The 136055-nt window shown below is 63.3% G+C and overlaps 6 protein-coding genes across 24 annotated transcripts; 5 read left to right on the top strand and 1 right to left on the bottom strand.

Annotated features, from left to right (window-relative positions):
• Positions 1-21909: 21909 nt before the first annotated feature.
• On the top strand, positions 21910-24061 carry SYT8 (synaptotagmin 8). The gene is made up of 8 exons (XM_047101130.1): positions 21910-22003; positions 22106-22272; positions 22634-22732; positions 22859-23026; positions 23105-23272; positions 23377-23482; positions 23580-23713; positions 23828-24061. Exons 1-8 carry the CDS (start codon positions 21910-21912, stop codon positions 24059-24061), a joined length of 1170 nt encoding a protein of 389 aa, XP_046957086.1.
• A 1562-nt stretch (positions 24062-25623) lies between these two features.
• Positions 25624-28032, top strand: TNNI2 (troponin I2, fast skeletal type). Its single transcript, XM_047101150.1, is given in 7 exon segments — positions 25624-25693; positions 26856-26966; positions 27059-27186; positions 27311-27400; positions 27522-27587; positions 27589-27699; positions 27845-28032. Coding segments are annotated over 7 exon segments (672 nt in total). The 3' UTR covers positions 27941-28032.
• Positions 28033-37443: 9411 nt separating this feature from the next.
• Positions 37444-79208, top strand: LSP1 (lymphocyte specific protein 1). Of its 4 annotated transcripts, none has more exons than XM_047101148.1 (12): positions 37444-37587; positions 38829-39068; positions 66872-67006; positions 69519-69680; positions 71413-71608; positions 71961-72053; positions 72318-72361; positions 72537-72612; positions 74259-74393; positions 74730-74807; positions 74958-75063; positions 78758-79208. In XM_047101148.1, the coding sequence occupies exons 2-11, from the start codon at positions 39001-39003 to the stop codon at positions 75048-75050; spliced, it is 1080 nt and encodes a 359-aa protein (XP_046957104.1). In that variant the 5' UTR covers positions 37444-37587; positions 38829-39000; the 3' UTR covers positions 75051-75063; positions 78758-79208. The 4 variants fall into 4 exon arrangements, with proteins under 4 accessions (XP_046957104.1, XP_046957103.1, XP_046957102.1 ...); XM_047101147.1 differs by having other exon boundaries at positions 37446-37587; positions 72531-72612; positions 74961-75063; XM_047101146.1 differs by having other exon boundaries at positions 37446-37587; positions 72531-72612.
• On the bottom strand, positions 76311-78130 carry PRR33 (proline rich 33). Its single transcript, XM_047101145.1, has one exon. The coding sequence runs from the start codon at positions 77628-77630 to the stop codon at positions 76311-76313; it is 1320 nt and encodes a 439-aa protein (XP_046957101.1). The 5' UTR covers positions 77631-78130.
• A 7760-nt stretch (positions 79209-86968) lies between the features above and the next one.
• TNNT3 (troponin T3, fast skeletal type) lies at positions 86969-100401 on the top strand. 15 transcript variants are annotated; one of them, XM_047101154.1, is made up of 16 exons: positions 86969-86985; positions 87159-87172; positions 87694-87711; positions 88769-88786; positions 88939-88953; positions 89940-89954; positions 90170-90184; positions 92618-92636; positions 95012-95057; positions 96251-96367; positions 96470-96547; positions 96667-96780; positions 96878-96987; positions 97107-97197; positions 98893-98933; positions 100347-100401. In XM_047101154.1, the coding sequence occupies exons 1-16, from the start codon at positions 86969-86971 to the stop codon at positions 100399-100401; spliced, it is 783 nt and encodes a 260-aa protein (XP_046957110.1). The 15 variants fall into 15 exon arrangements, with proteins under 15 accessions (XP_046957110.1, XP_046957109.1, XP_046957114.1 ...); XM_047101153.1 differs by having other exon boundaries at positions 88769-88795; positions 88942-88953; positions 89943-89954; XM_047101158.1 differs by lacking the exon at positions 89940-89954.
• A 17400-nt stretch (positions 100402-117801) lies between these two features.
• MRPL23 (mitochondrial ribosomal protein L23) lies at positions 117802-124991 on the top strand. Of its 2 annotated transcripts, none has more exons than XM_047101171.1 (5): positions 117802-117882; positions 119835-119957; positions 120797-120879; positions 121463-121536; positions 124790-124991. In XM_047101171.1, exons 1-5 carry the CDS (start codon positions 117866-117868, stop codon positions 124955-124957), a joined length of 465 nt encoding a protein of 154 aa, XP_046957127.1. In that variant the 5' UTR covers positions 117802-117865; the 3' UTR covers positions 124958-124991. The 2 variants fall into 2 exon arrangements, with proteins under 2 accessions (XP_046957127.1, XP_046957128.1); XM_047101172.1 differs by lacking the exon at positions 117802-117882 and adding an exon at positions 118107-118298.
• The last annotated feature ends 11064 nt before the right edge of the window (positions 124992-136055 follow it).

Genomic DNA, 136055 nt, shown 5'->3' with positions numbered 1-136055 from the left:
GCATTATGATAAATTGTCCCCCTTGCTTGTGCGCAAGACTCAGACATCTGGAGAAGGATCTCCTCTGAGCCCACCGGTGTAAAACAAAACTCCGATCCACCAAGATCTCTGAGTGCTGCTTGGTTTTTCCGCCAGTGATCTGGCCTGGTTCCGTAAGAGTCTGAAGTTATTAATATATGCCACTCTCTTCTCTGTTGACGAGGGTTACCGTGGTGTATCTGTTTCTGTCCATTTACTTTTAACCTATTGGTGTTTTGTGTCTTCACGTTTATTTTTATTTTTATCATATGTCTTTTAAAGATATTTATTTATTTTTGAGAGAGAAGAGAGTGTGAGCGTGGCAGGGGCAGAGAGGGCGACAGAGGATCTGAGGCAGGCTCTGTGATAACAGCAGTGAGCCCGATGTAGGGCTCAGACTCATGAACCGTGAGATCATGACCTGAGCTGATGTGGGACGCTCAACCGACTGAGCAGACCTAACCTCGTCATGGTGACCCTCCTGTCTCTGGAACATCATTCTATATGGACACCAGGCTTACAGACAAAATGGAACAAGGGCACCAACGTGACCTGCCATGAGCTGGTGACTGCAATGTCTACCTAGACCCCGCTGAGCGGTCTGGAGGGAAATAACAGAATGCACAGCTCCCAATAGCTGTTTCGATGTATTTTGTGTGTTTTGAGCGAGAACTTGCCTGATGGATGTGGAGTGGGGTATGAGGGAAGGAGGCTGCACGGCCTGAGGGAAGAGAGCCTCCCTTTGCAGAGCTGGGGACATCAGAGGAAGGAGAAGGCTTGGAGGGGACATGCTTGCGGTGCAGCCATGGGTCGGATTCGGGAGTCGAGTTCAGGCAAGAGGTCTGGGCTGAGGGTCAGTGGATACGTGGAGTTGAAGGCGGCAGGCATCACTGACCGAGCTCCCTGGGGACGGGGCACACCCAAAGCAGCGACAGGGCGGAGGCTGAGGTCATGAGGCGTTTCAAACGGGAGGAAGATGGACGGTTGGAAAAGGTGGCGATGCGATCGTTATTTCACGGCTGGGAGGACATGCCTCCCCCTCCGTGGAAACCAGTCCCAGGTGCACAGATGATCTAACAGTAAAAGGTGGAACTGTCGAAGGAACGCGGCAAGCAATGGGCAGCGGAGGAGCGGAGATGACAAGACTCTGGAGGTGGCGGGTCCGGGTTCCCATCCCGGCAGGGCCAGGCGTGACCTCTGTGAGCTTGTGGAGGCCACCAGCCCCCGTGCCTCTCATTCCTCATCTGTACCATGTAATAATGGCGGAGTTCCCTCTTGGAACAAACGGCCTGGCCCAGATGACCCGCTAGACGTGGGTTAGCCCTCATCATCATCGTTGGTGGTTTTTCTTCCGGTCTTTACTTGCATCGCCTTAGTGCCTCAGAGCCGGGACAGCCTTTCCAAGTGTGACACCGAACCCAGAGGCCAAACACCTGAAAGACGGATGAATTTGGTTACGTACACTTTTTTCTTTTACGTTGAATTAAGTTGAAAATTTTTTAAGCGTTTAATTAGGTAAAACCCTAAGTAGGCCAGGTCAAAAGGCCACGGACCAACTCGGAATGGACGGCAATCACAGAAGGGGTTGCGTTTCCCTAATATATGGGGAGCTCCTGTAAATAATCTTCTTAACAAGGACCAGTGGAAACACTGACAACCGAGATAAGCAAGCATTCAGAGGAAAGGAAATATAATCGGCCTAACTGTACGAAGACGTGTTCAAACCCCCTCGTAATAAAAGAAATGTGGATGAGAACAGAGATACCATCGGTTTCTCATCAGATGAGAAAAACAGAACAAAACAAAGCCTTTAACATGCACACAGGTTTGTGAAACAAGAGAATGGGGCAACAAGTCTCGCGTGCCTTGCTGGAGGAAATATAAATCAGACCGACTTCTGGGAAAGGGAATTTGATAAAATGCATTGAGTTTCAAGTGTACGTAACCTTTGACCCACCGGTTCTCATTCCGGGATTTGTCGTGCAGACACCCTCGTGCGTGTGCAGACGGAACGTGTGCGGTGCCGTCACCACAGCCCCGCGCACGCTAGCGGGGGTCCGCCAGACCTAGACGTCCGTCCCGAGAGGGCTGGCCAGGTACATGTGGAACACTAGGTACAATGGAGCACTGGAGGGCTACGCTAGAAATGAGAATAAGGAGGGTCCCTGTATACACTCCGGGGAATGATCTCGGAGACATTTGTTAAGCCAAAACAAAAACAAAAGAAAAAAACATGGCCCAGAATAATTAGTATGATATAATAGGAAAGAGGAATTCAAATAATGTATTTTAATCTCCTTTTTTTCTACGGGATATCTCAGGGTGGACACAAATGAACCTGGGGACCCAGGAGTCTTCTGGGAGGAAGGGGGGTGGGGGGTGGAGAGGGAAAACCGTCCATCGAGAGCTTTGACTGCACACCCCTTTTCGTTTAGAGCCATGTGAACATATTAGTCAAAAACAATAAATCGAATTCTAAGTTGTTTTGGATGTTTATTTTTGAGAGAGAGAGAGACAGAGACAGAGACAGAGAGCAAGTGAGGTAGGGCCAGAGAGAGGGAGGGAGACACAGAATCCGAAGCAGGTTCCAGGCTCCGAGCAGTCGGCACAGAGCCTGATGCGGGGCTCCAACTCACCAACCGAGAGATCGTGACCTGAGCCGAACTTGGACACTCAACCGACTGAGCCACCCAGGCACCCCAACAATAAATTGAATTCTAAACATGTTTCAAGAAAATCCATTAAGACAAAAAAGAAGAAAAACCGTATGTTCGTCTTATAAGCTGTGGAAATTTTCCTCATGAAATTCAACGTCTATTCATTATTTTTTTTATAATGAGTATCATAACCAATTAGAAACCGAAGGGAAGTTCTTTAGCTTGATAACAGTTAGCTACCAGAAATCTATGGCAAATACTATATTGGATGGTAAAATATTAAAAGCATCCCTCCCGGATCAAGAATATAACAAGAATGCCTACTGTCACCATTTTTTCTTAGACATTGGCAGGAAGCCTCGCCAGTCTACAGACCAACCAGATCGATAGGGGAGGGAGAAAAAGGACCGGGATATGAAAGGAAGAAAGTTCTTAGCATTCTCAGGCGATGTCACTGCGAAAACCTAGAGAATCTCCAGAAAAAAACTTGATACGAGAATGTAGCAAGGCTCCTGGATAAAAGATTAATATACAACAACCACAAAAATGAAATGCCTTTCTCCAAACTAGGAGCAACAGACAATACGCTTCAGAATTACATGTATCAATTACAACAGTAACAAAAAAGGTAACTAACAAACATGTTTATGATGTTTGTGGAGTTCAGAATTACATGTATCAATTACAACAGTAACAAAAAAGGTAACTAACAAACATGTTTATGACCTTTGTGGAGACAGAGAATTACAAACAACGTGTCAAAGGACTCAAAGGAAACTAAATTAATGGAGAGACAGACAGGACAGAGTTTCCCAGGGGACTAGACAAGCTGATTCTACAATTAATATAAAAGAGCAGTGTTGTCAAGAATGTCCTTGTATTTGGTAACTGGAAAGAGAGGAAGAGAGACACAGAGAGACAGAGACGGAGAGAGAACAGGCTTCCGTCCCATCACTAGCAAGCATCACTCTGAAACAGTGGCTGTTAAGACGCAAGGGCCCTGGCAAAGGTAGGGGCCGTGTAACAGTGTAGTGCGTTTTACTTGTACTCAAAGCAGGTGTGTTTGTCCTTGCTCATTCCATTCCTGTTGTCCCCCCCCCCCCTCCACCCCTGCCCTGCCCCGGAACGGAAGCTCCCTGGCTTTGCTCGCTGCTGATTCCAAGGGCCTCTGACCGGCCGGCCAAAAGATGCTCCCGTCACCCCGAATGAGGCATCGTCCTGAACTCCCCCTCAGACGTGGCCTTACATGAATGCAGTTTTCAACGTTAAGCCATTTTACGCTCCTGGAACAAACCCACGTTGGTTTGGGAGGGTTTGTTACACGCTTCGGGACATGACCTGCTGACATTTCGTTTAGGATTTTTGCATTTAAAATAGGCTCACCTTGGACCTCTTCTTTCTTGACTGTTCTCGTCTGCTTCTGCTATTGAAGTCATACCAGCCTCGTAAAAGGGATAGTAAAACCCACTTATGTTTATATTCAGCAGAGCACCTGTGTGAGATCGGAACTCCTGTTCTTTGATTTTCTTTCCTCCTTGTGGAGTGTTCTACCTCTGATTTCGTGTCTTCCAAGGGGCAGATACATTTGGGTTTTACTGTTCTTGAGTCGGTTCAATGTTATCTTTTTCTGTGAGGTCGTTTATCCCAAAAACAATTCAAATTGCTTTGCATAAAGCTGTTTATAGCATTCTCTCGTTATTGTGTAAAGTTTCGGATGCATCTGCATTTGTCTCCTTTTCGCTGTTGGTGTTGTGGGTGGTTTCCCCCCACACCCCCTTGGGTCTTGTGAACACTTCTGATACGTCTTTGTTTTCAATGTCATCAATTCCTACTGCATTTTAAAAACGTGTTTCCCTCAAATTCTGGAGGGCGGTTATTTGCCCTGTCTTCTCCTTCGTACGCAAGGTGACCGCCCCGCTGACCTCAGCCCGGCTTCCTTTCCAGCGGAGAGCTTCCGGTTTTCCCAAGCACGGCGTCAGCCGCATTCCCGAGACTCTGCTCCACAGTATTTCCTGTTTTCATCATCGCCTTGTGCCAAGCTCTATCTGACCCCCATTATGAGTTATTCTTTGCCCTCCGGCTCGTTTAGAACGTCATTTTTTTTTTTTCCAGGCTCAGGATGCATTTTACAGGTTCTTGTTATTTTGTTTTCCTAACTCTCTTGGATGATCAGAGATGGGGGGTCGGTATGGCGCACATTCACGAAAGTACACGAGACTCAGGCGGTGGGCTTAGGTCATCGGTCAGCGCAAATGTGAGCCTGAGGAGAACGGTGACTCTGTCGGGGACAGAGAACTGCGTGGGTCCTGCTAGATGGGGCTTGTTAACCGTGCGGTTAAATCCTCCGTGCAGGCTGCGTTCCAGAAATTGCAGGCAGCTTGTGTCAGACTAGCCCTCCGAAGACAAAATATACACATTCTCGACTCCTTAAAAGGACTTGGCAGAAGCTTGATGAGCTTCGACGTGAGGGCGAGCCCCGGGGGCTCTGGTCCCGAGGGTCTCCGGCCCGCGCAGCAGGGCGGCCCCAGCGCGAGCAGCAATCTCAACCTTGGTGAACTCGGAGGGCAGAGGGCAGGGCCTGCGGTGACAGAGGACACCCCAGGTAGGAGGGAGCCACAGAGAGGGGACCCTCCATTTGCACGTAACTCCCTCCAAATCCAGGGCCCCCGACCCCGAACCAAGCACGTGCAGGGGGAGATCCAGGGGCCTGGCTGAAAGCGACAGCGAGGGCACTGAAAGACCTCAGAGTTTCCGAGTGCTCGGCGAGGCGACAGCAGCAAAGCGGGGAACCTGGTACACACCTAGGGCATCCGTCCAAACCCCAGGAGGGCCACGGCCTCGGAGCGCACCGTGCCCCAACAGTAAGCCTGGGGACAAGACGACTGTTCTCACCAGGGGCGAGACGAGGTCTTTGCAAGGTCCCCATGCTTGGGGAGGAGGTAAGCGTTCTGCAGCGACAAAAAAATGCTGGAACACTAGAGCGGCTCTGCGCTGGGCCACTTTGACAGATTGGCAGAAGTGGAGAAGTCCCTAAAAACTCACAGACTACTTGTATTCAACTGAGACAAAACAGATCATCTGAATGGCCCTCAACCGCCTAGAGAAATTGAACGTGCCATTTAAAGGCTCCTGAGAGGGGCGCCTGGTGGCTCAGTCGGTTGAGCGTCCGACTCAGGCTCAGGTCATGATCTCACTGCTCATGAGTCCGAGCCCTGAGTCGGGCTCTGTGCTGACAGCTCAGAGCCTGGAGCCTGCTTCGGATTCTGTGTCTCTGGCTCTCTCTGCCCCGCCCCTCTTGCGCTCTGTCTCTCTCAAAAATAAACATTAAAAACAATTTTTTTTTTAACTTTCAAAAGATTTAAGTCTTATGGAATAGTTTACCTGAACCCAATGGCAATTAGAAAAAATTTTCTTTAAAGATATCTAGAGGGGCGCCTGGTGGCTCAGTCGGTCGAGTGTCCGACTTCGGCTCAGGTCATGATCTCGCGGTTCGTGAGTTCGAGCCCCACGTCAGGCTCTGTGCTGACAGCTCGGAGCCTGGAGCCTGCTTCCGATTCTGTGTCTCCCTCTCTCTGTCCCTTCCCCACTCATGCTCTGTCTCTGTCTCTCAAAAATGAATAAACGTTTTTAAAAAAAGTTAAAAAAAATAAAGATACCTAGAAAAGTCCCGAAATATTTGATATTCTCCTCCCTACCCTCCCCCAAAAAAAGGAATTCCAAGGGAAATTCGAGCATTTGAGCCAAATAAAAATGAAAAGAAAAACACACCATCGTGGGACACAGTTATTGCTTAGAAGGAAGTGAAGAGTTTAACATGGTCATCTTAGTAAAGAACAGAGGTTTAAAATGAGTGATCTAAATTTCCATCCAGCCAACGTTAGTAGCACGAGGAAAACTGAGAGCAGGTGTCGGAACAACGTGGGTAATGTCTCCCTCCGGGTGCAAGGCGGTGGGTTTGCTAGGGGCCCTTATACAATATGGGGGTTCCCTAAACTGGGGGTGCACCATGGGGGGGGCGCAGACCCACCGCACTTCTGAGGCTGTGTCAGCCAGAGAGGAGGGCAAAATTCAACGAAAATAAACACTCACAGAAGCGGGGAGGACGGAGCCGCGTTGGGGGTCCCATTCCTGCACTCCGAGCGCTGGGAGGACACGGGTGTGGCGTGTGGGGCACTCACAGGACCGTGCATCGAGACAGGAAGTTTGCCATACGTCCGATTAAATGTGCATTAGAGGTTAAACAGGCATTATTCACTGTGTTTACTGTTAATCTCTGCGTCGCCCTCACCCCCAGTCTTTCTCCCCTGTACCTGCTACCGGCTAATATTTCGTTTCTACTGCTTTTTATCCCTAAAATTCACTCACTTTATTGTTTTCGGTTAATTTTTGCTTGGTTTTACCTGAGCGTTTGCTCCCCAGGCCGACATTGCTAAGCACGAATTCGGCAGACAGTCCCGTGCTGGGCCCTTTCCAGGCGCGATGTTTCTCGAGCCTTCTGTTTCTGCCAAGAGACCTGCTTTCTGTGGAGTCTCCCTGTCAGACACCCGACACCCCCTACGTTTCGAGCAAAGAGCTCTCTTGCCTTCCCTTATCGTGACCCCTTAGGACGGGTTCCTAAACCGTAGCGCCCCCCCCACCCCAGTTTCTCAGGGCTGCACGAACGGGGCCACACTGCACGCACACCCTTTTCCTACCTTCCTCAGCCGCGCAAATGGTCCACGTTCTTCAGGGCGAGCGCACCCTCCTGGAAATTAGCCATTGTGTGTTCACGTGGCTTCGCCGTCCCTCTCGGGCGGGCATTTGCTCCACGGCGAATCTGGGGCCGCTGTGACCGTTCGCGGACGTGTGTGTCGTGACATTTACGTGCCTTCACCTTTCCCGGGTAATGCCCGGCTGCTTCTCAAAGCGCCGCACCTGTTCCCGTTCTGGTGGCAGACCTCCTGATCGCCGGCATCGTCCGCAGAGCTCGGCTCCGTCGGGCACTTAACCGTTAGCCCATCTGGATGCTGTAATGGTAATCGGTGTGATTTTTTTACCCAGCCGTGTTGAGATACCATCCACACGCGACGCACAATTCGGGGCTTTTGGTACACCCACAGGGCTGTGCAGCCGCGAACATTTCTGGACCCCCGTAGAGACCCCGTTCCTCTTAGCTGCTGCCCCCAATATGCCCGCAGCCCCTGCAACCGCTCAGCTCCTTTCAGCGTCGACATACTGGCCTATTCGGGGCGCTTCGTACAACAGGGAGCGGAATCCTACCACGTGAGGTCTTCTGTGACTGGCTTCTGTCACGGAGCACGTGTTCAAGATTCCTCCACTTTGTGGGGCACGTCAGGGCTTTGTCTCCTTTGGCGGCCACGTGACAGGCCGTCACAGGGATCCCAGACGTCTCGTTTCCCTTCCACCAGTTGGCGGGCACGCGGTTGTCTCCTCTCTGTGGTTTTGACGCAGCTGTGAATGTCCGCGTGCACGTTTTTGCGTGGAGGTACGTTTTCATTTCGGTTGGGCGGATACCCAGGACTGGAATTGCCGGGTCACACGGTAACTCGACGTTTGGCTTTTTGCAGAACCGCGAGACCGTTTCCCAGGGCGCCGCGGTGCCCGCACACTCTCGCCAGCACTGTTCGCTGCTGCCTTCCTTCCGGAACGTACCATCCCGGCGGGTGCGATGTGTTTCTGTTGACCGTCTTTCCACGTGCTTGTTGGCCACGTGTGTCTCCTTTGTGGAGAAAAGCCTACCGATCGGTGCCGGTTTAATCTGCGCTCCCTGATTACACGTCAGGGAGATGATCTGCTTTGAGCATTTACCGCCATTTCCATCTCACGATTGCAGAATGGCTGTTTAAATAGTTTGCCCACTTTCTATTGTTGCCTGTTCTGTTTTTCTTAATTTTTTTAAATGTTTTTTATTTATTTTTGAGACAGAGAGAGAGACAGAGAGAGAGACAGAGCAGAGGAGGGGCAGAGAGAGAGGGAGACACAGAATCCGAAGCAGGCTCCAGGCTCCAAGCTGTCAGCACAGAGCCCGACGCGGGGCTCGAACTCACGGACTGTGAGATCATGACCTGAGCCGAAGTCGGATGCTCAGCTGATGGAGCCACCCAGGCGCCCCAATTGTTACCTGTTCCATCCTCTTACCGACTTGTGGGACTTGGCCGTTTCTTCTGTGCACTTACAGCTTTGCTGTTTATGCACGTTCCAAACACATCCTCAATTTGTGACTTTTCCTTGAACCTTTTTTTACGGTGTCCTTTGATGAACGGAACTTAGTTAACTGGACCTAAATGTAGTAAAATACATCGATTCTATTTTCCGTTCAACTATCGTTTCAGAAATCTTCTCCTGCCTTAGGTCATGAGGAGACTTAGGTGTCCTGTAGTCTGTTTTAAATGTGTTAGGACATTGATCCAAAGCTGGGACACGTCCTGCGGCCCCTGTCCCCACGAGTCACGCGGTCACGCTCCACGCCCTCGCCTGGGCGTGGTCCGGTCAGCAGGCTGGGGCAAAGATGAGGGATTCTGCAGAGGGAGTTAAGGCCCCTGACCAGTGCCTTTGAGGTAATCAGGGAGGTCTTCCTGCTGGACTTGAGCCCCTCGGGGGAGCCCTTGAACACAGGGTCCAGAGGCGGGGGGCCTCTCTGGGGGAGACTCTCTCTCTCTCTGCCACGGGCTCACTTGGAGGACGCAGGTCTGCCCTGAGTTCTACAGCATGGCCAGGAGCTCTGCCCGCAGCCACACGGGGTCCTTGCCCAGTGGGGCCTTCAGATGAACACGCAGCCCCGGCCGGCCGCCCGCCTGCGGAGAAGCCAGCGAGCTGTGCCCAGACTGCCCACCCACACAGGCCATGGGTCTGCGGTAAAGCCTCACACCGCACAGGAAGTGCCAGTAAAGCCAAGGTCGAGGAACCCTGGTCTCCGGCATGTTTGCTCTATAAAGAGCCAGAGAGTAAATATTTCGGGGTCCGCAGGCCCTGGCCGCCCAGTGCCAGCAGTACTGTATTCATTTCCTGTGCCTGCATAGTGAACACCAGCCCCATTCGGACGGACGGACGTCTGGGTGGTTCTGCAGGGGTCTCTGCTTCGGGGCCTCGCGGGCTGGAAACAAGGTGGGCCGCTCCCTGCAGAATCCGGTGAGAACCCCCGCTGGGCCCCGCCGGGCTGTTGGTGGCATTCAGCCCCTTGTAGGTGCAGGACCGAGGGTGCCGCCTGCCGGCTGGCTGTGAGTGAGGGCCTCGCTCGGCCCCGGAAAAGCCCCCCCACCCACGTGAAGTCTCTCACCATGAACTGCTCTGACGTCCTCTTCTGACACCAGCCGCTTTGGAAGACCTTGTGTGATTAGGTTGAGCCCACCCGGGGAATCTATTTTAAAGTCAAACCGACGGGTGGCCTGAATTAGGTCTACAAAATCCTCTTGCCGAGAAACAGAACACAGACACAGGAGCGATATCGTTGGGTATTTACGCACCGTCCTGGGAATTAGGGCAGGAAATCTGGGCAGTGGGGCGGCAGGGGGTGGGGGGAGATCTGAGAACCCAGCCCACCGCTGCCACTGTACCACGAAAGAAGCCACAGATGGTGTGGGAAGGAATGCAGGGGGCCGTGTTCTAATAAAACTTTATTTGCAAAAACAGTGGTGGGCAGGATTTGGCCCGTGGCTGCTATGGTTTGCTGACCCCCATTCCAGGAAGTGTCACCAGCAGCTGCAAAAACCATGACGACTGAAGATGGGGAGCCTGACGGCAGGTGGCTCTAGCTGGCCACGCCCCACCTGCTACCCGCCGGCCAGTCTCGTAGGAGGGGACCCATCAGTGCTCAGGTGCCTTCACCTCTGAAGCAGTCTTGCCGACAAACTTGACCTCAAACCAATCAGGTCCAACGAGGGATAGAGTGTAGAAGACAGGATACGGCATGATCCATAAAATCTGGAACGTGGGAACCTTGTTCTTGCAACTGACTAATTCCAGGGGGGTGCTTCCTGATGAACGGGGAGCTTCGGGGATGTAGCCCGCAGGGCCGTGTGAGTTCTGTGGGGGTCTGGATGTGAAGAAACCACCCCAAACCCATCCGTGAGGCGGTCGGGAAAATGTGACGATATACGAACATTGCCGGTGCACTTTCCGGATGGGGTGATGGTAGGGGGGCGACGGAGAGTGACCTGTCTGTGTGGGTGCGTGTCTGGGGCTTGCCCGAGAGTCGTCTGGACAGTGAGTGGAGGGGCATGGCTGGGACCAGACTGGCCACTTGGTGATGACGGCTGGATGTGGGTGAGAATCCTAGCGTTCTCCGTGATGTGGTCCGTGTGCGAGATCCCCCCAGCACAGGGATAGCGAATACCCACGTTCCGACTGCAGCATAAGGTCCCCAACGGGCCGGCGGGGGACTGGTGGAGGCTCTGGGAGTATGTGGGGAGTCTGGCCCATCCGTTAGAGGACCCAGGGAAACAGGGCTTCGCGAGGGGGGCCGCGCCTGGACAGGACGGCCGCAAGCTCCCTCGGACCACCAAGTGTTTGTGAGTGGGAGCCAGTGTGTGCCTCAGGGGCCCTTCTCTCCACATGGCTCCAGAAGACGCTGCTCCCGTCCCCAGGGATGCCCACGGGGTCCTGGAGCTCACCGCAGACACCCTGGACACGGGGCCCCAGAGCAAGAGGTGGGAGCGGGTCCCACAACGGCAGCAGCAGACCCACCAGCAGGGGCGTGTCAGTGACCATCACTGGGGGCCCGTGTGGTTGGGCCCCCGGGCCCCTGGGGCAGGCGCTGCTCCGTCCGGCGCTGGGGGCAGAAGCAGGCTCAGCCCCGGGGCTCTGGCCTCCGGCGTCCTCTGCTCTTCCAGGGACTGGCCTGGACCCTTGTGGGGTCTTGTCACATCCCACCAGGGTCACCAGGTGTGGACGTTAGAGCCTGGCCTGTGGGTGGAGCTGCTGTGGCCCCTGGGCACCAGGTTCCACGGCCCCATCCCCGAGTGTCCCCCAGGCTTCATACTTCTTCTGCTTTGTCTCTCGCCGGGCAGGCCAGAGTCTCTGGCTGGTCAGTGGTGCTCCCGGGTCACCTGCCTGGCCCTCGGGCCCACACCCCATTCTGCCCTGCAGCCGGGCTGGCCTGAGGGGGCCCCAGTGCCCGGTCCCTTCAGCACACAAGGTCCCGCCACCCAGTAAGGCCATGGGGGAGCGGGGCTTCAGGGACCCCCACTCCCCGTGGCCAAAGTCTCCCGGGAGAACTGCTGGGCTGTGGACCACGGAGCTCCCGGACCGGCACCCACACGCCACCCCCGAGCTGGCCTCGGGCATGTCCACCCTGGCTGGTCCTCTGGGCCTCATGTCTCCAAGACTTCTCCGACCTCAGGAGTCGGGCCCTCCTGCACCGGGTCAGGGCCGCAGGGAGTCAGACACGGGGTTGAGGGCGGAGGGGGGCCAGACTGGGGAAGCAAGTGGAGGGGGGCCGCAGCAGGTGGGGTCTGAGGTCAGCCCCTCGAGGCCGGTGCCCGTTCTCTGAGGTCCCCGTCCTGGGACACACGGCCTCCGCAGGAACCGGCCCCCGGCGGGGAAGGGGCTGTGCGGGTGGAACCCTGCCCCTGCCCCCAGCACCACCCCCACAGCAGACGCAGCCCTCCTGGGTGTGCACGGGTGCCCTGAGCACCTGATCTGCCATCGTGTGGGCCTGGTTCGGTGCCCCTGAGCCCCAGCTCTGGGAGTTGACGAGCTGCACTGTGGGGTGGGCCTGCTTGGACCTGGGGAGTCCCTTTCCCCAAGGTCAGGAAGAGGGCCGGCGTGGCGGTCTCTTGCTCCTGGCTGGGTCCAGTTCAGGGGAGGGCAGAGACGAAAGAGAGGCCCGAGCGGCTGCTAGAGGCTGGGGGTGGGGCCGGGAGGCCAGCTTAGGAGCTAGAAGCGACCCCACCCCGGACCAGCGAAGGCTCTGGGCCTGTAGACATGGCCTGGACATGTGGAGTTGGCCGCTGGCCACGTGAGACCCCACGTGCTGTGGAGGCAGCCCGGCCCGTGCCCGATCGCACCCCGGCGGGAGAGCCATCTGCTCCCGGGCCAGGGCAGCACCTGCAGAGGTCCGTGTGTGACCGTCCAGCGGGCAGGAGCTGGTGGGCTTTGTGGGACCGGGACTCCATCCCCCCACCCCCAGAGCAGGCTCATGTGCCGGGACGGCGCGAGGGCAGGGAGACGAGCCTTCTGTGGGGATGCCGGGGCACTGGCATGGCCTCCTGCGGGTCAGCTCCTGCCGAGCGCGAGTGTGCCTGAGGGCATGTGCACCCCTGCGCACAGGTGAGGGGAGTCACCTGTGTGTCCTGGGAGGGGCCCGCGGGCTCCGAGGCCCCCGTCTGGGCACGTCCTGCGTGTGGGCTGGAGCTCCTTCCCTCTGTCCCCGCGGCTGAGACCACCACCCTCCCCAGGCGGCCCGCCCCTGCCCTGTGCCCCCTGGCCACCTCACCGCTGTCCTCTGCCATCTCCGGGCCCCACCTGCCCCCCCCCCCCCGCACCCCCGCCCAGGAGCCGCTCCTCTGTCTGTGAGCTGATGGCCCGGCCTGGCCTGCCCCGGGGCCTGGGTGCCGGGCGAGGTCCCTGTGTCTGTCCGTGGCCTCTGACGCCCCCATAGCCAGGACTTCAGGCGGCCCTCTGGCTGGGGCGGGAAGGGGGGGTGCTGGGCAGAAGGCCTGAGGTCAGGAAATCAAACCCCATTTCGAGATGACCCAGCTTTCCCGTGTCCTGCCTCGAGCTCGTCTGGGGGCAGGAGGGGTCGCAGGGTGAAGGCCGGTTGGGCAGGCCTCTGGTCAGACCGGACCCCAGGACGGGGCTGCGATCCAGGAAGAGGGTCCCCGAACGGCGATTCCGTGGGGAGGGGACCCGGGACGGGCCTCTGGGAGGGTCAGGCAGCGCGGCCTGTGCTGCAGGGGCCAGCGAGAGGCGTGTGCACGGAAGGGGGCGCCCAAACGCCTGCCAGGGCGGCTGGGCCCGGGCCGGGCGGCAGGCGGAGCCAGGCCGGGCGGGCAGGGAGGGTCGGGCGGGAGCCGGAGGTCAGGCCGCCTCCAGGAGCGGCCAGCGGACAGCAGGGGGAGCTTGGAACCTGACTGATCCGGCCCTGCCCCGGCCACCCCGCCACCCCGGCCCCGGCCCGACCTCCCAGGCAGGGCACGCCGAGGGGGCCTGCGTTATCCAGGGGCCCCCCGGCCGCCCTGGGGGTGACAGCTGGGAGGCTGGCAAAGGCCCAGGAGAGGGTACCTGCGGGGAGGGTCCTGGGCCGGCCAGCACTTCTGGCGGCCGCCTGCACGCCGCGAGGGAGGCCAGGGAGCCCCGGACACGCCTCACGGACGCCCCAACCTGAGCGTCGGCCGGGGCTGCGCAGGGACCACGGCGGGGGGTGGGGACCTGCGGGCGGCCCCGCCCGCTCCTGAGTGTGTCATGAGGCATCACAACCCTCGCCCGGGGTCTACACCTGGTGGACTTTCTGCGGGGCGTGTGGTCGTTACGGGCTCCGCGTGCCCGCACGTTGTCCCCACCCGACACGTGTCCGGACCCCGAGAGGCGGCCAGGACCTGGCCACACACCTCCCGGGGCCCCCCACCCTCGCTCGGGGCAGCATGGCCCGAGGTCCCCACCCCCCCCCCCGCCACCTCCCACGCCTGTTTGAGAGTGGTCTCCTGTGCATCTTGCCAGAAACCTGGGTCGGCCTGCCACACACCTGGGGGAGGCTAGGGGGCCGCAGCGGCGGTGGGAGCAGGGCCGATGGTCAGGCCTCGCGCTCCAAGGCAGCGGGAAGGGGCAGGCCCAGGGTCCAGGCGATTCCAGGGCCCCAGACACTGAACGAGGCAGGCGAGGACAGCAAGGCGGGGACACTCCAACCTAGGTGGGGGGAGCACTGGGCCTGTGGGGTGCTAAGAGAGGGGACCCCACTGGGCAGGCCCACCCAGAGATACCCCGGAGAATACAAGCCAGCCTCCCTCCCACCCCGGGAACCCAGACCAGAACGTCTGGACAGACCCCCTCGCACCCCTCGCTGACACCCAGGGAGCCTGCGTGCCCCGGAACAGGCTTCCCGCACACGGGAACCCTTGGGGGCACGTCTGGGTCCTGGCTCACCGGGGAACCCCTGGGAAGCTGGGACAGCTTTGTGACACCCAGGAACCCCCCGGGCAAGACGGGTCACATACACAACCCCCTCATACTCCTGACGCAGGCAGGGAGACAATGGGGGCAGAGCGAGGCCAGCCCCAAAAGGGGCCGATGGGGAGGGGGCGTGAGCAAAGGGCCCATCTTCCCGTGGGCCCCACGGCACCCAGGGGACAGGGGTCTGCGGCCCCCGGAGACGGCGCCCCCCGAGCAGCCTCCGCCCCTCCCCCTGGCCTGCGACCCCGGACGCTGCCCCAAGCCGAGGCGAACAAGTCCCTGCGGACGGGCTGCCCCCCGCCCCCTTCCCGGCGGGAAACGGCAGACGCGGTGGAGGGGTCTAGAACGTGTGCCCAGCCACTCCTGCTGGCAGCCTGTCCAGGACATGCGCCGTGTACGGAAGGCTTTGATCGCGTGCTCCCCAACCGCGGGGTCCCCGCTCTCCCCTCCGCACGGTCACTCCCCACCCCTGCCCCCGCTCGCCGCCCGGCCAGCGATGCCAGGGTTTGCATTGGCATCCAGCCAAAGCCCGGAATGTGCCTGCTGGCTGCAGGACAGCTGTTCCTGGAACAGAGGCGACAAAGCACAGCCTGTCTTTGAGACGTGGGCGGACGGGGTGCAGTCTGCCCAGAGCCACGCATGAATAGAGCACACAGGCGCTGGGACAAGATGAATGGGCTCACACAGGCCGGACAGCCGTGAATGGGCCCCAGGCGTCCAAAGACGCGGTGGAACTTGGAACCGGCTGGCAGGGCCTCTGGGAGGTGTGGGGTGCCGCCGCTGAGAGCACACGCTGCGAAAAGCCCTGGCGAAAGGGGACCAGGGCAAGAGCGCGTGGGGTGCGGGCCCTCGGGAGGGGGGTGCGAACCTGCAGTCGGCACACCCCGGTGAGCAAGCAGGCGCTCACCATCAGGGCGTCTCCAGGCTCCTGGATGTGTCTGTGCACCGTCACGGGGTGCAGGTCCCAGACCCTCCGTGATGCGCGGTCACATCCCTCAGACGTTCCGGGCAGCGTGGGGGCTTCAGACCCCCAAGGGAGGGGCACTGACGTTTAGATGGCAGGGAGCAGCCCGTGTGGACCGAGCACCAGCCCGGCACAGAGACGCCGGGACAGGCCTGGACGGGCTCCCCCGGGCCAGACGCCCCTGACCGGGCACCAGACGTCCAGAGACACCTCAGGCCTACGTGAGCGGCGGGTGCTGGGGGCTAGGCCGCCCGAGATCCTGAAGACTTCAGTCGCGCCGCGCGGGAGCCGGCTCGCCGATGCCCAGGGCTGGGGGTGGGCGGCCCAGGGGCCCTGGAAACTGGGGGCACAGTACTTTCAGGTCACTGGCAGGTCACTGAGATGTTTGGGGGAGTGGGGCACAGGCTGTGAGGACACTCAGAGACTCAGAGCCGTGGGTCCCCAGGGCCCAAGCCTTCACGTGAACGGTGTGGCCACACTAGGAAGAAGGGGGAATAGAGGGCCGGACCCCAATTCAGAGGAGGGTGGTGGAATCCGGATATTCGGGGTGGTAGGACCCCGGCCCCCATCCGTTCAGGTGAACGAGGGAGGATCTCTCAGCCCTCGGGTGAGCTGACGGCAGGACAGGCCAGTCGCCCAGAGCCACGCAGAAGCGGGGCGGGGAGGCGCCAGCTGCGGGGACCCAGACGGGGCCGTCAGACTCGCAGGCAGGAGCAGGAGGCCACCACCTCCCGGGACCCGGCTCTCGAGAGCAGGTGTTACGGGCCTGGGGCCCGAGGCGCCCAGGTGAGGCACGAGTGGGGCTCCGGGTCCTTAGTTTTCCAGGCTGAGGTGTGTACCCCCTCGGGCTACAGAGAGGCCCAGAGGGCGGGCAGGTATAGGAGTCACCCCGAGGCCCCAGGGAACGGGGTACCGCCCGCAGAGCCTCCAGAGCAGAATCCACGAGTTTTCCGTGACCGGCCACCAGGCTGTAGACGTGGGGTGGGCAGTTCGGCTCTCGGGCAGAGGAGGGTACGGGAGTCCAGGCGCTCCGACCAACCGGGTTCCGGACCCACTCAGGCTCATGGGGCACAGGACCCGTACACTGCAGTGAACGGGGTTCAGAACCCAGACACTCAGAATGATGGGGCTCGGCTTCCACACGCTCTGTAATGGGGTTCAAGACCCCAGGCATGACCCCATCATTCTGAGCTCGCGGGAGGCCTGGGACAGGTGTCCCAGACACCTGGGCGGGCCCAGCACACAGATGAATGGCGCACACGACCACAGACGAGGGTGATATGCGCAGGTAGGGGTGGACCGAGCACAGGGCGTCCGAGCCACAGGAACGAGGCCACCGGGGGGGCCTGGCCCAGCACTCAGGCCCACGGGAGACATGTCAGTGCAGGACTCAGGTGCCCACGGGGCCAACCGGTGAGCAGGAGAAGGGGCCCACCGGACCTTGGCCGCCACGGTCCCAGGAGGGGCCCCCAGGGCCCGGGTCACGGAGAATCCCGGTTTTCGGACCTGGGAGCTGGATTGCAAGCTGCGCTCGCAGTCAGCCGCGGAAGTGGGTGTCCCCTGAGCGTCCAGGTGAACGGGGAATATCCACCCAGACCGTCCACAGAGTGGGAGTCACACCCCCAGAAATCCAGGCAGCCCACAGACTCCCAGAGGAAGGGGGCAGAGGCGGCGGGGGGTCACAGGGCTGGGGCAAGGTGAGCGCGCGGGGCCCGCGGGAACGGGGGGCGGCGGCCGGGGGTCAGCGCGGGCAGGGTGCACGCGTGCTGTCCTGGCACGTCTCACGCTTCTGTGCCAGCAGCTCCCGGCCACCCCGAGCCAGCGTTCGCCCTGAGTTCCAACCTCAAACATTCCCCAGGCAACCTCAAAGGAAGCACCCCCGTCCAGGAGCCCCGCCAGGGTCTCCGTGCGGCTGTCGGCTGCCAAGCCGCCGTCTCGGGGGCCGCAGGGCTGGCCGGGGGCTGCCAGCTCTGTTTGGTTTTCCCCTTCCTGCCCTGGACGCTCAGACGCCCGTCTCGCCGTGGAGGCGCCCGTGTCCTGGGACAGGCACAAAGGCCCTACAGTGGGGCTGGGGGGGAGCCGCGCACGGGGCACATGTGCTCACTCCACACCAGGGCCCCACGGCACGTGCGGCCGGCCTTGCTTCTTCCCCCCGGAGCACGGGCGCCTGCCTGCCCCCCAACGGCCCGCTCCCGTGGCCCCGAGGTGTCAGCCGCTTCTCCCAAATCCCCATCGCCGGGTAGGACCAGGAGAAAGCGCCGAGCCCCTGGACGGGGGGGGACGCGTTCCCAGAGCCGCGCGTGACCGGCAGGTCCACACACGCACACGCAAGCCCGCCCCCCCACCTGCAGTGTCTCCCGAGCGACCTCGGAGCCGGGGGCCGAGCCTCCCGGAAGTCCGGCCTGACCAGTCCTGCCGGTGGCCCCCGTGCCACCGGCTCTCCTGTTAAGCATTAACCAGCTCTACGTCTGGCCGCGGGCAGGAGTGGGTTCAGAGAGTCACCCTGGCCTGGAAGGGCCACTCAGGGCCGGGCCCGGGCAGGGACCTGAGCTGGCCAGAGCAGAGAGGGCGCTGAGGTCACAGGCCCCGCTGGCCCTGTCAAAGCAGGAGCTGGGGGTGGCGGCGGGGGTGGGGGGCTGGTCCAACAGAAACCCAGAGCTCTGGGGACAGGCCAGCCTCGCCAGGGGCACAGGCATGGATGGAGTGACGTCCAGAAGCCCAGGCGTCAGCACGGCAAGGCAGACCCAGATAGTCGCCTGGTGACGGCTTGCCCACGTGACAGTGCGTCCGGGCCAGCCCTGCCCAGCACGAGCCGCGTGGTTCTGGCCGGGTTGTGGCCTTGTGCCTTTTCCGGCACCAACAGAAAGCTGTGCTCCTCCAGACCCAGACGTCCCTGGGGCTCGGGACACCCTCCTCGGGGTGCAGAACCTTCTCAGACCGGGTCCGGCCGTCCCTCCCTCCCGCTGCCCGGTGTTCAGCCCAGGTGGGCAGTCAACCCCTTATTGCCAGGCCTCCGGAGGACCAGAAATGCCCCCGCATCCCCTGGAGGGACCCCTGGAGGTGGCCCGGAGCCTGGACGCCTGGTACCTGGGTCTCAGGGGGGACCCTCCTCCCAAGGGAGTTCCCTGATTCCTGAGGGCCAGCAGTTCCGGCCTTGAGGTGGGGCTCCCCGGAGCCCTGCCTCTCACATCCCTCCCCCACCCAGCAGACTCTCTCATTCACTGGAGGCCTGGCCACGGCTCTGAGCTCGCAGTCCTTGCGTGTGCTAGGTAGAGAGGAGGCCTGGAGGCCAGGCCGGCCGCAGGAAGTTCAGGCAGCAGGTGAGAATTTTCTACACCGGGGCGGAGGGGGCGGGTGGTGACTGTCACCCCAACAACATCTGGGGGAGCCCTGCTCTTCCCGAGGGGGAGACTTGCTCCCTCCCACAGTACAAACAATGCCAGCTGGGCTGTTGATGGGGGGCAGCGGTTGGCTTGACTTCCGTGGGTGCCCGGCCCCAGGCTGAGGTGGATCCCTCCGCCTGGCAGAGTCGGGGCTCCCGAGTGGGAGAGGCAGGGTGGACCCAGCCCAAACGGCCTGGCAGGTCAGGTGGTCGGAGGGTGGGGAGTCACGGGGAGGGCTTCCCGGAGGAGGTGGGGCTCACACAGGCCTTGAAGGGCGAGTAGGGTGGGGTGGCATGGAAGGAACATCGAGCGTCAGCACAGAGCAGTGGGAGCCAAGCCGGGTCCGTGCACGCAGGTGGCCACGAGGCCGTCCTGCTCCGCAAGGAGCCTTGAGGCCGGATCTGCACAGCAGCGGGAGGGCGTGTCCCGCAGCGGGTGGCCGGGACAGGGACTCCACTTAGGAAGGATGCCCAGCCCCCTTCCTGGGGAAAAAGAGCCTTAGCACTAGAGAGGCTTTTCCCCACCGGGTCACAGAAGAGGGAGCAGGGGTGGAACCCGGGAGGGACCTCGGGCCTCCTGGGCTGTAGGCGGGAAGGCCCCTCCCGGAGGTGGCTCCAGGCCTGGAGGGCGGCGGGGGACGCTGGGGTAGGAGAGCCGGACAGCCCTCCCATGGCCCCCAAGAGTCGCCCTCGGGTATCTGCCCCCCCTGGGGTTCCCGGGCACTTTCCCCGAAGCCGGACCTGCCGGCTGGGTCCAGCGGAGCGGCCGGCGCCACCTGGTGGCGGTGCGCCTGCCTGAACCTGCACCACCATGGGGGCCTGGCGGTCCTGAGGGACCCTGTGCCTCTCCCAGGCCTTGGGGTCCTGCAGCCCTTGTGGCCAGCCTGCCCAGGGTCCTGGGACCCTCTAGGGCCAGCTTCCAGGCATCTCCTGCGGTCCTGGGGTCAACCTTCCCCAGGCCGGCCCAGGAATCCTGCCAGGCGAGCAGTACTTGTGCGTCGGTGCCCGCCCCCGCCCCCGCCCCCGTGCAGGGGCGGGGGGAGGGGCACACGCACACACCTACACCCGCAGGTGTGCGCACACACGGGCAGGCACGCGCCGGGATTCTCCAGCCGACAACCCGTCTGGAATTCTCCACCATAAACACCTCCAGTGGAGCTGTTCCAATCCCAGAACACACAGGCCCTGGCGTTTCCGGAAGGTTGGCTCCCGGGGAGCTGGGGGCTCCGACCCCCCGGAAGCCCTCAGGCCATCGAGCAGACCTGGGAGTGTCCTTCAGGGGACACGGGGCCCGGACACCTGTGAGCTTCCACGGCAGGGGCTCACCCGAGGGGCCCCCGGCCCCACCCGTGTCCATACTCGGTGGGGCCCGTGCAGAAAACTTGCAGCCCCTTGTTCAAAACGGTTACAATTTCCAGAGCGCGATGGCGGGCGTTGGACCAGGCCCGGGGCCCTTCCCTCTGCGTGCGGGACCTGCCTCCACGTCCCTTCTTGGTGCTGTGGCTCCACGGGCCTGGGCCTCTGCTCCTCTCCCTTCGCCTACGGGTCTGTGAGAGGCCTCGCGGGGACAGCATGCACACAGCCCCTGCAGGGATGACAGAGCCGGGCCTGGGGGCCGGGCCACCTGGGGTCTGGGTGCTTCCCCGCCTCTTTGAGCAGAGGCTCCGTCCACAGCACACGGAAGGGCTGGGGTGGTTCTGGGAGTGAGGCCTGGGCGCCGTGCAGGAGCGAGGGGATCCAGGCCGGGTGCCTGGTGATTCCTGGAGGGGGTGGCCCCGCCTGGCTCTTGTGGACAAACAGGAGGAGGTCCCTGGTGGCCAGAACCGTGACTTTGGCCACCAGCGCTCCCCGGGGGGGAGGAGCTGAGCCAGAGAGAGACTTCCGCGGGTCTGGGGTCCCAGGACGCCCCGTCGTGGCACCGGCCCCCAGCTCAGAGCCCCACGTCCCTGACGTGGGTGTGCTCCCACCCCAGGCCCCTGGCAGGGAGGCTACACCAGGCCCACCCCCCTCCCACCAGCAAGAAGGGTGGCAGGTCGGCAGGTGGGCAGGTCCGGGCAGCGGCTGCTGAGTCAGTTTGCAAGGAATGTTCTGGCCTCTCCCAGCTTCACCCTGTCCCTGCCTGCCCCCACCTCACCCTTCTCCCCAGGCGTGGCTGGCGTGGCGCCCAGACCAGGAACGCATCTCCAGCCCGGGCTTGCTCGGACCAGCTCCCCCCAGCAGTCGACCCCCACCGCTCCCCCTGCTTGCCCCCATGACCTCAACAGAGCCCCGGTCCCTCAGAGCCCCCACCCCCACGCTCCCAGGTTACTTCCCGGGCCGGAGGGCCCACCCCCGCCGCCCCGCATGTGTGAACGCAAGCTCCACCTGTGTGACGGAGAACCGTGGCAGGCCTGAGGTCAGGGCGGGGGTGAACCGGGACCCCAGCGACAGCCCCCAGGCAGATCCCAGGGCCCAGGGGAGAGAGGCCTGGAGGGAGAGGGCTTCCTGGAGGAAGAGGCTCTGCAATGACGAAGGCCTGGCCTGCTGGGCTGGGGGCTGGGGGCTGGGGAGGCGGCCAGGAGGCTGGGCCTGTGTCTGCTGAGCCGGCCGTCTGGCCGGGGCCTCCCTCCCTTGGCTCCACTCAGAGCCCTTGCCCCCGGCCACCCCAGGCTGCCTCCTCGCCCAGGCAAACCCTGGGCTGATGCTGCTGGGCAGATGGGGCAGTGGGGCTGGGGGCCGCGGGGCCGTCCCCGGGCGTGACCCGGCCGCCCGGGCGCTCTGCTCCAGGCCAGCAGGAAGGGGAGATGGGGCGCCCCCCAGACGCCCACAGCACCCTGGCCCCGGCGGGCACCACAACTGTACCCGGGCTCATTCCGGACCTCGTCGCCGGGCTCCCCTGTGAGCTGCGGGATGCCCAGCAGGGGAGTGGGGATGGCGGGCCCGGTGGGGGCAGCTGCTGTCCACGGATGCACCTCGGGCCCCTTTCTGCGCCTCCCCCAGGGCCCAGCCGGGCGCTCACGGCCGTCGCCGTGGCTGCCGGCGTCCTCGCCGTGTCCTGCCTCCTCTGCGTCGCCTGTTGCTGCTGCTACCAGGGCTGCAGGAAGAAGCCCAGGGGCCAGGAGGCTGTGGCCCTGGGCGGCCCTCAGGGCACCACCAGCGTCCACCTGGTGAGGAGCACCAGCTGCGGGCTGCTCGGGCCCAGAGGGCGGCTCAAGGCCCAGGCAGGGAGGACCCTCCCGGCCGGGGGAAGTGAGGAGCAGAGGCGAGAGGAAGGCAGTGCAGGAGGGAGGCCCCGAGCGCCGGCCCCAGGGGTCGGGCCATGGGGAGCCACGGAAGGTCCTTGAGGAGGGCAGTGCTGCAAGAACGGATGTGGGGGAGGCACATCAGTTAAGGCCTGTGCCACAGAACCGAGGACATGAGCCCTTCTGTGGCCTGGTCTGCAGGGAGGTGCTTGGGCCGCAGCCCTGGGGCTGGGGCCCGGGAGGCCCGGTCCCAGCAGCCCCCGCCTCCTATCCCCACCCGCCCCAGGTGCAGCCGGACGTGGAGAGCTCGGAGTCTGCCCCCGGGGGCCCCCGGCCCTGGGGACGCCTGCTGCTCTCCCTGGGGTATGACTTTGGAAGCCAGGAGGTGAGGGGCCCCCTCTGCAGGCCCAGAGGGTCCGCGGGGTGTGTGCAGGGGAGAAGGGTGCCGGGCGGGCGCTGGGCGCGGGGCCGCCCGGGGACGGCCCCCGGCTGAGCAGCCCCTGGCTCCCAGATCCAGGTGGGCCTCAAGCAGGCCGCAGACCTGAGGGCCGGGGGCCCGGGCGGCACGGCAGACCCCTACGCCCGCGTCAGCCTCTCCACGGGGGCGGGGCACACGCACGAGACCAGGGTGCACCGTGGCACGCTGTGCCCCACGTTCCACGAGACCTGCTGCTTCCACGTGCGTCTGGGCTGGGGTGGGGGAGGCGCGGGGGGCCGGGGCCGGGGCGAGGGGGCCCGCTCACTCGCTCTCCTGCAGGTGCCGCAGCGCGAGCTGGCTCGGACCGCCCTGCGGGTGCAGGTGCTAAGCTTCAGGCGGTTCTCTGCCCACGAGCCGCTGGCTGAGCTCAGCCTGCCGCTGGGCACCGTGGACCCGCAGCACGTCCTAGAGCAGTGGTACCAGCTGGGCCCACCGGGCACCACCGAGGTGAGCCCAGGGACTGCCGGACTCCGGCCTGGCCCTGCCCGGGGTGCCCCGGGGGTCGGGGGGGGGGCGGTGGAGACCGAGGCCCCCCATCTCGCTGCCCGCAGCCCGAGCCCTCGGGTGAGCTGTGCCTCTCGCTCCGGTACGTGCCCGGCTCGGGCCGGCTGACCGTCGTCGTGCTGGAGGCCCGAGGCCTGAGCCCGGGACTGGCAGGTGAGAGCCTTCCCTGCCCCTTCCACGTGGAGAGAGGGGGAGCCCTGTGCTTGGCCCTGGGCCCCGGGAGGCCTTCTGACCCCTTCTGCCTGCCCAGACCCCTACGTGAAGGTCCAGCTCATGCTGAACCAGAGGAAGTGGAAGAAGAGAAAGACCTCGGCCCGGAAGGGCACGGCCGCCCCCTACTTCAACGAGGCCTTCACCTTCCTCGTGCCTTTCAGCCAGGTCCAGGTGGGCTGCCTGGAGAAAGGGGTGGGCGGGGCGGGCCCGGGCGGGCCCACCCTTGGGGCCAAGCTGACCCCTGTCTTTCTCTCCCTCCCTGCCCTTCTGCCCGCCTCTGCCCAGAGCGTGGATCTGGTGCTGGCCGTCTGGGCCCGGGGCCCGCACTTCCGGGCCGAGCCCGTGGGCAAGGTGCTGCTGGGCGCGCGGGCCTCGGGTCAGGCCCTGCAGCACTGGGCCGACATGCTGGCCCACGCCCGGCGGCCTGTTGCCCAGTGGCACCGCCTGCGGCCCGCCGGGGAGGTGGACGGAGCCCTGGCCCTGAAGCCCCGCCTGCACCTGCCCTTGCCTGGCTCCTGAAAGCGCCCTCAGGCCTCGGCCTCCCAGGCTGCCGTGTGGGCGCCTGTCCAGGCCGCCCCGCGGGACCACTAATAAACGCCTCCTCCCGTTGCCGTGCTGTGTCTTTCCTGAGCCCTCGGGGACACGGTCGGGGCAGGGGTTCCGCCGTCACCGCTGTGGGGAAAGGACCCGAGGCCTCGGGGGGTGAAGGGGTCCCCTCCAGGCCCCACGGGGACGGTGTGGAAAGGTAGGGAGCCCTCTCTGTCAGTGGGGCTGCAGGGACAGCGTGGTGGGAGGTAGGCTGGAGCCGGCCCCGTGGGGACAGTGTGGGTGATGAGGGGGCATTTGGGGGGTGGTGATGGTGGAGGGAAAGGACTCCAACCTGGGGGGGGGCCCGCTTCGCCCCCCCACCCCACCCCGCCACCGCACAGGGCCCCAAACCTTCCAAAGGCCGCTGTAGGGCCGCCTCTTCCAGACGGCAGGGGGCAGTAGATACCTTCGGAAGCCTCCTCCGGCCTTCCTTCGGGGGCTCAGCCCCGGCCAGGAGTGCAGCGCTAACCCCCACACATCTGGATGGCTTTAGCTCCCCTGACCCTCCCTGTGGCCCGTGAGGCCGGCAGGCCTGGGGCCACGCACCCCCAGCTCAGAGGATGCCAAGTCATGCTCCTCCGGATGTCTCTGCTGGGTGGGGGGCCCGGGCAGTGTGGGGCGGGGGGAGGGGGCTCAGTCCCGGGCAGCCGGGCGGGCCCCAGGCCCCCTTGGGTCAGGGAGAGGTTCCCAGGCGGTGGTGTCGCCATCCGCAGGTCGAAGGACGCGTTCGAATGAGCCAGGAACCACCCCAGGGCAGGGTGTTCCGGCTGGCTGCACATCCAGGCGCCCTCCCTTCTTCTCCCAGGAGGGAGGGTGGGATCCCACCTAGGGGAGGGCAGCCCCCACCCAGAGGGCCCTGGCCACTGCCGCAAGGCCGTGTTTGGGGGTCTGGGCCTTGGGGAAAGGAAGGGATGTGGCCAGCTCGTGCCTGAGATGCCCGGCCCGGCTGGGAGGCAGCAGTGAGATGCAGGGCACTGCTCCCTCCAGGAAGCCTGCCGCCCGGGGGAAACCACAGTGTGGACCCTGACTTAGGACCAGAGTGACCCCTCAGCTGACCTCGAGCCGTGTGCCCCGAGGTGGCCCGGCGAGGCCAAGTACAGCTGACCGCAGGCTCCTTGCAAGAACAAGGGAGGCTTCTCGAACTCGTCACTGAGCTCTAAATAGAGCAACCCAACCTCGGTGCACACCCCCCCCGCCCCCCCCCACCACCGCCAAGACTTCTTGGACTGGATGACAGCACGCGGCTGGGCCGGGCCAGGCGGCCTGGGCAGGTGGGGAGGCCCCTGTGCCCCCATTGGTCTGAGGAGGGCTCCATGCCCTTTCTGAGCAGGGGCCCAGCCTGGGGGAGGCCATTTATACCCCTCCCCCTGGGCCCACCAGCCCAACTTGCCGCTGCGGCCTGACCTCGCTCCTCACGCTGCTGCTCAGACACTAGGTGAGGCCAGCCCGGACGGCAGAGGCCAGGACAGGCACTTCCGGAGCTTGTTTGCAGGATGAGGTCCCTGCGTGGGGGCCTGGGGGCTGGGGGCCGCCTCCAGCAGCCCTCTCTCGGGGGCTTGCACGGTGTGGGGCGTGAGCCGGAGATGCGTCGGGGGACGGCCTAGGGGCGGCAGGGGTCGCAGACGGCCCCCCCCCCCCCCCCCGATCAGCAGGCCTCACTCTTGGGTGGGACACCAGGAGGAGATCTGACGGGTCGAGGGACCCCAGGCCAAAGCGGGGAGTGGTTTCTCGCATGCACTTGGGCCCAAAGCCGAAGGAGCAGAGCTAAAATTAGCTGGATGGCTCTGGTGGCCACCTGCGCTGGCCCGTCCCACCCCTCCCTCAGGGACAGCTGCGGCCACTCGGGCCCTGCCTGGGACATTCTGGGAACACTTTCTCCTCTTCTCACCCTGGCAATTCCAAGACAGAGCCTCAAGGAGGTCGGGAGCGGGGGCAGGGCAACGGGCAGGCTTGGTGTGAGGCCTGTCCCCACCCCCACCCCCACCCCCAACCTGGGCAGCCGGTGTCCACGGCAGGACAGGAGCCACCGCCCTCACACCTCGGCCTTTTCTCTCCCACAGGCTCTAAGCCCAGGACTTCAGGATGGGGGAGTAAGTGCCATCCAAGCCCAGGGCCCCTGCCACCCCTGCCCTCCCCCACCACGGGGTGGGGGGGTCTCCACAGCGCCCCAGCCCCCGCCCTGGCCCCCTCCCACTCCCACCTGTCCCCACGCTGCCTCATCCATGCCCTGACCTCTGTCTTCTCTCCCCCCATCCCACCTGCACTCTCGGGACAGTGACGGGACAGTGAGGAGGTGAGTACCTACTTGGGGGGGGTCCTGAGACACAGAGGGGATGGGACCCCCTACTTGGGATAGATCAAAGGTCAGAGCTCGAGGGAAGCTGCCCAGCCCTCCCCCCACGAACGAGCCCCACCCAGCCACCAGGACAGGGGCGAAAACAGGAAGTGGCTGCCAGTGCCTCGTGGGGCAGGGGAAGTGAGGCTGTGGCCAGGTCACCAGAATCGCTTCTTACTCCCGATTGCCACCCCCCCGCCCCCCCCCACCACAGCCTTGGCCCTGTAGGGATGCCCCGCACCTCCCACTTCTCCCCTCCCCTTAACCTTTGAACCCGGCCTGCCGCCTGGGTACAGGTGTCCTGGGCCCGGCCCCCCCACCGGGGGGCCTCGGGAGCCCCGGTGTCCGGCTGCCTCCTGGACAGGGCCCACCGGCCCGGGGCGGGCTGAGCGGGAGGGGATGTGGCGGTGCCGGGGACTGGGCTGGCCCTGACGCTGCCCCCTCCCCCTTGCCCCACAGAAACGCAACAGGGCCATCACGGCCCGGAGACAGCACCTGAAGGTAGGCGCTGGCCCAGAGAGGGCCGTCCGGGGTCTGCGCGGGCGAGGCCCCACAGCCCCTCACTGGCCTGCCCCCCGCCCCGCCCCCTGCAGAGCGTGATGCTCAGATCGCGGCCACCGAGCTGGAGAAGGAGGAGAGTCGCCGTGAGACTGAGAAGCAGAACTACCTGTCCGAGCACTGCCCCCCGCTCCACGTCCCGGGCTCCATGTCTGAAGTGCAGGTACCCCCCCCTGGCGGCGCCCCCGCCTGCTGCCTCGGTCTCCCCACCGGTCAAGAGAGGGGGCAGGGCAGGTGGAGGTCGGGGGGGGGGCAGCGGCCCGCCCACCCGCTGCCCCCACCCCCAGGAGCTCTGCAAACAGCTGCACGCCAAGATCGACGCGGCCGAGGAGGAGAAGTATGACATGGAAATAAGGGTCCAGAAGAGCAGCAAGGAGGTGAGCGGCCGGTGGGGGGGGGGGGGGGGAGGGCCGGGACGCGGCGAGGGGCGCCCTGGCCGGGAGGGGGGGCGGGGGGCCCGGCCAGCGCGGGCTCCCACCCAGCCCTTCCCGCTGGCAGCTGGAGGACATGAACCAGAAGCTGTTCGACCTGAGAGGCAAGTTCAAGAGGCCCCCGCTGAGACGGGGTGCGCATGTCGGCTGACGCCATGCTCAAGGCGCTGCTGGGCTCCAAGCACAAGGTGTGCATGGACCTTCGGGCCAACCTGAAGCAGGTCAAGAAGGAGGACACCGAGAAGGTACGCGGCGGCCCGGCCCCAGGCCCCCGGGTGTCTGCGGGGGGGCTCGACCGCGCTGCCCGCCTCGGGGGCGGGGGGGGGGGCGACAGGGATGCTAAGGGGTGACGCACAGCCTCCTCCTGAGCCCTGTCCTGGCCCGTCCCAGGAGCGGGACCTGCGCGACGTGGGCGACTGGCGGAAGAACATCGAGGAGAAGTCTGGCATGGAGGGCAGGAAGAAGATGTTCGAGTCCGAGTCCTAGGCCGCCGGTGCCCCACCAGGGCCCGGAGCTCCCGGCGCAGTGAGGGAGGATGGGGCTCGTCCTAAGTGCTCAATAAAGGATTCCAATCCCCATGGCTGGTCTGGTCTGGTCCTGCACAGCCTCACTGCCCACCGACCGCCTCGGGCGCCCAGCAGACTGTTGTGTGTGGGGGGGTGCTGGCCCAGGGTGGGTTGGTGTGGTCAGTGGTGAGCGGTCCGTCCCCGCTGTTCCCCAAGACCTGCCCTGGACTCGCCCGCCCCGGGAGGGCTTGGGGGCAGATGGCCTGGGCCGCGTCGGAGCCACGGTGGCGGAGAAGAGATCATTTGTCCGTTTGCATGGCATCATCAGGGGGCCTGCCAGGCCCAGGGACCCTCTGTGTGGCATGATTCCACGCGACGTGGGCGGCCCCCATCCCTCCCATGGGGGGCTCGTGGGCACAGTCCCGGCTCAGACTGCCCTCCCGGGGTGGCTCGTGCCCGTCCAGCAGGGACGCACCGGGGCTGGGGTCCAAGCTCCCGCCTGGGGGCTGATGGCAGGCCCACCTGGGCCCCACGGCAGGCCCGGCGACAGGGCTCACGCTGCGTCTGCCCCCCCCCAAGGCCTTGGCCCACCTCACAACGTCAAAGGAGGCCGTCCCTGACAGGCCCTGAAGAGGACGATCACGGCAAGGCCACGGCTGTCCCACCTCCTCTGTGGGGAGTGACACGGTGACCCGCCAAGGTCTGAACACCGAATGTTTGGAGGGGTACCCAGGAGAGATGCCCGGGAGGCCAGGCCACCCACCCTGCCCTTGGGGGAGCTCCCCGAAGGCCCTCCCAGCTCGGACACCCGTGCACGGCCCCCAGCTCCAGCTCCGGCAGGATGTTGGGGGCCAAGGCACTCCCCACGCAGAGCTGAGAGTGGGCAAGGCAGGCAGTGAATTCAAAGAACAGTTTCGGTGGCCGGATAGAGGGATAGGGCAGCGCCCCACCGCACACCCGACAGAGTGACCTGGGCAGCTATCCAGGGGCCCTGCCTACCAGGAGGGCCGTCGGGAGGCAGGGACACCCGGCTCCCCCGAGACCTCAACATCCTGGTTTGGGAAGACTCACCATGTGGAGAAATGATGGTTTTTTTGGGGGTTTTTTTAGTCAAGGAAATGTCAAACACACAGTCCCAGGTAGTGACCCCCTGGGTGGGAGGGTGATGGGAGGGGGCCACGCAGGGACAGATGCCGTGACTCGGGCTGGGAAGAAGATTCGTGGGTGTTCGTTACAACAGGCAAATGGGACAAGGAGCAAACATCACAGCTAGCCCCACGCGCCCTCTCCGCACGCGGCCGGGCTGTCCTGGTGTCCCCCAAAAGACACACAGCCTTGGGCGGGGATGTCTGTGAAGCCCGTGGCCGGCCCAGCACCCGGCACACAGAGGGGGCTCTGCATTCTAGAAAGATCTCCACGGGTGGAGAACAGGCAGTCCAGGAGTGAGGCTGGAGTGGGGGAGGGCACAGGAACCACAGCCATCTCCCGGGGGGGAGGGAGGGAGGGGAGAGGGATGGGAGATGCTTAAGAGACAGAGTCCCGGAGGGGGATGGGAACAGGCGGGGGGGGGGGGGGCTGCTCCCCAGGGAGGGGGCTCTGAGCAAATGAGGGGCCGGCTCTCAGCTGTGGGTTTGCTGGACGCAGGGGTCTGGGCTGGAGATGGGGGTCCAGGCATCCTCAGAAATGAGTGTTGGGGGACCCCCCAACAATGGGCAGGCGGGGGAGGGGAGGGAGAACGCTGCTCCTGGAGGCCCGGGCCGGAAGCTGCCCAGGAAGGACCCCGGAAGCGAGGAGCAGGGCGCCAAAGGTACGGCGGCCGCGGCCTGCCATGTCGGTGATGCTGGAGGTCGGGGTGTGGATGAAGCCCCGGGAAGCCCCAGGGGACCTCAGCCGGGAGAGGTGAGGAGGGGGAGCATGGCAGACAGCCCAGGAGGTCAAGGGCGGGAGGGCGTGGGGGGGGGGGCGAGGCTGGTGCGCGTGCAGGTGGGCTTGTGTGCGCCTGTGTGAGGCAGGTTCGTGCCCAGAGCTCTCTCCCCGCCCCCGACACCATCCTCCACGGAGGGCTTCCTGGAGGAGGCGCTGAGCCAGGGCTGGGGGCGCAGCCCCGCAGATGAGCCGGGAAGCAAAGAGGTGGGCCAGACAAATCCACATACAGCAAAATAACTCAGGGAGCAGGTCGCAAGGGTGCAGACCGGCAGGTGTGCCGGGGGGGGGGGGGGCGTCTCCAGGAAGCAGGCCCCCTTGGTCTTTCGGGGCGAGGAGCTGAGGGGGGGCGGATGTGCCCGTGTTCTGTGTATCGTCACCCTTGAAACCTTTCTGTAAGTTTGGAATAATTTCTCCAAAGTTAAACTTTTCCTTGACCATCGAAACAATCAAATTCCCGAGCAACCGTGAAAACAGATGAGGTGGAATCCACCAAGATGCGTGGACCAGGTGTTGGATGTGGAGACATGGGTGTGGACAGGCGGGGCGCGCACTGGGGGCACAGGGCGGGCCCGGGGGACCCCGCACCCCTCCCGGGGCCGGGCAGGGACCGCGGGGTGGGCCCGGGGGACCCCTGCACCCCTCCCGGGGCGGGCATGGACCCGCGGGGCGGGGCCCGGGGGACCCCGCACCCCTCCCGGGCCGGGCATGGACCGCAGGGCGGGCCCGGGGGACCCCGCACCCCTCCCGGGCCGGGCAGGGACCGCGGGCGGGCCCGGGGGACCCCGTACCCCTCCCGGGCCAGCCAGGGACCGCTGGGCGGGCTCGGGGGACCCCCGCACCCCTCCCGGCCGGGCATGGACCGCAGGGCGGGCCCGGGGGACCCCCGCACCCCTCCCGGGGCCGGGCAGGGACCGCAGGGCGGGCCTGGGGGGACACTGCCCCCCCACCCCAGTATGAGGTGGTGGAAGGGTGCGTGAGGGCGAGCCGCCTTGGCCCGAGGAGGCAGGGAGAGTGGGCAGTGCCACGTTGGGGAACCTGGAAGTGGGTGGAGCTGGAAGGGCTGGGGCGGGCGTGGCCCAGGGCTTCCCAGTTGATGGGACTGGCCCAGACTCAGAGGGACCTCCCCTCCACCCCTGCCCTGCCGGCCAAGGGGAAGCCCGAGTGGGGCCCTGGGCCCAGAGTTCCTCTGTGAGCAAGCATCCCCTGCTGAGGCCCACCCCTCTCCCCGGCCAGCCTTGCCCCGGTGACCTGTCCCCTCTTTGGTCCCTGAGCACCAGCTCTCTGGGTCCAGACCTGCCTTCGTGCCTTGTGAGGCCTCCGGGTCTTCTGCTGTTCAGTTTCTGCCTCCCTGACACCTCCTGGCCAGCTGCTGGGACTCAGTTTCCCCGACTATAATGGGAGAAGAGAATGCCCACCTCACTGGATGGCCGGATGGGGAAGGACCAGCGCGTGTCCCAGCCTCACACATGTCACATCTGCTCAGTACTGGGCCTGGAAGCATGTCTGGGCTGTCCTTCGGCTGCCCGCCCCCCCAACCCCCCGACCTTCAGTTTCCCTCAAGTCACTTCCTCCAGGAAGACCTCCGTGATCCGTCAGGCCCCAGGGCCCGGCACGTCTGGGCCTAGACGGCCATCACTAGAGGGGAGGGAGGCCGTCGGGTGGGACGGGACTTTGGGCGCCCCCTGCCCCCCATCTCTTAGCCACGCCCATCACCAACGTCCTTACTGGAAGGGTCCCGGCCCACGGGAGACCCTCCATCCAGACAGCTTCTCCCCCCAGTGCCCACCTCGGTCCCCCGGGACCCTCCACCTCTGAGCCCCTCCAGGCCGTGCTCGGGGAGAGGGCCCTCCTGCCCCGCACCCCCCTCCCTCGCTCTGGAGGGGATTGCTGGCAACTCCAGGTGCAGATCAGTACCGGCCCACCTCCCAGCCGCCCCACCAGGCCCTTCCAGGACCCCCAGTGACCTGGGCCCACGTCACCCAAACCAGAGGCCCCAGCACCAGCTCTCACCTTCTTCCCCGGGGCCTTTCCAACTATAAAATGGAATAAGGGGACCCCCCCGGATGGCCAGTGGCCCCTCCTCACCTGCCTGTCTACCCATCTTCCCCTGGGGTCCCTCCAGCCTGTCCGCCCCCGGCTGCCTTTCGGACTCCCTGTCCCCTCCCGCCCCCAGGCCGCACCTGTGCCTACCTCTCCTCTCGATCCTCACGCCGGGACTCCAGGACCCAGCTCCTTGCGATGGGGGGAGGCGGACGGAGCTGCCCCCGCACCCCCCACGGCACACCCCCCAAATGTCTGTGGACGCCCCCGGGACGCTGGGGCGGAGGGACATCGACCCGCCCCCACCCGTGGGCGCTCAGCGTGTCCTACACCACCACCCCCGGACACCTTTGCTTGGCTTTCCCGCCCGGCCCTCCAGCCCGGGGAATCCACATCCAGAATCCCTCTCCCGTTCCGACCCTCCCTGCTCCCTGCCTGAGCGTGTTGACCGCACCATCTGGACCCCCAGCGCATCCTGGGCACCCCAGCTTCTCACTGTCTCACCCCGGGGCTCGTAGGGGGCTGACGTAGGACCTGCCGGCTGCCAGGACACTGCTGCCTCTCCCTCCTGGGCGTGCAGCTTGAGGACCGGTGACGCCCTGACGCTGAGCTCTCGGTGGCGCGTGCATCCAGCCGGGCCCCTGGCCCCCCAGCCCTCCTCACGGTCTCCCGGCCGCCTCCCCTGCCGCTGGGCAAGGAGCGCCAGCCGGGGACTCTGAGGCCCTCAGGGAGGAGAAGCCTGGGGTCCTGGGACAGCTGCGGAGACCCCTCCCCAACACCGCGGCCCCAGAGTTGGGCAGAGTGAGGGCGGAGCCCCCGGGGCTGTTTGTTTCAGCAGCTGCTCCGCTTCCCTGAGCAACAGGTCCCTGCGTCAGTGTCCTGGGGCCACACGAGGAAGGCCCACACACGGGGCTCACACCGCAGACGGTCACCGTCCCCCATCCTGGCGGCCGGAGCCCGAGGTCCAGGCGTGGGCAGGGCCGGGTCCCCCCGAGGCCTCTCTCCTTGTGTGTGGCCGGCCGTCCTCCCCCTGTGTCCTCACAGGGTCGTCTCTCCGTGCGTGTCTGTGTCCCGATCCCCTCTTCTTACAAGGACACCGGTCACACGGGACCAGGGCCCACCCCGGTGGCCCCGTGTTGCCTTGATCACCTACAAGGCCCCGTCTCCTGTGTGGCCCTGCTCCCAGGCCCGAGCTCATAGGGACACGGCGGAGCCCACGACCCTCTCCAGCCCACCCTGTCCTCTCATTCTCAGTGTCCCCTCCTGAACTCTCAGAGCACCCTTCCCACTGCCCCACACGGCTCGCCCCCAATCCTCTGCCACACTGCTCCGGCCCTGGGCGCTGGCACGTGCTGGCACTCCCTCCCCCTGAGCTCAGGCCCCCGCGGGCCTCCTCACACACCCCCTGCGTCCGCCAGCTCCCCGATTCTGACCAACCAGCTGTCCTTTCTGGCCTGCCCTGCCCTGCGTGTAGACGGCTTCTCCATTCCTGACCTCTCCTGCCACTCACTCCGTCCGTCCTCCCAGCCCCTCTCCAGCATCCTGTCACTCAATGTCACTTGAGCGTGTAGTCCTGACACTGTCTTCCCTGGGGAACCTGTCCCACCTGGGCCTTTGAGGTCACTTTGCCCGCGGCCCCAGCTGCCCCTGGACGGTTCGCCAGGGTGGCCCGCAGACCCTGCGGAGTCAGTGCACCCCCCCCCCACCGTGTCCCTCTGCACTGCCCGCCCTGCACAGACCTCCCCCTGGCCCCGGCCTCAGGGCTCTGTGTGCCGCTCGGCTCAGTGCCCGAGCCAGGAGCCCGCCTGGAGCCCACCGCCCGCCAGCAGCGCTCACTCAGGCCCAGCCTCGGGCCGGCTTATGGCCTCACTTGACCACCCGCTGTGCCACTGGCCCGCGCGCGTGTGTGCAGGCGCCAGGATGGACGAGACAAGGCGTCCGCCTCTCAAGTTCCATTGCCGAATGACCCCAAGGGACCCGAAGAGGGAGCGTCCGTTTCTCAGCAGACCCCTCTCGTCAGAGCAGGGCACGGGCGGCACTGCGGGTCCCCGGGAGGCCTCGCCCCATCCGCGCCCCCCTGTCCCTGCCGAACGGCGAGGAGGGCCCCTCGAGGAGCCGCCGGTGAAGGGAGGTGTGGGAGCCCCGGCGGCCAGGGCTGGACGGTCCAGGGCAATGTTCAGCTTTATCTGTTTAAAGCCTGGAGAGGTTTGGGTGCGAGCACGTAGAAGGGTGCTGGGCCCGGAGGGAGTCTGACCCGAGGTTCTGGCAGAGGAGGGGGGCAGAGCAGGGGGCAGAGGAGGGGGCAGAGCAGGGGCAGAGGAGGGGGCAGAGGAGGGGGGCAGAGCAGGGGGCAGAGGAGGGGGCAGAGCAGGGGCAGAGCAGGGGGCAGAGGGAGGGGGGCAGAGGAGGGGGCAGAGCAGGGGGCAGAGGAGGGGGCTGAGCAGGGGGCAGAGGAGGGGGCAGAGGAGGGGGGCAGAGCAGGGGGCAGAGCAGGGGGCAGAGGAGGGGGCAGAGCAGGGGGGCAGAGGAGGGGGCAGAGCAGGGGGCAGAGGAGGGGGCAGAGGAGGGGGGCAGAGCAGGGGGCAGAGGAGGGGGCAGAGGAGGGGGCAGAGCAGGGGGCAGAGGAGGGGGCAGAGCAGGGGGCAGAGGAGGGGGGCAGAGGAGGGGGGCAGAGCAGGGGGCAGAGGAGGGGGCAGAGGAGGGGGCAGAGCAGGGGGCAGAGGAGGGGGGCAGAGGAGGGGGCAGAGCAGGGGGCAGAGGAGGGGGCTGAGCAGGGGGCAGAGCAGGGGGCAGAGGAGGGGGCAGAGCAGGGGGCAGAGGAGGGGGCAGAGCAGGGGGGCAGAGGAGGGGGCAGAGCAGGGGGCAGAGGAGGGGGCAGAGCAGGGGGCAGAGGAGGGGGGCAGAGGAGGGGGGCAGAGCAGGGGGCAGAGGAGGGGGGCAGAGGAGGGGGCAGAGCAGGGGGCAGAGCAAGGGGGCAGAGGAGGGGGGCAGAGGAGGGGGCAGAGCAGGGGCAGAGGAGGGGGCTGAGCAGGGGGCAGAGGAGGGGGCAGAGGAGGGGGCAGAGCAGGGGCAGAGCAGGGGGGCAGAGGAGGGGGGCAGAGCAGGGGGCAGAGGAGGGGGCAGAGCAGGGGCAGAGGAGGGGGCAGAGGAGGGGGGCAGAGCAGGGGGCAGAGGAGGGGGCAGAGGAGGGGGGCAGAGCAGGGGGCAGAGGAGGGGGCAGAGCAGGGGGCAGAGGAGGGGGGCAGAGCAGGGGGCAGAGGAGGGGGCAGAGGAGGGGGCAGAGCAGGGGCAGAGGAGGGGGCTGAGCAGGGGGCAGAGGAGGGGGCAGAGCAGGGGGCAGAGGAGGGGGGCAGAGGAGGGGGGCAGAGCAGGGGGCAGAGGAGGGGGGCAGAGGAGGGGGCAGAGCAGGGGGCAGAGCAGGGGGCAGAGGAGGGGGCAGAGGAGGGGGCAGAGCAGGGGGCAGAGGAGGGGGCTGAGCAGGGGGCAGAGGAGGGGGCAGAGGAGGGGGGCAGAGCAGGGGGCAGAGCAGGGGGCAGAGGAGGGGGGCAGAGCAGGGGGCAGAGGAGGGGGCAGAGCAGGGGGCAGAGGAGGGGGCAGAGGAGGGGGGCAGAGCAGGGGGGCAGAGGAGGGGGCAGAGGAGGGGCAGAGCAGGGGGCAGAGGAGGGGGCAGAGCAGGTGGGCAGAGGAGGGGGCAGAGGAGGGGGGCAGAGCAGGGGGCAGAGGAGGGGGCAGAGGAGGGGGCAGAGCAGGGGGCAGAGGAGGGGGGCAGAGGAGGGGGCAGAGCAGGGGGCAGAGGAGGGGGCTGAGCAGGGGGCAGAGGAGGGGGCAGAGGAGGGGGGCAGAGCAGGGGGCAGAGCAGGGGGCAGAGGAGGGGGGCAGAGCAGGGGGCAGAGGAGGGGGCAGAGCAGGGGCAGAGGAGGGGGGCAGAGGAGGGGGGCAGAGCAGGGGGCAGAGGAGGGGGCAGAGGAGGGGGCAGAGCAGGGGGCAGAGGAGGGGGCAGAGCAGGGGGCAGAGGAGGGGGCAGAGGAGGGGGGCAGAGCAGGGGGCAGAGGAGGGGGCAGAGGAGGGGCAGAGCAGGGCAGAGGAGGGGGGCAGAGGAGGGGGCAGAGCAGGGGGCAGAGGAGGGGGCTGAGCAGGGGGCAGAGCAGGGGGGCAGAGGAGGGGGCAGAACAGGGGGCAGAGGAGGGGGCAGAGCAGGGGGCAGAGGAGGGGGCAGAGCAGGGGGCAGAGGAGGGGGCAGAGGAGGGGGCAGAGCAGGGGGCAGAGGAGGGGGGCAGAGGAGGGGGGGCAGAGCAGGGGGCAGAGCAGGGGGCAGAGGAGGGGGGCAGAGCAGGGGGCAGAGGAGGGGGCAGAGCAGGGGGCAGAGGAGGGGGCAGAGGAGGGGGGCAGAGCAGGGGGCAGAGGAGGGGGCAGAGGAGGGGGCAGAGCAGGGGGCAGAGGAGGGGGCAGAGCAGGGGGCAGAGGAGGGGGCAGAGGAGGGGGGCAGAGCAGGGGGCAGAGGAGGGGGCAGAGGAGGGGGCAGAGCAGGGGGCAGAGGAGGGGGCAGAGGAGGGGGCAGAGCAGGGGGCAGAGGAGGGGGCTGAGCAGGGGGCAGAGCAGGGGGCAGAGGAGGGGGCAGAACAGGGGGCAGAGGAGGGGGCAGAGCAGGGGGCAGAGGAGGGGGCAGAGCAGGGGGCAGAGGAGGGGGGCAGAGGAGGGGGCAGAGCAGGGGGCAGAGGAGGGGGGCAGAGGAGGGGGGCAGAGCAGGGGGCAGAGCAGGGGGCAGAGGAGGGGGGCAGAGGAGGGGGCAGAGCAGGGGGCAGAGGAGGGGGCAGAGGAGGGGGCAGAGCAGGGGGCAGAGGAGGGGGCAGAGCAGGGGGCAGAGCAGGGGGCAGAGGAGGGGGGCAGAGGAGGGGGCAGAGCAGGGGGCAGAGCAGGGGGGCAGAGCGGGGGGGCTGAGCAGGGGGACAGAACTCAGGACTGCAGGTGGTTCCAGACGAGAGTCCCCCCTGTGCTGGCTTCTGCGTCTTCCTTCGAGTGCGGGCGACGAGGAGGGAGGCCTGGGGTGACCCTGGGAGGGGGCGACCGCATCTGGGCTCCTTCAGCACTCTGCGGCCCGCAGCCCCCCCCCCCCGCCCCTGGAGGATGCGCCTGCCTCCCAGCCCCCCGGGGCCCATCGGGGCTCGACGGCAGGGGGCGGACGGCTGGCACAAAGACCCGCAGCCAGGGCGGCTTAAACAGCAGGAACTGGTGTCCCCCAGTCCCCTCTCCAGGCGGGGCAGGTGGGTTCCCTCCGAGGCGGTGAGGGAGAGTCTGTTCCGGGTCCGTCTCCCCCCCCCCCCATCCTGCGGTTTCCTGCCTTGTTTGAAGCTCCCCGGCTGGTAGACGCACCCCCCACCTCTGCCTCCGCGTCCTCACGTGGCCTCGCCCTGCGTGCGAGTCTCACTCAAATTTCCTCTTTTTACAAGAACACAGTCTCATGGGACGAGGGGCCCACCCTGACGACCTCATCCTCACTCATTACATCTGCAAGGACCCTTTCTCCACATCAGGTCCCACTGTGAGGTCCGGGGTGTGGGGGACACATTTCCCCCCGCCCCGCAGGAGGAAGCGGTTGCCTCTGGCCTTTGAGGACGGGCGTGGGCAGGGGAGGCCAGCAGCCCGCAAGGGCCCTGGGGTCCGGTGAGCGTCCAGAGGGTCACAAGGGCCAGGGCCTGAGAGGGGGTGAACGGGTGGGTCCGGCAGGTCAGGGCGGCGCCCCCCTCGGCCCTGCTTTCAAGCTCCCAAAAAGTCTCCCTTTGACATTCTTAATAGCGTTTGACCCAGAGGCCCCCGCCTTTTCACGCCGCACCAGGCCCGTGAATCAGGGGACAGCGGTGGCGGCCGGAAGCCATGTCTTGGGAGGGGCACCCGGCCTCTATCTGCCCTCACCATTCCTGGCAAGGCCCCTAAATTTCCCAGCTGTGATGTTGGGGCCGACCTCACCGTAGGGGCAGAGGAAGGACCAAATGGCGGGCCGATCCGGGGTGGCCCGTGTCCCTGGGGATGCTGGCCGCAATGCTGAGGGCCCAGCCCCCACTCGGACGGACGTCCAGCCACTGCATCCTGGTCCGTGGCAGGACAGCGAGAGTGACCCTGGGAACCACAGGGGGGGGCGGGGGAGGCAGCAGGCTGAGAGCTCCCGGTGGCCCTGCGCAGTCCTGGTGCGGGACCCCGTTCACAGTGTTGAATGGGGAGGCTCCTCGGTGCGTGTGGGTGGGGACGAGGGCGCCTCACCGCCTCCCAGTCGGCTTGTCCCTTGGCCAGGCCCCACCCTGAAGCATGAACACTCTGGGGGCGCTACTGCCCTCCCCGCCTCCCTGGGGAGCCCCTACGCCCCCACCTCCAGGGCCTGGTGACGCTGCTGGTGCCAAGTCAGCTCCAAGCTCCCTGAGTATGGGGGCGAGGAGACCGGGAGGGGCAGCAGGAGACCGGGGAACCCAGCAGCTCAGGGAAGTAAAGGAAGCAGGGGTGTGCGGCGCGGGGCATTTCTGCAGGGCCCCAGCGGTCAGTGGCCTGAAGAGCTCAGACCAGTCGGGGGGCCCGAGGCGCGGCCTCGAGAGGCTCGGAGAACAGGTGCATCTGTGCTCCGCTCCCGGGAGGCTTCCGTCCAGAGAGATGATGCTTATCGTGGAGGCTTGGGGGCCGGACCCGTGTCCTGGCGCTTATGCACGGCCTGCCGCGCCCAGACTTCCATCCAGGACCGTGGGGGATTCAGGAGCCCACGGGGGCTCCCCGACAGGCGTCCCGACACTGTCTGGCCCGTGCACGCACTGCTGCCTTCCCGGGGCCCCTCTCTGTCACCGCTGGCCCTTGCAACTTGCTTAACACTTCCTGATGACTGGTTGGTTTTTTTTTTTTTTTCTCTTCTCTTGCATCAACAGATTAAAAAACAACACCCCAACCCCAGCCCCAGTGCCCTTCAAACCTCAACCTGCAGCCGGAAGGGGGAAGTGAAACCCAGCTGGGGGAGGGGGACTCTGGGACCAGCCGTCTGAGGGAGCAGCGGCAGCCACAGGCACACGCACAGCCCCAAGCGGCCCGGACCCCGGCCCGATGGCAGAGGCTCCGAGCCACCCTGGCTCCGAGGAGCAGGAGGCGCTACTGGTGGACAAAGACGCCGGGTAAGAGTCGTTCAGAGCGCACGGGAGAGTTCGCTTTCACACTGGGGGACGCTTAATCTGGGGGTGGATGGGGCCACCGGGACTTGGGGCAGCAGGCGGCTGCAGGGTACTTCCCGGGGTCCCCGTCTCACCCCGCGGTGGGTGCGTGTCTCTCCAGTCGGCCTCTGTAGCCGGGCTTCGGCGGGAGAGGCCGGCTTCGCGCCCCAGCCGCTGGGATGCTGACCCAGGACACGGAGGCCCGGACCCCCGAGGCGGGGACTCAGGGCCTCACCCCGGCAGGAGGTGGGCGTGGGAGGGCCTGGCCGGGAGGGCCTGCTTGGCCCCAGGACCCTCGAAGCCCTTGCTGGAGGCCGGGCCGGGTCCCCCGCCCGCCCCCGCCCAGGTGACGGAGGTGACGATGCTGGCCGCTGTCTGCTCCCAGTGCCGCAGCCGCTGTTGCTTAGAGATGGCGCGGGAGGTGGACGCGGGCAGAAGGGGAGTGCCAGCACACCCAGAGCTGGGCAGGGAGCCCCGCGGAGCCGCTGGGTGCCAGCCTGTGCAGGGACAGGACACCCAGAGCCACCAGCATGGAGAGGAGGGCGCTGCTGGTCAGCTCCGTCTGCTCCGCCCCCCCCCCCGCCCCCCGCAGCACCTGCTGGGCAGGGCGGAGCCGAGGGCCAGGTCCCCACAGCCTCAGGGCTGACTTGTTCAGTGGATTCTAACCACTGAGGTTGGTGTCGCCTCCCTGATCCCGTGGCGACGTTATTCGTAACGAGGGAAGCGATCTGGAAGTCTCTGCCATGAGTGTGCATGTGTGCGTGAGGCAGGTGGAAGGGTGCCTTCCCCTCGCCCAGGCCCACAGGGCGCCCTGCTTCGGGGGTTCGGGGGCCCGAGCGCTGGGGGGAGGGGGCGACCGGCAGACAGCTGTGCCCCACTCAGGAATGTCTCCTCCCATCAGCCTGTCTCGTGTTCCTCCGGCCACCGTGTGCCCATAGAAGGGCACGGCTTGAGCAGCCTGGCCGGGGCATCCCCGCCTCCCTCCTTGACCCCCCCACCCCAGCTGTCCCGCGGGCGGAGGACACAGAGGACGGCGTGGACCGCGGCCGAGGCCCAGGCAGGCGGGGAGGCACCTGTGCCTGCTCGGTCAGGAGCTCGGCCTGAGAGCTGGCTGAATGCCCCTGGCCCCTTAGGGTCTGGGACCCCCCCCCCCAAGCACCCCTCCCCCCCACCATGTGGTGTCAGAACGAAACTGAGACCCGGGGTGAGGCACGGTTCTCATTTCACAAGGTGACTAAGGGAACTGGGATTTTCCTGTCCAGAGTGGGTGAGAAGTCCCGTTGCCCAGGATGGGGATGTGTGACCTGGGAAGCCCCCATGGGAGACCCCAGGAGAGCCAAGGCTGGGCAGGTTGGGGCTAGAGCATTCCAGATAAGACCTGCCCCCAGACCCCCTCTATTGCCTGCATCCAAGACATCGCCCCTCCTATCCAGCCAGGTCAGGCCTCCCCCCTGCAACTGGGCAATGGACTGTCTCCTCAGACTGTCCCCTCAGACTGTTCCAAGATGGGGCCACCCCCCTCAGACTAACCCCTGCCAGACTGTTCCAAGATGGGGCCACCCCCCTCAGACTGCTCCCAGGATGAGGCCTCCCCTCTCAGACTACCTCGGGATGCGGCCACCTCCCTCAGACTGCCACAGGATGGGACCACCCCCCTCAGACTGCCCCAGGATTAGGCCTCCCCTCTCAGACTGCCTCAGGATGGGGCCACCCCCCCCAGACTACTCTAAGATGGTTTCAGCTCCCTCAGACTGCCCCAAGATGGGGCCTCCCCTCTCAGACTGCCCTAGCATGGGTCCACCTCCCTCAGACTGCCCCAGGATGGGGCCATCCCCCTCAGACTGCTACAGGATGAGGCCTTCCCTCTCAGACTGCCCTAGCATGGGCCCACCTCCCTCAGACTGCCCTCGGATGGGACCACCCCCCCTCAGACTGCCCCAGGAGGGGGCTTTCCCTCTCAGACTGCCCCAGGATGGGCCATCCTCCTCAGACTGCCCCAGGATTGGGCCACCTCCCTCAGACTGCCCCCAGGATGAGGCTTCCCCTCTCAGACTGCCCCAGGATGGGGCCAACGCCCCTCAGACTGCTATGGGATGGGACCACCTCCCTCAGACAGCCCCAGGATGGGGCCTCTCCTCTCAGAACCTCACATTAGGGCCTAGGACTGGGGCGTACCCCAACAACGTGCCCCGGGCAGGGTGCTTGCCCCTCCTCTGTCCCACTTGTGGGCCAGGTCAAGATACCCTCTCCTTGCTCCCAGTCCCACAGGGCTGGCCAGGACCACGGGTCTCTGTGGGGCCCCCCGGTGGAGCTGAGGTGTGGCCCTGCACCCCTCCCTGTGGGGAGCCATGGACCTGAGACCCTGAGGAGAGCGGGGACAGGGCCTCCACACAGTGCATGGAAGGGAGTCTCAGGATGTCCCAGGGTCCCGGGCTTGGAAGGTCTGGATCCCGGAATCCCAACCCCTTGGAGGCCCCATGTGCACCCCCAGCGTGCACCCCGAACTTCACCAGGGCCAGACCAGGCTGTGCTGGGCCCTCCCCATGTCCGCGTGACAGGAGAGCTGCCCCACACTGCAGACGGGCCTCGCCCCTGCCCCAGCCCGGCCTGCTCCCCAGCTTGGCAAGGATGCCCTCTCCCAGGGGTCTCCGTACCCCTGTCCCCAGCATGCTCTTTCTCCACGAGGCCACTGGACCCCACGTGCGGAACCATTCACCACGGGGCAGCAAAAGCCATACCTCCGGAGGCCCCTGCAGGCCGGCCCTGGGTCCTCAGACCTCACTTCCCCTCCAGGATTTGCTAAAAGCACCTCCCAGTTCTGACAGGTGCCACAGTCACTGCAGACTTTCCTTCCAAGCCCTGCCTGGCTGTCCTGCCCCATTGCCAGGTTTCCAAAGGCCCACCAGGCCCGCCTGCAGTGACCACTGCCCTCGGCTTCCTTTGCATCTGCCACTGCCTGTGGTCAGAGCCCAGCCTGGGAGGCCTAGTCCTGTCCTGGGATCCCTGGTCCTGTCCCGGAGTCCTGGTCAGTCCTGGAGTCCTGGTCCTATCCTGGAGGCCTGTTTCTGTCCTGGGAGCCCTGATCCTACCTTGGGAACCCTGGTCCTGTCCTGGGGCCCTGGTCCTGTCCTGGAGCCCTGGTCCTGTCCTGGGAGCCTTGGTCCTGTCCTGGAGCCCTGGTCCTGTCCTGGGAGCCTTGGTCCTGTCCTGGAGCCCTGGTCCTGTCCTGGGAGCCTTGGTCCTGTCCTGGAGCCCTGGTCTTGTCCTGGAGCCCTGGTCCTGTCCTGGGAACCATGATTCTATCCTGGAAAGCCTGGTTCTATCCTGGAGCCCTGGTCCTGTCCTGGGGCCCTGGTCCTGTCCTGGAGCCCTGGTCTTGTCCTGGAGCCCTGGTCCTGTCCTGGGAACCATGATTCTATCCTGGAAAGGCTGGTTCTATCCTGGAGCCCTGGTCCTGTCCTGGGACCCCGGTCCTGTCCTGGGGCCCTGGCCCTGTCCTGAAGTCCTGGTCCTGTCCTGTAGCCCTGGTCCTGTCCTGGGAGCCTTGGTCCTGTCCTGGAGCCCTGGTCCTGTCCTGGGGCCCTGGTCCTGTCCTGGGAACCATGATTCTATCCTGGAAAGCCTGGTTCTATCCTGGAGCCCTGGTCCTGTCCTGGAGCCCTGGTCCTGTCCTGGGGCCCTGGTCCTGTCCTGGGAACCATGATTCTATCCTGGAAAGCCTGGTTCTATCCTGGAGCCCTGGTCCTGTCCTGGAGCCCTGGTCCTGTCCTGGGGCCCTGGTCCTGTCCTGGGAACCATGATTCTATCCTGGAAAGCCTGGTTCTATCCTGGAGCCCTGGTCCTGTCCTGGAGCCCTGGTCCTGTCCTGGAGCCCTGGTCCTGTCCTGGGAACCATGATTCTATCCTGGAAAGCCTGGTTCTATCCTGGAGCCCTGGTCCTGTCCTGGAGCCCTGGTCCTGTCCTGGGGCCCTGGTCCTGTCCTGGGGCCCTGGTCCTGTCCTGGGGCCTTAGTCTGGACTGGGAACCCTGGTCCTAAGCACCACCCCCCCCCCAACTGATTGGGCAGCTCTGGCCCTGAGGACACGGATCGGGGCCGGGTTTGGGTAAGCCGCTGTTTCCCTGCCCCCTGGGCTCCTGACCCCCACTGCCCCGCAGGCAGGGCATGGCTCCTGGTCCCACGTGATTCAGGGATGCTGCCCCAGTACTTCTCCATGTGTGGAGCTAAGAGGCAGGGCAGAGACCTAAGAGAGGGCAGGGACCACCTTCGGGGCCACCCTGGGCAGAGTCCCCTTCTGGGCTATCTGTCCCTGCAGAACCCCTTGGCCTTGCTCTTTGGACCCCAGGGTCTTCAGGAAAGAGGTCACAAGGCCCCTCGGGCTATGGGTGGCTGGCGGCTGAAGGAGGGAGCTGAGCTAGCCTGGGGGCTGTGGTCACCCTGGACTTCATCCTCCTGAGTCCCTCAGGGAGCCAGGGTGGGAGGGGTCTGTGGCCTTGGAGGGGCAGCACCCCACGGGTCGGACCGCCCACACACCGCCAGAGCCCCCGGTGGTCCTTCACCCCTTGCCCTCCCCGTGAGGCTGGACACCACCTGGCAGAGCCGGGGTGCACGGCTCTGGGGCAGCAGGCAGCGCCCCAGGCCGTGAAGGAGGGAGAGTGGAAGCAGGTGCTGGCCTTGGCGGTGGGCCGCGGGTGGGCGCACTGGGTGTGGCTCCCCAGGGCTCCTTCCCAGCCCTGCCCAGGCTCCAGACCTGAGGACTGCAGTCAGAGCTGGGTCAGGCCTTAGACTCCCAGGTGGGCCCCCTCTCCTCCTCCCTCCGGGTCAGGGGTCTCTGGCGCCCGGAAATTTCCCAGGGAGGGGGAGGCTGAGCTCAGCCCAGATGATGGATGCCTTCTCCCGTGCCTGGGCTGGCGGAGGCCACTGGCTTCCTCTTGCCTTCCCTCTGGGCCCTGTCACATTCTTTCCCTAGGTGGGGGACAGGGAGAGGACACCACACCATACTTGGGGACATTGCAGCCCCCCCCCCCCCCCCCGCTGCTGATTCAGGAAGCCGGAAATCCTCTCCCGCATCCTGGCCCCCTCCCTGGTCCCCATCTGCCTCCTCATACAAACAATGCTGGAGGCACACAGGGGCGGCACCAGGAGGGTCTCAGGGACCAGAATAGGGCAGGCCCCAGACAGGGTGACACTGTAGATCCGTGCGGTGGCTGGCCTGCACGACCCCACTAGCCCACCTCTGCCTCAGTCTCCCTCAGAGGTTGTCAGAGTGGTGGGTGGGCCCTCAGTTGGGAAGATGAGGGTCCCAGCAGTGAGGCTGAGGGCTTGAGCTTTGCTCTCCTGGGGTCTGAGCCCCCAGTGCAGGGGGAGGAGCAGGAGGAGGGGCACAGGGTCCCAGAGGCATGGCTCTTTCTGGAACAAGTAAGCCCCACCCCCGAGGCCTCAGTTTCCCCATGTGCCAGCCTTCACCAAGCTCTTCAAACAGAGGTTCCCGTTAGCCAGTGAGGCACTTGACGGGGAGAAACCAAGGCTTTAAGGGCCGAATGAACTGCCAAGAGACACTGTCCCAAACCTGGAGGGACACTGGCTGACCCCAGCTTGGAGGTGTGTGTCCTAACAACCCGCTCTGGGACCCGCTCTGGCTCAAGGTTGGGGTGTAGGCCCAGGGGGCCCAGGGCATCCGGGCTGCCTCTCAGAGGTGCTCAATAACCCCACACAGGGCTGCCTGATGGCTCTGCTCCCAGCGGGTTCCCGTAGGGGTGAGGCCGGTGCTCCCTGAGGCCCATCCAGAATAAGGCAATAGCTGAGAAGTCACCTCCAGAGACCTCCCCAAAGGCAGAAATGGGACGTGGCCCTATCAGAACAAGCTGATTTTTTCGAGAGGCGTCGCTCCCAGAGGCCACAGCCAGTTCATCTCAGGGAAGCCTCTTTCCAGGGGCTCCTAACATCTTCTCGGATATTGGGGATCCAGGGCAACCAGCAAAGAGAGTTCTCAAACCTTCCTAGAGGCCACCCCCGCCCCGCCCCTGCCCCCACCCCATGAGCCTGGACAGGGGGGCTGGGGGTCTATGTGGGGTGTGGGGCGGATAGGAGCTGAGGGAATATTGGAAATCAGGCCTCCTAACCCTGTTGGCCAGCAGAGCCTTGTGGTGCCGGACACAGGCCATTAAGAAGTGGGGGGCAGGAGGTGGGGAGGAAAGCCCCTCACCCTTTCCTGGGGGGGGGCGGCGGGCAGCCCTGTCCAAACTCCATCAGCTAACTGCCTCCAAGCTGCCAAGTTGGGAGCTGGTGGGGTGGTGGAGGGAACACTGTCTAGTCCCACTGGCTGGCAGGGAGGGACTGTCTGGGAACCCAGAGCCTGCCTGTGGCCCCCTCCGAGGCACCCACCTCCCCCTGGCAAGAGTGGGAGGGACTCGGACCTTGGAGCCTGCCACAGGGGCAGCTGTACGGTTGTGCAGAAGGCAGCAGGGACAGCCAGCAGAGGTGGGGTGTGACAGTAGCAGTGTGTGGGGGGAGGGGGTGGCAGGTTCTGCACCAGTTCCCCCACCCCCCAGAGCCTCGGCTTCCTCAGCTGCCACATGGACTGTGTGGGAGGAGAGGGGGACAGTCACTGCCCTGCTTTGTGCTTGGCAGATGGGACCTCAGATGCTGCTCCTTCCTGCTCCCAGGGAGGAGCACAGCCCCGCACTCCATAGGCGTCTGTCCCCCTTCCTGGGCATAACTCGTTATTTTTATAGTTTTGCTGCCAAGGTAACCCAAGGCTGCCTTCTCGTCCTCCCCCAGGTACCACCTCTCAGGAGAGAAGTGGGGCTCAGGACAGATGGATCTAGCCAGTTGTTTCTGGAGGAACCTAGAAAGAAACCTTCAGTCTTTCCCTTGGTCTCACTCCCAACCCAGTCCCAGCTTTCTCACTACACCCACCTCCCTGGCTCTTCTCTCTCTGCTGGGCTGAGACCCACATAAGACAGATGAGGGCTCAGGGCATTTGGAGGCTGCCTCCAATGTAAACCAGAGACATTTCTCTATCCAGGGTCACTAGGAGCCACGAGGTCACCCTCTTACCCCTTCTCCCCACCCCTACCTGGGTGCCTATTGCATCTTTCATTGGGACACCACTCTGTGAGCGTGTGTGTGTTGAGGATGTTTGAACAAGAGGACAGATTCCTACTTCTCTGGTCCTTATTTGAGCTCTACTTTGGCACTCAGCCTACCGGGCCATGAGAGTCTTCTCTTTTATCTTCTTGGGCTACAAGCTTATGAGCCATGTCTTAGTCACAGAAAAAAGAAAAAAAAGAAACTAAAAGACTTAATGATGGAGAAAAGTCTGAATGAAAGGAAAAGTGGGTGAAGAAAGGTAGGAATTAGGAACAGTTGAATGGATGGATGGATGATGGATAATGGAGGAATGGATGGAGGAAGGGGTAGATGGATGGGTGGATGGATAGATGGTGGGAGGATGAATGGATAGATGAATGATGGATAGATGGATAAGGGACGGATGGATGGAGGGTGGATAGATGGATGGGTGGGTGAGTGGATGGGTGGATAATGGATAGATGGATGACGAATGGATGGATGGACAGATAGATGTTTGTGTAGACAGATTATCGATGGGTGGATAGATGGACAGATGGATGGATGGACAGATGGATGGATGTGTAGGTAGATGATGGGTGGGTGGATGGATGATGAATAATGGATGGGTGGGTGGGTGATGAATGATGGATGAATGGACAGAGGGATAGCTGTGTGAATGGATGATGGATGAGTGGATAGATGATGGATGGGTAGATGGATGTGTGGATAGATGTATGTAGGTATGGAAGATGGATGGATGGATAGGTGGGTGGGTGGGTGGGTAAATGGATGGATGGATGGATGGACGGATGGATGGATTGGTGAATGGACACATGGAATGGAAGTATGGATAAGCTCGTGGGTAATTGGATGGAATGTTGACAGATTGCTCATTGGTAGACTAATAGAAGGTTATGAAGACATATGGATGAAAGGGAAACCAACCACAAAAGACTTTTAATGATAGAGAACAAACTGAGGACTGATGGAGGCAGGTGGGTGGGAGGTAGGTTGGAGGGATAATGTGTATTAAGAAGGAACTTGTGGGGCGCCTGGGTGGCTCAGTCGGTTGAGTGTCCAACTTCGGCTCAGGTTATGATCTCACAGTTCATGAGTTCGAGCCCCGCGTAAGGCTCTGTGCTGACAGCTCAGAGCCTGGAGCCTGCTTCAGATTCTGTGTCTCCCTCTCTCTCTGCTCCTCCCCCCCTCACATGCTGTCTCTCTCTCTCAAAAATAAAGATTTTAAAAAATTTAAAAAAAAAGAAGGAACTTGTTGCGATGAGCACTCGGAATTGTATATAACTGATGAATCACTGAATTCTTCTAAAATCAATATTGCATTGTATATTAACTAAAAAATAATAAAATAATAATGATAAAAATAATAATAAAAGACATATGGATGGATAATGGATAGAGTTTTAGATGGACAGATCTAAAATCAATGGACAAAATTGATCCATTGATCTAAAATCAATCTAATGGAGGGGCGCCTGGGTGGCTCAGTTGGTTGAGCATCCGACTTTGGCTTAGGTCATGATCTCACGGTTTTTGGGTTCAAGCCCTGCGTTGGGCTCTGTGCTGACAGCTCAGAGCCTGGAGCCTCCTTCAGATTCTGTATCTCCCTCTCTCTCTGTCCCTCTTCCACTTGTGCCCTGTCTTTCTCTCTCTCTCAAAAACAAAGAAACATTCGAAAACATTCTAATTAAAAAAATAAGTAGACTCAATCCAATGGACAGATTGGCAAAAATAGGAAATAGTAGATGAATGGAAAGACAGACAGTGAGTAAATAGACGTATGGTTGGGTGGATAAGCTAGACAAACTATTGAAGAGATAGACTGATGAACAGATGCACCTGAATCAGGAGTTTTTCACTCACTGTTCTCTCTTTCTAGGACACTTTCCCCCACCAATGTATATAGCTGTCGCTAATATTTCCCAAGTCTCTTTTCAAATAAGGAAAAGCTTATTCCTTCCTAAGGGGTTTTCTTTGACTATCATATATCCTCCAGATCTCCATATCCTCCCACCCTGAATTATATTTTCTATAGCATTTACCATCATTTGATATATTTCAATATATACTTACTTGTTTGTTTTTGTTGTTGTTGTTCTAGCTAAAATGTCACCCTGTGAGAACAGGGACTTTGTTAATGCTAAATCCCCAGTACCTAAAAAGTGAATACAGTAAGTGTTGAAAATGATATGAATAGATTGAACAAATCTTTGAGGATAATTGGAGGTATGAATACATGGATGCTTGCTTAGATGAACTATGGATGAGTGATAGTATGGCTGAAAGTAACTTTTTTTGGAGGTTTACCAGGTTGCAGCAACTATTTTAAGTATTAACTCATTTTAAGTATTAACTCATTAATGGTCAAAGTAATTGGCAAACACATATATGGAAAGATAAACAGATATGTGTTTATGCACGTATACATGACTTGCTATATGGGAAGATGGATGGACATATATATGAGTGAGTGTATGAATGAGATTGATTAATAGTAAATACTTTGGAGATATGAATGAAAGTGAGGACGGAAACATATTTGGAGCGATAGAGGATATATTAAAGAATGAACAGATAGTCCACTGGTTGGGTAGCTAGGCAAATAGATATAAAGTTGACAGTTGGACACATAGGTAACTATATGAGTGGTTATCATGCTCCAAGTGGATGGATGCTTCTTCTAAGTGTTTTATATGTATTATGACATTTAGATAAATAGATGGATGGATGTGTGTGTGTGCAGAGGGAGTGGATGGATGAATGGAGGGGTGGATGAGTGGGTGGATGGTTAGATGGATAGATACTTGCTCAGTGGAGAAATGTAAAGAAAGATGAATAGACACAGATATATATGTATTGATAAATGATTGAATGGATTGATGGAAGGATATCTTGTTCTTATATGGGAAAATGAATATATAGGTACCCTGAGAAGTTGATGTGCTAATAATGATCTATGGGGGAAAAAATAACTATATAGAGAGGATGGGTGGATGATGGATGGATGAATAGTGGATGGATGGAGGGTAAATAGATGGATGGATGAATGGATGAGTGGATGGATGGATGAGTGGTGGGTAGATGAGTGGATGGGTGGATGGACAGATGGAGGGTGGACAGATGGATGGATAATGGTTGGAGGATGGATGGTGGGATGGATGGGTGGGTGGGAGAATGGATGGAGGATGAATGATGAATGGATGGGTGAATGGACAGATAGAAGGTAGATGGATGGATAATGGATGATGGACGGATGGCAGGATGGACGGATGGGGAGGCGGGTGGATGGATGATAGATGGATGATTGATAGCTGGGTAAATGAATGGAAGGAGGATGGGTAGATGATGAATGGGCGAATGGATGAATGGAGGGTGGATGGGTGGGTGGGTGGATGACAGATGAGTGGTGGATGACTGGATGGTTAGATGCATGGGGAAACCACAGGAAGGTTGACGTCAAATACTCTGCCCTGTTGTTCCTATTAGGACATGCTCCAGTTATAAAGCTACGAATGCCGGCTGCTGCATTTAAAGAGCTATTTTTTGCCACCTCCCACCCACCGGCATTTCTGATAGATAATCAAGTAATTCTATTTTAAGTTCTTAGTGACAGAGAACTCCTGGCATCCGAGGCAGCCTTCTCCCCATGGGAATATTTTTCCTTCTTTTGAACCAAACTATACCTTGGCACATTCCCTTCCTGGCTGTCTGTGCCTGGGATTCCAGAACCGAGAACAGGAGGCGGGGGTGGGAGGTGGGGGCATGCGCAGGTTGAGATGGAAAAGAGGCTCGGCCTCACTCTCCCTGGGTGATCTGGCTCAGCCTGAGGACCGACCCTGCGGCCCTGCTCCCCATCCCTTTTCCGCGCTCTGCTAGAAGCTTGAGGAGTGGACAGCCCTGGCAGGATGCTGGGGATGGGCGTGGGCACGACACCCGCGTTCTCTGGCTTCCCCGGGGTTGCGGGAGGGGAGAGCTGCGGGTGCCCCTCCAGGACTGGCCACGGGACTGGCCTGTGGAGGGCGGAAGGAGCCAGCCTTCATGACCCCCACGAAGTCTGCGCCGGCCAGCCACCCCCTGAGTCACTGCGGACCTGAGCTGTGGGCCCACGGGGCTGCCCCTCCAACACTCACTGCCCTCACAGTGACTCGCTCGCGTGTGTGCCGCTCGCCCATCTGATCGTAGCCTCGCCTCTGTCCGGTCACCCATCCCCCGGGTGGTCTCAGTCCTGGCCACCCGCGCCGGCACGAGGTCAGGCTAGCTGGGGACCCGGGCCGGCACGAGGTCAGGCCCGCTGGGGAGGTGAGAGCGGCCATGCCACTGTGCTGCGGGGACGGAGGGCGGCAGGGACAGGCGGTCGGCAGGCCGGGTCGTGGTTCTGGCTCTCCGGTCCCAGTTCGGAGACCTCGAACACCGGTCTGTGCCTCGGTTTCCCCACGCGGGACCTGGGTGCGTTGGCGTCTGCCTCTCAGAGCGGCCGTGAGGGCTGGCGAGCCGGGCGAGCCGCTGGATGTAAGACCGCTGGGCACCGAGCTGGGCTCGGCGACGCCCCGCCGACATGAGTCCAGTTCCCGCCTTGTCCGGTCACTCGCCCGCGAGCATTCTCTAGTGAGTCACGGCGACTAAGCCCAACCAGAGGAACAGTGGGCTGGGCTGCACCTCCCGGGCCTTGGCCAGCGCACGGGGGCAGGGGGCCCGCTGGCCAGGGCACCGCACTGACCTTGTGCCCACCGGCCACCCTGGGAGCGTGCTCTCTGGTACCGCACGGGGCTGGCCGTGCTTGTCTCTGCCTCTGGGGTCTCCCTGCTCTGAGCTCCCGGGGCAGTCGGGCAGGGGCCGGGGCGGGCAGGGGCTCCCCATTTGGGGAGCTGAGAGGATTCCCCCCTCGAGGTGATCAGAGGAGCAGAGAGCTGGGCATAAACAAGGGGAAAACTGGAGAACCAGGAGGGAGGGGAGGGGAGGGAGGGAGGGGGAGGGAGGGAGGGGAGAGAGGGAGAAGAGGAAGGGAGGGGAGAGGAAGGGAGGGGGAGGGAGGGAGGGGGAGGGAGGGAAACAGAGATAGGGGCAGAGAGAGCCACAGAGGGAGAGGAGAGGAGACAGGGGCTGAGTGTGGGAGCAGGGAGGGATGGGGGGGGCTGGCGAGGAAGGAGCCGAGAGCCCAGGCCAGCTGGGGCAGGGCAGGGGGGCTTGATCCAAGACGTCCATAAAGGAGAGGACCAGTGGGCTGGCCAGGCCAGGCCCAGGACGAAGAGAGAGGCAGGGAGGGATGGAGAGGCAGATGTGGGGGGGGGGAGGGGGGAGGGGGGAGATACCCTGCAAGTAGCAGGGATGAGCTGCAGGGGGCTGGAGAGTGAGTGAGGCCAGCGGCCGCCAAGGTGACTGAGGGGACAGGATGCCCATCACAGGCCGCTGAGGTCCCGCTAAGCCCCAGAGCTGCTGGGCTGGAGGGTTTTCTCTCTGACATTTTTACTAGTCTCGGAAGGAGGGGGAGGGGGAGGGGGAGGAGGCCGAGGGGGGAGAAGGGGGCTGGGGGGAACAAAAGGGAAACGGCTGCTAGGCGTCCTGAAGGGGAGACCCACAGAGCGCGTGAGGCCGCACAGACGGGGGGGGGGGCGGGGGGGGGGGACACGGGCACCCGGCCCCCCGGGGGCAGAGCCAGCAGGGAGCCAGCCCCGGAGACCCCCCCCCCCCCCGGTGGAGAGACACAGGTCACAGACAGGCAGAGGGGGAGAGCAGACGTGGGAGGGGGCGTCAGAGGCAGAGAGACCAGACAGCCAGACAGAGGGAGCGACAGCTCGGATCCAGGGACAGGGACAGGGGACGAGGGAGCAAAGGAGGGGACGGGAGAGAGAAAGAAGAGAGGAAGGGGGGAGAGGGGTCCCAGTGGAGGAGGAGGAGCAGGGGGAGGGCAGCAGACGGAGGCCGGCAGCCTTTGAAGAAGGAGCAGCCGCGTCCCCAGGGCTGGGGTCAGGCCAGGTCGCCGGGCCGGCGGCATGAGTGGCTCTGCCCTCCCGAGGAGAAGTTCCAGCAAACGGGGCCTGGAGAACCTCGTGAGGTAGGTGCCCCCCGGCCCGGGCTGGGGCAGGGCGGGCAGGACCGGGGCGCCGTGGGCAGGGTGTGGGCCGTGCGCACGTGCGCCGGCCGCCGTTAGTTCGGCTCCGCCGGCCGCGCGCCCTCCTTGTCTCCCACCTGCACACCCGCCTGGCCTCGGCCGGGCCGCCGTCTCCCCGGAGACCTTCTCCTGGCCCTGGGGCCTCCGCCCCGGCCCGCCGCTCCCAGGGCAAGAAGTGGGCCTCCAGCACCGCTTCCGAGGCCTTGATGTGCTCCCGCCGGCCCCTGGGGACCACCCTGTGACCCCTTGCTTTACAGACGAGGGGGCCGGACTCTGCGGCCACACTCGCCACCCCCCGTAGCGCACCAGCCCTGCGTGGGAGGTGCCACAGGGCCGTGGTGAGCGCTTGGGCCTCAGAGGCAGATTTTCCCCAGCTGAAATCCTGCCTCCTGCATCGTAGGGCTTTGGTCCGGGACCCCGTCCTCCCTGGACCTCAGTTTCCCCCTTTGTAAAGTAGTGGTCTGCCGGTACCTACCCCCAAGAGGACGAGAGAGAGAGAGCAGAGGCAAAGGGCCAGAGCTGGGCTCAGAGCCCCGGCTCCGTGCCACGGGCCTCTCTTGGCCTCACTCTGAGCCACCTGCAATGTCCTTCCTCCTCCTCTACCCTTCCAGGCGTCTAAGGCCTAGCTGAAATGCTGCCTCCTCCATGCAGCCTGCCTTGGCTTCTCCTTTGACGGCATGGAGCGCGCTGGGCAGACTGCAGGCTCCTGGAGGGAGAGACAGGCATCTCAGCACTCCCAGCTCCACCCAAGCCCTGACTCGGGGAAGGAGGAGGCACAAGGTGTGCGGGTCGGCTGAGAGCAGCCGGGACCCCCTCCAGCTCGGGACAGTCGGGTCCCTCAGACCCTGAGTGATGGCTCTCTCCCGGCCCCACGCAGGCATGGCTCCGGGGCCCCCCGCTCCAGGGTCAGGACACGCTCCCTTGCAGCCACCCGCCCCCCACCCCCCCACTCATTAGGTGGACCCCCACGAGTCAGCTGCCGGGCTTCACGTGTGTTCTTTTCCGGCTCTGCCAGGCCCGCCCCTGAGCGGCTGACCAGGGGACCCTCAGGCAGGACCACGCGTCTCAGGTGGGCCTCCTCCTCCCTGCCCAGCTGGGATGTGGCCGCCCAGGGGTCACTGCTGCTGTCCCCATCCAGAAACTTCTGTGGCCAGAGGACCAAGGGGCACCGGGGGTCAAGCCCCGGGGCTCACCAGCACTGCTTAACAAGTGGGGAAACTGAGGCCCAAGAGGGCAGTTGTACCGTACATCGGGGACGACAGAAGGAGCCCCGACGCGGGCTGGGCACACGTCCCTCGTCGCAGGAGGACGTGGGCCACAAACACCTGTCCGGTGGTAACCACGGCTCCGTTCCGAAACCCAGCGTCAAGCTGCTGTCCTGGGTGAGCAGGGGACGCCCTGGAGGCACCGATGGGGCACGGCAGGTGTGGCACCAGCTCAGCCGAGAGTGGGGGCCAGGCCGGTGCGCGGGCCCGGAGCCCCCAGAGGACCTGGACCGGGGAAGGTGGGCCTGCAGAGGCCCGTGGGGCAGAGACAGAAGGAAGCGGCCCTTTGGGCCCCCTCGTGGGGGGCGTGGGGGGCGGGGTGGAGGGCAGGCGAGAGCGTCTCCCAAAGAATAACGTGGGGGCGTCTGTCGCACCCCGGCGAGCCAGTCGCACACCGCACACGGGGACGCTCACGGAGGCACACGGACCACACGGCTTCCAGGCCCAGCCACTAAGGCCGGGCTTACACCCCCACGCGTGGACCCGAGAGGCCGGGCGGCCGGCGGCATCCCCGCTGCCCTCACTGAGATTAGTGTCTCCCGCGTCTCGGCCGTGACCCCCCGAAGCCTGGGCAGACGACCGTTGTCCTCGTTTGACCGACAGAAAACCAGGCGCAGAGAGGCTAGTGACTCCCCCCAGGCCACCCCGGGCGTGGGGGAGCCTGCCCCCACCCCGGGCCCCGCGCTTCACCGAAATCCTTTGCCACGGACCTCCTGGGTGCGGGGTGGGAAGGGGGGCGTCGGAGGCTGTGCCCCTCGCGGTGACAAGCTCCAGAGGCGCGTGCGGGGAGCCGGCTGGGGTGGGTGTAAATTGAATCCAGTTTAAGCAGGCTAAAAACGGGCCCGGGCAGGGGGCCTCGGCCCCGTGCCCCTCCCGTACCCTTGGCACGGCTTGGCACAGTCCTTGCGGCCGTGGGGGTCCTCCTCAGCTGTCCAAGCTTCAGGGGGGCAGGGCCAGCCGGGGACCACTCCCTCCTCCTGCAGCCCCCAGCCCAGCTCTACCCCCTTGCAGGTGGCTCCCTCCTGTTGCCCCCGGGGTGACGGGGGAACTAAAGCTCTGCCCGGGCCCACCTTGGGCCAGGCCCGCATTAGCCATGACCGGGGGGCAGCAAGGGGACCCTGGGCGCCCTCACTTCCACAGGCCGCCTGAATTCTGGGCTGCCTTCCCGGGTTAACAGTCTTTGGGAGCCTGGCTTTCTGAGGCGGCGGCCTGGCTGGCACAGCCCAACGGGGCTGGCTGGGTCACCCTGCTGGCGTCCTTATCGGCGTTTGGGCTCCCAGTCTCCCAGGGGAGGCTCTCCGGGCTGGAGGAGCCTGGCACAAGTCCCTGTGCCCACGCCTGCCCCCACCCCCGACAGCCTTCAGGCCTGGCCCCCGCCCCGGGGACGCCAGGCCCGGGAGGCCTCTGGGGACCCCTGTGTGGCCAGGAGGGCAAGGGATGGGGCTGGCCCAAGGAGGCGATGGGTGGGGGGGAGGCCAGGCCTCCAAACCAGGTTCCAAAGAGGCGTGGCTGCCTCAGGCCCACCCAGGGCCCCAGATGGGAGGGGGCTGCCCTTGGCCTGGCAGAGCCCCGGTGTCTGGTGGGTGGTGCTGCCCTGGGACCAAGCCGTCTGTCGGCCAGAGCCGCCCCAGGAACCCCAGCGAGCTGGCATCGCGGGGGTGTGGGGACTGAGCGGCCCAGCCCCCTGGGCAGGACGTCAGGGCCAGAACCCAGAGCACTGAGGTTCGGGCCAGGCTCCAGTCCCGTCCCTCGAACCAGAGCGGGACAGGGCGGCGAGCAAGCAGCAGCCTGGGCGCCTCGGGCACCTGTGGGCTCGCCACCCCCCCACGCCCCTGCTGCAGCATCGAGAGGGCACCCGTGGCTCATGGGCCCCGAGGGGTGGCTGGAGAGGCCACGGCTCCCAGGAGCGCCTCATCTAGCTCGGACTGGCTCTGCACAGGTTGGTGGCCGGGGGCCGACCCACACAGGTGTCCAGGGGCAAGTGGGAGCTGGTGGGGGGGTAGCCCTGGGCGGCCCCCGGGGGCAGGGAGAGTGCGGGATCTGGCAGTGGCCCACCCTGGAAGGTGAGAGTGTGGCTGTGAGGGGCATTGCCCACCCAGGAAGGTGGGTCTCCACCCAGGAAGGGAGAGGTCCAGACACGGGTTTGACATGAGGCTGGGGCCGGGGCGTCGTGTGCCCGTGGGCTGTGAGGCTCTTCTAGAGAGTGTCCCTGCAGACGTGGGGACAAGGCCATGGAAAGAGAAAGGAGGTGAGGGACAGGGAAGGGGATAAGGAGGAGGGGGCGAGGGGCAGGAGGTCTCCACGAAGGCATAAAGAGGTCGTGCAGGGATGGAGACGTGATGGGGACGGGGACAGGATGGGGACAGGAGGGGACAGGATAGGGAAGCAAAGAGGACAGGGACAGGATGGGACAGGACAGGCATAGGAGAGGGATAGAGGGGGACAAGACAAGAGAGGACAGAGACAGGACAGAGTAAGGACAGGACAGGATGGGACAGGGGACGGGATGGGGACAGGATGGTGGGCAAGAGGAGGGAGAGGTCGAATGAAAGCAAAAAAGAGGGAAAGGATGAACGAGGCAGGGGACGGGGTGAAGGCGTCGTGGAGGCTCATCAGCCCCTCCCATGTGTCCCCTCCCAAGTGTCTCCTCCTATGTGTCTCCTCCCACATTGTCTCTCCTACGTGTCCCTTCCCACGTGTCCCCTCCTGCGCTGCCCCTCCCATGTGTCCCCTCCCATGCTGTGCACCCCCCCATCTGCCCCACATTGTCCCATGCTGTCTGTTCCACACTCTCCACACTGTCCCCTCCAACACTATCCACCCACACTGTCCCACCCTGTCTCCTCCCACACTGTCTCTCCTCTATTGTCCCTTTCCATGCTGTCTGCCCCATGCTGTCCCCTCCACACTGTCCTCTCTCACATTGTCTCTCTCATACTGCCCCCTCCCATGCTGTCTGTCCCATGCTGTCCACCCCCACTCTCTGCCCCACACTGCTCTCCCCACGCTGTCCCCTCCCACGCTGTCCCCTCCCACACTGTCCCCTCTCACATTGTCTCTCCCATGCTATCTCCTCCCATGCTGTCTGCCCCATGCTGTTCCCTCCCATATGTCCCCTCCCACACTGTCCACCTCATGCTATCCCTTCCCAGGCTGTCCCCCACCCGCTGTCCCCTCCCACGCTGTCCGCCCCACACTGTCCGCCCCACACTGTCTGCCCCACGCCGTCCCCTCCCATGCCGTCCTCGTGAAGCGGCAGAGGGCAGGAGGCCCCAAGGGCCAGAAGGTCTGGGAGGAGGTCTGGGGCGGCCAGTCTAGCACCTGCGGCTGTTCACCGGGGAGATGGGAGGGGCCGGAACGGGCAAGAAGGAAGGAGGGAAGGCCAGTGAGGCCAAGAGAGGGGGACAGGAGAGGAGAGGGGCTGCGGGCGGGGCTGCGTCTCCCCTGAGCGGGGCAGACTCCCTGTCGACCCTCCGGGTGCCCTGCACCAGCCGGCAGCACCTGTGCGCTTGGAGCCCCAGGTCAGACGCCACACCGATCAGCCTCAGTTTCCCCTCCTGCAACAGCCCCCAGATCCCGCCCGTGTCCTCAGGGACAGACACCAGGACAGGTCTCGCCCCACTCAGCCAGCGGGCCACCCCAAGCCCGGCCCCGCGTGCCCCTCCGTGTGGATAAGGAAGCTGAGGCTCGGGGAGGGTTCGAGGCCCGGTGGGCGGGCAGCGAGGGTCTGCAGGATTAAGGGGCACACGGCCAGGAGCTGTCACGGCAAGACTGAATGGGGGCCAGTCCAGGGGCACAGCCCCGGCTCCTGTTCTGCCATGCCCCCCTGGGCCCCCAGGATACTCAGTCCAGGGGCGGGAGCACCTCAGAGGAGGGGCTGGGGGCGGGGGCAGGTGGCAGAAATGGCCCTGGCAGTGTCCAGCACGGGGTCAGGCCGCTCCGTGCACTTGGGGGCTCTCCGGGGAGGCAGGGCCGGGAGCCGATGGCAGGCGGCTGAGCCAGGCTGCGTCCGGGGACGGGGGCGGGCAGCCGGGCTTTGAGACCCCGGGATGACAGCCATTTGGGCACTGACTGGGCAGAGCCGGGCGCGGGGCCCTCGGGGTGTGCGGAAGACCGGGATACGACCCGGCAGGGGGATGGGGACAGGGCGGCAGAGGCCCCAGCCGGTGCCAGCCACCAGTCGCGTGTCATGGAACGTGCCAAAGCCCAGCCTCGTGAGCGCTCCGAGCCCTGTGCCAGGCGGTCCCGGCCCGGCTCGGGAGCGCCTGGCTTCCCTGGAGGGCCGTCCAGCGCCAGGAGGAGCCGGGGCCGGGACTGGAGGTGAGGCCGGGGCCACCAGGCAGCCGGCGGGGGGGGATGTGGGGACCGTGGGGTCGGTCCCACACACGGCCCAGAGGCGTGGGCAGGGGCAACTCGCTGACGCAAAGGATGCGGAGGGGCGGGGAGGGGGGGTGCCTGGGTGTCTCCGAGACACTTGGCCCGGACCCGGCAGCACTGTGGTCAGTGACTCGGAGAAGAGTCACAGCAAGTGCAGTGTGCTGGGCAGAGGGAGGGACGGTGAGCCCAGGGCCAGTGCCCGTCTCGGCCACGCCAGCATCCCACAGGCAGGGCAAGCGGGGGGGGGGAGGGGGCGGCCTCGCTCTCTGACCCCAGGCCCGGAGGGGCAGGCCAGCCAGAGCAGATGGGGACAGAGATGAGGAAGAGCCGCGGTGCCGGGGCAAGGAGGCTGACGGTGGAGCACATCACAGGAGGTAGGGTGCCCAGCAAGAGGGAGGTGACGGCCAGCCAGAGGGACATCAAGCTTGGTTCTGGACCTCACTGTGGGGCAGAAGGGGACAGTCCCCGAGCCAGACTCTGGGAACCAAGGGAAACCTGGGATAGAAGGACTTGGAGGCAAAGCCCCGACGAGGAAGGTTTCCGGGACACAGACTCTGTCTCCCTCGAGCCGGAACCCTCTGCCAGCGAGCAGGCGCCTGGGCGACAGAGACTCCCCGGCACAGCCGCCTTCCGGTCGGGCCATCTGGGCACATGATGAGGGTCCACCCAGCTGGCCCGGATGCCCTGGGGACCGCTGGTGGGACTGCCCTGCCCTGGGCTGGGTCGCCCTGACTGGCATTGAGGGTCTGGGGCGAAGCCGGGCCCTGCACGGGGCTGTCGGGGGAGAGGCCCGTCCGCCCCAGGGAGCCTGGGCGGCTCACGTGCTGGAGGGTGGCAGTGGGCAAGGCAGGGACCAGGAGAGCAGCTTAGTGGGGGGGGGGGGCGTGTGAGCAGGGAGGGAGGAAGGGAACCCCAAGGAACGGGTGCTCTCCCCACACCGCTTTCTCCCGGAGGGGCGCCCGAGCGGGATGTGCTGGGACTGGGGGTCACCCAGGAGGGGCGTGGCTCTCCATCTGGACTGGGGGGATGGGAGCAGAAAGGAGGGCCGGCCTGCACACTGCTTTGCTGCCCCTTCCTCTCCGACGGGCCTCTGCCCACCATGTCAACCACCACCGGGCATGGGCACCAGGGACCCTGTCCCGAGAGGACTTCCTGCCGGCCAGTCCCCAATGGCTTGGAATAGGGGCCCTCGCCTGTGGTCCCTGAGCCACACCTTGGGCGCAGCGCTGGCTTTCTTGGAAGCTCTAAGGTCCACGGGTGCAGGGACCTCACTGTGGGCCCTGTCACCTGACGGGATAGAGAGCTGGTTGAAGAGGGGGGTGGGGACAAACAGGGGACAGGCCACTCCAGGCCCACGAGCAGGGGAGGGGGGTGGGGACAGCGGTGGCAGTGGCTGAGGTCTCTTGCCTCCTTTTCCCAGGAGGAGACCTCTCAGCTCCCCTCTTCGGCTGTGAACTGGGGTGGCCGTGCCCCCTAAGTGGGGTGAGAACCGGGTGGCATCTTGAGGCCCGAGGCGGGGGGGCATCCCGGGCCAGGCAGGGTCTGGAGCTGGTGCTCCTCAGGGGACCCCGGTGACCTGAGGGCCAGGGCAGAGGCGACCCTCCCTGATCTGCCCCCGGGGCTGGCAAAGAAAGATGGGCAGAAAGGGGATTCCTTGGCTTTGGGGGCTCTGTGGGGCAGCTAGGGGGTTTCACCAAACAAGAGCCCCCCCCAAGTGCCACCCCACTGGGGGAAGATGAGGGCTGTTGGGCAAGGAGGCCCAGCGAGGGCCCTGCGGAGGTGACACGGTGGTTAAGGGGGTGCTGGCCTCCACGGCGAGAAGGGGATGCCCAGGCAGAAGGTGGGCCCGGCTGGGGGCTCGGGGCTGATGAGGGTGTAAAGGATCCTGGTGGAGAAGCCGCTCTGGCCTCCCTCCCCTCCCCGCCTGCCCCCGGCAGGGCTCCGAAGGCCCAGAGCCCCCGGCCGGGCCGGCCGGTGGCTGGGAAGGAGCGGAGGTCCCTCCTCTCAGCCCTGGCCTAGGCCCCGGGGCAGGTGGAGCAAGGCCCCCAGAGGCCGCGGCTGTGCCCCACATCCCCCAGCACTAGGCCGGTGTCCTGGAGGAGACCCCAGCCCGGGGGCCTCTGTCCCTCCCCGCTCGCCAGGGCGGCCTGTGCCCCCAGCCTGTGCCTTTCTCTCTGTGAGCAGGTCGGTGTCCCCTCCTCCGGGGAGACTTCTTAGATGGGACCTGCCCACCAGGACCAAGAGGGAGGTGGTGTGGGGGCAGGCCAGGTCGGCCGACGGTGCCATCCAAGGGGAAGCGGGAGCTGGGGTGGCCTGGGGAGGGGTCTTGGTTCACACGGTGCCGCACCCCTGTTTACAGCTGGAGAGCTGAGGCTGGGCCTGGGGTCTCACCCTGGGCAGGGGCGGGGGTCAGAGAGACCAAAGCCACAGCCCCGCCCTGGTCCCAGCCCCTCCACCTGGGCTGGCGGGCTGTGTGGTTGCTTCCCTTTGGCCTTCACCCCATCCCCCCCCCACCCCTTCAGCCTTCACCCCATCACCCCAGCGAGGTCAACAGCCTCCCCCCCCTGTGTCCCCTGCAGCTGCCTTCCACTGAGCTCCTCCCTGCTCAGAACCTCCTGGGACCCCCAGAGTCCCTAGCTGCTCTGCCTTGGGTCTTCCAGAGGCCTAACAGGACCCTCAGGCCCCTGGGCCCTGCCTTGTTAATGCTGCCCCCTCTGGGAGCAACCACAAAGGGGAGGGGCAAGAAGGATTGAACTCCTGCACAGCTGGGCGGAGCTGCTTGAGGTGCCCGCCTGTGAAGGGGAAAACGGGGGAGGAGGAGGAGGAGAGGAAGAGGAGGAGGGGAGGAGGGGAGGAGGGGAGGAGGAGGTGGGGAGGATAAGGAGGAGGGGGGAGGAAGGGGAGGAGGAGGGGAGGAGAAGGGGGAAAGAGGAGGAGGGGAGGTGAGGAGGAGGAGTGGAGGGGGAGAGGAGGAGAGGAGAAGGAGGGAAGGAGGAGGAGGAGGAGGGGAGGGGGGAGGAGGAGAGGAGAAGGAGGGAGGGAGGGGGAGGAGGAGGAGGGGAGGGGAGAGGAGGTAGGGAGGAAGAGGAGGAGAGAAGGAGAGAAAAGGAGGAGAGGAGGAGGAGAGGAGGAGAGGAGGAGAGGAGAAGGAGGAAGGGAGAGGGAGGAGGAGGGGAGGGGAGGGGGAAGAGGAGGAGGAGGAGGGGAGGAGAGGAGGAGTAGGGAGGGAGGGGAGGAGGAGGAAGGGAGGGGGAGGAGGGGAGGTAGGGAGGAAGAGGAGGAGGAGGAAGGGAGGGGGAGGAGGGGAGGAGGGGAGGAGGAGTGAGGGAGGGGGAGGAGGAGGAGGGGAGGAGAGGAGGAGGAGAAGAGGAGAAGTAGGGAGGAGGGGAGGAGGAGAGGAAGAGGAGAGAAGAGGAGGAGGAGGGGAGGGGGGAGGAGGAGTGAGGGAGGGGGAGGAGGAGGAGGGGAGGAGAGGAGGAGGAGGGGAGGGGGGAGGAGGAGTGAGGGAGGGGGAGGAGGAGGAGGGGAGGAGAGGAGGAGGAGAAGAGGAGAAGTAGGGAGGAGGGGAGGAGGAGAGGAGGAGGAGAGAAGAGGAGCAGAAAAGGGGAGGACGGGAGGAGGCGGGAGGGAAGGGGAGGAGAAGAGGAGAGGAGAAGGAGGGAGAGGAGGAGGAGGAGGGGAGGGGAGGAGGGGAGAGGAGGAGGGGAGGTAGGGAGGAAGAGGAGGAGGAAAGGAGGAGGGGAGGGGGAGGAGGGGGGAGGGAGGGGGAGGAGGAGGAGGAGGAGGAGGGGAGGAGAGGAGAAGGGGAGGAGGAGAAGTAGGGAGGAGGGGAGGAGGAGAAGAGGAGAGAAGAGGAGGAGGAGGGAGGGGGAGGAGGAGGAGGGGAGGAGAGGAGAAGGGGAGGAGGAGAAGTAGGGAGGAGGGGAGGAGGAGAAGAGGAGAGAAGAGGAGGAGGAGGGAGGGGGAGGAGGAGGAGGGGAGGAGAGGAGAAGGGGAGGAGGAGAAGTAGGGAGGAGGGGAGGAGGAGAAGAGGAGAAAAGGAGGGGAGGAGGAGAAGTAGGGAGGAGGTGAGGAGGAGGAGGAGGGGAGGAGGTGAGGAGGAGGAGGAGGGGAGGAGAGGAGAAGGGGAGGAGGAGAAGTAGGGAGGAGGGGAGGAGGAGAAGAGGAGAAAAGGAGGGGAGGAGGAGAAGTAGGGAGGAGGTGAGGAGGAGGAGGAGGGGAGGAGGTGAGGAGGAGGAGGAGGGGAGGAGAGGAGAAGGGGAGGAGGAGAAGTAGGGAGGAGGGGAGAAGGAGAAGAGGAGAGAAGAGGAGGAGGAGGAGGAAGGAGGTGAGGAGGAGGAGGAGGGGAGGAGGTGAGGAGGAGGAGGAGGGGAGGAGAGGAGAAGGGGAGTAGAAGTAGGGAGGAGGGGAGAAGGAGAAGAGGAGAGAAGAGGAGGAGGAGGAAGGAGGTGAGGAGGAGGAGGAGGGGAGGAGAGGAGAAGGGGAGGAGGAGAAGTAGGGAGGAGGGGAGGAGGAGAAGAGGAGAGAAGAGGAGTAGGAGGAGGGAGGAGGGGAGGAGGAGGAGGAGGGGAGGAGAGGAGAAGGGGAGGAGGAGAAGTAGGGAGGAGGGGAGGAGGAGAAGAGGAGAGAAGAGGAGGAGGAGGAGGGAGGAGGGGAGGAGGAGGAGGAGGGGAGGAGAGGAGAAGGGGAGGAGGAGAAGTAGGGAGGAGGGGAGGAGGAGAAGAGGAGAGAAGAGGAGGAGGAGGAGGGGAGGGAGGGGAGGAGGAGAAGAGGAGAGAAGAGGAGGAGGAGGAGGGAGGAGGGGAGGAGGAGGAGGAGGGGAGGAGAGGAGAAGGGGAGGAGGAGAAGTAGGGAGGAGGGGAGGAGGAGAAGAGGAGAGAAGAGGAGGAGGAGGAGGGAGGAGGGGAGGAGGAGGAGGGGAGGGAGGGAGGAAGGGAGGAGGAGGGGAGGAGGGGAGGTAGGGAGGAAGAGGAGGAGGAGAAGGGAGGCGGGCAGGAAGGAGGCCTAAGGCCTCGGTGCTCCAGGCCTCTCCCTGTGCCCCAGGCCTCTGCTCCCTGGTCACGTGAGACCCTGCTACCCCACTGCTGTCCCGGGCTCCCTGAGCCACCGCGTCCCCAGTTGGCCTGGCTACTCTCCCTGGGTCAGCGGGGTCTCGCCTCACCCGTAGTCCCTCTGTCTCCCCAGGGACTCTGGAGATCTGGAGGCTCCTGTCCCCTCCCGGCCGGGAGCCCTCCCTGCGGGTCTAACTGCATCTCCCCTCCTCCACGCCCCCTGGGCCTCCTTCCAGAAAGGACCTGAAGGCTGGCACAGGGCTTCCCGGGGCCGCCTCACGGGGGGGCTCAGAGACTCTCCCGTCCGCCTCCCCGCAGCCGCCCCTCCGGGGCCACCTGAGCGCTCTGGCCGCTGGCCTTGGCTTGGCTCTTGTACCCTCTCCCTGGCCCACACACTCCGGTTCATCTTTCGGACCCAAGTTCAAGGTCGCCTCCTGGGCTCCCCTGGGCAGCGGGACTGGGCTCGTTGCGGGGGGTGGGGGTGGGGGTCGTCTACCTGGGGCAGTGACTTTGAGGAAGCCCGGAGACGCGCCCGGAGACGTGCTGCCGGAGGGGGCACGGCTGGGAGGGCGGTCTGGACCCGTGCCAGGGCCCTCGGGTGGGGTGTGGGGGGGAGCCGGGTACCCCCCAGCCGCAGCTCCGTGCGCCCACCCCTGGCCCCGGGCAGCAGCGTGCCCCTCCCGCCGCCCCACCCCCCGCCCACCTGCTCATTTGGGGCCGCCTTCGAGCTCCCCGCTCACCCCCGCTGCCGCCTCTCTGCAAGGACGAGCGACCTCCGGGGCCCTGGCGGTGCCACACCCAGTGCCGTGCCCACAGACCCCTCCCCGTGCTGCCTGGGGCAGCCCCCCGCCCGCCTCGCATAACCAGTGAGGGGCACCCTCGGAGTTGTGGGGCGTGGGGCTGCCCTCCCCTGAGCTCCCTGGCGGGGCCCCCGACCTCTGCCCTTGGGGGCCCGCTCTCTCCCCTTGGGGGGAGTCGGGGACGCTTGCCGTCCTGCTGTCCCCGGAAGCCAAGGCGGAGGAGGAGGAGGAGGCCTCTCCCCGGGCTGGCTCCCCCCCACTGCCGCTTCACTCACGGGCTCTACAGCCGCCGGAGGGACCAGTGGCTCTGCAAGGGTCCACCCCGGTCGACAGCGTAGAACCCCCTGGGGAGGCGGGGCGCGGAGGGGACCAGAGAGACCCCGGGGGTGGTCGGTCCGCGGTGGGGCTGACCAGGGCTGCTCCCCCGGCCTCTGTGGCAGCTTCCTCTGGCCGTGTCCCGGACACCTGTGGCCCAGAGGGTCCCCCGCAGACCTGAAGAAAGAGTTCTCCGACGACAGGCCTGGCCCTGCCTGGCTGTCCTTCCTCCCTTTGGGCCCCCGCCCCCGAGCCGGGCGCCCGAGCTCTCCCCTCGACCTTTAGGCACCAGAGACGGGTGGCCTTTAGGCCTTTAGGCACCGGACAAGCGGCCTGCAGGGGGCAGAGTCAAGCTGGGACCAAACCCACGCAGGCAGACAGGGGAGGAAGGAGGTGGGGGCAGCTGCCAGGGCCGGGGCGGCTCAGGAGCCTATCACGGGACCCTGGTGGGGGGACCGGGGGGCCGCAGAGGGAGGAGTGGGGGGCCGGCGCCCCGAGTCGGGGCCGGTAGGCGGTGGACGCGGCCAACGGGGCAGCCCCCGAACGTGGGGACCCCCACTCAGAACGGGGAGCTGGGAGGCGGCCCGGGGCCCGCTGGGCTGTGCGCGCCCCGGTGCACCCGGGTGGGGGCGAGGCCCCGCGGCGGAGCCCGATGCTGGGGGAGCAGAGCCCCGCTCGGCAGCCCCCGGGGCTGAACCCCGGGCTGCAATGAGCCAGAGCAGACACAGGAAATAGCCTAATTGCGTTCGCTAAGGAACACCAAATCCCTTACAGCTGCACGCGGGCTGAGCCAGGGGCCACGGGTGGGGCGGCCATCGCCGGTGTCCTGACAGCTCCGTGGAGCCTGCCAAGGGGTCTGGGCTGCTGGCCGGGGAAGGGGGGCGCCTTTCCCGGGCCAGAGGCCCCCACCCCACCCCAGGAGAGCCGCCCCCTCTCAGTTCCCAGAACGGAGCCCAGCTGTGGAACAGCGAGGGGTGAGGTCACGGGAGGGGCCAGAGGGGCCGCATTACTCACATCCTGGGGCTGGTGGGAGGGGGGAGGCGAGGGGGAGGGCCCCTTGTCCTTGGGCCGCTGGGGCTCCCGGCCCAGGGCTTTGGGGAGACACCAGGAGACCCCTACCCCGTATCCCTTGTCTGCGTGCCCCCCCCCCCGCCCCCGCCCCCCGGCCCCTGCCTGTCAGGGCTCCCGGGGCCACGTGCAGATGGCGGGTCGCAGAGGGTGGCCCTCGGAGGGGGCCGGCTCACAGGGCCGCTGTCGGGGCGATGGCAAGGACAGCAGAGAACGGGGTCTGGAGCGGGGACCCCGGACCTGCCGTTTCGGCCCCGCCTCGTTCCCGCTCGTGAATCCGTGTGCGTGCTGTGGGGTGTCTGGAACCGTGGGTGGAGGGTGGGTGCGCGTGCCACGCTGGCCTGGGTGTCGGGCTCACGGAGGACGTGTGTATGTGTGTGTGCACGCGCATTATTGCCTCGTGTGCACCTGGGCGTGCAAGGCGGGCCGGGCCCGCGTGGGGCTCTTGTGGCCCGGACATACCGCCCGACAGGTGGACCCCAGAGGATCTGCTCCTGTCTGTGTGTGGGGTGACAGGCAACTTGCGGGCTCTGCACTCAGATCTCGGGGCAAGGGTCTGGGGAGCGGGAACCACGGGGCAACGCTTCCCCAGATAACGTGGCCCTGCAGCCTCCGAGCCGAGGGCCCAGGGCAGGATGGGAGCAGGCGTGGGGAAGGAAGGGCCGCCTAGGCCCCCGGGGGTGGGAGCCGAAGGCACTTCTGAGCATCGAGGGTGGGAGACCAGGGGTGCTGCGGGCCGAGCAGGTCTGGAGTCCCAGGTGGCCACGGCGGGGGGCGGTAGGGGGGGAGCGGGCCTGGAGCCCGGGGCTGAGGAGGGCCTGGCTTTTGTCTGGGAGGCTCTGGGAAGACCTGGGACAGATTAGATCATGGCTGGCAGGGCTGCTGAGACCATGGAGCTGGCCGTCCCGGCCAAGGGACGGAGTCCCAGAAGGAGCGGGCCGCGGGGTCAGGCGGCGGGCAGCAGCGGGAAGGGACCGAGACCCCAGGCTAGGGCAGTGAGCCCTGCAGAGGCAGAGACCAGGACTCCCCTCTCTGGGTCCAGTGGAGCCTGGGTGGTGGGGGAGGCAGGGCCGTGTCGGCGACCCAGGCCCGGGGTGCCCCCCGGATGCCGACAGCGTGAGATCTGCTAGGCCAGGGCCAGGGGGACCAGGCTGTGAACCCCTCGTCCCAGGCTGACCTTGTGTCGCCCTTAGTGAGGGACCCCGAGAAGCCACGGGGTCAGCGTGCACCGAGGGAGCAAGGTCTCTGGCTCGGCGGTGGCCTCGGGTCCGTCCTCTGTGAACGGGCCCAGAGAGGTCAGGTTCAGGGTGCAGGCAGCCTCTTCTTGGGGCCCTTGGGGGGCAGGAGGGAGTGCCCCAGCCGGGGTACCCGGGCAGGGAGGTGGCTGCCCGGCTGGGTCTGCCCCTGGCCCGACAGTGCCTGATCGGCGAGGCTGCTGCCACCGGATTCCAGTGGGGACACGTGGCACCTGTCTGGTACCTGCAGCAGCCGCTTCCCAGGGCCTCGGGGGCCACAGAGCCAGGCCCGCCCCTGTCCCGGCTCTGATTAGGTCCAGGAGGCCTGGCTGCTGGGCGGGGGGCGGAGGACAGAGGGTCTCAGTCCTGCCTGGACACCGGAGCCCCCTCCACCACCGGGAGGACAGGAGCAGCGGGGTGCAGGCTGAGGCCCTACTGACGCTCCGTGTCCCCCAGGCTCACGACTCAGCGGAGCGCGGAAGATGAGGAGGAGGCCGCCCGCGAGCGTCGCCGCCGGGCGAGGGACAGGGAGCTTCGGGCCCAGGACGAGGACGGCGGCCAGTCCCCCGAGCCGCCGGAGCGGGAGAGCCTGTAAGCCGCCCCCCAGCAGTCCGCCTGGCCCCGCTCCCCGGGGCAGAGGGGAGGCTGGTGGTGGGGCCCTGGGCTAGGGCTCCCGGAGGAGGAGAGTGAGGAGGGGCTCAGCGCGGGTGCGGAGACAGCTTGGGGTGAGGGTCCCTGAAGCCCGAGGCGCCAGTGGAGCCCGCCGGCCGGCCGCAGGGACTCACGTGCGGCCACCCCTCCCAGCCAGCCTCCCAGAGCGCTGACTCAGGCTCTGGCCGCCCTGCGCGGCCCTGGCCCCTGCTTGGACCGACACTGACCCCAGCTGCGTGGCCCTGGCCCCGGAGCCCCCCGCCCAAGCTCCCTGCTGCCGGTGACTCATGGAGGCCACGTCCAACTTGGCGGGCCGCAGGCCGGCTCGTTTCCTCCCTGGGCCCAGGAGGCCTCCGCGGCCGGGCTGGGCTGTTTTTACAATAATGCCCCCCTTCCTCCCGCCCCTGTTTTGTTCCATTTTCTCCGAGTCAGCAGCTCTGGGCGGGGTGGGGTGCTGCAGCGGTCACGGCCCCTCAGGCCAGGTCCTCAGTTTAGATAGCAGGGGCTGGGGGCACATGGGGAGCCCACCAGCACCAGATCCCAATCCTGCCCTGACAGGGGGGGGCGGGGGTCAGGGGCTCACCCTGCTGCCCGCGGAGGGAGCAGTCACCAGAGCCCTGGAGGGAGACGTGTCACCCACACACGGGGACCCCAGGGTGACAGGGGAGGCACAGCCCAGCAGTCAGGGGGCCCTAGACGAGTGGAGGAGGCACAGCCCAGCTCTTGGGGAGCCTTGGACTGATGAGGGAGGCATAGTTCAGCTCTCAGGAGCCCTAGACTGAGGGGGGAGGCATAGTTCAGCTCTCAGGAGCCCTAGACTGAGGGGGAAGGCATAATTCAGCTCTCAGAGGCCCTAGACTGATGGGGGGGGCACAGCCCAACTCTTTGGGAGCACTGAACTGATGGGGGAGGCATAGCCCAGCTCTCGGGGGAATCTAGACCAAGGGAGAAGCACAGTCCAATTCTCAGGAGGCCCTAGGCTGATGGGGGAGCACATCCCAGCTCTCAGGAGGCCCTAGACTGATAGGGGAGGCATAGCCCAATTCTCAGGGGGCCCTAGACTGATAACGGGAGGCCTAACCTAGCTCTCAAGATATCCTAGACTGATGGGGAAGCACAACCCAGCTCTTAGGGAGCTCTGAACTTATGCGGGAGGCATAGCCCAGCTCTCAGGGGACTCTAGACTAATGGGAGGGGCAGAGCTTAATTCTCAGGAGGCTCTAGATTGATGGGGGGACATAGCCCAGCTCTCGGGAGGCCCTAGACTGATGGGAGAGGCATAGCCCAGATCTCAAGGGGTCCTAGAGTGATGGGGGAGGCACATCCCAGCTCTTAGAGAGCCCTAGACTGATGAAGAAGGCATAGGCCAGCTCTCAGGAAGCCCTAGACTGATGGGGGAGTCACAGCCCAGCTCTTATGGGACTCTAGACTGATGAAGGAGGCATAGCCCAGCTCGCAGGGGACTCTAGACTAATGGGAGGGGCAGAGCTTAATTCTCAGGAGGCTCTAGACTGATGAGGGAGGCATAGCCCAGATCTCAAGAGGTCCTAGAGTGATGGAGGAGGCACAGCCCAGCTCTTAGAGAGCCCTAGACTGATGAAGGGGGCATAGCCCAGCTCTCAGCGTACCAAGACTGATGGAAAAGGCACAGCCCAGCTCCTGGGGAACCCTAGACTGATGGGGGAGGCATAACCCAGCTCTCAACGGATAGACTGATGGGGGAGGCATAGCCCTGCTTTCAGGGGAGCCTAGACTGATGGAAGAAGCATAGCTCGGCTCTCAAGGGACCCTAGACTGATGAAGGAGGCATAGCCCAGCTCTTGGGGAGTCTGAGACTGATGGGGAGGCCCAGCCCAGCCCTTAAGGAGCCCTAGACTGATGGAGGAGGCATAGCCAGAAATCAGGAGGCTCTAGACTGATGGGGGAGGCACAGCCCAGCTCTCAAGGGACCCTAGACTGATGGGGAAGGCATCGCCCTGCTTTCAGGGGAGGCTAGACCGATGGAGGAAGCGTAGCTCGGCTCTCAGGAGGCCCTAGACTAGTGAGAGAGGCACAGCCCAGTTCTCAGGGGACCCTAGACTGATGGGGGAGGCACAGCCCAGGTCTTAGCAGGCCCTACACTGATGGGAGAAGTACAGCCTAGCTCTGTGGGAACCTTAGTCTCACGAGGGAGATACAGCCCTGTTCTTGGGGAGCCCTAGCTTAATAGGGTCAGACACAACCTCGGCCTCAGGCAGCTCCAGACTACGAGGAGACACAGTCCTGCCCTCAGGGATTCTCTAACAGCGGGGGGAGGCTCGGCCCAGCCATGGGTGCTGCCCCTGGCAGACAGGGTCTCCCACCCCTGGAGCCCAGGGTCTGAGGAAGGAAGCAGATGTGGCCGGTGTGTATAGCGGGCCCCCTGCCCCTCATGGCCCCGTCCGGCTCTGAGCACCCGGCACTGCTCTTTTAGCCTGAAGCCCTCGGAGGCCCCTGAACTGGATGAGGACGAGGGTTTCAGCGACTGGTCCCAGAAGCCAGAGCCACAGCGGCAGCCCTGGGAGGCCGGGGGGGCCTCCAACAGCGGGGAGCCCCCTCGGAGCGAGAGTCCGGAGGGGCAGCAGGAGGAGAACAGGCAAGTGGGGGTCAGAGGCCGGAGGCAGGGCTACCAGGCAGGGGCGCTCTGCAAGCCCCCAGCCTGCGCCTGAGCAAAGGCCACCGGCCCCGCAAAATGCCCCCCGGGCTGGGAGCAGGGGGAAGGGAGGAAGAGAGCTAGACGGCGGCGGGGCGGCGGGCCGAGGGGCTGCGGGGAGGGGTGGGGAGGAAATCTCATTCCCGGGCTCCCCAGGGCCCCTGGGCCCCATCCAGACCAGCTGCGGCCCGGCCGGGGTGTTGCCACATCAGCACACATCTGCGGCCCACTCGCGTAATGGAGGCTCTGCGCCCCTGCCGCCCGCCCGCCCCTCCCTCCCTCGGGACAGGCTGATCTCCATTCCCACGGAGGGGAGCAGGTAGTTCCAGATGTGTGGGCCTGTGAGTTGGCCTGGAGGGACAAGCTTTCCAGATGTGCAGACGTGTTTGCTGGGCTGAACAGGGCAGGAGGGGGTGGGGGCCCAGGGATGGGGGGCTGCTCCGGGAGCTCCACCCCCACCCCGGTTCTGGGGTCTGAGGCACCCTGCAGGCGTGCTCAAGGGCCCCCCCACCGTGGGCAGGGTCCAAGCTCTACCCAGGAGCTTCGAGCTTGGGGGACACCACCTCCCGGCCCTTTGAGGCCCCTCTAGTCTCCGTCTCTAGCTAGGACCGTCTCCGTCTCCAGTCTTCCAACCACCCTACCAGTAGGCTCCTGCACCCCAGGAGCCAGCTGCCTGGCTGGGGCCCTGGTCCTGGCCACCCCCTGGTCACCGGTGCCCCTGCAGGCCTCATTTTCCCCCATCTGCCTTTGAGACTCAGTGCACCTTCCGAGGTGGGTCTGGGGTCTGCAAGGATGGCCCGTCCCCCTCGTGTCGGGTGGCCGCAGCCCTGCCGGCCGCCTCCTCTTTCCCGCCGGCCCCAGGCCACAGCTGTTCCCAACAGCAGGGGGCACTTTGGCTCTTCTGTTGAACCCTCCTGCTCTGCTCACAAGCAAGCCTCCTCCCCGCCCCACACCTGCCTGGCCCTGGGACCCGCTGGAGCTGAATGGGCCCTCTGTGTGCCCGGCCGGCTCGCGCTGACCCACCTTGGGCGGTGGGCCCGGGTCTGGGCTGGCACCAACACCAAGGGGCGTGAAATCATGGAAAATGCGAGAATTTCTTGCTGGTTCAGTCCTGCTCAAATGCAGAGCCCCGCTGGCTGCCGGAAGGCATGGCCAGTGCAGGCAGCCCCTCTTCTCAAGGGTGCCATCCTAGCTGTGACCTCGGCCTTTGCCTTGTCCCTTAGCTGATCTTCCCCCAAACCACGCACAGATCCTGCCCCACTCCTAGGCAAAACCCTTCTTCCTCAGGCCCACCTGCCTCCCTCATGGAGCAGGGCAGGAGCGGGGGGGGGGGGGGCGGCGCTAGGCCAGCAGGGTGGACACAGACGAGCATGGCCCGGGGGCTGGGGCCCATCCAGAGAGGCTGGAGACCGGGTCCGGCCTCCGAGTGTGAGGCGAGAGGGGGCTGAGGCAGCGGGCCCTGTCCACAAAGGCGCCCCAGGGCTGGAGGGCTGCCTCCAAGGTCCTTGGGCCCACTTCCCCCGATGAGGCTGGGGTCTCAGGATTCCTTGGCACTCAACTGGTCAGACCGCCCCCGCCTTTCGGACGGAGAAGCTGAGGTTTGGAAACCCAGAGGGACTCAAACCCAGCAACTGAACGACCTTCACCGGGATTGCATCCCTCCCCTGCCCCCCAGGCCCCATCAGCATGCCTACGGGAGCCAGGGTGGTGATGAGCAGAGTCCAGCCAGAGTCAGCCTGGAGGAGTTGCATCTGAGCCCCAGCTCAGAGCTCCAGGACGGGCCGGGAACAGAGGAGACAGAGCCCAAGAGCCCAGAGGGGACCGTCCAGGGCAGCCTGGGGCCGGCAGAAGCCGAAGAGGCAGACGAGCAGGTGATGGTGGCTCCCTTTGGGGTCCGGGTGCACCCCGCCCCTTGGGCTGGGTCTGTGTCTGCTGACCGTCTGCTCAGCAGGCTGCCCTAGAGGGAGACGCCCACCCCCCACACCCCAGACTCTGTGGCACCCGCATTCCCAGAGGGAGGAGGGTCTTTGTGACCCTGGGATCAAGCGACTCTCCTCCGGACTCACCAGACCCCACTGCAGAGAATTCGAGAAACAGAGCATGTCAGGGCTGGAAAGGGCCTGAGGCCCAGGGAGGGGAAGACGTTTGCTCCAACAAGTCCCGAATGGGGCAGGAGGGGTGCAAGGGGTGCTCATCGTATAAACTCTGATGTTCTATTCCTAGCACCAGAAACGCCAGCAGCCCGGGACGCCCAGCCCCCTGGTCTTGGAGGGTGCTACCGAACAGGGCTCACCTCCCCTGAGCCCCAGCACCAAAGTAGGTCGAGCCCCAGAGCCTGCTGCCTTTTCCTCTTTCCCAGAATCACAGCACCAACCCCACGACAGCCCCAGAGAGGAAGCCACACGGCGGTGCCAGGAACACGAGTACACCCTGCCCTTTCTCTGCCATCCCCCCAGCCTGGCACTCAGCACATCCCTGAGAAATGAACCAGCAGATGGCTCGATTGGTGGATGGGAGCCACTGGGGCAATGGGGGAGGGGGCTCTGGTTGGAGACTCACATCTCTGCTTGCCTTCCGCAGCTCATCGACAGAACCGAGTCCCTGAACCGCTCCATCAGGAAGAGGTGAACCTGCTGCTTTCCAGACTAGGACTTGGGGTTCCCCCAGACGGTGTCGAAGAGAGGGGCCTGGGGGCTAGAGATGCAGAGCCCCGAGGGAGCTCTGGTAGGGGTCGGGGTGGGTGTGGAAGCCCAGTGAGGGAGCATGGGGCGTGACCCTTCTCTTACCCTCCAGTAACAGTGTGAAGAAGTCCCAACCAGCCTTGCCCATCTCCAAGATTGATGAGCGACTGGAGCAGTACACACAGGCCACTGAGGTATGCTTAGGCCTCCCTTCTTCTGCTGGGTCCCTCCTCTATTCACATACCCATTGTCTCATCCCAACCACACCCCTCCATCCAACCAATACTCTTCTATGCAACCAATACCCCTCCATCCAACCAATACCACTCCATCCAACCAATACCCCTCCATCCAACCAATACCCCTCCATCCAACCAAGACCACTCTATCCAACCAAGACCACTCTATCCAACTAAGACCACTCCATCCAACCAATACCCTTCCATCCAACCAAGACCACTCCATCCAACCAATACCCTTCCATCCAACCAAGACCCCTCCATCCAACCAATACCACTCCATCCAACCAATACCCCTCCATCCAACCAAGACCACTCTATCCAACCAAGACCACTCTATCCAACTAAGACCACTCCATCCAACCAATACCCTTCCATCCAACCAAGACCACTCCATCCAACCAATACCCTTCCATCCAACCAAGACCCCTCCATCCAACCAATACCACTCCATCCAACCAATACCCCTCCATCCAACCAAGACCACTCTATCCAACCAAGACCACTCTATCCAACTAAGACCCCTCCATCCAACCAAGACCACTCTATCCAACCAAGACCACTCTATCCAACTAAGACCACTCCATCCAACCAATACCCTTCCATCCAACCAAGACCACTCCATCCAACCAATACCCTTCCATCCAACCAAGACCCCTCCATCCAACCAATACCACTCCATCCAACCAATACCCCTCCATCCAACCAAGACCACTCTATCCAACCAAGACCACTCTATCCAACTAAGACCCCTCCATCCAACCAATACCCTTCCATCCAACCAATACCCTTCCATCCAACCAATACCACTCCATCCAACCAATACCCCTCCATCCAACCAAGACCACTCTATCCAACCAAGACCACTCTATCCAACTAAGACCACTCCACCCAACCAATACCCTTCCATCCAACCAAGACCACTCCATCCAACCAATACCCTTCCATCCAACCAAGACCACTCCATCCAACCAATACCCTTCCATCCAACCAAGACCACTCTATCCAACCAAGACCACTCTATCCAACCAATACCCTTCCATCCAACCAAGACCCCTCCATCTAACCAAGACCACTCCATCCAAACAATGTCTCTCCATGCAACAAAGACCACTCCATCAAACCAACTCCCCTCCATCCAATACCTTTCTATCTAACTGATGCTCCTTCATCCAACCAATGTCTTTCCATACAAACAACACTCCTCCATTCAGCGAACACCCCTCCATCCAACCACCACTCGTCCAGACCTACACCTCTCTATCCTACCAATGCCCCTCTCTCCAACAACCCCCCCCCATTCAATCCATGCTCCTCCAGCCCTATGTTCTGAGCAGCATGACAGCACCACATCTGTCTCTTACCCCACCATATCACCTGTGCTCCTCAGATCAAGAAGGTGTTTCACAAGTACACCCAATGGAGGCACATGCATTTTTTTTTTCCAGAGTGCCCTGCCCTAGCCCCTTACTGGGAAAGCACTCCTCTGGAAATACAAAGATGTAGAAGAAGTCATGTATTGGAGACCCTCACCCTGGCTTCTCTGACATGTCCCATGTGGCTGTCCACTAAAGTGGTCCTGGGTTTTTCCTCCTCTGCAGACTGCTGGCCGGACCCCCAAGCTAACCCGCCAGCCCTCCATTGAGCTGCCCAGCATGGCTGTGGCGAGCGCCAAGAGCCGGTGGGAGACGGGAGAAGTGCAGGCTCAGTCCACTGCCAAGACCCCCTCTTGCAAGGTAACACCCATCCCAGGGTGAGGTGGGGTCCCCTTGGAAAGGCAAGTAGGAGGCTGTCTAGGCTGCAGTGTGGGTAGACAGAGCACTGGGATGTTTGGGGGGTGCTCACCAGGCTGGCCCCCAGAGTGGAAGGCCATGTGGGGGAACTGGTGGCCCGGTGCACGTAGGTGGTGCCACTTTCCCTTTCTTACTTCCTCCCCTGGGCTCTCGTACAAGGAAGTGGGTGGGCAGGCCTGGGACCCAGCCGGGCAAGGCTGGACAGGAGAGAAAGGACCACGGCTTTGAGTTCCCTGGTCGAGGGTCTGCACCTGTGACATGTCCTTCCTCTGAACACAGGATATCGTAGCTGGAGACATGAGCAAGAAAAGCCTCTGGGAGCAAAAAGGAGGCTCCAAGACGTCATCGACAATTAAGGTAGGGTCTAACTGTGGCTGATGTAGGGAGGGCAGGTCTAGCAGGTGAAAGCAAAGAGGGGCTATCCTCAGTGTATCTGGGAGGGCTTCCCAGAGGCAGCACCATCTCCGTTCTGCCGCTCTCAGCTTTGCTCTTGGTCACCTCTCCCAGCAGAGCACTCCGTCTGGAAAGAGGTACAAGTTTGTGGCCACCGGACATGGGAAGTATGAGAAGGTGCTTGTGGACGAGGGCTCGGTGCCCTAGGCTGCCCTTCTGGGTGAGTCCGGGGCAGCAGCCCGAGCGTGAGGTGTCGTGTGTGTGGAATGTGTCCTTCTGGGAATGTGGGGCCACGGACAAGGCCTGCTTTGTTACAGCTGCAAGGGCGGCCTGTGGGGACTGAATGCCCGGCCTTGGAGCTGGTCGGAACCCACACTTGGCTCGCTCTCCTACACCAGCTGGGGGCCCCTCCGGGGTCCACCACCCTGCCCATCACCTGGTGAAGAAACATGGCCCACTGCCGTGGTTAGACACACTTTATTAGTGGCCTGGGTCCCAGGATCCGTTTACAGCACCCATTATGCCCTGCGTGAGGCAGCTGGCCGCCTACTGGCTGCCTCTTCCCCTCCTGAGTCCTGCACCCAGACACCTCCGTGTCCCTCTGCCATCACTGCTGACCCCATCAGAGCCCTGGCCCCTGGCCCGAGTCAGTGGGGACTGCAGACGCGGGGGCCCCGAAGCCGCATGAGGCCTGGGGCCCCCTCTGCTGCCTCCCCTGCCCCGGGACCAAGGACACCCGTCCTCACCCAGCCATCGAAGCTGGGCCCCGCCCCCATCTCCCGCCAGCGAGCCCCCCTCACACCTTGCCCCCCAGGCGGGGGAATCAGAGGCGGGCAACAAAAGGAGCTGAGCCTGGGGTCTGGCCTCCCCCCACCCCCCACACGTGTCAGGAACGACAGTCAAACCGTTGATGCAGCCACTGGTGCCCACGCACAACTGAGTCGCCCTGGCCAGCCCCGCTCTGCACAGCAAACATAAATCTGTCCCCCATCTTTCCCGGAGGGGCGCGGGGACCACAGAACCCAGCCCCAGCATCCTCCCTGCCCTGCCGGCCCGCAGCCCCTCAGGAGCCCAGGCACCCCCCTGCGCCTCCTTGCCCCGAGTCCCGAGCCATGGGCCCTGCTGTGCGGGGCCGACTCATCTACCCGCTGCCTCGTCACTGAGCCGTGTTCCTTCCTTCTTGCGCGTGATTTTACCCCGTTAGCCCCCATAGATACTCCAACCCAGTGCAGACCCCTTCTCTGCCCCAGTCCGTGCCGTGGAGACCGGCCTCCTCCCCGACCCCACCTGCCCCTGCCGCACCCCGCCACAGTCCTTCCTGCCGCAGCCTGTCCGTCCCGCACCCCCCGGCTGCCCGGTGTCCGTCCGGCCCTGGCGCCCTCTGCAGTGGCCGTGGCTCCCCAGCTGGACCCCCTGTCCCTCTTCTGTCCACACCACGGTCCTGGGCCCCGGTGCCGCCCTGACCGGTCACTGGAGCCTCCAGCCAGCTGCCGTCCGGTTGAAGTTCTTGGGCTTGGGGTTTGGGTCCACGACGGAGTGGACTGTAGGAGGTGGCCGGGCGGCTGCCTCCCGCAGCTTCCGGGCGTTGAATCGCGGCCTGCACAGGAAGGGCAGGCGGCCCAGGCCGGCCAGGGTACAAGCCCCATCCCTGGGCCCAGCCGGGCTGCCTTGGGACTTGGCCACTGACGTGCGATACAGCACCGCGTCCCACATCCTGGAGGCCCGGGAGGCTGGGGGCCGGGACGCTGGGGGGGCGGGGGCTGTCACCTCTTGCCCCCCGCCCTCTGGGCTCTGCTCTGGCCCCGGGCACGGGGATGTTTCCGCCTCCTCCATCAGCTGCTTCTTGAGGCGCGTCCAGCCGCTGAGCCGGGGCCTCGGTGCAACTTTGGGGACAGGGTATGGGTGCGGGCCTGAGGGCGGGGCCGGGGACGAGGCCCCCCGGGGACTGGAGACCGCCTCGGCCTCAGCGGCAGGGCCAGCCACGGGGGGCTTCTCCACGGGCTCAGCTGAGGCCGGCCTGTGAGGCGAGGGTCCCGGTGAGCGGTAGGTGGGGACTATGGGCACCACGAGCCGAGGGCCACCCTCTCTGGGCACCAAGGCCTCAGGGCCAGGGCACTGAGGAGGGGGGGCCTCAGGGCAAGGACCGGCAGTCTGGGCCTCGGTGGGCAGAGGGCGGATGTGGGCCGCGGGGGCCGGGGGCTGGGCCCCAGGAGGGTACGGGACCGTGTCCTTGTCCTGCCCACCAGGCCCCCCATCTGGGGCCGTCTGGCAGGGCTCCGGGGTCCTGGCCTGTGGGGACGGCACGAGCCGGATGTGTACCTGGCTGACGTGGGTGGCCCCTGCTGTGGGGGCCGAGACCTGCGTGAAGCCGCTGGGGGACCGGGTGGGGTGCAGGGCCGGTGTCGTGAGCCGGAGCCCCGTGGCCTTGAAGTGGGCAGCCAGGCTCCTGTGCTGAGTGAAGCTGAAGGGGGCTGTGGACTTCTGCAGAGGCGATGCCACGTGCTGGATGACGGAGGGGTGGGGGGAGCGGGGCAGGGCGGGCACGGAGCGCGGGCCCTCCGCGGGCCGCGGGGCCGTTGGCTCCTGGTCGTGGCTGGCCTCACTCACGGGGGACAGGGAAGTGCGGAAAGCCCCCAGTGGCACGGGGGCCCCGCCCCCGGTCATCTTCTTCCGGGCAGCCTTCCTCAGAAGTTTCTGCAGACGAAGGTTGTCCTTGCCTGGCTTGGGCAGCAGGGGCGGCGGGGGTCCCGAGGGCCCCGGGGGGCACAGGCCGGCCACGATGAGCATCGTTGCACCCTGGGGTGGAGAGGGACAGCCGTCACAGGCCAGCCGTCCTCTCTGCCGGTGCCCCCGCCCCCACCACCCCGAGGTGAGATAGGAGCTCCTGAGGCCCAGAGGGGTCACCGCCCGACCCTGACCATCAGAATCTCTGCTTCCCGAGCGCCCGGCACCTGCCAGGTGCGTCCCTAGCAAGTCTGTCCGCGTCCGCAGCTCCGTGGGGCGGCTCTGCCTCCAGCCGCTTCGGAGAGGAGCCCACGGAGGCCCGAGCGACTCGGTGGGCGACGGCCGAGGGCGCCGCCCGGGGGCACAGCCTAGACCGTGAGACCCGTGGACGGGCTCCAAGGGGGAGGCACGTGCTGGGCCGGCCGCCCGCCAGGGCAGGAAGAGCGCCCGCCCGCAGACGCGTGAGGGGCGCCACACCGTCGCCAGTCTGACCACAGGCTCGTCCACTGTGAGCCAGCGGTGAGGGTGGCGGCCAGAGGCTCAGGAAAGCTGAGGCTGCATCATCAGAGGTCGATTGGCCGGGAGGTGGGAGCAATTTTCGCTGAGCTACGCTAAATGGGATATTCCCGCAGACATCCTGGCTGGGGTGGTCCTGGCCAAGCCGCCCGCCCTGGTTTCTGGGCGCCACGTGCTCGCAAGGACGTTGACAAATGGCGTCTGGGCCAAGCCGGAGGCCGGCCGGTTTGTGGGAGGAAGGAGGCCCGGAGCTGCCGGCCTGTGGGGGCCGGCTCTGTCAGGCGGGAGCGGGTCTGCCTGGGGAGGGGCCTCAGGGGTCTGCCCGGGGTTCCCGCTCGGCTGTGCCTGCTTCAGGGGGCCCAGGACCCCAGGGACCGCGGGAGCTCGGGGGCAGCCAGGCTAGCGGGAGAGCAGGCGACGGGGCACAGCTCCCTTCACCTTGAATCCCAAGTAGGCCCGCGGCCCCGGGGGGGCCCCGGTGTCAGGAAGCCAGCTTCCAAGGTGGAAGCGGACGTGGGGTTCCGGTGGCTGGAGCAGGGCGGCTGCTCCCGGGGGAGGGGGTGCCGTAGGGAGGGCCAGCGTGGCCACCAGAGACGGGCTGGAGACGCGGAGGGCAGGGGGTAGCCCCCTCCCCGGACCGGAGCCTGACACCCCCACCCATGCCGGTGTTTCAGCTTTCCTGAGACTGCAGACAGCTCGGGCAGCACCCTCCGCCCTCGCAGGGGCGAGTCCAGCCAGACGCCCACCCCGGCCCTGCCATGGGAGCCGCTGCCGTTGCCTGCCTGGCCTGCCCGCGCCCGGCCAACACCCACCACCATCGCCGTCTCTCTACTCCTCGACCCCCCGACCGCTCTCCCCTCCCGCTCTCTGACCCCCACTCTACCTCGCACAGCAGGGGCAGGAAAGGGACTCTCACTGGTGATTGACCAAAGGGCCCACCCCACCCCCCCCAGAGACCAAGAGTCCCCGAGGAAGGCCCAGCCTGGGCAGAGAGAGGACACGTGCAGGGGGACCTCCAGGTCGAGAGACACCAGCGCCTGCACCACATTCTCAGGCCCTGCCCCCTCCCTGCTCCCGGCTTGCAGCCTTGTCCTCCGTGTGCAATAAAGCTCCTGTGTGTTCCAAGTGCTGGCTCTGTGTCCATAACTGGGGGGGAGCGACAAAGAAGAGGGCCAGCCCGGTGGGAAGTCCTCCCCAGCCCCTGGACAGTGGTAGGATCCAGAATCAGACACTCTGTCCTGTCCCATGGCCTTCTGCAGTATTAGACTCCGAGATCTGAGGTGTGTGGTGGCTTAAGTTGGGGCGCATATGATGGGGGGTTCAGTCTTCCTCTTCCAGAACATCTATGACACTTCCCTCCTTGACTGGCCAGATTAAATTTTACTGCACCCGAAACAGTGTGCATTTCTGATCTGTACCCCTAGACTGTGAACTCCCTGAAAACAAGACCCACCTTGGGGTCATCCCCCATTCCAGCACCTGGGAGGTGCTCAGTGAAGATTTGGTGGGTGGACAGATGTGGATGGTGGATGGATGGATGGATGGATGGATGAGTGGATGGATGGACAAATGGATGGATGGATGAGTGGATGGATGGATGGATGGATGAGTGCATGGATGGATGGATGAGTGGATGGATGGACAAATGGATGGATGGATGAGTGGATGGATGGATGGATGAGTGGATGGATGGACAAATGGATGGATGGATGAGTGGATGGATGGATGGATGAGTGGATGGATGGACAGATGGATGGATGGATGGATGGATGGATGGATGGACAAATGGATGGATGGACAAATGGATGGATGGATGAGTGGATGGTTGGATGGATGGACGAGTGGATGGATGGATGGATGGATGGATGGATAGATGGATGAGTGGATGGATGGACAAATGGATGGATGGATGAGTGGATGGATGGATGGATGGATGGATGAGTAGATGGATGGACAAATGGATGGGTGGAGGGATGGATGGATGGATGAGTGGATTGATGGATGGATGGATGGATGGATGGATGGATAGATGGATGAGTGGATGGATGGACGAATGGATGGACAGACGGGTGGATGGATGGATGGGTGGACGAATGGGCCAGTGGAGGGATGATAGATGGAAGGGTGGATGGACAGATATGGATGATGGATGATGGGTGAAGGAGTGGAGGGATGGATAGGTGGGTGGACTGATGTATAAATAGCAAGATGGGTGGATGAATCTTGGCTAATGGATAGATGGATTGATAGAGGATAGATGGGTACATGGGTGGATGTACAGAAGGTAGTTGGACAGAAATACCATTGTATGGGCAGGAGATGGAAGAAGCGATGGAGAGGCAGTCAGATCAATGCGTGCTGCATGGGTAGTAGGTGGCTGGCTGGCTGGCTGGGTGTGTTGGTGGGCAGATGGATGATGGCTGGATGGACAGTGGGAGGGAGGAAAGAAGGTAGTCAATGTGAGAACGGATGGGAACAAACAGGTGGGTGGGTGAACGGACCAGTGTGTGAAGGCGGAGACAGGGCGGAGGGTGTGCTCCCCAGCCCTGGGCCCGCACCCAGATCTGACATTGGGTTCTGCTGCCCTTGTTGTCTGGGGAACCCATTGAAGAGCAGGACCACTGGACCTTTGGCGTTCTAGGTCTGGCTCTGCTGGGAACCTCCATTTTCAGAAGTCTCTGTGATTAAAATTGGCCTGCCTCCTGGAGGATGGAGTAAATACGGACCAGTCAGGAGCATTAACGCTCCACCAAGCCACAGCCATCTTTTCTCACCACGGCCCACCTTGGAGACTGCGTCCAGGGCCGTGCTCTGCCAGCCGGGGCGCATCTCCCAGCGGGCACGCCACGTTCTCCCTCCCCACCCAGCGGGATGGCACATCAGCCAAGGGGAGCGGCAGAGGTGGCCGCAAAGCCCATGGCGGTACAGTGAGCCGGGGTCGGAGCGGATGACGCCACGGGATGGGAGGCGGCGGGTGGGGCGGACGGTGCCAGGAAGCCAGACGGCCACGCTGCCCTGAACAACCCCGGCCCTCTCAGGAGCCTCGCACCCCAGCCCGGCCTCGGGGACGGGGACCCAGGGCTTGTCTCCTCTGAGTATCTCCAAGCCCGCTACCGCCGTGACGTAAGACCCTGCCTCTCAGAGACTGCGGGTCGGGGCCTGCGCGCCAGAAGGGTCCAGAGGTTCAGAAGGGCCCCTGCCCGAGGGGAACCTGGACTGGGATACCCAGGCACTGCCCCTCTGCCATCGGTCCCGCCTGCCCGAGAGCCCCACCCCAGCGCAGAACTCCAGCCCCGCGTGCGGGAGGCGGAACAGACCAGTGACCTACACATGGTAAAGAGGCACCCAGGCTAGTGGGGCCGCAGACGCACGGGGCTGTGGCAGGACCGTCTCTGAAGTGCTGCGTCAGCCGCTTCTATCTGGGGCCTGGCAGAGCCCAAGCCCGTGGGGCTGGCACCAGTGTGGGTGCCCAGGACCTGTTCAAGGTCCCTCGGGCCCCGCCACCCCACCCGTGCAAACCGGGGCCTGGACCAGACTGAGGGGCCCCGCTCTCCCCCGCCACCCGAGGGTCCCCCCTGAAGGTAGCTGGAGCCAAACTGCTCTGGGGCCGCCTCTCCCTGTCCCGGCTTCCTCCCTGCTCTGTGGCCTCGCTCAGCACCTCCGGCTTTGGAAGCCGCCCCCCACCGTCCCTGGGCCCAGGGCCTGCGTGCTCAGTTCTCAAACCCTCTCTGGGGTTGAGACCCATCCTGCACCCCGACCAGGGCTGGGCCACCCTTCTCCCTTGCCCCCACCCCGGGACCCCAGACCCCCTCCAGCCCTCCGGGGAGGCCCCTGCCCTGTCCCTCTCCTCCCACCCCTGCCCGGCCAGGCCAGGTGGACCGGGGTGTGGATTACCTGTCGAAGGTTCTCGGAGGCCTGCGGCCTGTCCAGCAGAGCCTGCTCAATGCTGTCCGGCCGCACCACGGGCCTGGTGCCCTGAGGGGGAGGTCACGGATACCCAAAATAAAACCTGTGCTGTTCCTCCTCTGACCTCAGCGCCCGTTCTCTGGCTCGGCCCGTTCGCGGGAGAGCACCTGCCAGGGGCCGAGGCCACTGAGCGGGCGGCCACCCTCCTCTGCTGGCCGAGGAGGGCCACTGCAGGGCCTGGGCGTGCCCGTCGGCAGGTGCCGCTCCTAAGAGCGGCAAGGGGCAGCGGGCGGCTCCGGGAGCAAGGTGGTCTGAGCGGGGCTGGGTGTGCACGGGGTTTCCTCGACCAAGCCCCGGCACAGCCTACAGACAAGGCCGCATGGTCCCGAACGTGCTGTCCCCACGAGTGTGCCCACGTCTGGGGGGGCAGGGGGTGGTGAGGACCCAGAGGAGACAGCCTGAGAAGGGAAACCTTACCACAGGAAAGAGGCCACGGCGGCCCCCGGGAGCCTCGTGGGGCCCTCCCTAGGAGTGAGTCTTCAGGTGGCCCCGCTGGGCAGAGTTGGCCAAGGGTCAGCTGTATGTGGCCCCCCGAAACCCTGGCCCATCCGAGGATCTGGGCAGCTTGGGAGACAGCATCAGACGGGAGGAACAAATTCAGACCGGAACGGGGCGCAGGGGGCAGGGGTGTCCCCAGTAACTCCAGCCTCCGCGAGGCAGGAGGGAGAGGGTCCCTGCCTCCCCCTGCTGCGTGACAGTGGGCATGCCTCTCCTGTCGTGGGTCCCTGTGGCCTTATCTCCGACTTGCGGGGATTGAACGAGGTGCCAGCGGAAGCCTTCCGGAAGCTTCTGAGGCCCCAGAGCAGGCAGAGAGCTGGGTGGAGCTGGGGCTCGGGCGTGCGAGCCCCCCGACGTCCTTGACCGGAAGCCTCCACTGGGTCTCCCCAGGGCTCACCCCGGTCCTGCGCACCGAGCAGACCCCACCGTCGGTGCTCCTCCCTTGCCTGGAGCCCTCGGGTCTGGAAGGAGGTGCCGGCCTGCTCTGACCCCTCTTCGTGTCTCGGTTTCCCTAATCCGAGGGTCAGGCCCGTCGGAGCTCGTGGCCTTGCCAGCTAGTGAGGGGACCATCAGAGGCCCGGGAGAGGTGTCTGCCGGGCGGATGGTGCCATCTGGAGTTCTGTGGACAGAACGGCCAGGCTCCCCGGGCACGTGGCGGGGCCCGCCCTGAGCAGCACGCGGAGTCCGGCCTCGGGGAGAGAGGACCTCAGGCTCTGGACCCCCAGACGGCGGCTCCCAGGCTGAAGGGAGGGGAACGGCCCCGGTCGCTGGGGGAGACCCAGCAGGACCGTCAGCAGTCGAGATCCTGTTTGGGCTGTTTCTTCTCTCACCCGTCTGTCCTGTGCCCCAACAGCACCCACGCGAGAGCCAGGCCTGGTCACTAAGTGGGGCGCAGACAGGACAGAGGCCTGGCTGAGGACGCCCGGAGCCCTGCTCTCCACGGCGGTCTCTGGGACGCCGGGCCGCGTGCTCTGATGGAGGACGCGGGTGGGCCTGGGGCAAAGTGCCCACGCCCCAGACACCGTGGGGGGCGGGGGGCAGCTGGACTGGGGGAGTCGGGGCCCCCGTCTGGGACCCCACAGCAGCCTGGCCCAGAGAGGGCCTTGGCTGCATCCCTGGGGCCACCCCGTCCCTCCCGTCACCCCTCCTCAGCCCATCAAGAATGTGCCCGCTGTCGGGGGAGTAAAAATAGAAGCTGACACTTCCCGGGGAGGAGGGTGGACCTTGCCTCCGTCTCCAGACACGTCCCCCACATCCGCGCCTCCTCAGGCCTCCTCCTCTGCTGTTCCTATACTTGGTAAGGGGCCTGCGTGGGCACGGCCCCTTCCCGCCTGCCCCACATGCCCGGCCACCCAGCCCCTGGCCAATGGGCTGCTGGGAAAGATCAAATGTCACTATAACATGAGGGCGTGAGCTGAGCGGGCAGTGCCTGAGCCGGTCCTGTCCACAGGGAGCTCTAACCCTTCTCTCCAGACTCAGCCACAGGTCGGTATGGCCCAGGGCTGGGCGGGGCCGGCCCGGCATTTGAGGCACGTCTTGGGTCCCGGGGTGCTGAGAGGGGCCAGGCCGTCGTGTTCACACATGTCTCAGCTCCGAGCGTGGCGGCCCGGAGAGCCCACGAAGACAGCCCAGGGCCCCAAGGGTGCTGGCGCAGAGGGCGATGCTCTCTGGACGTGGGGGAAGCCACTCTGAACGGGAACGCGACAGCCGGGGTGGCCCGAGGAGGAAGGTGGGGGCTCCCTGGAAGGAACGGGGCAGAGGGCTGGACAGAGGTGCCCAGGAAGGGCGCTGCGCACAGCCCCGAGGGCCCCTGGGTGCCGTGTCCTGCCCCCCCCCTCCCAGCCCCGGCCCATCTGGGCCTTTCCCCGGGGACTCCAATAAGCTGAGGGCACCAAGGCCAGCCCCTCGCACAAGCCGGGGGTTCTTGGCCTCAATCAGTCATTGCCTCCAATCCTGGCATTTGTAGAGACGAACACGTCGGGGGGCTTGTGTAATTCATCCCCAGGGGCAGCTCCGTGAGGAGGGGAGGCCGGGACCCTCGCAGCCCCAGGGGCACCTCCCAGAGGTCAAGGACAGGGGCGGACGGGCCCAGGCAGGGGGCGCAGTGGGGACCTGGGCCTCTGTCCTCGCAGGGTGGAGGGCATGCTCCCCAGGGCCCCGCCCCTGCTCCTTGCCCTCCCGCCTCCCCCTGCCCCATGCCGTGGGCTCAGCTGCCCTCCTGACTTCGCCCAGACCGGGCGCCCGCACCTGCTGGTGTCCTCAGCCACCGGGGGAGGCCGGGCCAAGAGCCACTGCAGGATACGGTGGGGGCCCAGCCGGGGAGTGGTGACGCGGCCGGGGGCCCACAGCTAGTGAGGACAGGGCCTCCCACCTTTCCCACGCCATCTCGTCACCTGGGAAGGGAGGGAAGGGGGTATGTGTCTCCGAGGAGGTCTGACCTCAGGGGCTATTTCCACTGTCGCCCCCGCTGAGGGATGGGCTTCCTTCCCAGCTGTCGAAATGCCGTCCCTGCCCTCCGGCACCCCCCACCTTGGCCCCGACAGACAGCGAGGTGAGGGGACAGAGCAGCCCTGTGATGTGTCCTCCAGGGCTCCCCTGGCCAGAGGGGCAGGATGCGGGAGAAGCGTCTGCTTCCCCCGGGAGAGTGAGACTTTGCCAGGGGCTTGCGGGCACCCTGCCTGGGGATACGGGGGTCCTCCTGGGCACCCCCTTGGACACCAGCCCAGAAGGCAGGAAGGCAAGATGCAGGAGGTCAGGCGGGCCTGGGACACCTGCGGGGGCTGGCGGGGAGCTGGCCAGGAGGAGACCTGAGCTCCGCGGCTGCCCTCTCAGCCCCCCTCCCAGCGTCTTGGGTTTCTGGGCAGAGGTGTCTTGGCTAATTTGGGTGCCTATTTCTGGACACCTCAGCTGCCACTGGCTCCTTAAAAATAACCGGCCCCTGGGCTCGGGCCACACCAGCCCCCACTTGAGGCTGCCGACAGGTGTAGGGCCCTGGCCGGGTGGAGGGGGGGCCAGCAGGGCGAGGCCCCGGGCTCTCATGGAGCCTCCCATCCTAGAGAGTGGCCCCCGGCGGGCTGGGGTGCTGAGGACAGGGCCCACGGGGAGAGACGGGGCCCGGGAACAGGGGGAGACCCCAAGCCGTGCACGAGGCGGGAGGCTGTAACCGGAGGGGGCGGCCGAGCCCTCTTCCAGGGAAGAGCCACGCGCTTCCCCGGGCTGGGGTGGGGGGGAGCAGCGATCTGTGGGTTAATTCTGCACGGAGCTTAAATTGCTCTGGGAAAATTAACATTCTTGACAGAGGCTTCGGAAAACTGTTCCCACCTTAGCGCTGTGATGCTCAGGCCTCCTCCGATGATGAGCTTGTGTTTTCTTATACGCAGCTCCCCGGGGGGGGCACGGCTATTGTCTTCCACTAAGCTGTGATATGTTGTCATGAACTTTGTGTTTTAAAACCCCGGGCCAACAGTGTGATACAGCTGCTCAGAGCGTTCCCAGGCCCCGGGCCGCCTCAGGCGTGTGCGGCGGCCAGCTCACGGAAAGAGGGTCCCTGAGCGCACTGGCCTGGCACGGGCCGCACCTGCACACGTGAGCTTCCCTGCAGACGTTGACAAATTCAAGAGCGTCCGAGGGGCCTGGGAAAGCAGGCCGGGGAGGGCCAGCCAGATGGGGCCTCCACTCCGTTCGCGCTCGGGCCCCGGGCTGGGGGCACGCGGCCGCGGCCAGATCCCGTCCCCGTGAGCTCGGGGGGAGGTGGGGAGACGAGGAGACGGAACGGCTCGTACGTTCTTGTGATTTGGAGAGAGGGGGCTGCACAGGGCCCTGGGGGTGCCCAGGGCACCCCAGAAGGAAGCAGTGGGGTCCCTGCAAGAAAGCATCAATGGAGGAAGGGAGCTTGGAGCTCACACCAGGAGAGGCTGTCACAGGGGTGGCGGGGGCCGGGCACACACACTGGGGGAGCTGGGCTCTGTAATCTAGGGGCTCCTGGGGAGCCCCCCGACCTCGGCCCAAAGGCACAGCCCATCACGAAGCGGGTTTTGAGTCCGCGTCAGCAGGGTTTCCCTGCTGTCCAAAGCAGCCTAGACGCCCCTCCTCGGGGAGTGCTCTACAGAGGATGTCGGCCCTGGGTGGGGGTGGACGCCACGACCTTCCAGCATCCCGTCCAACTCTGCGATTCCAAGCTCCAGGCTGGAGCCGGGGCAGGAAGGGGGGCAGGGTGGGAGCAGAGTCCGGCGAGGAGGGCTGTGGGGGCCTGGGGAGGAGGCCCGCCCAAGGCCGGACACTTGGCCTCCACCCTGTCCTTGGACGTCCCCTCACACCCCCAGCCCTAAGAGCCCAGCGCGCGCCCACGCCAGCACTCCTAGACCAAGGCCTTCCTGACTCTCGTCTTGGTCCCCCCCCCCCACAGAAACAACCCTCCCACCATGTCGGACGAGGAAGTGTGAGTACCAGTCTGAGTAGCTGCCCGCCCCGTGTGGGCCCCTGGACCTGAGCTGTGTTCAGAGGCCAGAGGACCTGCTGGTGTTGGTTACAAGCCGCTGAGTGAAAGCCTACCTCACCCCTTCTCTCTCTCTCTCCCCCCCCTCTCTCTTTCTTACCCTCTACCCCCAACAGTGAGCAGGTGGAGGGTAAGTGTCAAACGATCTCCTCTCTGCGTCCACCCCAGACGGAAAGCTCACACTTGAGGCAGGCCCGTCCAACTGTTGACAACGTGGCTGTCCTTGGGGACCCCTGGCGGGGAACCCCAAGAAGCGTCACGGTCCGCGGCGGGTGCTAGACCGACCCCCCTCTGAACATGGGCTCCCCACTCCCGCCCCTGTGGCTGGGACCCCCTCTTTCTCCAAGGACATGTCCCCGAGATGTGGTCACATGAAAACCCTGCCCCGTATGCCCAGCCTGTCCCGCTGGCTCTCGGGGGTGGCATCCGGGAGGGGGTCCCGGGCCCTGGCGGCCCCTTCACCTCACCCAGCAGGACCTGGGTGCCCCAGCACCAGACCCCCCAGCCCTGCGGGCTTTTCTCCCCTGGAGCTGGCGGCCTCCTCGGGGCCCAGGGACCCCCGGTCCCCATCCTCAGGGTTCCGGGGCTGGGGCAGCTGGCTCCGGGCCCCCCGCCCCCCGCTGACACGGCCCCTGTGTTACCCCATTGCAGAGCAGTACGAGGAAGAAGGTAACTCTGGGAGCCCCGCACGCCCCCCACCCCGACCCAGCGGCCCCGCCGCCCCTTAGCTCAGAACCTCTGCTTGCGGCTCGGCCTCATCCGCGCTGGACTTCGGCTCCCGGAGCCCGTCCGTTGGTTAACTGTGTGTCTCATCATTAACTACTCTCCGACGTCCCTGCTGACCTCCCGTCTCTTAATCCACTAATAGAAAATCCTTCGTTCCTGCACATCCCCGTGGTGCTGCAGGGACTGAGCTGACACGTGCCGGTTAAGACTCACCCTCACCGACATCAAGGGCCGGGTGGTGTGGACCCTGCTTGTCCCTCTCTCTGTCTCCGTCTCTGTCTCTCGCTCTCTCTGTCTGACTCTTTCTCTCTGTCTGTCTCTGTCTCTCCCTCTCTCTGCCTCTGTCTCTCTGTCTGTCTCTGTGTCCCTGTCTCTCTCAGCATCCCCGCCTTGGGGCATAAGCTTCGGGCCGATCTGGAGCCCCCTCCCTCGCTTGGGCTGGCGTCTGGGGGGGAGGCCGGCGGTCGTGCCTGGGCGGGTGCGGAACAAAGGGGTGCCGCGGCACCCAGGAACCGTGCGGGAGGCGTCCCCGCACCCTCACCAGGCTGGGCCGTGAGGCGCTCTGGGTGCTATGTTCTATGTTTTGAACATGTTTTGAAAACACTTCGCTACCCTAACCACGTAAGCAAAACGTTCCTTTTTGTGCCAAAAAGGTGGAAAGGCTCCTCTCTGAGTGGGACGCGTGGTCCTGGGGAACTGCCCCTTCCCCAGCGAAGGCCCCCCTGCCCCCATTTCCGCCAAAACCCTCCCACACAGACACCCCCGTGTCGGGGCAGGCGGGTGGCCGCGGTCCCACGACCCCAAGGAGGCAGCAAAGGGCCCGAGGGTGCTCACGGGACAGAGGCAGAGTCCAGGCCCAGGTCTCCCGGGCTCACCACCTCCAGCCTGGAGCACCCACTGCCCCTTCTCCCCAAGGGCCCGCTCCTGCCACTGCTCATGCTCCCCCCTAATGACTGTCCTTGTTCCCTCTCTCCCTCCTGTCCCGCGGCTCCCACCTCAGAAGAGGCCCAGGAGGAAGGTAAGTGGGGTCCAGGAGCCCGGCCCCCACGACACCCTCAGCCCTTCTGCCCCCCGCGTGTCCCCACCCCCTAAGGACGTGCCGTGTGCTCTTGGCCTAACCTCTCCTCTCTCCTCCCGCCGCCCGCACGCCCGGCGCCCCTCCACCCGCAGAAGTCCATAAAGAAGGTACGAAGACACAGGACTTCTGGTCCCCATGTGGGGCCCGGGTCTGGCTGGAGCCCACGCAGGGCGGGGGAGAGGGCGGGGAGGCAGCGAGGTGCCAGCCAGCAAAGGACTCCCACATGTGGCCCTAACAACACCCACTAACCTTGGCCAACGCTTAACCAGAGAGGGGGGTCCCCGGGGCCACGCACCCTGTGAGAGGCAGGGCTGCGGATGGGCCCCAGGCCCCGGCACAGGGAGACCGGGTCAGTGGAGGCCTGGCCTCACCGTCCCTGGAAATATCCCTCCCCCGAGGGTGGGTAACCAAGAGCCCACGGCCGAATGTGACCCCTTGACCGGGTCGGGGCCCAAGCCAGAGGGCGGGTGAGTGCAGGATGATGGAGGAACAGCCCATCGTCCCCCAGCAGGGACACTGTCACTCCCCGGCCACCCCTCCGCCATGCCCCATGGGCCCCTCTTCAGGATCCAGGTGCACAGCAGCAGGGTAGGGGACCCTGTGCCCGGATGGGCGGGCTGAGCAGCCGAGCGTGTCCCTCGGAGGCTAGACAACAGGGCGGCGGGTGCCCCGCTCTGGGGCCGGCGGGAGGGGTGACCCCTGGGCTATAGGCCCTGCCCTCAGGACTCACGCTGCTACCTTACCAGGCCGCAGCCAGAGGCTGCCAGCCCCCGTCAGCCCTTCCCGGGGGGGCAGAGGACAGGCGGGGACCCCAGGGTCCCCCACAACCAGGGGTCTGCCACTCCACCCTGAGCCCTGCTCCCGGCAGATCAGCGAGGCAGGGACAGGAACGGGGAGGTGGGGGGCGGCAGTGCCCATGAACGCTGACGGTGCCTTGCTGGCTTCCCGCACGCTCCCCGCCCCTTGGCCTCGGCCGCTGACCCCCCGCCCCCCGAGTGGCGACCGGTGTTTCCATTAACCTGGGATCCTTCCTCCTCTGACCTCTGACCCACGCGTGGTGTTGCCTCTTGTTCCGTGGCCCTCCCTAACCTAGAAGTTCATGAACCAGGTATGTGCCATGACTTCAGTCCCGTGTGGGTGCCTGTGCACACGCGTGACCACGTGCGGGTGTGGCCAGGCGCCCAGGGGCCGAGTAACCTACTCACAGTGTGGTTCTGCTGGGCCCCGCCACCCCTCACCCCTGTCCCCCTCAGCCTTTGCCGAGGCTCACAGCTGATTTTCTCTCTCCCCCACCCCCACGGTGCCGTTCTGCTGCTCCCGCAGAGGAAGTCCAAGAAGGTATGCCCTGCCCCTGCCCCCCCCATCCCCGCCCTCCCCCACTTGCGGCCCGACTCCCGCCTCCTTCCCATGGGCTGAGGACAAGGTGGGAAACGTTAGGTCCTGGGTGCTGGCTCCGGTAAGACTGACTGGTGGCCTACAGGCTTCCTCCTGGCCCCCTGGCGGACAGCATTCCGGGGTTGCGGGGATGAGGCCCTTCCCGGGCCCCCGGCAGGCAGGTGGGGGTGGCCAGCCGGAGCCTGAGGGCAGAGCCCACGGCAGGGCGCTGGCCCCCAGAAGAGGATGCCGAGGTCCACCAGGACCCTCTGGACCCGACAGGTTCTGGTGGAGAAGAGCAGAGGGGGAGAGACAGGACAGCGCCTCGCCCTGCCCCAGAGAGCACATCAGAGAGGGGGCGTCAGGAGAGTTGAGGTCGAGGGGAGGGTGGGCGGCCACATGGGGTGAAGCGGAAAGTCAGGCTGGGGCCCCAGGCAGGATGGCGGTGACCTGGAACAGCCAGGGGCCTCGCGTGCAAAGGAGCGATCAGGTCCCACATCCCACCCAGCACCTGGGTCGGGGCCAGACACACCCTTGGCGGGAGGAGGCCCCTGGGGGGGGGGGGGGCCGTGCCGGGGTGGAGGCCAGGGAGACGCGGGTTCGAGTCAGGGGCTCGAGCTGTCTGCAGTCCCTCCCCTCGGCGGGGCTGCGGGGGCCTCCTGGCTGAGCCTGAACCCTGAGCACAACCCTGAGCCCGTCTTCCCTTCTCCGGCCTCAGAGAGGCTGCCCGGGGTGGGGGGCGGTGAGGGGTGCTGACCCTGGGCTTGGTGGGCAGATGCTGGGCTGCCCAGGTACAGGGGTCTGGGGAGCAGTCCTGCAGGGGCTAGAGGTCACCAGGTCACCCGGGACCCACCTTGAGACGGAGAGTCAAACAGGCAAGTGGGAGCGGGGTGGGGGGGGCTCCACCTGGGGGAGCTTTGCAGCACAGCCCCCCTAGCTCTCGGGGGCAGCCCCGGGACCTCTCCAGCTGGGCCCCCAGAGAAGGCAGACAGCTCAGAGGCGCCCCTTCCCCTTCCTTCTGCCGCTTGGTCAGTTTCCTGCTCCCAAAGCACCCCCTCCTCCCACCCAGTTTCCCCCGCGCTCTCAGCCCCCCGCCAGGGTGCTGTTTGTGGGTGTGTGGCAGGCTCCTAAGCACCCCGGGTGAGCCCAAGCCGAGGGGGACACGTGGGGGTACGCCAAGTGCACGTGCAGCCAGACCCCCCCCCCACCCCCACCCCTGGTCGGCCAAGGGCACAGGCAGGGGAGCAGGTGGTCAAAGCCGAGTTCTCAGCCCGGCCTCTCTGGGTCGTGTAGGCTGAAGGCAGTACGGTGGACCCTTCATCTCTCTGAAGGGCCCCGAGCGGACAGCGAGGCACAAGGGTCAGGCAACTGTTAGACATCTGCAGACCCCAGGCTGTGTCCCCGCCAGCCAGGACCTCCCCAAGGCCGGAGGCGGGGGACAGGGTGGCCAAAGGAAGCAGCCCCGCGGGAGGGCAGCCAGGCTCAGGCAAGCAGGTCGGGGAGGGGGGTAGCGTGGGGACTGGAGATCTCAGCGTGGATGGCCCCACGGCAGGCCCCCCGAAGCACCCACCCTCAGCTGCAAGGCTCCCAAGTTAGGGAGGGTCTCAGCTTTCCCAGACGGGCTCTGCCGGCCCCGGTGGACAGACTCAGAGAAGCCCGGGGCTCAGCCTGCCGGGGACGTCCGCTCGCCACCAGGCCTCCCCATCACGGCCGCCCTCAGCTCCTGCGTCCGGTCCCCAGACAGCCAGGGCACTGGTGGGGTCCGGGTGCTGTCCCTGGCTGGCGTCGGCCCCCACGGCCCCCGTACCCTCGGCCCCCGCCTCCCCAGAGGAGCAGAGGGAGGGTGAGGGAGGCAAGGGCCCCTGGCCGGACCCTTAGAGAGGACACACTGGGCCTGTACCCCTCTCCTTCGCCCGCCTGTCTGTCTTCCTCCCGACGGCCAGGCCGGCTGCTGGCATGGCGTCCACCGTGGGGCACGGCTTTCCCGGGCCTCGCACACGCTGTCCAGTTCCTATTTCTGCCCGGCACAGAGGTGGGGTGGTCAGAGGGGACCGGGCGCCTGGACAGGGGGTGCCTCCTCTCTTCCTCCTCGATCCCCCGAGGATGCCGTGCCCCTGGAGTCCGTTCCCTCCTTCCTCCCTCGTTCCCCCTCCCGTGCCACATCCTGGTCCACACGCCCGAGCTCTCCTCCTGGGACCCCACAGGGACTTTCTCTTGCTGCTGGCGGGCAGGCATATGGGTGGTAGGCTCGGCTGGAGGGGGAGAGGCAGGCGGGCGTGCAGGCAGGAGCCCCCAGCCCCCAGCCGGGTGGCCCCAAGGGGCCTGTGAGCAGGAGCAGGCCACCGGGCTCATCCGGGTCTCTCTCCCCTCTCCCCATGCCGGCGCCGCGGTGTCCAGAGGAGAAACCGAGACCCAGGTGAGTGTGGGGCCCGGGCAGGGCTGGACACCAGGGTGGGCCGGAGGCAGGGGGCACCTGGGAAACTGGGGTCCCGTGGAAGACAACGCCTTTGGGCTCTGTGGGGGACGAAACCCCAAACCCCTTCGAGAAGGTGGCTGCTTCTTTGCTCCCTGGTTGGGTGTTTAAAGCTCTAGACCTCCGGTGAAGGTCCTTGATGAAAATGGGGTTATTTGGTGCCTTCCCCCCAGGCGGGGAGCAGAGACGATCGCTGGGGGTACGGTGGGGCGTCCCCACCCGTTCGTCCAGTGTGGGCAAGGAAGGCTTTCTGTAAGAGGAGGCTGGGGGGCCAAGGGAGGACGGGGAACAGGGGGTCGGGGGAGACAGGGCAGAGAGAGGGAGGCACAGCGGAGCTCCCCTCTTGCTCCCCGGCCCCCACTGCGCGCGGCCTGCGGTGGGGTTCTCCCGGCCCTAGACGTGAGGCACCCTTGAGAGGGGCTGGAGGGAGGGTCTTGCCCCGTGGCCCCTTCAGAAGAAAACCGCGAGTGGACCCACCGCCCCCGCTGGGGCCTCTGGGGAGCCATCGTCCTGGTGTGGATGGTCTTTCCCTCCTTCGACCTGCTCGTGAGTATTTCAGGGATTTGTTTTTTTAACCCAAGTCTTCACCAGCACGTGCCCGGGGTTCGCGCCCACCTGGGGAGCGCTCCGGGGTCCGGGGGGCTGCGGCGCGCTCCGGGTACAGCCAGCATATTTCCACCCACTGCACTTTATTTTTCTGCTATTTTAAATAAAGCTGCCGGGTCACAAGATATTTTCTAGCTTTAAAAAAATGTTTGTGTTTTCATTATGAAAATAAAACACCTCATTAAAGAAAATTTGGAAAATACGTAAAAGTCCAATGAAGAAAGAAAATCATCTATAACTCTCCCCGCCCGCCAGCCAGACTGCGGGAAAAGGCAGAAAAGAATAAAAGCCTTACTTCTTCCTACTCTTTCCATGCATAGGGCTCGGAAAAAAAGATTTAAACTCTGAGCCGTTTTTCAAACATCGTACTGTCTATACAAACTTCAATTCTGCTTTTTTAAATTTTAGCACTATTCATAAGTATTTTTCCATGTTTTTACATAGCCTTCTTAAATATTTTGAATGGCCACATAATATTCCATCAATTGGACAAACCATAATTTCTGGAACCGTTCGCCTTCTGCGGGACATTAAGGCTTCCCCCAATATTTTACTATCATAAATAACGCTGGGTGGAAAGCGTTTTCTGTCTTTCGGGTTATTTCCCTAGGCCACATTCCCAGAACTAGAATTACTGGGTCAAAGAGTATGAACGTCTTTCAGGCTTTTGACGTCCGTTGCCAAATTGCTTTCCACGGGGGCCGTGCCAGCGCGGGCTCCGACGTGGACGTGAGCGGGTCTGTGCCCCACGCTGCCGCGCCCGGGGACACTGATGGATGAGGAGGGCCTCTCGGGGCCGCTTCTGCTCCCATGCCTCCGATTGCTCCGGGAGAGCCTCTCCCGCACACTGCCTCACTGGCCGTCTTTCTTACCGAGACCTGGCATCGTGCACCTTCTGCCCATTTATCTAACGGCAAAGGCGTCTGCACGTTTTCTCAGCCATCGGTTTGCACAAGGATATAAGTCTTCTCTGTACTCGCTGAAAATATTTTTCTAGTCTGGGTTGGGCTCCCCCCCCCTTCCAATTTTTGCTTTTTTTTCACATACATAAGTTTTTCATTTGCATGGAGTCGTCTGGCCATCTTTCCCTTAGCGGGACCTTCTGGTGCTGCCGAGCTTAGAAAACCCTCTCCTGTTCCAGCATTTGGGTCCATATTCAGACCCACTTTCTTCTGTGGCTTGTTTTAAACAACTGTTGTTGTTGTCGTAACTCTTTGCTCCATCTGGAAAGCACTGGGGGCAGGGCCCGGGACCCGGGGGCCTCGTTTCTTCCTCAGACTGCTTTCTGTCCAGCCCCCTTTCTTTGGGTCCCCAGGAAGACAGTTTAAAGAGGGGCCGGAGACACATGAAGGGTCAGGATGGCCGTTCCCGACCACAGAGGCCAACGCCCCTCAGGGGTCTGCAGTGGCCAGCCTGTGTCTGGTCTGGCCTGCCTGCACTTCTTTCTTTGTTTGAGAAAGAAGGAGAGAGTGCCCTTCCTGGACAGACGGGGGTGAAACAGCCCTTTCGATGTCCAGATGTTGGCAAAACAGAGGGACGCAAAGAGGCTGAACTCTTCTCAAAGGGGTCAGGCCGCTCTGGGGACAGTGGGTTACACGCCTGACCAGGACACACACACTTGTCCTCAGCTGTCACCCAGGGGGAAGGGTGGGAGGGCCAGACCCCTGGTAGGTCTCTACCTACCCCTGCTCACAAGCCTCTCTCTTCTTCAGACTCACTGCTCCTAAGATCCCGGAAGGGGAGAAAGTAGACTTCGATGTAAGTTTATGGGACCCGGATCAACATGGCCTCCATTCTCAGACCCCCCAGCTTTCAGCCTACAGACAAGGCCTGGGAAGGTCATCTGCTCTCAAGCAGCCAGAGCCAGAACCTCCTGGTTCCAGGAAACTCTGCCTTAATTTATTTCTGGACCAAAGGAAACTCCCACAGTGTCAAGCATCTCTCTTCCCTCCTCTCCCATCCACCCACCCATCCATCCACCCATCTGTCCATCCATCTGTCCACCACCCATCTACCCATCCATCCATCCGTTCACTCGTCCATCCACCCATCCCTCCAACCATACATTCACCCATCGTTCATCCATTCACTCATCCATCCACCCATCCCTCCAACCATCTGTCCATCATCCGTCTACCCATCCGTCCAACTATATATTCACCCATCATCCATCCATTCACTCATCCATCCACCCATCCCTCCAACCATACATTCACCCATCGTCCATCCATTCACTCGTCCATCCACCCATCCCTCCAACCATCTGTCCATCATCCGTCTACCCATCCTTCCAACTATATATTCACCCATCATCCATCCATTCACTCATCCATCCACCCATCCCTCCAACCATACATTCACCCATCGTCCATCCATTCACTCGTCCATCCACCCATCCCTCCAACCATACATTCACCCATCGTTCATCCATTCACTCATCCATCCACCCATCCCTCCAACCATCTGTCCATCATCCGTCTACCCATCCATCCAACTATATATTCACCCATCATCCATCCATTCACTCATCCATCCACCCGTCCATCCACCCATCCATCCTTTCACCCACCCATCCGTCTGTCTATTCAATAAACTACCTCACTCACCAGTTCCCTCTCTGTCTGGCCCATGTGGAACATCTCTGAGGATGATAACGGGGCCAAGTCAGAGCCAGTCCATCCCAGGAGTGCTGATGACCTCAGGGCTTTGCGGGGCCCCGATTTACCCACAGGGAGGGCAACATTCCCACCCTGGGGCTAAGGGATCAGGTCGCCTTTGGGCCTCAGGAGGGCAATGGCCATGGGAACACGGTGAGGGCAAAACGTCCCTGGCCACCCTCGTGTTGGCCAGAGGAGACAGGGCGCCCCTGCCGGAGCACGGGAAGGGGCCGCCTGCCGCGCGGGGGGGTCCGGCGGGAGGAGCTGGAGACGAGGGGCCTCTTCCACCCACAGGACATCCAGAAGAAGCGCCAGAACAAGGACCTCATGGAGCTGCAGGCTCTCATCGACAGCCACTTTGAGGCTCGGAAGAAGGAGGAGGAGGAGCTGATCGCCCTCAAGGAGAGAATCGTGAGTCGGGGCCCTTCTGGGGGGAGGCGGGGGCGGGCGGTCGCCCCGGGGAGGGGGCGCCGGGGCCGGCGAGGCGAGGTTGACCTGCTCCTCCCGCCACAGGAGAAGCGCCGTGCGGAGCGAGCCGAACAGCAGAGGATCCGGGCCGAGAAGGAGCGGGAGCGCCAAAACCGGCTGGCGGTGAGCCGGGGGCCCCTTCCCCGCCCCGGACCCCGCGGGCCCCCGGCCGGGCTCCCCCTGTCCTGCGCGGCAGGTCCTCGAAGCCCGGCACTGAGGCCTCGGCGACGGGGTCTCTGCAGGAAGAGAAAGCCCGGAAGGAGGAGGAGGATGCCAAGAGGAGAGCGGAGGAAGACCTGAAGAAGAAGAAGGCCCTGTCCTCCATGGGCGCCAACTACAGCAGCTACCTGGCCAAGGTGAGCGCGGGCCCTCGGAGCCGCGGCGCTGACCGGCCTCCTGTCGGGGTGCGGCGCGCCCCTCCTGACGCCGGGCCCCTCTGCCGCGTCCCCTCAGGCCGACCAGAAGAGAGGCAAGAAGCAGACGGCCCGGGAGATGAAGAAGAAGGTTCTGGCAGAGAGGCGCAAGCCGCTCAACATCGACCACCTCAGCGAAGATAAGCTGAGGTGGGGCCGGGAGGGGGCGGGGCGCTGGCTCTCCCTGGCGACCCGAGGGGGACAGCGGGCGGCCTGGGTCCCGCCTTCCGGCGCTTACCGGCCCCGCCGCGCCTTTGCCGCCTTCCCAGGGACAAGGCCAAGGAACTCTGGGACACCCTGTACCAACTGGAGATCGACAAGTTCGAGTTTGGCGAGAAGCTGAAGCGCCAGAAATACGACGTGAGTGCGGACACCTTGGCCCTCGGGTCCCGGGGCGGCCACCTCCCCGCACCCCCGCGGCCTCGGTGCCCGGGACGCCCACGAGGGCCGTCCTCACGGGGCCTGGCCGCAGGCACCCTCCGGGGCCGCCTCCGTGTCCCGAGCGGTCGGCCTCACTCCGAGGGCCACAAGAGGAGCGGAGGGCAGAGGGGCCTCGGGGTCCAGGCTCCGAATCGCCCGGAGCCGGTGGACAGCTCGCCCCCGTATAGCACAGTTTCCTCTAGCACCAGGGTGGCCTCCTTGGATCCCATGGGGAGGCCCAGGCTCAGGTCCCCAAGCTGTCACCTCCTCGGGTCAGTGCAGGCACGAGGGCACACACCCCCCTCCAGCAGCTGGGAAAGGAGTCTGGGACTGAGTCCCCGGCAAGGTGGCTGCCTAGAGCTGCCCGGGTGGGGTTCACAACTCGGAACAGTGGCCCTGTGCAGATTCTGTCTCCCTGACGCCCCTCCAGCCCTGGGGAGGGGGCGCCGTCCTGGTGGCTGGGAGATAACCTGCCCTGTGCACACGCGACCCCGCCAGCTTCACCATCAGGGGCATGGTCCCCGCCGTCCGCTGTCCTCCAGGGTCCCTGGCGGGAGACGGCGCACACCCCAGGGGCATCTCCCACGGCTGTCGGCGCAGGCCGCCAGGAAAGCGGGCGTCCGGTGACTGGAGAACGCGGCTCCTTCTCGGGAGCCGCGCCGTAGGGCAATTCGCCTGGTCCGTCTCAGTTTCCTCACCTCTCCTAGAAGGAGGAGGGGCACCGGGGCCGCCCCCGGAGCACGCGTGTCCCTTCCGCGCCCAGGGTCAGGGACACCGCCGTCCTCTCCTGACGTTCCTCCGGGAGGCCCGGCGTGAAGGAGGGGGCTTCACCCGCACACGGCCCCCCTCGGGGTCCAGGGAGTCGAGTCGGGCACCCAGTGCCTCCCGACACACCTGTGAGCGACCCGCAGTGGGTCCCCAGGGGCCGGAAGAGCCACGAGGGCCCCCGCCTGGGCTAGCCCAGCACGCGGCAGGGCCCCGAAGCCTCAGCCACCCACCCAGCCGGCTAACCATCTCGGTCTTTCTAGATCATGAACATGCGGGCCAGAGTGGAGATGCTGGCCAAGTTGTAAGTAGCCAGGGTCCACCCTGGACCGGGCTCGTGGTGTGCGATGCACGGTGAGCCTCTCGCATGGCAAGCCTGGTTCGTGGAGGATGGCAGCGGAGGGCACGGGGACGGAGGCCGGCCTCCCGACCCCACCTCCTCCCCACCACCTGCAGCCCGCGGCTTCCGAGGTCGCCCTGCCGCCCTTGCCGGCAGGCAGGCGGGGAAGGGCCTTGCCCGCCCCAGCCAAGCCTCTCCGGGCGGTCAGGAGGAGGGAGCGAGAGGACCGGCTCCGACCGACCGGAGTCGGGGGGCTCCGCGAGGCTCGCCTCCCTCCCCACGCCCCCGCCCCGCATCCTGCCGCAGGCCCGCAGGTAAGTGGCCGGCTCCAGAGCGGCTGCGTGTGTCTCAGCCCAGGTCTCCAGCTCAGGCCGCCCAAAGTAAGTCAGAGGCACGAGCCCCGGGGCCGAGGGCCGCTGCCTTCCGAGCAGAGGAGCCGGGGCGCAGTAAGGCAGCAAGGCCTCAGGTGAAGAGGGTCACCGGCCCGGCCCTGCTCGAACTGCCAGGTAAGCCACCCGTATTCTTCACAGATCACCAACCTCAGGAGCCGCATCGATCAGGCCCAGAAGCAGTGAGTAACCCCCCCTGCCCGTCGCTCTGTGCCGGGCACATGGTGCCAGGGGGCTGGCCGGCTGCCGCCCCCCTGACCGGGGCCCGGCGCTTTCAGCCGGTCCCGGGGGCCGCCGCCCTCGACGGTAACAACACTAACTGGTGGGCCACTGGCGCCCGCGTGTCTGGAACCCGCACCCCCCGGGCCTGCAGCCTCCTCTGGCCCCTCCTCAGCCCAGAGCCCCGGGAGGAGGCCGCCTGGGGATTTGGGCCATCCTGGGCCGCCACCCCGACTCCCCAGCCGAGCGTTGCTCCAGATGCGACCTGCTTGGCTGCGGGCCCCCCTGGCCCCCGTTTCTTCAGACGGTGAGCCCTCCGTATGCAAAATCACCCGAGGTCCGTGGGACCCACGACCACAGACGCCAGGAAAGGCCTGGAGGAGCCCGCCGCCCCCAGGGTGGGCGCTCCAGTGCCCCCTGTGCTGGGGTTTTGCCTCCCAGTCTGATCACTGAGCCCGTTCACACCCCCACGGAGTGCAGTGTCCCCAGGACCGCTTGCCGTTGGGTTTCTCTCCCTCCTCCACCGGCCCCCGACTCCTTGCTGCTCCCAGGGCTGGGCTCCTCCGCCCCAGGGGACTGGCCAAGGGGACACCCTCCTCCCTGGGCTCTGTCACGGGGGTTGTGGCAGGCCTCGTGAGAGCCCTTCCGTGTGTGCCTGTGTGTGTGCGTGCATGTGCGTGAGGGTTCTCAGGCTGACCCCTGCGGGACGCGGGCCACGGGCATGGCCACCAGCACCAGGGTCTCCCCTGAAGCCACAGCCAGAAGTTGTCCCCGGAGCGTCAGCTTCTGGGACCTTGACCCAGCACCCAGCTCCCTGCTGGCTGCCTGATGTGCAACGTCAGTCAGACACAGCGGGCTCCTAAGGACCGCCATCCGGCAGGGCGCTGACCTTCCAGGGCCCGAGTCCACGAGGCCTGGCCTGCTGGCCCGGGGTCAGGGAACAAGGGACTGTCCTCAGCCTGTCCCGCCTCGGGAAGGCTGTGATCTGGGACGCACGGCACAGGCTCTCTCCAGGCCAAAGTAGCTGGGACAGTGAGAGCCATCTGTCCAGACAGCTTCCCTGGCAGGCTCCGGTCTGCCTGAGGGTGGCCCCCCGGAGCCCGAGCCCCTGGCAGGGGTTGGGGGGGTGCCCTGGGCTCGCTGCTCCCTCCACTAACCACACTAACCGTCCTGGCACAAGGCGCCCAGGCCCAGCCGGGCCAAGTGCAGGTGAGTCACCATTGCTTGAAATGTGTGCCCGGGGCTTGGGTGGGTGGGCTGAGCTGTCGGGGCCGGGGGGCTGCCGGGGGCGGGGGGGGGGCGCTGAGGAGGATCCAGGCCAGGGCCCCAACCCCCCCCCCCCCAGCCGCTCAAGACCAGCTTGCTTCCGTTTGCAGTAGCAAGAAGGCCGGAGCCCAGCCCAAGGGCAAGGTCGGCGGGCGCTGGAAGTGAAGCAGCCAGGGAAGCTTCCGGAGGCAGAGACCCTCGGCCCGTGCAGCCCACGCAGCAGCGCCCGGCCCCCAGACCCACCCCCGGGCACCCCCGACGTCTCTGTCCTCGCTGCCCCCACCTCCTGGGGCCTGTGAATAAAGCTAGCAGGCTCCCCTCCACTAAGCGTGTGCTGACTCCTGGACGGGGGGTGGGGGGGGCCCTGGGGGGCCTGGAGGAGGGGGCCGGGGGGGTGGCTTGGGAGGACAGGAGTGTGGGGTGGTCACCCTGCGGGCCGGGGGCCCGTGAGACACGGGGCGCTCACCTTCGGGGTCGGCCCGGGAGACGACCGGGCCCTGGGCCCAGGTCTGGGGCGCCCCACCCCGGCTCTGCCGGCGGCTTCCACATCTGTCCCCCACCCTGCGGCCCACGTGCCCCTCGGTTCCCCGCCTCAGCTGGGGTCTTTGCCCCCCGCCCCCGCCGTGAGCGGTCCCCCGCCGCCTGGGTCGGCTCTGAAGCCAGGTTGGGGTGGGAGAGCTTGGCTTTGGGAGGGTGTGGGAGGAGGGGGGCCGGAGCACACTGGGAGAGCTCACAGGCGTCCCCCGGAAACGTGGGGGGCAGACGCAGGGTCCAGAACAAGGGGGTGCACTCAGCCTGAGGGGCCTCTCGCCCGCGGAGGAAAGGAGCAGGAAAACACATTTCAGCGAGGGCAGACACAGCACACACAGACCCTTCTTTCTATATTATCAGACGGCACAGTGCACAACTGTGTAATAAATTTGAAAATCCTGACCAAACAGAATTATGGAAAATATAAATCACGAAAATTGGACGGAGACGTAGAGCCTCGCACAGCGAAGCATTCACGGAGGCGGCTTCAGAGCCCGGAGCCGCCCCCCGGGAGGGCTGCGCGGAGCCGAAGAACCCGAGAAGCGCGCCTTCCAGAGAGCCGCGGGGCGGCGGCGGGACCCGGGGCAAGGTCGAACCCCCAGGCGGCACGTGCCCGCCCCAGACACAGGGCCGCGCCCCAGACGGACGCCCGTGGTGCGTGGGGGCACCCCCCCGCCCCCCGCACACGCTCACAGATACACAGGCACGCGCGGGCCCCCCCACCCCCGCGCCCCAGCCCCGCCGGCACACCCGTGGGGAGCAGGTGAGATACACCAAGCGTGGCCCCTGAGCCGTACTGCAGAGACTCCAAGGTGAAGGCCTTCGCCGCACAGACGGCGGGATCCGCCCAGCCCACACCGCCGTCCCACCGCACGGCTTTCTTCTGAGAGGCGACAGCTGCCTGGGGAGACGGTCAGCCCGGGGCCGGGAGGGTCGGCTCACCCCAAGTTGTGCAGACACGGGCTGCCGGGAGCTGACCAGAACGCGGGCAACCACGGGCAACACGGACAGGTCCGGGATCTGAGCGGGAGGTTTGAAAGCACATCCCAAGTCGCCCACGGGTCAGGAGGATCAGAGTAGCGGGGGACAGACTTGAACCAGTCAGGTGTGGAAGACGGGCGTTGGCAGAAGCCTGTTCCTCCACCGGGGCACCCGGGGGGGCTCAGCCGGTTAAGCATCTGCCTCTTGGTTTCCGCTCACGGCATGATCTCACGGTTCTTGAGTTCAAGCCCCACGTGGGGCTCTGCACCGACAGCTCGGAGCCCGCTTGGGATTCTCTCTCTCTCCCTTCTCTCTGCTTCTCCCCTCCTCTCTCTCTCTCTCACTCTCTCCCCAAATAAATAAACTTGAAAATCTAAAAAAAAGAAAAAGAAAAAGAAGAAGGTTGTTTCTCTAAACCAGAGTACATGTGAAGCAATTTAGAAGCTGCCTGGGACCAGCACTTGGAGCCAGCCGTCAGCCCCCTGCGGCCAAGTGGACCCAGGCAGGGAACTTACTGGCATGTGTTTAGAAATGTCAACACATCTGGGGCGGAGCCTGGAGGCCGGGCTCTGCCGAGCAGCGGGCCGGCCGCGCTGGAAAAGCAGGGGAGAGACCCCCCCCCCAAACGCTCGTGTTAAACATCTAATTCAAGAAGTCAGAAGATGGGGCGCCTCGGTGGCTCAGTCGGTTGAGCACCTGACTTCGGCTCAGGTCACGATCTCAGGGTCTGTGGGTTCGAGCCCCGCGTCGGGCTCTGTGCCGGCAGCTCGGGGCCTGGACCTGCTTCGGATTCGGGGTCTCCCTCTCTCTCTTCCCCTCGCCCGGTCACGCTCTGTCTCTCTCTCAAAAATAAATAAACATTTAAAAAGTTTAAAAAAAAAAAAAGAAAGAAAGGAATCAGAAGAGTCAAAGATTGGTTTTGCAGAACTGGTGAAGTGATCCTACTTGAATCACCAAAAATACTAAGAACTTTTTTAAATGACGTCACGACCGAGGGGGTCCCCTCTGATGCGAAGGTAGTTTTATATTGGCAAGCAAGCCGTCCGGGGGACTCTTGAGACAGTCACCGAGCGGAGGCTTGGGGGAGACTTGGGGGAAACAGAACACAGTCAGTGAAGGCGATTCTCAGCCAATTAAGAGTCGAAGACGGTTTCCTTGGAGCGAGGAAAGCATCTTCCAAACGCCTACAGCAAACATCGCCCTCAACGAGGAAATGTTTCAAGACTCAGGCAGGAATGCCACCTGCCTCCTCACAGTCCGGGTGTCTCAGCCAGAGCTTCGGGGCGAGAAAAATAAACTGCCAGAAAAGGGGGTCAAGAGGCCAAGAAAAATTGTATCTTGTCCTACCTACTTGTGCCTTAAAAAATTGCCACTATTTGGGGCGCCCGACTGGCTCGGTCAACGGAATGTGTGACTCTTGATCGGGTTGGGAGTTCGAGCCCCACGTTGGGTATAGAGAGTCCTTAAAAAGAAAATCTTAAAAAAAGTTGCCACCATTCACAACCAAATAGTTGTCTACCAAAAAAAACCCCAAGAAAATAAAATCTGCAACTCTAAATCAGAACGAAGGGTTCTGTATAGGTGTGCGCGAGCATAAGATAGAAAGATCGAGAGTTAGGCGACAGTGTTTAAAAATACCATTTACAACAGAAATGTAGAAACATACAATAATAAGTACAAATCTAGGAAAACATGTGCAAGGCAAGCAGACAGATGATAAAATCGCATTAGTGAAAAGTATCTAAACAGCATGAATACCTACAGGCTATTATATGTTCCCTAAGACGAGGAGTAATGTATCAAAACTATTTGCTCTCTCTAAATTAATCCACAAATTCAGGGCAACTCAACCATGTGCCCGCAGGGATTCATGTAAATTCATGCTGAGTCTAAATGTGCGCAGAAGGAAAGGGGACTGTGGACAGACCAGACCACATGAGGGGCAGCGCCGGCTCCCAGACGGACACAGACACGGACAGGGATGTGAACTTGGGAACAGACGCAGAGAAGGACGCGGTCACGGTCACAAGCACAGACACAGGCACAGACACAGAGGACAGGCACATGTGCGGGGCCATGGGCTCGCCTGGTGTCGGGGGCGTGGGGGGCCCGGGACGGACCAACACCGCGAATAGTAAAACAGTGCGCCCGCCTCTTCACACCGACCACCGAAAATCAGCCCCCCTGCCAAGTAAAGACCTAAGTCTGAGAAGGAAAACATTCCAAGTTTCAGGAAGCAGCTATAGGAGAGCATAGCTCCCACTAAGGGAATTTCTTGAACCAGGCGTAAAACCTTCGCACCGTGAAACGGGAGTTCAGTGAAGTCCAGAGGCATAAAGAAAGTCTTAAGAAGGTGAACCTCTCCAGGTTAGGAAACAGAGCGCAGGTGAGCCAGCTCTCAAGGCCTTGGTGGGTTCAGGGGCTCTGGACTCAGGCAGGGCCACGGAGCCAGGGTGGGGTCCGGCCGGCAGAGGGGCCCGGCTTCCCGGGAGGACGCGGGCCTCTGTCCTGCTCCCTTCGCCCCGCCCTCCCGAGCTCCAGGGACAGGCAGAAGGTCACCATGAAAGCTCATTTTGGTGACGTGGGCTCCGGACAAGGGACTCCGCGTGGGTCCTGCCGTCTCTTTTCTCACATTTGCACCAAATGACGCCATCAGCCCAGGGGAGCCGCCAGCCACGTCTTGGGAGCACATCCCCGATGAAGGCCAGTGTTCAATATACAGAAGGAGCTTCGGGGCGCATTAGGAGACACAGCAGCCTTGACTACATGCCACATCCAAACCCAAAGTGACAGAGAACGTTTGTGACACTTGTATCAACGGGGCAGTAGTGGAGATGTGGTCATGGAGGAGAAGGTCCTTGCTCCGAGACTTGTCTGGGAGTGTCCTTCAAGGCTCGGGAAGGGAGAGAGGTAGGGACCAGATGTAGCAAAATCGAGTCTGCAGATGGAAAGCTCTAGCACAGTGGTGCACACCTGTGCTCAGGTGCAGGCGCGGAGACGACCGGGCGCTGTGCTAGGGAGCAGATACCGGGACGCCTGGTCAACTCCAGGAAGCCTGCCAGTTCTGGTTCCTCTCCCCGCACAGATTACTGTTGGCAATTGCAGAACGCTGGAACCTTCATCCAGGGGACAGCAGACAGGTAAACTGTGGGAGATTCACAAATGGACTGTGCAGTTAAAACACAGGACCTGCAGTTAAATGCAACCACTGGCAAATCGTGAAAACACAACATTGGGGGCGATGAGTCAGTTGCAAAAGGAAAAAATTACTTACATAACATTTTTAAAAATATGAAAACAAGGGGCGCCTGGGTGGCTCGGTCCATTAAGCATCCGACTCTTGATTTCGGCTCAGGTCATGATCTCATGGTTTGGGAGTTCGAGCCCCGCGTTGGGCTCTGTGCTGTCTCTCTCTCTCTCTCTCTCTCTCTCTCTCTCTCTCAATGGATAAGCTTTAAAAAATATGAAAACAAATTATATATGCCTAGATGTGAGGAACACACATCTCAGATGAACAGTTCCCCTCCAGGGGATTTTATTGTGAAGGGGTGACCCAGAGCACCAAGACAGGGTTCATCATGTTTTATTTCTTAAGCCAAGTGGTGGGTGCATAGATGCAGGTCCTTCCTATTTTTATTTCTACCTCCTGGTGTATCTGAAATAGTTCCTAATTGTTAAACATCGGGGGGAGGGCACTTGCCAAAAATCAATCCTTATTTCTGAGAACAAAACAAAGGCTCAAGAAACTATAGAAAACTATAAATAAGCACTTCCTTTATCTACACTCGGTGGTGGAACACGAAGTGTTTCAGTCCAAGACAGGAACCAAACGAGAACGCCTGCTTTTACCATTACTCTTCGGCCCTGGACTGGAAACTGAAGACAATGAGAAAGATGTTAAACGGAAATAAGATGTATAACTTCTGGAAAGGAGGAAACCAACTACCACATTCCTAGGAGCCCCGAGAGAGTCAGCGGAAGAACCTTCAGGATAAATGAGAGAACTCAGGAAAGTGGCCAGATGCAAAATACATATTTTAAATCAACATTTTTTATTATTTTCTAGCAACGACCAGAGAGAAGATAAAGTGGAATAAAAATATTATTCTCAAACAAAACAAAACAAAACAAAGAGCGTAAAATACTTAGCAATAACCCTCTTAGGAATGTTCAGGGTCTGTAGGAAGAGAAGGACAAAGTTTAATGAGAAACATAAAAATGAACTTTGAAAAAAGAGAGAGAGAGAGAGAGAGAAAGAAAAAACATAGCTTGTTCTTGAGTGGGAAGTTTACCAAAAAAAATCAGTTCTTACCAAATTAATGTATAGGTTTGCCAGATCTTCAACCAAAATTCAAATAGGATTTATTTGGGGAAGAGGGTGAGCCAGGGGTGGGGAGGTGGTTGGCAAGATGAATCTCAGATTCATAGAGAAGGAAAAATATGCAGGGATAGCTAAGAAATGTTTGAAAATTAAGAGCAGATTTCCAAAGTGAAGGTATTATAGCTGATATGTGTTGAGTACTCCCTGCAGACCCCGGGTCCAGCAAAGTTCCTCTTAGTTTCCTCATGCAATGTTCGCAGTAGACCAAAGAGGCAAATATTCCCATCATTTGTGTTTTCCAGAAGAGCAAACTGACGCTCAGAATGGGTGACGCCAGGTCCTGAGGTTACATAGCCCCTAAACAGTGGACTTAACCGTACACCATGGATTACGACTTCACGCCCTCTGCTCTCTAAGGTTGTAAAATTTCGCCCAATTCTACAGTACTTATCAGCACGCTATCACATATACATGAGCATCTGGAAGCCTCTCAGTCAATGAAAGGGAGGTGGTGAGATGTTTAATAAAAGAGGTTGGGAAAATCAGACGTGCATGTGGAGAAGAAAAGGCAATGAGATTTTCACTGCATGCCAAATACCAAAATATATGCCGGGAGAATTAGAGAGTTCAGCATGAAAAAAAAATTGTTAAAACTAAACCTAGAGAGAAATGTAGGTACGTGTCTGTCTGCTTTCATGCTGGGGAGAAATTTCTAAGCTCACAAGCAGTGGACGCATCAGGGAAGAAAGGTAAAGCTCAGTGGATTTCATTACTTGGAAATTTTATGTTTCTATATCAAAGATGTTCATCAAAAGGCAGACTTCTTTTCCAGCCAAGACAGAGCAAGAGGGGTCAGATTTATCCTCCTGCCTGAAACAACCTAAAACAGTGGGGGTGGGGGGGGGGAGGAACTGAACAGAAATACACAAAACAATGGTTTTCAAGAGAGTGGGCATCAGGCAGTGAACACCTGAGGTCCCAGGGAGATGGGAAACAGTCAGGTTGAGTCCCACAATTGCCTAGTTTGCTTTTTTTTGAGAGAGTTTACAGGCCTCAGGGAAGGAAGGGGGACCTGCGGAGAGGTCTCTGAGTGGACAATATAGAGCTGAGGGTCTGGGGAGACTGAGGCATAGGACTGAGGACCACAAAGGACAGAGTGCCCAGGAATAGAACCCTGGAGGCCTGCAGAGAGGCCCCTCCAGCATTCACACTGGACAGAAACTGTCCAAGGCTGGGAAGAGAGCCACTGGAAAGGATTGGAGAGACCAGTGCCTGATGTTCACACAAGGCCGGGAAGAGGGTCTGCTCCCAGCAACCAGACTAGAAAAGTGGATAATTCACGGGGCATTGGGTATCAGAAATGTCTTGCCTCGGTAGCGGGAATAATTAACCCTGGATAAATAATGGAGCATTGCTCCAAACCTGCCTTGCAAATCAGAAAAAGACTGGAAAGGATCAAAATGTGTCCAGATAACTTAACTACACCTCAAAACAAAGCTCTGGAATATATATAGAAATCTAAAAATATCCCGCACCCACTGAAAGGAAATTCATAATATCTGGCATCTCATAAAAAATGATCAGACAGGCAAAGAAATAGGAGAATGTGACCCATAAGGAGGAGAAAAACCAATCAAAACCAACTGTGATAAGTTAACACTGTAAACAAAAAACCAGCCAAGGTTGGGCCACAGCTAAAATGCCAACAGAGGAGATAAAAGGGAATAAATAAGACTCTTGAGAATTCAAAAGAAGGCAGAAGAAGGGGAAATGAGTAGAAAGAACAGGTGAGATGAATAGAAAGCAAGTAACAAGATGATTAACTCACACTGGGCCACACCGATAATCACATTAAATGTAAATGGTCTAAACACCCCAATTAAGAGGCTGAGCTGGTCATATTGGGTTTAAAAAGCAAGACTTCGTTATATGCTGCCTACAAGAAACACGTATTTTTAAAATTTTTTAAATGTTTGATTTACACTTGAGAGACAGAGAGAAAAACAGAGTGCGATTGGGGGAGGGGCAGAGAGAGAGGGAGACACAGAATCCGAAGCAGGCTCCAGACTCAGAGCTGTCAGCACAGAGCCCGATGTGGGGCTCGAACCCACAAACCATGAGATCATGACCTGAGCTAAAGTTGGACGCTTAACCAACTGAACCACCAACGCACCCCAAGAAACACATTTTAACAAACAAACACACGAACTGGTTAAAAGGAATGACAGTTACATGAAGCAACAACCGATAGAACTGAAAGGAGACAGACAAATCCATGGTCCTGGTCAAAGATTTCAACACCTTCTCTCAACAATTAATCCAACAAGTGGGCACAAAATCAGCAAGGACATAGGAGACTTGAACAATACTGCCAACCAACTTGACTTGCTTGGCAGGTATAGAATACTCCACTCAAATATACATCATTTACCCATACAGACCATGTTCTGGGCCATAAGACAAAACTTAGTAAGTTGAGAAGGATTCAAGTCACATAAATTATATTCTTTGACCATAGTGAAATTAAGCTAGAAATTAATAACAGAAAGATCCTTGGAAAGTTCTCAAATGTTTGGAATCTAAATAACACACTTCTAAATAATTCATGAGTCAAAGAAAAATCAAAAAGGCAATTGATGCTTAGGAAGCATCGTCAACTGAATGAAAATGAAAGCGCAGCACAAGGGAATTTGTGGAATGCCGCTAACATGGTCCTGAGGGCGAAATTTACACCACCAAATATGCATCGTAGAAAATAAGAAAGGTCTCAAGTCAATAACCTCAGCTCCCACCTTAAGGAAAATCTAAAAATAAATGCAAATTAAACCCAAGTGAGCACAAGAAAGGAACTAATAGAGATCAAGTGGAAGTCAATGAAATAGAAAACAGAAAAATAATAGAAAAAAAATTTAAATCAAATGAGAGGCACCTGGGTTCTCAATTGGTTAAGCGGCCACTCTTGGTTTTGGCTCAGGTCATGATCTCTCGGTTCATGAGTTCAAGCCCCTGCTTGGGATTCTCTCTCCCTCTCTCTTTGGCCCTCCCCTGCTTGCTCTCTCTCTCAAATAGATAAACAAACGTTAAACAATAAATAAATAAAAATAAAATAAAAACTTGTTTTTTGAGAACATCGATAAAAATTGACAAAACTCTAGTCAATTTAATCAGGAAAAGAGAAAGAGAGAGAGAAAAACAGCAGGAATTACCAAAATCAGGACTGAGGAAGGTGACATCACTACAGACTGTACAGATGTCAAAAGATAAAAGAATAATAAGGAAACTTATGAACAACCTCATGCCCACAAATTTGACAGGCTAGATGAAAATGGACACATTTCTTGAAATCAGAACTCACTCAAGAAGAAACAGACAACACAAGCAATCTCACAGTGATTAAAGGACTCAAAGTGTAGTTAAAGTCTTTCCCACAAAGGAAGCTCTAGGCCTGTCTGGGTCCAAACTCTGGGATCTACTATTGGATCTACCAAACATTCAAAGGAAGAAATAATAGCAATAACATACAAATTCTTTTAAAGTTTATTTATTTGGGGGGGGGGGAGAGAGGCAGAGAAAGAGGGAGAAAAAGAATCCCAAGCAGCCCCTGTGCCAAGCCTGACTTGGGGCTCGACCCCACCAACCTTGCTGAAATCATGACCTGAACTGAAATCAAGCGTCAGATGCTTAATTGACTGAGCGACCCAGGTGCCCCACACATACAAATTCTTCTAAAAAAAAAAAAATTGAAAAGGATGAAATACTTTCTAACTCATTTTCTGAGGCCAGCATTCTACTGATACCAAAACCAAAGACAATACAAGAAAATTATAGACCACTATCCTGCATAAACATTGATGCAAAAATTCTAAGTAAAACTTTAGCAGGTAGAATTCAACAGTGTATAAAGTGGATTACATGCCATGGCCAAGTGTGGTTTATCCCAGCAACATGGGGTTTGTATAACCCCCATGATTGATTCAAAACTCAATCAGAGTACTTCACCATTTTAACAAACTAAGAAAGAAAAGCCATAGGATCATCTCAATAGAAGCAGAAAAAGCATTTTGACAAAATTCAACATCTATTTCTGACTTAAGAAAAAAAAAAAAAAAGAAAAGTTCCCAGCAAACCAGGAATAGAGGGGACTCCCTCAACCTAATGATGGGCGTCCAGTGGTGAAAGAGAAAGGTTTCTCGTCAGAGACAGGAACGAGACAAGGATGTCTGCTCACCACTTGCAGTCACATCGTACTGGAATTTCTTGCTGGTGCAATTATGCCAGACAGAGTCACACTAATTGTAGGGGGAAAAGGAACGCTGCTTTCCTCACAGACAACTGGATCCTCTAATCCAATGGAACCTATAGGAAAAGCCACAAGAACTGACAAGTGAGTTTACCCAGGTTTCCGGACACAAGGCCGCCATACAAAGTCAGTTGTACTTCTGTCGAATAGCAATGAACGATCAGATATTGACACTTAAAAACACCACTTCCTAATAGTATCAAAAAATAAGGATACATCTGAAAAAGGGCATGCAAGAGCTACATGTTGAAAATACGAAACACTGCCAAGAGAAGTCAAAGACTTGGATAACAGAGAGGTGTAGAGTATTCATGGATCGGAAGGCTTACTCAACACTGTTAAGATGCCAGCTCTCCCCAAGTTTGGCCTATGCATTTAATGCAGTCCCAGTGAAAATCCCAGCATTTTTTTAATGTAGAAATTCATAAGCCTATTCATATGGAAATGCAAAGGACCAAGAGTAGCCAAAATAACCCTGAAAAAGAATAAAGTCGGGCTAACATTCTGAGAATTAGGATAAGTCTAGAGTAACCCAAACAGGGCGAGTTTGGTATAAAGATATTCAAATAGATCAACAGAGTGAAGTATTCTAGAAATAAACCCACACATATGCAGAAATGATAGCTTTCCTAATAAATCATGTTGAAGCAAGTGGATGTCCACACACAAGACAGAAAGATAGAGAAGAAGGAGGAGGAGGAGGAGGAGGAGGAAGAGGAGGAGGAAGGAGGATTATTTGAATTCACATATCATACTGTATACAAAATTAACTCAAAATGGATCATAGACTAAATGTAAAACCAGGAATATAAAAACATAGGGGAAAATGGTTGTGAATATGGATCAGCAAAGATTTCCTAGATATAATACCAAAAGCACAATCCCTGAAAAACAAAAATATTGGTGAATTGAAATGCACCCAAAATCTTCAAAATTTGCTCTTCAAATTTCAGTGTTTCATTGTAAAGAGAACGAAAACATAAGATGCCAGCTGGGAGAAAACCTTTGCAAAACATGTAGTTCATGAGGGGCTGATCCAGAATATAGAAAAAACTCTTACAACTCGGTAATAAGAAAGCAAACCACCCAATTTTTTTAAATGGGCCGAAGAGCAGAACGGGCACCTCAGTAAACGAGATGTCGGAATAGCAAGTAAGCCACGGTCATCGGCGAGACGCCACATCAAATCACAGGAACCACCAATAAGAGCGGCTAATATTGAGAAGCCCAGCCATGCCAAACGCTGGGCAGAATGCAGGGGAACCTCACGTCGCTGGTGGAAATGTGAAATGATGTGGTTCGGCAGTATCCTTTTTCTCGAGAAGTTAAACGTACACCTGCCATGTGATGTGGTCCTTATGTCCAGGCATTTCCCCATGAGAAAATTAAATGTTTGTCCTCACAAAGACTTTCACATGAATGTAAATAGCAGCTTTATTTTTAATCGTCAGAAAAACTGGAAACAACCCAAATGTCCATCAACAGACAAAAGCATAAACAAATTTTGGTCTGTCCATACCATGGCAATCTGGAGGAATGTAGGATCGAGGCAGCACGGATGAATCCCAAAATAGTTATGCCGGGAGAAAGAAACCAGACAGAGAAGAGGAGAAACTATATGCTTCCATTTATAGAAAACTCCAGAAAATGCAAGCTAACCAGGTCATTGGTTGCTTGATGGGGATGGGGAGGGGCACAGGAAGGGAGGAAAGAAGGGATTGCCACAGTCCAAAGATGCTTTGGGGGGTGATGGGCTGGGTCCTCCTTGTGTGTGGACGGCCATCCTCTCCCTATGTCCTCACGGGGCCGTCCCTCTGTGCGCGTCTGTGCCCTGATCCCTCTTCTTACCAGGACACTGGACACACGGAATCAGGACCCACCCCGGTGACCCCATGTTACCTTAATCACCTCTGTACAGTCCCCGTCTCCAGATATGGTCACATCCTGGGGTGCTGGGGGTCAGAACTCCAACACACGGCCTTGGGAGGGACGGGGTTCAGCCCATAGCACACCTTCATGGCAAAAATGAGCAAGAGACATAAACAGACAAGTCGCAGACTCAGGAATACGAATGACCAATGAGTGGCCAATGCACAGGAGAGGCAGATACCGGTGAAGACAGACATGTGACACGCCGTCCTATGCCCAGGTTTGCAAAGGCTTCAACGTTTCTTATTATACGCCAGACCCTGGCAGAGACGCGCCTCCAGGAACAAGGGCCGAGGGAAGGGCAGACACAGGTTCGGCACAGGTGCCAGGGACTCCTGGGGAGGGACCCTCGGGGCTCACGGGGCAGAGTCTCGGAGCCCGGCCGTGAAGGCAGGCATGCCACACGGTGCCATCGTGTGACCAGCCATCCTGACCCGTTGTGCTGGCCGGGTGACCTCGGCTCCGGGAGTGCAGCCTGCTTGGGGCCCCAAAGCCAGGACTGATGCCCGGTGAGGTGCAGGGGAGGGTCCGGAAGACCCTGCGGCCCCGGCCTGGGCTGTCCTGCCTGTGCGGGTACCAGCCTGACCAACCTGACCATCGGCCAGCAGGGCCACCTCATACTTATGGAGCCTTCAAACCAGGAGGGAACCCTCTCAACCACACGGGAGGCTCCGAGGCAGGACCGCTGCTGGCGAAGCTCAGGGACGCCGGGCCCTGCTGGATGGCTGACTGCCTGAGACCCCCAGGGACCGGAAACCCAGGGGGCCCCCCATAAGGAGGGCACGCCCGACGGAGGCGGTGAGAGGCATAGGGCCGCTGGAGGCCGCCGGGCGGTGTAGTCAGGAGGAGACGCTGGGGCGGGGCTGTGGGCTTCAAACGGGGGAGGGGGGCACCAGCCTGGAGAAGGGGTGAGGCCTGGGGGCCCATGGGAGCAGGGAGGCCCCGGCCAGGAGCGGGACAGAGGGACCTGCCGGGTGGACACAGTTGGTGCCTCCCCCGGCACGGAGCCGGGCTGCGATACGGTGATTGACGGCAAATCGATGTTGGGTCGTTGAGATGACCAAAGGCTAATCCTCACAGATACTTGGTCTTCGTCCACGGTGCCTGGCTCGCAGCTCCCGAACCCTTGGGGCGCCCAAGAACAACAGAAGCTTCTTTCGTTACGGGAGCTGGTCCCTGTCTTCAGTCCCACGAGGGTGAAGAGGGTGTCTTGTTCTGTGTAGCAGCTGGGTGACGCGCTAGAGGGAGGCTCCAGCAAGGCCCTAAGGGTGGGGGCTGGGTGCCCAGGAGGACCGTTGGAAGGTTCAGTCCTGCCCCCTGACCTCCGGGGAGGGGAGGGGGCTGCAGATGGGCTCAATCGCCAAAGGCCGATGATGTCATCAGTCAGGCTGGTGCAATGAAGCCTCCGTTAAGAGGAGGGGTTCCGAGAGCCTCCGGGCTGGCGAACACGTGGAGATTTGGGCAGGGGAGGGACCCTCAGAGAGTGTGGAGGTTCCACGCAGCGCCCCCACGCCGGACCCTGCGCACCTCTTCCGCCTGGCCGTTCCCGATTATATTCTTTTATAATTAACGGACGATCCAGCGACGGATCCCCAAGGAGGGGGGCGTGGGAGCCTCCAGTTTATAGCCCATCGGTCAGAAGCACAGGTGATAACCTGGTTGGGAGACTGGCCGCTGAAGGGGGGTGGTCTTCTGGGAGTGGGCCGACTCCAGGTGGACAGGGCGGGATTTGCATTGAGTCATAGGACACCCAGCTGGTGCCCGAGACTGACACACGCCCGGGAATTTGATGATCTTGGCCCTTATGTGGGCCAAGAAACGCCCTGTCCCCTTCCGGAACGTTCTCCATTTCCTGTGGTTCCTCATGGGCTTCAGGGGAGGAGGCAGGTTTGCAAGCAAGCAAGCCAGCCTCCTCCGGTGTCACTGTGCCACCTCGGGCCTGCGTACAGGGCGTGTCCGCGGTAGGTGGTAGGCACACGGCTCGCAGTTCTGGGCTTTGGAGGCCAGCGCAGGCTAGAGCCGAACCAGGTCGTGGGGTGACCGCCGTGCCTGCTTCTACAAAGCAGCTCAAAAAGCAACAGAATATAAATAAAGAAAAAGTCGAAAGGTCGATGGCTTCTCAGTCCCCCCAACCAGCCCCTCTACACCCTCTTCTCCACTCTGTCCTTCCCCCCCGGCTCTCTTGCTCCCCAGGGTCACCTAGGGCTGGTTCATGGGTATCTCTCTGCCCAGAACCCTGCTTCTGGGGACCCAGGGTGAGACATAGTCCCCTCCTCCCGCCAGAAGCCTTCTGAACCCCATCCCCCACCCCCACCGCTCCTGCCCTTGGGGGAGCCCTTCTGTGCAGATGGGGTGACAGAGGGTCAGGCTCCCTTCATGCAGGTGGTGAGGGGCTTCTGAGGGCCAGCGGCTTAGCCACGCGACCACCAGACCTTTTCGCTTGAAATGCCCCTCGCACTTGAAATGCCTCTCAGGGAGGCTCTCTGACCCCTCCTTCCAAACGGTAGTCCCCTCCCACCTCCTGTTACCTCCCCACACGCATCTCCAAGAGCATCTGATGTTCGTCACTTGTCGACTTGGGGGACAATAACCACGGAGGCAAAGGATTTGTCGGTTTAGTGCTTTTGTCTGTGTCCTCAACCCCTGGAAAGATGCTGGACGCACGGTCGTTCCCGGCAAATATGGGTGGAACGAATGAGTGAGAGTGCGTGAGTGAGTGAGTGCACACACAGCCTCTCTCCTGCCTCTGACCCAGCCCGAAGTCCCCTCCAAGCTCACCCCATCCTTCCCCCGTAGCCTGGGGTGTCCACGGCTCTCTGAAAAAAGCCCCATCGCCCCAGCCCAGCCTGGAAAACTCAGCACGTGAGTGGACACACGTGTGAAACTAGAAGACGCATGTTCCCACACACCGATCAGAATGGCCCAAGTCCGGAATACCGACAACACTAAATGTCGCCCGAGATGCGGAGTGGCAGGAACCCTCTCGCTGCCGCTGGGAAATGCAGGAGGACGGGGCGGCCGCCCTGGAAGCAGGCTGTGGTTTGTCTTCATGGTGATGGAGCCATGAAAAGACAGAGAGGACCCTTAAGTGGATCTTAAGGGCAAGCGGCCAACCTGAAAGGACAGCATGCTGTAGGATTCCAACACTGTGACGCTCTGAAAAAGGCAAAACGCTGGAAAGTGTAAAAAAAGATCGGTGGTTGCCAGGGGGTTGCAGAGCACAGAGGATTCGGGCCATGAAACTACTCCGTATGACCCTGTCCTGGTGGATGCTTGTCCTTATACATTCGTCTAAACCCACAGAATGTACAACATCAGGAAGGAATCCTAATGGCAATGGTAGGCTTCAGTTAATAATAAGGTATCAGTATGGCTCTGTCACTTGTAACAAGTGTCCCAGCTCATGCAGCGTGTTAACGAAAGGGGCGATCCGTGGGGGAGCGGAGGGGCACATACTAGAATTTCTGGGTATTTTCTGCAAACCTGGAATTGCTCTAAAAAATAGTGTCTATTAAAAACAAAACAAGACAAAGTTATCAGCGTTTCAAATTTAACTGGGCATGTTCCATTTTATGTGGCAGCCCCACCCCAGGGAAGGCACGTGGCCAGTGATGGGGTAGGTCTGATGACACCAGGGAGGGAGGAAGGGGGAAGGTGCACGCAGGTGCCCCAGGCTGCAAGACCAGCCTCTGCGCCCAGAAATCCCAGGCCTGATGGGGAAGAATCCCACTGGCAGACAATCGGAGAGACGGGACGGAGTGTTGAGGGCTCTGCACCATGGGGACCGCAGCCCTGCCCCCACCCTCCTCCACGACCCTCAGCGACCTGCTCAGATGTGATCCCTCTCCTTGGAGCAGCAGGTGGCCCCCTCCAACCCATCAGAGTCGGCCAACTGCCTTCCCCCGTCAGCCACACACACCGTGGGCCCGCCTTCCAGCCACATCTCTGAGGGCACGTCCCACCCAACATCACGCCTTGAAGTTCAAACACGACCAGAGGCGGCGCTGACCAGAAGTCTCCTGGCCCCGAGACCCCCATTCTCCAGCTCCATCCCCCTCCCTGCCACCCAGCATGCCCCCTCCCCACTGACTTCTTCCTACAGAGGGCCTGGAGCCCTGTCCTTCTCTGTGCCTCCCCAGAAGGCAGGACTGTCTCGGCTAACGTCCCTAGCGGCCACTCACCGTTAGTACCTTCCTCCTAGGTGAACCCACTTACGCCAAACACACGGGCAAGGAGGGCACCCCAGCCGCTCTCCGTGACCCAGGCCCTCCTCTCCGAAGCCTGGGACAGCCAGCAGGGCCAGCCTCCTTGCTGCCTGAACCGTGGTCACCCTGGAGGCAAGGCTCTTCTGCTACTTCCTGGGGGTCCCTTCTCTCCCCCACAGATTGCTGACACTTCCCTCTTGCCCTCCCGGCTCTGAGGCTCTGAGGAGTATTGAAGTTGCTGTTGGTGCAAAGAGAACAGGCCGCTCAGGTGGGGGAGAGGCAGCTAAAGGGATTGACGAATGGCCAAAAGCCGTGGGGCATAGGAAACCGGGGAAGAGTGGGGCCTGGGGGCTGGAGGAGGGAGGCTGCAGCCTGGTCCCCCCCATAGGTCTGCATGCTGTTGGTGGGGAGGGGGCAGTGGGTCCCACATGTGCCCTACGGAGTCGGGGATCCCCTGGATGAGGGCTGTGTGGGAAGCTGTAAGGGGGAAGGGGTCACAGGAGGTGGGGAGAGCAGCCTGGTGCTGGCCAGAAGGGCTGTGAGGGGCCTTGGAGCTTGAGATCTGGGAGGGGACAAAGCCACCGCAGCCAGATGGAGATAGGGGCCTTAGACAAGGGCCACCCACCCGCCCCTTCCCCCATCTCCGACCTTAGCTGACTGGCCATGGCCTACAGTTGCATGTGGGGTAGTGCGGGGTGCAGAGGGGTGTGGAGGGGGGGACTCGTGGGACTAAGGGCGTGCTGTAGGCCATGGGTAGGGTGAGAGAGGATTGGGGCAAGATGCGTTCTGGATACTTGGAGGGTGTGCGGGACTTGGGAGGGACCCAGGGACATGAGGGATTCTGGGCTCTTACAGGGTGTGCAGGACAAGGAGTTCAGGCCGAGTAGGGTCCAGGTGAATGGGTCAGGAGCAGTGGGGTAGGGACGTGGGTCCGGGCTGGTGAGACAGGAAGCTGGGGCAGAGCGAGTCAGGTGCCGTGAGTGGTGCGGATGCGGTGGGGTAGGAGTACAGGTGAGGGGCGGTGGGCCACACGGTGGGCAGGACAGTGGGCGTGGTGAGACAGTGGGCGGAGCGATGGGGCAGGTGAATGGGGATGGGCGACGGGTGTACGGGGCGGGGTGTTGGGGGCAGGTGTGAGGGGCGGGGCGGCGGGCGGGACCGTCGGGGGCGGGGCAGTGGGTGCGGCTGTGGGCGGGGTGTGCACGGGGGGCGGGGCGGCGGGCAGGTGGGTGGGGCGGGGGCGGGGCGGGGGCGGGGCGAGGGGCGGGGCGCCGCGCGCCCTCCCGGAAGCCAGGGGGCGCTGTGGCGGGTCCACGCGGGCGGTGCGTGCTCCTCCTTCCGCCCGCGGCCCGGAAGCCGGCGATGGCGCGGAATGTTCTGTGAGCGGCCGGGGGCCGGGGGCCCGGGGCGCGGGCCTTGGCGGGGTGGGGGGCGGGGTGCAGGACAGGGGGCTGCGGACGCGGCGCGGACCACGGGCGCCCGCCCGGGAGGGTCACCGCCGCCCGCGCCGCCGGGGCGAGGACACTGTGCGGGTGACCGCCGGCACCCCCGCGGCCCGCCCCCCACGCTAGAGGCTGACGCCCCGTGTCCCCTGCGAGCGGCGCCGGCCCCGGGATGAACGGGTGGCGCACGCACTCGCGCGCGGCCGCCCCGGGTGGACCTGCGGGCCTGTGGCGGGGCCGGGGCGCCCCGGCAGGTGCAGCGGGGCCGAGGGGCCGGCGCGGACGTGGGGAGCAGCCAGGGCCGCGGGTCGGGAGGAGAGCCGGCGGGACCTGCGGGGAGGGTGGGGTCACGGGTGAGTCACCCTCGGGGCCACGGGGAGGTAGGGCAGGTGGCAGCGAGCCAGAGCGCCGTGCTGGGAGCAGAAGTTGGGAGTTCCGCTGGAGACGTGCTTGTGGGATCCGCGCTTGTGGGATCCGCGGGAGGGCCGGGCAGGGGGCGGGGCGGGCGCGCAGGGGTGCCGTCCCCTCCCACCAGGCCGGGAGAGCCCCGTTCTGGAGCCCCGAGGGAGGGTGTTCAGCAGTGCTGGTTGTTCCGGGGCCGGAAGGTTCCAGCGTCAGGCAGGCCCTTGGGACTCATCCTGACGCTCAGCGTCGGGGAGGACAGGGGGGTTCTGAGGCCATCCCCGCCCGGGGGAGACTCGCTCCCTGCCCGGCTCAGGCCTCTAACCTCCGACCCTCACACTGGGCCTCCCCCTACCCCCAAACCCAGGGACCCCGAGAGGTGGAGGGTCTGTTGACAGTTACCCAGAGGGCCTGACTTTGCCCCCCTGCAGTGCCGCCGTTGGTCACCAGGGGGAATAAGTGAGCCCCTTGGGTAGCCAGCCATTGGCCCAAACTCCGGTGGAGGGTAAAACAAGGCAGGCCTCTTGTTCCCTGAGGCCTTGCAGCCTCCAGAAACTGCCCTTACCCCCCTCTCACCACGGAGGTTCTGCCGGGCAGCTGCCACGCTGACTTGGTCACCGGCAGCTCTCAGGTAGATGGCGCTCAGCTCTGGGGCTCACCAGGGCCTCCGAACCCCTGGCTGTCCTCATTCTGCCCGCTATAGGATTGGCCTCGACCGGCCTCCTTTCACACTACAGGTGGTGCCCCAAGATCGGGGGCCGTGTGCAGCGCCGCAGCTTGGTCACCGGGGGTCCCAGTGAGACCCTTGATGGCACCCCATGTCCCTGTGTGCCCACCCTCCCCCAGGCCTGGCCTCCGGCCTCCCTGCAGACTGGACCTCAGACACCCTCCTCACCCGCCTGCGCTGCCTGTGCAGGCCCAGAGCACCTGTGGGGTTGGCAGTGTCAGTGGGCCGGGGCTGTGGGTGGTGGCATCGCCTGTCCAGCTGTGCCCACCTGCTTTGGGAGTCCTCAGGGTGGGGACTGTGATGCTCTCCCACCCATACGGTGTGCGGGTGCCCACGCCCCTGCTGCGGGGAAAGCCAGGGTTCGTAGGGAGCACCGCCACGCTGGGCTGCGTGCTGGTGGGACTGTCACCTTGAACAGGCGTGTCTCCAAGCCTGGCCACCAGCGTGTGTGGGGGGGGGCCGTGGTGGGCGTGCTCTCTGCTGGCCGGTTCCTTGAGTCTCCCGTGGGCCCTTTCCAGGGGCCGGCCCTGAGGGTCTGCAGCCCACGCTACTCTGAGTGGATGGGCACCAGGGGTCTCGGGGCCCACACCGGGCAGAGCCATGCCATCAGCACAGGGGGCCGTGGGGTGCCGGCCTATGGAGAGCTGCCCCCCTTTGCTTCCCACTCCTGTGGCTATGCGTGAACAGATGGGGGTGTGCCGGGGCAGCCCTGGGGTCGCGCATTCTGAGTGTTTGATGCAGACGAATGTCTCCCTCTCAGGTACCCTCTCTACCAGCTGGGCAACCCCCAGCTCCGTGTTTTCCGAACAAACTTCTTCATTCGGCTGGTGCGGCCCGGCACGGCCCAGCCCGAGGACACCGTGCAGTTCCGGATCCCCATGGAGTAAGCCCCCGAGTTCGGGCTGGGGAGCGCCCCCGAGGGGCTGGCCGACCTGCTGGTGTCACAGAGCCCGGCTCATGGGTGTGGCTTCCCCTTGCTCTCTCCGAGCTGCTCTGCAAATGTGGCCCAGGTCCTGGCGTTTGCAGAGCCTTCCTGCTGTTTGCAGAGCCTTCCTGCTGTTTGCAGAGCCTGGGCTGAGGCCGGGCTGCCCCCCCACAGGGAAGCCTAGTTGAGGGCCTGACACTTCTTTTCCTGCATTGAGCTCAGTGCTTTTCCCAGCAGGCGGGCCCATCCTCTTGGAGCTCCTTACCATGGCTTCCCAAAACCTAGTTCTCAAGGTGGTTCCTTCACAGAGGCCCTGGCCACTGGAGGGACGCAGCGTCCTGTCACCCAAGCTGCAGGGCACTCTCTGGAGTCTCGACGTGACTGTCCCCGCGCATGGGCCTGGGCTTGGCCTGAGCGTCAGCTCTTAGAGGCCAGGTGTGGCCAAGGATGAGGTTTATGATGCCGCGTCAGGTGCAAAGGTTGGGGGCCTGAGCTACCGACGCCTTGGCTGCCGTTTCCAGGAAAGGACCTTCTGGCCGTGGTGGGCCGGGCTCCTGGCCGCCCAGGCGTGCCCCCAGATCGGCCCTTCCCTCCGGAGACCTCTGCTTGGGGGTCTGGCCCCTAGTGAGCGCAAATGGTGGCTGCAGCTGCCCAGTCCCCCCGTGTCCCCCCACCGATGTGTGGAGGGCAGGACAGCGCCAGCGGGGCTGGTGGCCGCATCGACCGTGGCTCACGCCCCACCGGCCAGCTGCCGTTTATCTCGGCCCGGCTGAGTCTCGCTTTTCTTCTCTGCCCAGGATGACCAGGGTGGACGTCAGGAATTACCTCGAGCGCATCTACAACGTGCCCGTGGCCGCCGTGCGGACGAGGGTGCAGCACGGTGCGTGCCGGGCCCCTGCCCCCCTGCCGGGGGGTGGGCTCCCCTCATCGCAGCCGCTCCGGGGGTCTGCTTCCTGGCACGTGAGGGAACTGAGGCACTCAGGGTGAAGCAGCCTCCCGGGCCCTCGCTGCCCACAGGGCAGAGCTGGGACGGGACCCGGGCGGGCCGGCCCCGCTCCTGCTCCCGCCCTGCCCAGGCCGCGCAGCCCGCTTCCCCTCTGCCTCGGGAGCCGGTCAGCAAAGTGCTTTCCTCTTTGTTCCCTTAACCTCCGTCCCCCGACCCGGCAGCCTCCTGCGTGAGGGGAGGCAGCCCACGGGGGTCGTGGTGCTGACACGCGGGAAATAGGGGTTTCTCGAGTTGCTCAGACACGTTTGCGTTTTCACCAGCAGAGCCTGGCGGTGCTCACCACCCCGAGCATACTTGGTAAATGTGAACCGGTCACCTTTCGGGCGTGACCTGCTGTAACCTGTGGGAGACCAACCAATTCTTCCACGTTTGCCTCTTTCTAGAAAGTGGGTTCCTGGATTAGTTGCACTGGAGATCTCGTGCTTGGAGTAAAGTGTTCCCCCCTCCCCCGCGACAGGTTCCAACAGGAAGAGGGATTACAGAAACGTCAGGATGAAGAAACCAGACTACAAGGTGGCCTATGTGCAGCTGGTGAGTGGGCTTCGGGCAGAGTCCCAAGTCATGGGCGTGACTTATCACGACCGTGACCTCGGTGCGGGGGACGTGTTTGTGCAGCAGCCCCCGCCTGGGGCCCTGCGAGGCAGGATTTCCAGGCCCGCGGCGCGCGGGGCCGAGCCTGCGCTTAGTTCTAACCCCCGGCGAATCCCCAGGCTGAGCTGGCGATCCGAGCACATTCAGCTGATGGGAGGGGACCGCGCAGGGCATTTCGGAACTTCTCAGGGGCCAGCTGTGTCGCGCCCTTGGACTTTGAACGTGCTGTGGCCGCAGGCGGGTCCACTCAGGTCCAGGGGGTTCGGGCTCAGGCAGAAACCAGGGCTCTCCGAGCACCGAAGGGCCTCCTGCCGCGGATGGACGGCCTGGCCTGGCCTCGACAGGCCTCAGGCTGGGAGGCAGTTACGGCCCTGGGCGGGGGGTGGGGGGCAGCCGCCCCCGAGCCTGGGTGGGTTCACCGCGCCCCGGGGCCCTGGCTGAGCCCCCTCCCCTCTGGACTGGGTTGTGGGGCACCGGCACTTTCTGCCCCGTCCTCTGGATCATGTGCTGCCTGGCCGGGGTCTCGGGAAGAGGGTCCAGGACCCCGTCACAGCTTTTGCCGGCCAGAGAGCAGAGCCGTGGCGAGTGAAAGCCGGCTTCCCAGCCCCCTGCTCAGGCCCTTCCGTCCAGCGTGAGGTGACCCCGCTGGAGCCTCCTCGGACGAGCCCTCCAGGACCCCCAGCAGGGCCTCCCCTTGGTCTCCGTGAGGACCTGCCAGCGAGGGCCCTCCTTGCAGGGTCCGTTGGCTGCCCCCCACCCCCCGCTGTTGGCAACACGCGGCGGGGAGCCGGGGGCAGGGGCTTCCGCCTTGTCCGGAGCTCACGGCGGGAGGCGGCCGGCCGTGGCCGCTAGATGGCAGTAGCGCTATTGCAAACCCCCTGGGCCCGCGGCCCCGTTTTAGGCGCTAGGAGGCCGTTGCTTGCAGGACGGGGTGAGCACGGCACCTTTTCTGACTGCAGTTGCTGTTTCAAACAGGGGCCCCCGTAATTATTTGGCCTAACGTTTGCCGTGCACAAAACCAGCCTATCCAGGTGGAGAGAGCGGCCGTTGGCCTTATAAAGGCGCCTGTGTCCCGTGTGTGAAATCGGGCCATCTGTCTCTGTCACGGCGTGCGGGCCGACACCCGTGTGCCGGCATTCGCCACCAGGGCTCCAGCAGGCCAGCTACGGTTACAAGCGGCTCCTGAGTCACCCGAGCCCCCGCATTCTTCCCCGGGCCCCACCTCGCTCAGCGGAGCCTGCTTAGACCTGGTGCGCGCAGCTGCCGCTGGACGTGCCTTTCTTCCTCTGTGAAATCGGGCAGCACAACTGGGGACAGAGTCCCTGCTGGGCATGGTTCCTGCCGGCCCAGAGTGGCATTTGTGACGGACCCCCGCCCCCCAGCCTGGAAACCGGCAGGAAGCTCGGGCCCTTCCCCTCCGAAAGGGTCCCTTCTCTGCCCCCACCCCCGTGCCGAGCCCGACCGCTCCCCGTGTGTCCCCGTGGGCCCCGCTCTGGGGCTTTCAAAAACAGAGCGAATTGCAAAGCGCACGAGGGTCAATCACGAACACAAATTAAGTTTCCGAATCTATTTTGAGTTGACTGCTGCGGAAAAGCCCGTCCGGCGGGGTGGGGGCCCCACGTTTCCCCCGACGCCCTGATAAACATCTCTGTGGCCCTGTGGCCCACGCAGCCAGGGGAACGTCACCCTGCACGCGGAAGCCTGCCGTTCCCACCGCAGTCGCTGGCCGGCGGGAGCCCGTGGGGGACGGCCGATGGCCCGAGGGGTGCTTGGGACTGACGGTCTCCTGTCCCGGTCCTTTCTGCCGCCGAGCAGCTCACACTCTCCCCTTCGCAGGCAGCGAGGGCTTACTTTTGGAAGCACAAGGCGAATTTCCCTCCAGAGGGGCGCCCCGGGGGGCCCAGTCGGCACCCACAAGTGGCCGTTGTCTCGGATAAGAGAGGGAGAATTTCTCGCGGCAGCTCCCTCCGTTTTTTCCCGAGCTGTTGCAAATTGCCATCTTTGTATTTATATTTTAAAATGTCATTTTGGGTTTTCCCCCACCTCAGAAAGCTAGCAAAATCACCTCGATATATTACACATAAACCCCCGTTCTGGGCAGTCAGCCCTGCATGTAAACTATTGCCCTTTGGTATTTTAAAAAAGAAAAAAAAAGCAGTTTTGAGCTGTGTAAGCTAATCCTGCAGCAGGCTGGCTACCGCGTGCACACAGCCCTGCTTTCTTACTGGGGCCTGCGCCCCACGCCGTGTGATCAGAATTCATAAACCTCCTCTTCTCGGGGTGGGGGTGGGCTGTTTCAGATCATACTTGGCCGCCTGCCCAAAGCCAAATTTCTTTACAAAACAAGGGTCTCCAACAACCAGCGCGCTTTACTGATTTTACTTATTAAAATTTTCCAGATACGGAGGCCGCCCTGCATCCTTCTTCGCCCGTCTGGAAGCAGACGGCGCTGCCCTGGCGCGTCCCCTCCCGCGCCCCCGATCTGGGGAGCTGCTCCGGGGTATTTAGCAAATTGAAACAGCACCTCACGGTTGCCCGGGTCCCCGGGGAGCGGGCAGAGCGCCCGCCTCCGCACCAGCGGGCCCGGCCGGTGCCCCCGCACACATGCTCGGGGGTCTGGGTTGGGGCTTGGCCGACACTGGCACAGTCTGAACTTTTAGTGAAAGACGTAAAACCAGTTAATTTGCAAAGCCGGTCTTGATTTATAGACTGCTGCATATGTACATTTCTTTGTACGTTACACGCGTCTCATTTGCCAAGCTCCGAGCCGGGAGGAGGGGTAGTCTTTAATGTGGGTAAAGGCCTTTAGGTATTTTGGATGGAAAAAGTTTCAGTGTGGCACCAGACGCTGTTTGTGCCGGGTTTTCCTGCCCCTCGCTCCTGCCCCCCAGTCCGGCCGGGCTGCCCCCGCGCCCGGTGAATGGGCGCTTTTGCTGGGCTGCTTTTAATGAGGCTCCAGCCAATGCAGACACCAGGCCTCGGAGAGATAATGTCGATGAAAAGGGGCATTGTCCGGGGTAATGGCTTCCCGCTGTTAGATAAAAGCCAGCAGCAGGCCGAGATGTTTATTTTCCAGGCGAGGACCTTCGCCCCCGAGACGCTGGCCGCGTGTCCGAGCCGCGGGCTCCGCGCAGGAGGGCCCCGGTGTCCCTGTCCTCGGCGCGGTGCTGGAGGCCTTGCCTTTTCTCCGTAGGCGCACGGACAGACCTTCAGGTTCCCCGATCTGTTTCCCGAGAAAAAGCAGAGCCCCGACGGCAGCCCTAGCGACGAAGACATCCAGGACAGGCTCCTGGATGAGCAGCGGCGGAGGCAGAGCCGGGACCCGCGGCGTGGTGGTGTCCCCGGCTGGTTCGGCCTGTGACGGCCCCAATAAAGTCCTGCGTGTGGAGTAAAGACCCCCGACTCCGTTCTCCTCTGTACCCGGTGTCCCTGTGCAGGGCTGCACCCCACGGGCACACACGGGCGCCTGGCTGCACGGATGGAGCAGGGCCTGGGTGATGGCGTGACCCGTTCTGGTCCCCCCAGTTAAGGGGGGGACCCCATTGCAGCCGGGGGTCGGGGCGGGGAGCCCTCCTGCTGAGGGTCCCGGGCGAACCCAGCTGGGGCCATCGGCACGAGCGTGTCTGCGTGGGTTTTGTGCAGACAGGTTGGGCCTGGGGATTTGGGAGCAAGCCAGAAATCATTGGGGGGCCACATCACCCCCTGGGTCCCCGTCCTCGAGTGCTGCCCTCCTGCGCTCCCCTCTTCTGCGGGCCTCGCGAGGGCAGGTGGAAGTGAGGACTGGCTCAGCAACCCCCCCCCCCCCCCCCCCGCCCAGAGGGACACCCAGACGGGGGACGGCTGCATCACGTGGGCCTCGCAGCTCCCTCCACTTGGAGGGTGAAGGTCCGGGCAAACGCCGCCCTTCAGCATTGATTTAAAGTGATGGGGAAGGTCCGGAAGGCGACCGGAGAGCAGAGTCAACGGTATTCTCCTTAGAGAAATAATTCATGGGGCCCCATGGCCCTGAGGACCCCAACTCAAGGCTGGGAGAGGAATCCCATCCTTCATCCGAGCAGGTCCAGCGCCGGCCGCCCTGCATAACCCGGCACGGCCCCCCGTCACCGCCCCGCTCTTCGGCCTCGCCGAGACCCCAGTGTCCCCTACCCCCCCTGCAGCCTGAGCGTCTTTCTGCAGGGAGGAGGAAGGGGCTGGCGAGCAGAGCAGCAGCGTCCCCGGTCTCCCCAGCACCCTGGAGGGAGGAGGGAGGAGGGAAGGCTGGATGGGGGGGGGGCAGCAGTGGGGGCTGCCTTCAGATCCTCAGGAATCCGGGAAGCGGGGCCTGCAGCTTGGGAGGGGCTGCTCGAGGGGGGGCCGCTCCACCCCCACCCCCAGGCGGGCTTGAGGAGCTGGCTGGACACCCCTTCCGCTCTGCGGCTCCCGGCTGGGGGCTGGGGAGGGACAGCCCTTGCACGGTCGCCTCTGCCCCCAAGATAACCGCCCCAAGGTCGTCTTCGCCGCGACGCAGCGTCCTTCGTCCCTGCACAGCTGGGAGACACGGTCCAGGTTTCCGCGTGGGGACCAGAGGAGGGTCTCCCACACGGGGAACGACCCCAGTGGGCCCCCCAGCCTTGGCTGGACACCTCACGTGGGGCTGGGAAGCCCACCCAAAGGGCCTGGGTGTCCCTTCCCGTGTGGACGGTCCTTCTGGGAGCACCCAGGGCGCCAGCTCCCGGGGGAAGTAAATGGACAGAGGGAGAGAGTGACAGCCCCCAGCAACCCCCGCCCCCCGCACCCCAGTCTCCCGTCTCCTGAGATGTCCATTTGTCGCCATGTGGGAGGTCTGTTTACTTTGTGAGAAGCAATGAGAGATCCCGGTGACGCCAGGTTACGGCAGGCCCAGGCCGCCGGGGAAGGGCTGAGGGGGCCGGGAAGGGCCCTTGGGACCGAGCGGGGGCTCTGCTTAATTCCCACAGCCCGCAGCAGGCGGGCCCCAGGCCCACAGGGACACATCCCAGGACCCCCCCCTCCCCCTCCCCCTCCCCCTCCCCTCCACCCCCACCCCAGAAGTTCCAGGTGAGGCCCAGCCACCCAGGGCTGCCGGGAAGGAGCAGAAACCCATCTGGCCACGGTCTCTCCGGCAGCGGCTGGTTTTCCTCTTCGAGGGCCGGCCGAGCCCTCCCTGGGGCTGCATCACGAAGCCAGGGCTTGAGTAACTGACTACAGATGACAGCACGGACCCCCTCCTCACCCACCTGCCCGGCCAGACCCCGGTGCCGAGAAGGCACCCACACAGCCCTCCTGCAGCCTGGGGCCCCAGGTCACGTGGGCTCCCTGCTTCCCGGCCTGTGCGTGCGCCCCTTCCCCGGGAGCCCCCAGCCCCTCGCAGGGGACCCAGGCCCAGGGACACAGCACTGCCTTTCGTCCCCCACCCCCCAGGCCTCCTGGAAGGTTCCTCTGGAGTGACTGTGATCTTAGCATTCCCCTCCCACCTCCTGGCTTTCGTGTGACCCTAAATTCTGCTAGTCTGTGCGTGCGGACGCGGGTACATGAGTGTAACTGGGGAACCGCCAAACCCAGAGAGTCCCCCGAGCCAGACGTGCCGGCCCTGCGTCCGGCCGTTGGAGTTCAGAGCTGGGTTAGGTCTGGGTGGGTCCCGGCGGGTGAGGTGCAGATGCTGAGCCGCGTGCCCCGGGGTCACCGTTCCCACTTTCCCGGGGCCTCCCTCCCGGCACTCGGGGCAGGACGAGCTGGGCACCACGTTCTGTATCTTCAAACAGCTTTATTGAGACATAGTCCACATACCCTACAACCCGCCCGTCACAAGCACGTCGTGAGGTGTCCCAGTGCAGAGCTGTGCATCTATCTCTGGTCGCCAGGTCTAAATCATGCCTGTGCCGTCGCCCCCGCCAACCCCAAGTCCACCCTCCGTGTCCGTGGGTTTGCCTGTTGTGGGCATGTCACGGGAAGGAGGCCCGGGCACCGCCCTCCGGGCCCATCCGTGCTGTGACGCGGGTCGGGGGCTCCCGCGGAGGTCTGGGTGCCATTCTGCCGTGCGTGCACCGCGGAGTCTGCCCCGGCACCCGGGCCGCTCATGCCTCTGGGCCCATGGTTGTGTGCACACGTTTGTGTTGCTCCGGGCAGGACTGGGGACTTCTCCCGGGGTGTTTCACGGGAGGCGGGGGTGAGGGTGTCTCTCTGCCCCCGAAGGTCTGTGGCGGCTGCAGACTCCAGTGTCCGCACTGCTGAGGCCTGGACGGCCGGGACCGGGGGCTCCCGGGGCTCCAGCAGGCCGGCAGCGGGAGGGGGTTGCAGCCCCGGGGACCCCAGGCCTTGCCTTACTCCTCCCCTCAAGGCCACGCCCGGGGCCTCCCTCCCCTCACACCCCTCCCAGGCCTCACCCTCAGGAATCCGTGTCTGTCCAGGTGTGGCTGCCGCGGAGTGTGGGCTGCTCCTTCCACATCCGGGGGCCCCGGGCCGAGCCCCGCTCGTCGTGCGTGCGTGTGCCTGTCCCACCTTTGCAACTGACTCTGTGTCCCTTCGGGGCAGAGAGCGAACCCTCCCCTGCACACCTCCCCACCGCCCCTGAGCCGAGCCTGGGCCCCCTCCACGGCAGCCCCGTCGCCACTGCCGGTGGGGACACCAGGACTGCTCCCCGCGTGGCCCTGGGAGACCCGTTCGGCATCTGCGTTTACTCCTTCCCGGCTGAGGTCACCCCAGCACCAACGCCCCAAATCACTTCATTATTTCTTGGTAAATAGGGCTTTTCCTAGTCGAAATCATCAGCATTGTTTTGTTGCCCCCACATCTGGCTTTGATTGGCCCCGGCCTCCTCGGAAGGATGCTGGAGCCCTGACGTTACCAAGAGGGAGGAGAGGCCGGCCTGCTTCCCTTCCCGCTCAAGGCCAGTCGGGGGAGGGGTGGGCGGGAGACCCCAGGCCTCTCCCTGCCTGGGCCTGGCTGTGCCCTCTCCGAGTGGGGTCCGCCTCCCCCCCACCATGGCTGGATGCTCACCCTCCCTGCACAGGGTCCCTGGCACAGGCCTTGGTGTCTCTCACACCCCAGGGACCAAGTGAGCATCCTTCCCTCCTTGAGGGACACAAGACAGGCAAGATCCCCAAGGCCCCCGGGGGCCCTTCTGCGGGAAACTCAGATGAAACTCAGAGGAGGTCCAGCCAGGAGGGGCCCCTGTCTGCCCGCCCCCGGCCAAGACAGGGGCCTACAGGTCAGAGGTGGGGCCAAGCCACCCTCACTCCTCAGGGCAACTCGAGGCTGGGAGATGGTTGCCCATGGCTTCCAGCAGGACACCCCCCCCCCATCCAAGCAGATCTTCCCTCCACAGAGTGCCACTCTCAGCCCCTGCGAGCGTCCCCGAGGTGATGTTCCCTACGATGCTGGGGCAAGCCCCCAAGCCGGTGACCTGGGCCTGGGTGATGCTCTGGCTGGCGACAGGCCTGGGGCAGCGGGGAGGGGAACCCCGGAAATCCTCCAGAGGGAGCTGGGGAGACCGCCGAGAGGGGCTGAGCCTCAGTGCCCCTGGGTGGGTGTTCCCGGGGCCCCCCGGCCCCCTCCCCTGGCCGCTGCAGGCCTCCACTCCCTGCCGTGGGGGAGGTGCCTCCCAGAAGCCTTTGCGGCGGGCCCGGGGCAGGGGTGACGCGCCCCCTTAAACAGAACAAGGTGCCGGCCTTTCATACCTTCCCTTTACGAAGTGTCGGGGGTTCCGGCGGCCCGAACAGCTGGATGTCCCTCCCAGGCTCTCCCTGGGACTTCACCGGCGGCCAGGGCCCTAAATAATTCTTATAAAAACCATGTCAGCCCCAAACTGTGTGATATCTGATTTGTAGCACTAATAAAACCCCACGTCTGCTGCCAGAGGGGGGGCCGTGTGAGCCCGGCGCTGCAGAGACCTTGTTTTCAGCCAGTGCGTGTGCACGTGTGTGCACGTGTGTGTGTGTGTGTGTGTGTGTGTGTGCACGTGCATGCACGCCTGTGTGAGTGAGTGAGGGGAGCCCTGGGGGAGGGCCCCAAGCTCCTGGGGCTCCTGCCTCGCTCCCGGGCTCCCCTGAGCCCCAGGGCGTGCCGGGTGGAGGTGCCTGCCTTATTCACCGCAGCTATGGCTGGTGTGGCCAGACATCCTGGCCAGACAGAGGCCGGCCCCTTCCCGCTGGACAGCCTTGGGGAGTGGGCCTGGACGCTGGGTGGCCAGGAGCTGCTGGCCAGTTCAGAGAAGGCAAGGGTGCCCGGAGGAGCACGCAGCCCCCAGCCGTGCTCAGAGAGCATCCCGCTCCCCCGGCCGAGCCGGCAAGGTCAGGTGCAGCCCCCGGCCCTCAAAGTTGGGGCCACATCCTGGGCTTCTCTCAACCTGGAACCAACCCTGAGTGACGATGACCGGGCTTCCTCTCTCCCACCAGGCCTGGGAGGTCCCAGGTGACCCTGGGCCCAGAGTACCACCGAGAACGTCCTCTTGTCCCCTGAGTGGAACGAGAGCTCGGAAGGAAGCACCCAGCTCAGGACCACCAGTGCGGGAGTCTGGGTGATGAGGCCCCCACAGGGCACGACGGGGGACTGCCGTGGGGGGTGGTCATTAAAGGCCAGATCGAAGGCCCCCAGAACACATGCCGGCTGGCTAGGGAAGCCAGCCAGGGCAGCGGCAAGGGGCGTGCTGGGGTCTGCCGTGAAGGCCCCGTGGGGCCCGGGGGGTGGTGGCCCAGGTGGCAGGGCAGCTGGGGACGTTCCTGCCCTTGTGGCCTTCCAAGAGCACCCTGCTTCCGAGGCCACAGCACCGACCGACGGCAGGCGATGGAGACCTTGGGTGCGAGGGGCCCATCGTGTTCAGGGGGTCACGTGGGGCGGCCCCGGGGGCGGGGGCTTCCTGTCGTTGCCACCTAGCTCCCGACGGCAGGCAGACAGACAACAGCCGCTCCCAGGCACATGGACAGCGTGCCGGGGCCCAGAGCAGGCTTGGGGGCTTGCAGGAGGGAGGCCTGCTGTAGGGCTGCTGGGGCCGGGCTCCTGGTCTCCACCTCGAGCCTGTGAGGCCTTTGGCTGTGGCCTCCTCTCTCTTTGTCTGAAACACGGACCACCAAGGGGCCAGAGGGCTCTGCTCCCCGGACCCCCGGCCCCTGGCGTCAGACCCTCCTCTCCACCCGGGTGTGCCCTGGCCTGGAGTGCCGGCCCGGGGCTCCGTCCCCGTGGCTGTCGGTCTCCACGCCCCGCCCACCGGGGTGGCTTGCCACATCCCGTGTCCCTGCTGGGCATGGCGTGCGGTCGGGGGTGAGCTCCCTCGCACGGCCACGGTGTGGCAGAGCTCACAAGGCTGGGGCTCACCAATGGTCATATTGTGGGCAGGCTCGTGGGGTGTCTAACCCCGCGTGAGATTGTCCAGGCTCAGGAGGCGGTGCCGGAAGCGGGCGCCACATACCCTACAGCGAACCCGCAGTCACTGCCCCGTGAGGCCCCAAATCACGCCATGTCCTTGCGAATGCCATTGGTCCTGCTGGCCGAGGACAGAAACCTCCCTTCGTGCTGGCCCCTGACCCTGGGGGAGCACAGGAGGCCCTGAGGTCGACCCGCCCCGAGCTGCTTGTGACTCCGGAGCCAGCCGGTTCACGAAGAATTCCGATGATTCCGTGCTCGCAGGGCGTCAGGGTCTGGCTCGGGCCTTGAGCAATCTCACCCTTAAGGACGGTCCCCGTGCCCCTGCCCCCAGTGCTGCCTCCTGTCTCCTGGCCGGGCCCTGGCATCCGCGGCGCCCCCTCCCTGCTCCGCTCCCCGGCTTTGGGGGACCACCCCGACCCCCTGCCCGATTTCAAGAGGCCGACGGACTAAATGAGGGCTTGATGCCGCTGCTGGGTTTTCTTCCATTTAAGGAAAACAAGCCGCAGTTACCTGATTCCTTTCCGTGCCCCCCTCAGTCCCCAGAGGGGGCACGTCCCTTGTCTCGGCCGGTGAACCTCCCCCTCCCACCCTTTCGTGCTCCTGGAGCCCCCACCGAGAGGTGTGTGAAGGAAGGGGTAGCCCAGCCACCTTGCCCAGCAGGGAAGGGACCCCGGCCCCCGCCAGGGTGCAGGCACGGCTGTGTCTTGTGGACACACGTACACAGAACTCCAGCACTGAGGTTCCGGGTCCCGTGTCCCCAGGGCCCTGACACCAGGACCTGGGACCCCCCCCCCCACACACACACACGCACACACAACCAGGTCTCCCCTGCAACCCTGAACGACCTGGCACGTGACCGTGCTAAGCTTGCTCCCGTGTGCCCCCAGGACTGGGACCGGGCACCACACGTTCTAGAAGGTACCTCCTAAAAATAAAAAATAAAAAAAAACAGGCAAGGGGCCCTGCGGGGCCGGTCCTGAAGGAGGCCCCCGTGGGATTAGGACCAGCTGCTGTTCCGGTCCTGCCTGTCTTCACCTCCCAGAACATCCCCTGCCTGCCCTGTCCCCCCCGCCTCACCCCCTCCTAAATCCGCCTTGGCCCCTTGGCTGGTCCGAAATGGGAAAACTGTGCTCCGAGTCTCCTGTGGGGCTTAGGGGGTTAGCAGAGCCGACAGCTGCCCGAGGAGAGTGATGAAGGGCGCCAGGAATGCCCTTTATCTGGAAAGATCGTATTGCCCGCCTGGATGCCGGCCCTCCCTGACTCCTGCTAAGACCGGAATAGCTTTGGGGGGGGGGGGGCGCAGCTGTCCACATCGGTCAAGATGGGTCCTGCCGAAGTGGCCGTTTCTGAGCCCCCTGACCTCGGGCTTCCCCAGGGGCTGCCGAGCGGGGCTCTCCAGACCCCGGGCTGGGGAGGCTGCCAGGCCCCTGGAGTCCCTGGGAGGGGGCGGGCAGGAAGGGGACACTGTGGTCACTCAAAGACCCTGGCTGCACGCGAGCCAGCCCCGGTTCCTGACATAGGCTACTTTCTCCTGCACTCTCCTCCCTGCCCTGGGGACCCCCGCGGGCTGGCGTGCGGAGTGTGGGTCCCGGGCGGACGCCCGCGGTCAGTCACGCCCCCTGCCCCCTGAGCAGAGCCCACAGCGTGGCCCACGGAGTGTGGGGTGCAGTGCGGGGCTGCTGGGGTGCAGGGCAGGAAGAGGGTCCGGTTGTACACACCAGATAGAAACGCAGGAAACACAGGAAGCCTCTCACCCCAGGAAGCTGGGGCCTGACAGCAGTGAGGAAGACAGCACAGACGGCAGGCTCCGGGCCGGGCGGGTGACGCCCGGGCGGGAGGGGTGCAGGCGCCGGCCCGGCGCGCTTGGCCTGGCATGCCGGGCCACATGCTTGCCCACGGGGCTCATGGAACATTCTTGCTGGGGGCCGGGGGCCGGGGGCCGAGGTGTGAGAGGCCCGGGAGGGCGCCGGGCGCTATAACGGGCGGGCGGCATGGCACATTTAGTCACCTCTGAGGTATGGCTCCTGGCCGCGCCCCGTGTCGTCGCCACGGCAACGCCGGGAGGGGCCGGCAAACAGCCCACAACAGAGTGGCCCCCGGACTCCTGGGCGTCCCCTCGGGGTGGGAGGGGGGCAGCCTCCGAGACACCGCCAAGTTTGGGAGAAGAAGCTCTCAGGCTGGCTTTGCCCCGGCCCCACCTTGGGACATGTGTGCCCCTGTCCTGTCCCTGCCAGGGCGCCTCGCAGGGGCACGTGCCCCGGGGGTGGGGGGGCGGGGCGGGGGGTGGGAGCTGGGGCGAGGTGGCCATGCACCCCCAGGGGTCAAGGTGCCCCGGGATGTGGGAGTTTGTCAAGAGTGGGGCTTGGGCCACTGGAAACCCAAGTTCTGGAGGCTCTGGGGCCATCGGCTCACAGGACAAATGACGCCCCCGTCCAGGTCTCCTTCCGTTAAGAGGAGGACCCAGAGACCCTGTCACAGCTCCCCCCCCCCCCCCCGCCCCGCCTTCGGATGTCATGCAGAAAAGGGCTGTGGAGGCTCACTAGGACAGAGTCCCAGGGGCAGCTGCCTGGCGAGGGCAGTCGTGTCACACACTGTGACCGAAGGCGGGCCGGTGGCGCTCTGCAGCCCAGGGAGCCCCTGCCCCCACACCAGGCGGCTCCTCTCACCACTCCCTCCCCTGGAATGCGGCCCAGAGCTCGGGGTCTGGCACCCGTGCACCCAAGGGGCACCCACCTTCCAGGGTTGCCTGCGCAGCCCGTTCAGTGACCCTGCTCAGGGGAGGCCTGGGACCCAGGGCCTGGGCGTTCTCGAAGGGCTGAGGCGGAGGCTGTGCTCCTGGTGGGGATTGCTGGGGACCACCTAGAAGTGTTTTATCTGCACCACTGGGGAAGCCAGGCCAGCCCGGATTGGGCCCTCTGCTCCTCCACGTCTCCCCTGCTGAGGCTGGCACTTCAGAGTCCCCGAGGCCCGGTTTGGCCCCCGGGGGGCTGAGAGCTGATATGGAACCCGCAGCAGGGTCTCCCTCCAGCAGGAGACCGTGTCCCTCAAGGACGTGGCTGGAAGCACAAGTGTGCGTGCGTGGGCTCCCCAAGGGCGGCGCTGCTGGCCCGGAGGGAGGCGGACGCTGCTTTGCAGAGGTCGTGTGTGTGGTGATGGCCAAGCTGTCCCTCCCGGATCAGCTGTCGGCAACCTGAGCCGTCCACGTAGGCCGGGAGCCTCGAGGCCTAAGTTAGAGCCCGAGCGGGGAAGCCACGGGCATCACCGGGACACCTGAGCCTCCACGGCTGCAGAAATGTCCGGTCCCAGCGTCGGAGAGGCCAGTCCACCCCAAGGGCTGGTAGGAGACAGGCACTTCCAGAAAGTTCTAGGATGCCCATCGTGTGGACACCCCTGCTGGAGCACCCCCGCCCGGCCCCTTAGTCAAGGCCAAGCCTTGCTGAGCCCACTGTCAGCCTGCCCCTCCCCCCGCCAGCGGCCAGCGTCTGCTCTCTGGGTTAGAGGGATCTGGTCTGCCCCTCCTCGCTGTGTCTTATCTCTGGGAAAGAGATTACGGGTTTCTGACATTAAATTTTCATGCTGAAGTCTTCAGCGTGTAGTTTGAAAAGTATTTTTTTTTTTTTTCCCCCAAGCAGCACCTGGAGGGACGGTTCGGGACGGCCTTCGGGTCTGCTCACACAAGGCTGAATGAGGGCCGGGGGGCCAGCTGTGAGACCCGCACCCCCTCCTGACGGTGCCGTGAATGCCTTCCCAACAGCCTCCTTGGGCTGCCCCGGCCCCTTGACCGCATGGCGGGTGCCCAGGGCTGGCACGGGCTCATGCCGTGTCTAGTGTTCTTTGTCTCGTGTGCAAGGCCGGCTCCAGGAGGCCCCGCTCACATCCACTGCAGTGAGGTGGGCCCCGCCCGAGGAGAGGTGAGCCTCAGGGAGCCTCGGGCTGGGCCCCCCACCCCCACTCTGGACCCCAGGTGGTCCCGGGGTCCCGCAGCCTGGCCATCTGGGGGAAGCAGGAATGGAAAGGGCCTGGGGGCCTGGCCACTCCTACTCCTGTCTCCGGGTAATTGAAGGAGCCCGCTTGGAAAATCCAGTCTCGAGCTTGTCTGTTGGGTCATTTTGATTTGGGGACTTCCAAACATCGGGGCCACGAGAGGTGACCCCGCTGACCCCGGCCTGCCTCATTATGTCACAGCCAGACTGCTGTGACATCTGATGCAATCCAGAAGGCCCCAAGCCGGCGGGCGGCGGGCCGGAGGTGGGGGTGGGGCGGCTAGCCGGGGGGGCTGCCTACGGCAGGCTCAACTCACCCTGGCCGCACCCACACCAGGAGAGCCGCCCGGGCAGGGACCCTACACCCCAAAGCCAGTCGGGCTCAGGGTCCTACTGGCCCTGTTCCTCAACGCCAGCCAGGCTATGTGTCCTCACCCACGCTGGACGCGCCCCCCACGCATGGTGGCCACCCCCACCGTACGTCCCACCACCTGCGGGCACAGCCCCCCAGCTCCACTCCACCCCCCAGCCCCGCGTGACTCTGTCCCCTCTTGGTCTGTCCCCATCCTGGCAGGAAGGAACGGGACCCTGGTCGGCACCTCTGTGTGCCCGTGTCCTCCTCCTCCACAGCCCCATCCTTCCAGGACTCTCGGGCCCCCATCCCACTTCCCTTGGGGGATCATCAGGCTTGGGTCCCCCCCTCCAGGCCCACACGATGACGCAGTACCCCAAGGTCCAGCTCTCTGCCTCACGCCGAATCCTGGGACGACCCAGCCCGCCTCTGGCCCATGACCCCTCCCAAGCCCTTCCCCTCTCCTCTCTCAGGAGCCCCAGCACACCCTCCGGCCTGGCCCTGTGGCCCTTCACCTCACATCCCTGCTGCCCACTCACTTGCCTGTGACCCCCAGAGAGGGACCGGCCGGGGCCGGGGCCAGAGAGGGCAGCAGGGGCACTCCGAGCTCTGCCTGCCGCCCACCAACCCCCTCTTCCTGGACGTTATCCGTGTGGTTTGCTTCTGGACCGCTCTCCTGGCCCCTCGGAGACGCCTCCCTGTAGCCTTGCGCCACCCGGGACTGCCCAGCGTGACCCTTGTTGTCCGGGGGGCTGGCGGGAGCTCGT

This window comes from Lynx rufus, unplaced genomic scaffold (genome assembly GCF_022079265.1).
Source record: "Lynx rufus isolate CCGP_SWC_20201006 ecotype Redwood Valley unplaced genomic scaffold, mLynRuf1.p SCAF_58, whole genome shotgun sequence".
In the NCBI taxonomy this organism is placed as follows: Eukaryota; Metazoa; Chordata; class Mammalia; order Carnivora; family Felidae; genus Lynx; species Lynx rufus.
This window is presented reverse-complemented; position numbering and strand designations above follow the sequence as displayed.

Bases quoted from the DNA above. Each gene is read 5' to 3' on its own strand.
- SYT8 (XM_047101130.1), top strand. From the start codon at position 21,910: ATGGGGCGCCCCCCAGACGCCCACAGCACCCTGGCCCCGGCGGGCACC. The intron at 23,027-23,104 runs GTGCGTCTGGGC...GCTCTCCTGCAG, and splicing joins ACGAGACCTGCTGCTTCCAC to GTGCCGCAGCGCGAGCTGGC. The intron at 23,483-23,579 runs GTGAGAGCCTTC...CTGCCTGCCCAG, and splicing joins CCTGAGCCCGGGACTGGCAG to ACCCCTACGTGAAGGTCCAG.
- LSP1 (XM_047101146.1), top strand. From the start codon at position 39,001: ATGGCAGAGGCTCCGAGCCACCCTGGCTCCGAGGAGCAGGAGGCGCTA. The intron at 39,069-66,871 runs GTAAGAGTCGTT...CGTGTCCCCCAG, and splicing joins CTGGTGGACAAAGACGCCGG to GCTCACGACTCAGCGGAGCG. The intron at 67,007-69,518 runs GTAAGCCGCCCC...CTGCTCTTTTAG, and splicing joins CCGCCGGAGCGGGAGAGCCT to CCTGAAGCCCTCGGAGGCCC.
- PRR33 (XM_047101145.1), bottom strand. From the start codon at position 77,630: ATGCTCATCGTGGCCGGCCTGTGCCCCCCGGGGCCCTCGGGACCCCCG.
- TNNT3 (XM_047101153.1), top strand. The intron at 96,368-96,469 runs GTGAGTCGGGGC...CTCCCGCCACAG, and splicing joins TCGCCCTCAAGGAGAGAATC to GAGAAGCGCCGTGCGGAGCG. The intron at 98,934-100,346 runs GTGAGTAACCCC...TTCCGTTTGCAG, and splicing joins ATCGATCAGGCCCAGAAGCA to TAGCAAGAAGGCCGGAGCCC.
- MRPL23 (XM_047101171.1), top strand. The intron at 120,880-121,462 runs GTGCGTGCCGGG...CCCCCGCGACAG, and splicing joins GCGGACGAGGGTGCAGCACG to GTTCCAACAGGAAGAGGGAT. The intron at 121,537-124,789 runs GTGAGTGGGCTT...TTTTCTCCGTAG, and splicing joins AGGTGGCCTATGTGCAGCTG to GCGCACGGACAGACCTTCAG.